Source organism: Dromiciops gliroides, chromosome 1, assembly GCF_019393635.1.
Source record: "Dromiciops gliroides isolate mDroGli1 chromosome 1, mDroGli1.pri, whole genome shotgun sequence".
In the NCBI taxonomy this organism is placed as follows: Eukaryota; Metazoa; Chordata; class Mammalia; order Microbiotheria; family Microbiotheriidae; genus Dromiciops; species Dromiciops gliroides.
Genome location: NC_057861.1, coordinates 418,443,116 through 418,587,294, shown reverse-complemented (window position 1 = coordinate 418,587,294; position 144,179 = coordinate 418,443,116). Strand labels below are relative to the sequence as shown.

The 144,179-nt window shown below is 37.1% G+C and overlaps 2 protein-coding genes across 8 annotated transcripts in view; both read right to left on the bottom strand.

Moving 5' to 3' along the window:
• The window catches only part of NADK2 (NAD kinase 2, mitochondrial), a 61,098-nt gene extending 37 nt beyond the window's left edge, over nucleotides 1–61,061 (bottom strand). Inside the window, exons 1-14 of one of the 7 annotated variants that reach the window (XM_043988795.1) lie at nucleotides 60,588–61,061; nucleotides 45,716–45,804; nucleotides 44,792–44,880; nucleotides 43,130–43,211; nucleotides 32,762–32,845; nucleotides 31,444–31,580; nucleotides 20,752–20,841; nucleotides 18,348–18,426; nucleotides 17,440–17,505; nucleotides 15,790–15,885; nucleotides 5,497–5,552; nucleotides 5,359–5,412; nucleotides 2,721–2,844; nucleotides 1–1,443 (exon numbers count right to left, since the gene is read on the bottom strand). The exon at nucleotides 1–1,443 is cut by the window's left edge and continues 37 nt beyond it. In XM_043988795.1, the coding sequence (XP_043844730.1) occupies nucleotides 1,305–1,443; nucleotides 2,721–2,844; nucleotides 5,359–5,412; nucleotides 5,497–5,552; nucleotides 15,790–15,885; nucleotides 17,440–17,505; nucleotides 18,348–18,426; nucleotides 20,752–20,841; nucleotides 31,444–31,580; nucleotides 32,762–32,845; nucleotides 43,130–43,211; nucleotides 44,792–44,880; nucleotides 45,716–45,804; nucleotides 60,588–60,932 (1,530 nt within the window). In that variant the 5' untranslated portion in view covers nucleotides 60,933–61,061 and the 3' untranslated portion in view covers nucleotides 1–1,304. Of the gene's footprint in view, nucleotides 1,444–2,720; nucleotides 2,845–5,358; nucleotides 5,413–5,496; nucleotides 5,553–13,436; nucleotides 13,593–15,789; nucleotides 15,934–17,439; nucleotides 17,506–18,347; nucleotides 18,427–20,751; nucleotides 20,842–31,443; nucleotides 31,581–32,761; nucleotides 32,846–43,129; nucleotides 43,212–44,791; nucleotides 44,881–45,715; nucleotides 45,805–60,587 lie in introns of those variants that run through there. The other 6 variants (XM_043988803.1, XM_043988810.1, XM_043988818.1 and 3 more) reach the window with 6 other exon arrangements.
• Nucleotides 61,062–77,693: 16,632 nt separating this feature from the next.
• Nucleotides 77,694–143,245, bottom strand: RANBP3L (RAN binding protein 3 like). The gene is made up of 16 exons (XM_043975903.1): nucleotides 142,862–143,245; nucleotides 142,546–142,763; nucleotides 118,349–118,407; nucleotides 117,694–117,730; nucleotides 117,106–117,177; nucleotides 116,380–116,454; nucleotides 111,250–111,321; nucleotides 107,810–107,955; nucleotides 105,269–105,372; nucleotides 104,078–104,162; nucleotides 102,156–102,258; nucleotides 101,593–101,717; nucleotides 100,072–100,192; nucleotides 93,674–93,816; nucleotides 81,689–81,878; nucleotides 77,694–78,325 (listed from the first exon to the last, which is right to left on the bottom strand). The coding sequence occupies exons 2-16, from the start codon at nucleotides 142,676–142,678 to the stop codon at nucleotides 78,282–78,284; spliced, it is 1,509 nt and encodes a 502-aa protein (XP_043831838.1). The 5' UTR covers nucleotides 142,679–142,763; nucleotides 142,862–143,245; the 3' UTR covers nucleotides 77,694–78,281.
• Nucleotides 143,246–144,179: the final 934 nt, after the last annotated feature.

Here is a 144,179-nt window from a genome sequence, read left to right as displayed (position 1 = left end):
CACGAATACAGTGTTTGTATAAGCAGTAGTGGGGAGTATTGGGAGAAAATTACAAGACGACTTGCTAATGGGCTGAAAACAAAAAATTTTCTTGCATTTTTATTAAAAAATTTTCATCTAATTCATAATGTGAGAAAAAGGAAGCAAAGTCAGAATGTATTCATCAACACAGCTACTTAAAGCTTACAGTAAATTAGATGAAAACTCAAGAAAATAATAAAACTGTAACCAACACATTCAAAAGATAATGAATACAAATGCTTCATTGATTTTGATGTTGACTTTCTTTCATATCCAATACCCAACCATAGATTCAAATAGTAAATGTTTTTTCCTTAAGGTTAAAGTAAATTCAGATTATTCAGGTATAACTTCATTTTATTATCACATCATCATAATCATCGTCGTCATTATTATGGAATTGTAGAACTGGAAGGAACCTTACAGATTACCTACTCCAATGATCACATGTTTAAAAGTCTGATTCGTTATCAAGACAATTCTTGAGCAGTTAGAAAGTTTGTAATAGCAGCATGATTTTCTCCAGATAAATGCATTTCAACCACAAGTGAACAGCATAGCCTGAATCAAGATATAAATGAAAGGGTGCTTGAAAAGTTTTTAAAAGATAAGCAGAAACATTGGGCGGAAAAGGAGAAATATTTAAATTTCACATTGGCCTCAAATCACTGAAGATGAAAAAATACGGCATTATCATCACCATGTTCTGAAATTATAAAATTCTTAAAAGTATATATAAAAAACATTTACCTATTTCAAATAGGTCAATGTCAGGATTTATAAAAACTATAATCATCATCAGAACAAGCTTAACATTCAAATTGCTTTTCTGTAAAAAAAATATTTATGACTGATAAGCATGTTTGAACAATCCTTGAATACTATTGGAGGGAGTGGGGGGATGAGGGAAGAGAAAGGGACCCTATTATAGTTAAATCACACCCTATACATTTAATCTTTTATTTGAACCTACCTCCTTAAATTTAAAGTTATTACCACTTTAAAAACATCTGTAGGCTATACAGCTGGCATGAATTCTAAAATCTCCATGTAGTTTTAGTCCATCAATTTTCTTAGGCAACGAATACTTTCTCTCAAGCTTTCTCAACCACAGAGATTCTCTCAAGATCTCCCAACTTTCAGAATTGGCTGTGGACCCAAATTGTAAGGAACAGCCATTAATAATTTTTTAAAAATGCAGTGCTACGACATGCAGTCTGTTTCTGCAATTAGAGTGTTTTTTTCTTGGGGTGATCAGAATTTAATGTCCACTGAATTGTCCTTCACTGCTCTAGCAGCACAGTTCGAAGTTCATCATCTTTATTGATCATAATTGAAGCTATCGCTCCATCATTAAACTCAAAAGAAGTTCCTCCATCTATAACCATACAGGCATCCCAACAACGAGAACGAACACAAACCCTGAAAATTAAAGAAGAAACATATTATTGTTAACACTAGGAATAATTTTCCACAAAACAATAAGTAAATGAAAAACCCTAGCATTTTAGCAGTTTGGTCATCTTTGAAATATTAAGAAGTCCATGTAGATTAATTATGATTATAACTTCACTTACTTCAAACCTCCAAATTAAGTTTTCAAGGTTTATAAAGTTAGATGATCCCTTACTGAGTTCACAGAATATCTTGGTGGAGATGTTTTATTAATGAATGAATAAAACTTAAAGATATTTGTAAAAGTAAAATAAGTTTTCATGAAAAAAATCAGTGTTTTTAAGACTATCAGATAGTTTCATACTTACTGATAGTAACATCATGAATTTAAAATATAGCCTACTAAAATTAACTCACAAATGACTAAAATGAACTATAAATGAAAATGCTTTTATTGACCTGAAAACCTATAACTGTACATATAAAGAAAACATTTTTCTCACTAAGAAAATGGTGAGAGGCAACATAGTATAGCAGACCACAGTCAGGAACATGTAAATTAAATCCCTGTCTCTGACACATAGTGGCTGTGTAGCCCTGGGAAAGTAACTTAACCTCTCACTGTTCTATGTCAGACAAGACTACTACATGCAGAACAGTAGCTGGTATGTATTATTAGGGAATTTCTTTACAAACACAGAAAATTAACCTGAAAAGCATGATATTTGTCAAATAATTCAAATTTTCTTTCAACAGTAACTAAGGTTTCCTTTTTCCTATCTGAGAAAGCTAATGCAGAAATCAGTTTGTATAAAAAAGCCATTAACTTCTCTTTTGAACTCTAAAATAAATTTATAAGAAACATCCAGTTAATTTTAATACTGTTGTTCACTGAGGGAAAAACTGAAAGCACTGAAACTACTTACTTTAATCTACTGTAAGTAGAATTAAATTTCTGTAAGAAGTTAGGTATTGGTTTCTGTCTGAATTTTTCTCAAGATAGTGATTTGTTTTTTTACCTTCCATTACCTTGTTAGATTAACAGAACAAAAACAAAACTACCCAAGTGAAAGATCCAACACCTCCAAATAACACAAATAGGAAAGTTTCTCTGAGACATCTACTAGAACAGAATAGGATTGAACAAAGTATCTTTTAAAGCCAATCTCTTATTACCACATTTATTCAACAGGTAGTTTTTCCACTATGTTAACTACAGATGAGTGAATTTAATCAAAAGTAATTCACATTAGTACTACTTAAAAGGGAAGAAAACAGTCACTGTGAAACCTTACAAAACTTACTTTGATGAGAAACAACGCTGACGACTACTTGAGAATATTCGATTTGCTATAGGTTCTCGAATGCTGAAAAGCATCTTTGGGTCTTCCGGACTATACAGTAAAGATTCATTATATTCATTTGTTACTGAAAATAGAGAAATAAAAGTAAGTATAACAAGTTTCAATAACACATAGAAAAATAAAGTTCTTTTTGTAGCAGCTAAAATTGGAAACTAAGGGGATGTCCTTGTATTGGGGAATAGCTAAACAAATTGTGACATATGAATATAATGAGATTATTGGACCATAAGAAATAATGAAATGGATAGTTTCAGAGAAAACTGAAAAGGCCACTACGAACTAATACAGAAAAAAGTGAATATAACTATGATAAAAATTCCTACAATGATAACAAAAATATAGAGCCATAGTTCTCAAAATGCTGTCCAGGCACCTTTTGAGAAGGTTCATGAGGTCAAATTTATTTTTATAATAATAGTAGCACATTTTAATTTCTAGTATGGTCAATATTAGTAGCTATAACCCACATAAACAAATCTTTGGGGAGTCTTCAATAATTCTTCCCCCAACAAAATATAGACTTTTAATTACTCTGGATGAATGTTATATTTCAAGGGTTGCATCCTCTGAGGAAGTCAACAGGAAGTGTGACTGCTTGCTGGCAGTAGCTTCCCCAATGCATGTACCTTCCCTCACTTTTTCTTTTCTAGTGAGACAATTGGGGTTAAGTGACTTGCCCAGGGTCACACAGCTAGTAAGTGTTATGTGTCTGAGGCCGGATTTGAACTCAGGTACTCCTGACTCCAGGGCCGGTGCTCTATCCACTGTGCCACCTAGCTGCCCCACCTCACTTTTTCAGTAGCCATCTTTCTGGTCTCTTAAAATAACCTTGATAGGTAGGTACCCTACTTATGGTTGAAGACACACTCATTGTTTTCCATCAAGCTACCCGGCTTTTCTGCCAGCTGCAGGGCCATGTTCTGTTGGGCTGTGGGCTTTGTGCAGTGTATCACCACTGTCTGTAGTGGCTCATCGAAAAAGTCATAAGCTCCTTACTGATGATCATTTTGCTGATTATGGAGTGAAAAGTGGAAAGCTCCATTTGGAAATTTCAGATGCTATCTCCATGCTAAAAGAGTTGTAGACACTGCTGTAGGTGAAAAGATAGGTATGCAATGACTCTTCCTGGATCTTTCTAACTAGCACGATACAGGCTTTGTTGGTCTCAGGGAACAAACTTCCATCTTCTCATCAGTAATAAAGCTGTGGCCAACTCTTTCAGTCACCCATCTTCATTGCTTTAGAAGCTGCTACTACATGTTGCCTCATTACTCAAGCAGAACGAGCAAGGGCTGCTTCTCACCTACCCACAGTTGGTGGTGGAACTGTTTGCTGATCACGAGCCTCCAGGAATCACTTTCATGGGTTGCTATGTTGTTATTTGTCTTTCATTCTTCAAGAGGACCATGACATTAGGGTAATGTCATGACTGCAGTGAATTGGATTTAAGTAAGGGAGGGCTGTGCAAGGGTTACCGAGCTCAATCTCTCCTACAGAGCCATCTGGGTCCAGTGGCAAGATATACATCAGGAAGACTAGAGATGACCCCGGATGTTTAAAGTAATTGGGGTTAAATAACTTGCCCAAGGTCACACAGCCAATAAGTGTCTGAGGTGATTTTTGAACTTAGGTCCTCCCAACTTCAGGGCAAGTGCTCTATCCACTGCCCCACCTAGCTGCCATCATGAGATCTCCAGAAGCACAGAAGATACCAAAGAGACAAATTCAAGCAGCTCCTGGATCATATACAAGTGGAAGGAAACCTGGTGTCAACATTCCACCTTCTCCGGCTCCTGGTTTCTGCCCTGCCCCTCCAGCTCCTTAGCATAACCACCAGACTGAAATATCCAGAAGGACATTGTGTGCATCCTTGGTGAAGCCCTGGCAGAAAACACGGATGCCCAACAGAACCATTGGTATGGTTATAAAGGATCTGCACAAGAGCATCTGTATGCTGAATTTTATCCTGTGGGTGATTCATGAGGATAAGGTACTAGTGAAAAGGAAGGACATGTTGGTAGATGTGGCAGAATTCAGTCTAATCTTTGGCATGTATGTCAATAATATATAGCTAATATAAGGTTACAGATGATATAACATATCAGGATGGTAGGAGATTTAAAGTTACAAATAAGCCAAAAGGCAATGGGGAAAAAAAACCCCACAAAATGAGTGTATGTAAGCAGCATAACAACTTGTGCTTAAGAAATGGTATATAAAAAATTTTTTTTAGGCCATACATGACTGAAAATGGAGTTGGGCCATTCATATATAGGGAACTAGAAAGAAACAAGAGAAGGCCCTTTCTAAGCTTCCGAGTATTGAATAATGAATAGATGCTTCACAGAGGACTTAGAAGGAAATGCAGACAAGAATGGCAAGGATGAAAGGAACTGGGAGAGGGGTGGGAAAACTGAAAGTTTCATTAGTGAAAAAGGTTCCACACATTGGACCCATGATTTCACTAAAACGATCAGTACATGTTAAAGTAAATTCTTGGCTACTAAGTACAGAATTATTTAGAACCAACATCAAGCCATACTGGTGAAGTTAATGACTGCCATTATTTTTCACTCACCTTTCTCAACTAATTCCTTATTCAATGGAAGATCCAAGTTTGCTTGCTCTTTAGCTGTCAGAAGAGGAAAAGCACTGGAATTAAATGAAATTCTTTTTAAAAATATAACTAGCATAAAGCAGTCATTCTGGTACTTACCAATCTTTAAGACATCTTCTACAGCTTGTGTTGCGACCCTGTTAATATTATATGACCTAAAAACAAAATCATTTTTTGTTGTTATACTTCAAGTACATGAGTCCTAGAAACACCCAAATTTTTGTATACCTAGTTTATTCTCTTAACAATAAGGAATACAAAAACAAAACAAAACAAAACAATAAGGAATACAAGAGAGGACCTTTTTTATATACAGAAAAGACTGAAATATGTAGTTCTGCATGAATGTGATAACTAACTTAATACAGCACTGTATATTAAGTTAGTTAAACAGTGAAGTTTAAGGTAAAACTAAAATCCTAAATATAAACTTCACTTTATTACCAACATTTTAATAACAGATTCAGACTCCAGAACCTCCCCTGAGAGTGTACTCAAATGGCTATTCTGAGGAATCAGAATACTGGAATGGTTAATAAGAGTCCAACATCTAAAGGCTAAACAATGTTTTCTTTTGAATAATTATGGTACAAGGAAAAGGCCAAACTTTTAAATAATCTCAAAGCTAGATAGCAAAAAATCTATACAAATTACAATAAAATGCTTAATAATAAATAAATTGGTATGTCATATCATGATTTAAACATATATCACTTTATTTTGGGAAATAGTATTTAGTGATGTAAACTCATTACACAAAATCAAAGACAGGGATTTTACTGTATAGTACTAAATAATATATCTGCATTGCTTAAAAGTATTCTAGCCATTTAGTATCTCCTAATAATAACAGATCTTAAATCAGGAGTCCATGAACTTTTTAATTGATAATTTTATTTCAAGATAATTGGTTCCTCTCCAATGCTACATATTTTATCTGTTTAAAAACATTATCTGAGAAAGGGCTGAAAGACTTCACCAGAACCTTTCTTAAATAATTTAAGAAAAGCATCCTATCATTATAAGTTCTAATGCTCTAGCTCTTCTACCAAAACCTTCTAAAAATGTCAGAGAACTGAGGAAGCTGAGAACATTAAATAACATTGCAGACATGTGGCAGATTTTAGAGTGGTTCCAGGAATCCCAGAATGGATTCAACTCTCAGTGACCCCATGAACAGTAGCATGCCAAGCCCTTCTATCCTTCACTATCTCGTGAAGTCTCTCCAAGCTCATGTTCATTATTTCTATAACACTTTCTATCCATTTCATCTTTTACCATTCTCTTTTCCTTTTGCCTTCAATCAGGTTCTTTTTCTTTTCTTTTTTTTCTTTTAGTGAGGCAATTGGGGTTAAGTGACTTGCCCAGGGTCACACAGCTAGTAAGTGTTAAGTGTCTGAGGCCGGATTTGAACTCAGGTACTCCTGACTCCAGGGCCAGTGCTCTATCCACTGCACCACCTAGCTGTCCCCAGGTTCTTTTTCAATGAGTCCTGTCTTCTTATTATGAGGCCAAAGTATTTAAGCTTCAGTACTCAACCTTCCAGTGAATAGCTGGAATTAATTTCTTCAAGGATTAATTGATATCATCTCCTTGCTGTCCAAGGGAATCTAAAAAATCTTCTTCACCATCACAATTTAGAAGTGTTAATTCTGCATTGCTGAGCTTTCCTTATAGTCCCACTCTCACAGTCATACGTTGCCACTGGAAAAACCACAACTCTGTCTAATATAGACCTTCGTCAACAAGGTGATGTCTCTGCTTTTTATTAGTATGCTGTCCAGATTTGTCATAGCTTTCTTTCCAAGGGGCAAACATCTTGTAATTTCATGGCTGCAGTTGCCATCTGCAGTGATCTTTGAGCCCAAGAATATAAAATCTGACAGTCCTTCCATTTCTTCTCCCTCTGTTTGCCAGGAAGTAATGGCACTAGTTACCAAGATGATTTTTTGATGTTAAGCTTAAAGCCAGTTTTTACACTTTCCTTTTTCACTCTCATCAAGAGGTTTCTAAATTCCTTTTCATTTACTACCATCAGAGTGGTAACATTTGCATATCTGAGACCATTGATATTTCTCCCAGCAACTTTGATTCTGGCTTTTGATTCATACAGTCTGGCATTTTGCATGATATATTCTGCATATAAGTTAAATAAATAAGATGATAATATACAGCCAGGTCATACTCCTTTTCCAATCAAACCAAGCAGTTGTTTCATGTTTTGTTCTAACTGTTGCTTCTTGGCCGGCATACAGGTTCCTTGGGAGACTAGTAAGATGATCTGGTACTTTTATCTCTTTGAGGACTTGCCATATTTGTTGTGACCTACACAGTCAAAGGCTTTAGTGTAGTCAATAAAACAGAAGTAGATGTTTTTCTGGTAACTCCCTTGCTTTCTCCATAATCCAGCAATGTTGGCAATTTGGTCTCTAGTTCCTCTGCTTCTTTGAAAACCAGCCTGCTCTTCTGGTAATTCTTAATTCACATATTGCTAAAGCCTAGCTTGCAGAATCTTAAGCATAACCTTGCTGGTGTGTGAAATGAGCTCAATTATTCTGTAATCTAAACATTCCTTGACACTCCAGGAATACATGAACCATTTCTACTTTAGCAATTTCTGGGGCCTAATTCATTAAAAAGCTACAGAATTCAGTCCAACTTAACAGAATCATAGAATTTCAGAGTTAGAAGAAACCTCAGTAGTCATATAATCCAATCTAATTCAACTTAAACCCAAAAGAAACTCTATTACCCTATAAATATCATTCCCTTCTTCCTGAAAGCTGTCTCTCTAAATGTAGTTCAAGATCACATGACTACTATTATCACCCTGGTGACTATTCATATATTGAGCTTGCAGTCCATCAAAACCCCCAGATCTTTTTCAAAGACATCTAATTATGTCTTTCCCATCTTGAGTTTGTAAAACTTTTTTTTTTAAAGTCCAAGTTAGGCTCTTATATTTATCTCTGTCAAAATTCATCTTATTAGATTCAAACCAATGAACTTGCCTATTGGCATTTACAGTTTTTTGTTTTGTTTTTGTGAGGCAATTCGAGTTAAGTGACTTGCCCAGGGTCACACAGCTAGTAAGTGTTAAGTGTCTGAGGCTGGATTTGAACTCAGGTACTCCTGACTCCAGGGCTGGTGCTCTATCCACTGTGCCACCTAGCTGCCCCTTGGCATTTACATTTTAAAATACAATCAAACTAAATTTTAAAAAAATACAAAAACCATTCTTAGTTTAGGGCTTTCCTTCAAAAACAGTCAGCAGGCAGAATTTGACCCATAGATAGTTTGTCAATCCCTGCTCTAAGCATGTCAAGATCTTTTTGAATCCTGACAATGTCATCCAGTGTTAGCTATTTTTCCCAGTTTTGTGTCATCTGAAAATGTGATAAATATAACAGCTCTACATTTATCCAGATTACTGCTAAAAAATATTAAACACGTCAAGCACAGATTCCTGGTGCTCAACACTGGAAACCTCCTGACCAGTTGACATTCAATATTAACAATTATTCTAGGGGGCAGCACAGTGGATAAAGCACTGGCACTGGATTCAGAAGGACCTGAATTCAAATCTGACCTCAGATACTTGACACTAACTGTGTGACTCTGGGCAAGTCACTTAACCCTCACTGCCCTGCAAAACAAACAAACCAACAAGAACTCTACAGTCTAATAATCCTCCAATCACTTCCAAATTCATATATCAGTGTTACCTAGCCTATGCCTCTCCATATTTTCCATAAAAACTTTAGAAGATACTTTGACAAAATCTAGTTAACCAAATAAATAGCATTCACTTCATCTATCTATTTAGTAACACTATCAACAAGAGAAGTTTAGGTAATTCTGGTATGACCTATTTTAAAATTTTACCTTTGTATTGGTATCTTTTATTTTTACATAATCTGTATTTCCCAATATTTCCCTTTCCCCATCAATTCTAAAAGGGCCATCTCTTCTAACAAGGAGGGAAAAAACACCCTGCTCAGCAAAACTAATCAACACATCAACCAAGATTACTATTATATACCAGTGTTTTCTCACTTCTACCAAAAAGGAAGGGAGGTATATTCTTTTTTTTTTTTTTTTGGTGAGGCAATTGGGGTTAAGTGACTTGCCCAGGGTCACACAGCTAGTAAGTGTCAAGGGTCTGAGGTCGTATTTGAACTCAGGTCCTCCTGAATCCAGGGCCGGTGCTCTATCCACTGCACCACCGAGCTGCCCCAAGGTATATTCTTATATAGCTTTCTGAAAGCCTGTCTTGGTGATTATAACTAGAGAATTCCATTTCAGTTTTCTGTTATTGTTCTTTCCATCGACCCTGCTGTCATTTGCACAAATTGTTTTCTTGGTTCTGCCTTGATTCATTTTGTAAAACTTCACAAATATTCCCACACTTTTCTGTATTCTTCATATTCAACATTTTTTTCAGTGCTGTCATATTCCCTTACAGCCTTGCACCATAATTTATTTGTCCATCACCCAACTGATACTCTGTTGCTACTATAGAAAGTACTATAACTATAACCTTTGGTCTCCCTATGTTACCCAGGTTGGAAGTGGAACTTGTCCCCACTGCTGATCAGCACAGAAGTTTTGTTTGACCAGCTCTTCCTCTGACCTAGGCCAGTTAACCCTTCTTCGGGGCAGCCTTCAAATTCTCACTGTTGGTCATAAAAACGTGTGTTACTTCCTCATGCTTACTTTAGTTTAATAGGAGAGAATAATGAAGCTATAAACATGACATACATTAACTTTTCAACTTCTATAATGAAGTTTAAAAAATGGTAACTTCTATTCTTCAGCTCCTAAGTCTTCTGTTTCCCTGAAATTCTTAATTATCTTTTTTATGGTGCCATCATACTCCATTACATGCATATACCACAATTTATTTAACTATTCTCCAGTTATTGGATATTACACGGTTTTCAAGTCTCTTATACCATATGAATACTTTCTATATATGGAATCTTTCTGTCTTTGACTTTTTTATGCTTTATTATGCCACTACTTTATGTAAGAGGCATTTCTGAAGGATTTGCATAAGTCAAATTTATGTAAATAAAATAATATATAGAAGAAAGGCATCCTATTGCAAATCATTTTAAAAATAAACATCAGTCTCCCCAAGTCCAATTTATCTTTTGTGCCAGCCTTTAACTACATTCTAGGCAGTGTGCTAGGGGCTGGGGATAAGACAAAAATTAAATAGTCTTTGGCCTCAACAAGTTTATATTTACACACACACACACACACACACACACACACACACAGAGACATTATATCCTGAGAATTAAGCAATTTGGGGCAGGATACTAGCAGCTTGGAAGGATCAAGAAAGTCTTCAGTCCAAGTGGAACATGAGTTGTGCTTTGAAGAAAACTAAAGATTCTACAAAGCAGAGGAAGGAAGTGAATTCCAAACATCATTGATGCAAAGCTAGAGGCAGGAGATGGAATGTTGTGTACAAAGACAGTTAGCAGACGGATTTGCTTGGAATAGAGAGTACATAAAAGGAAGACAACATAAACTGATCCTGGAAAGACAGGTGGAAGCCAGATCAGGAAAGATTTTATGTTTTATCCTAGAAGATTGATTTGAATGAAGATTTGAATGTGGGTGACATGACCTCGTCAAATATGTTTTGGTAATAAAATTTTGGCAGCTATATAAAAAATGGGTTGAAAGGGAGAAATGGGAATTAGGGAGACCAATAAGAAAGCTACTGTCATAGTTCAGAAGAGAAGTGATAGATAATGATGACAGATTCAATGATAAGAGACTGTGGAAGAACAAACAAAACTTAGCTAACAAACATAACTGAGAGAGAATGAGAGTCAAAAATGACTCCAAGATTGTTAACAGATGAAGTTGATGGTGGTGTCAGAAATGCTAAGTTTGGAAAGAGGGATACGGGGATAAAAAAGAATGGATTTCATATTGGATGTGGTAAGTTTAAGATGCCGACAGAACATGCAGGTGGACAAGTCCAACAGACAGTAATTTGGCACAGAATTTCACGAGAAATTAGGGCTAGATATATGGATTTAAGAGTCATGGGAGCCGACAAGATCACCAAGAATATGTATAGAAAGAAGGCCTAGAAGAGTACCCACATGGTACATGGGATAAGCCTGATGAATCAGCAAAAACACTGAGGAGTAATCAGAGATATGTGAAGAAAACCACGAGAGGGTATAATGTCACAGGAAAGGGGAAGAGAATATCCAGGAGGGTATGGCTGAGTGTCAAAAGTTGCAAGGCCAAAAAGATGTAGACTGAGAAAAGGCCACTGGATTTTGCAGTTAAAGAGATCACCAGTAACCTTGGAGAGAGCAGTTTCACTACACTAGTAGGATTAGGAAATGAAGAACTGGAGGTCAGGAAATGGAGTTGATGAATAAAAAGACATTTTAAGACTGACTATAGAGATAGTAAGAACTTTCTTCCTCCTTAGAACTACTATAGCACTTACTATCTATACTACTCACTTGACAATTACATACTTTGTGATATCTCTTGTTATTAAGTGAACTGTTATTTATTTCATCTTATCATTCAGCTTTTCACAAATTTATATTTTGTAACAGCAAACTAAGTATAAGATTTTTGAAGGTAGGGACTATATTATACTTCCGTGTCCAAAATAGGTTCTCACCTCCCCAAGTGCCTCTGTTCCCAGGTGCTTTGTTTCATGGAACTCAGTCTTTGTCATATCTTGCTAGGGCACAGCACTCCCACCACTACCCAATGCAGCATGTAAAGCCTTCTTGCTTGTTCCCCTTTGGGATACAAGGTCTTTGAAGAGAGGGACATTTTGTTTGCTTGTATTTGTAGCCCCAGAACTTAGCATGGTATCTGGCCCATATTAAGGGCTTCATAAAGAAAATGACTAGAGGGGCAGCTAGTGGATAGAGCACTGGCCCTGGAGTCAGGAGGACCTGAGTTCAAATCTGGCCTCAGACACTTGATATTTACTAGCTGTGTGACCCTGGGCAAGTCACTTAACCCCAATTGCCTCACCAAAAAAAAAAGAGCAAGAAGATGACTAGCTATCTTAAGAAATATTTTGGAATGACTATTTGCTCAAATCAAAACTGCTCAGAAGAAATATCAGAGAAAGAGGTCTACAGTATGTTTCAGGGAGACAATTTGTCTCCTGATCTTTCTGCCTTTACCACCTGTTAGGGATAATTAATGATAATTACAATACCATATGGGAAAGAGGGGGAAGTAGGAAAGCATGAAAGCATGAAATAAGATAGTTATTTGGTATTTTTCTTAAGTGCTGTTTTTTTTTTAATTCCTTTCAGTGAAACGCTAACCTTTTGAAGGAGAATCTTCAAAAAAACCCCCACAAAACCAAAAAACCCCAACAAACTACAAAGCACCTCCCTTACCTATGAATTACATTTGATAGTTTGTCTCTTTTCATCCCTTGCTTAGAGCCAGACCCTTTCTGAGGAAAACTAGTGAATATCTATCTATATTAGAGGAAACATTCCTGCTGCCACAGGTCTTTATCACAGCCCTGGGAGTCTCTGGAAGGCAGTACTTGCTTAAAAGACAAAGAGTGCCTTTAACTAAATCCTTAGAGAAACTTGGTGGGAGATTGTACTAAGATGACCTCAAAGGTCTTTTCATAAGAGTCCATGAGTTTATGAATGTTATCAGGTGTTTATAAATTCATTTCACATAGCTGATTTTTACACTGAAATTTGATAACTGTGTTTCAGTTAAATTTCTTTTCAATGGGGATTGAGAAAATGGTATATCAAAGAAGGAAAACAAAAGGGCCAGGAAAGTATATATTTAGCCAATTCATTTGTCTTCACAAATTATTATAGGTGGTCAGCAAGACCTAGGATAAAAAATATTCAAAGAAATACTAACCTAGAATTTTAAATTCAATATATTTTGTTACAAGTTTAAAATGTCAAATGTAGAATTTACATGACTCATATTCATCAAAAGTCTATTAAACAAAAGAGGGCTTAACTGCACCAACAACATTATGCTAAGCTATATCAATTGTGATGATAAAAATTTTCTCCCAGGATCCAAAGAGCCAAGGAACATGCCAGTAAGTATACTCACTAATGGTTCGAACAGGCTTCTTTATTAGGAACAAATGTGCCATCTCTGTTTGCAGCCACCCCTGGGGATATCAGCCCTCCTGAAATCTGAGATACATGGCAGCACAGATGTTATCAGAGTTTACACCAACTGGGAAAGTAGCCTAAGCATCCATAAGGACCCAAGGCCCTAAGTTGTGACCATCCCCCAAAACAAATGCTATGCCATTTATTAGTCACAGTGCCTGGGAAAGCTTGGTAAGAATGGAGCATTACAAAGTAGGTGAAAGTGCAGATTTCATCAATTATCTCTACATTCTGTAAGCAGTCTCAGAGTTAAAAGGATTGCAGACCAAGAGCTGGAAGCAACCTTGAAGGTCAACTTGGATAGACAATGAGGGCAAATAATTAAAGTCTATGTTATGATTAATGAGTTCTTTTGGACCAACTCAAAATGACTGCAACAATGTCATAATAAAATACTGAGATATCATATCAGGGTGACCCTAATTTATTACTTTGTGGACAAAGAAACTTCTATAAGCCCAGTTTGTCCATTTCCTCATTTATTCCATGATCGATCAACCAACCACCATTTATCATCTATCAACAAGTATTTTTTTAAGCTCCTTCTATGTTCAAGGCACTAGCTAAGAGAAACAACATCAACAGATACTAACAGGACAGACCAGTACATCTATAAGGACATAAAGAATAGATATAAAGAGAACAAATACAAAGTAGTTAAATTCTAGGTAGTGGGGGGGGGGGGGCATTAGCAACTGAAGGGAACCAAGAAAAGCTTCTTCTAAAAGGTAGTAGTACCTGAGTTGAGTTTTGAAGGAAAAGAGGATTTCCATGAGAGCCAAGTAAGTAAGGAGTGCATTCCAACATCTGGATGGTCAGTACAAAGGTAGAGACAAGAGATGGAGCATTGTGTGTGAGGAAGACAGTTTTGGCTAGATCATAGAGTACAGAAGAAGTAATGTACATCCAGGATGAAAAGACAGGTCGGGGCCAGGTGACAAAGGGCTTTAACCAAGGAGTTTATATCTTATTCTAGAAGCAATAGGGTGTCACCGAGTTTAATGAGTAGGGAAGTAACTTGGTTACTACTGAAGAGGGGAAGGGATGGAGTCAAAGGCATGTGAACTCAGCATTTATACACACTATGTAATTAGCATTTCTATTACTCTTAATTGTTCTTAAGTGTATTTTTATGTTTAAGTATTAACAAAAGGTCACATATTTCAGATAATCACAGGATCTTAATGTTGGAAGGGACCTAGGAGGGAATTTACTTTAATTCATACTTGAACAACAATCTCCTCTACAACATATAGGTAGGTAGTAATCTGTTTTTTTTCTTAAAGGCCTCCGGTGGAGGAAACCCACTACCTACTGATACAGCCCATTCCTTCCACAGTAATCTGTTATTATGCTTTTCCTTTCAGTTAGCATAAATCTACCCTTTTGCAGTAACTCCTAGTTCTGCCATTTGGAGAAAAGCAGAATGAATCCTCTCTTCCACATGACAGCCCTCTCAAATACTTAAATATTTACCATGTCCTCCACAAGTTCTCTCTTCCTCAAACTTAATATTCCCAGCTCTTTTATGTAAATGTCACAAGGCATGATGGAGCTGTACTATCTTGGTTTCACTACTCTGGAGACCCTCCAGCTTGTCAATGTGCTACCAATTTCCCATTTTTTGTTACATTTCTCCAAAGCACTTGCTATGGTATGAAGCACACCTGGTACAGACTAGCAGACCCTAAGCTTCAACAGTAATGCAAGAAGTAGAAGTAGACCTACTGAGGGTCCTTTACTATGGCAGGGGTTCCTAACCTGGGGTGTATGAACTTTTAAAATATTCTGATAACTATATTTCAATATAATTTATTTCCTTTGTAATCTAGTATATTTTATTTTATGCATTTAAAAACATATTTCTGAGAAGAGCTCTATAGGTTTCATCAGACTGCCAAAGAGGTCCATGACACAAAATATGTTAAGAATCCATGCTCTTTGGACACTATGGATTACAGAATTTAGAATTGGAACAGACAGACCTTAGAAATCATATAAGCCAATACTCTCATTTAAATACTAGAAAATTAAGACTCTAGGAAAGGAAGTGTCCTGCACAAGGTCACACAGATCACTTCTGAGGAAGGGAAAAATATTAATACTAGATTCTTTCTTTTCTCTTAGAACCCTCAGAATCCCTAATGTAAGATAGCCAAGTGAACTGAGGTGCTTACAACCACCAACAACTTAAAAAGCAAAATATCCAGTCACTCACCAGGCTTTTGATCCTGTTCCAGTACACAAATTGAGTCCTGAACTCTTCTGTTTTTCCCAGGGACCATCATCAACTGAGATTTCATAATAGGATGCCCTATGAATTGAAAATGTAAAACTGGGTTTGCAGGATTTATAGTTCACCCTGAGTAAAACAGAACATAGCCCTCTATTAGAACCACTGAATTCTAAATAAGTTAATTCTAAATGAGGTAAGGGTACTTCATAGTATTGACTGTGACACTGATTCAATTCTTGTTTTAAAAAATAAAATCAACTCCCATCCTGTCTGGCTCATTGTTCCTTTTTTTTTTTTTTTTTGCAATTGCTTTTTATTAAATTTCTAACAGAAGCTTCTCCAGGTAATTTTTGGAGATAATTTTATCTCCCAATCTCCTCATGAACATCTAGTAAAATGACTCACCTCGTTACTCAAAAGACCATAACTTTTAAGTGGGCTTCATTTTCTCCAAGGAAATGAATACTTATTAAATACTACAACTAGCTGTCCTTGAACCAAGTTAAATAAGAACTGCTTACATGTTAAGTGATCTACTATGTTTGTCTTTGAATTGGCCAATATAATAATAATATATGGTTAGAGTCCAAAGAAAAATCTCAACCACTTCTTACAAATTTAACAATGTAGGAGTAGATAAAACTGGCAATGAAAAGAAAATAACATTTGCTCATAATAGATAGTATTTTAATTAACAAGTCTTGAATCAAACGAGTTACCTTTGCCATAAAAAATACAAGTGAAAATTTTAAACTGAAATGTAATTTTGAATGTAATTTCTAACTGTTTGGGAGTTTCTGAAAGATGCTATTATTAGTTGCACTAAATATTATCCCTGGCAGAAAAAAGTAATCATTTTAGCAGTAGAAGTTAAGGAAAACTATTTGTAGGTGTAGCCTTTTAAGCAATTAAACATGTTTGTCACACTGGTTCAAAGGAGAGAACTATCTGTCAATACAAACTTTTTTGTTAGTTCTGAAAGGACTCAATTTGGTCAATACCTCCTATGTCCTTATTAATTCTTCTTACAAATTATAAAGTTCTGCTCTCCTCATTGATATTTTCTCTAATCATAGCCCTGTTTGGTCTGTGTAGAAAATGGACAGTGAAGGTGGCACATATACTACACATGGACAAATAAACAAAGGCAGCATAAGCAGTAGTAATGGTTGTCAACATACCGAGAGCAAACAGAGAAATGGGATTAAAGGCATGTGAAGATATTAAAGATGCAAAAAGGAGAAGAGAAAGTGATGCAATAAACCAAAAGCATCTGAAGCTAAAAAGTAGAAGACCAGCACACTCCAAAATGTCCTGAAATTACAGGCAAGGATATTGTGATAGCAAAATAGGAAATTTAAGAGAATGGGAGGAGTAGAAGAAATTAAAGAGGATGGAAAAGGATTTAGTGAAGAGGGTGAGAAGGCGGGTAGGGCCAAAACAAGACAATACAAGAAAAGAGTGATCATAATATGAAGGAAAAAAGATTTAAGAACAAGAGAATAGGGTAGGGTGGGGAAATAATACAGATTATGCTGGGCAAATTAACGTCATTATCACATGCAGGTTTATAAAAGATTAGTCAATCCTCAAAATTTTGTTCCAGGAAAATGATTTTTTAAAGAAACTCACAGTCCCTTTAGAGTGGTTATACCTCTTCTTACACTGTCCACAGCGACAGCCCAAGAATGAGACATTCTAGGTTAGGACAAATGGAAAAAAAATGGGCCTTTTGGGTTGTTTTAGGGGGTTAAGTGTTCCTAACTTTAAACTTACCTTATACTTATCAGTGAGGCAGAATTATTAGGAATATGTGGCACTTTGAAAATATAAAATGCAGAGCAACCTCACTATAACATGATCAGTATCTGTGTCTATCAGAAACTAAGAAATAAAACTTCTTTGAATACAATAACCAAAACTTCTTGGATGGGGTTGAAGACATATAGTTTGAGGAACTTTTTCTTCTTATGGTAAATATCTATTGTGACAAGATTTGACCTGCAGCAAATTACAGACTTTCTGTAATTACTGGAGAATTTAAGACATGTACTAAGAAGGGGAAAGACAGTTATAAATTGAGTTCCTAGGGATTGATAGGAAGGCAAATAATCATGTAAAGATACAGCTGTTAAGTCTCAATCTCCTTAGCAATAAAATTAGCAAAAGGAAGAGAAATTATACAAGCACTAGAAGTACTATTAACAGCTAAATCAACTTTATATTGTTTTATGCATCCATCTGAGATCCTTGGAACAATAGTGTTTCCTTGGTATTTTCTCAATCTATAATACAACCCTGAAGAATCAAAATCTGGAAGCAACCAAAATAGAGGAATGAATTTGAAAGAAAGGGGAGGATGAAAAAATGCAAAATTAAAATGGAATTAAAATAATATTCAATGCAAAAACATTAATTCATCAACTTTAGTAGTAAAAATATCTTTCAAATTTACATTTTGAAAATTCAACGAATATCCAAAGGAGAACTATGTAACAAATATAAAAAAGACAAAATTTAGAGCAGAAATTTTAACATACCTGGATGACAGACTCTCCCCAATGAATACTTCATTTAGTGCTCTTACTGGCAAAAGTTGTGGCCCAGAAACCTCAGATCCTGCAAGTAATGAAATATAAATGGCCAAGACAATTGCTAATACTAACTATGTATGGATGTAAACCTATATATACATGCATATGTGTAGACACACATATACAGGAATGCTTTAACATGAAATTTTTATTTAGTAAGATTATCCCTCTATGTTTAAATTTGGAAATATGCATATTAAATATATGCCAATTAAATAAATTTCTTCTGAGACAAAATTCAAAATGCCATCCTTTTTCCAAAAAGGTAAATCACCCACAAGATAACCACATCCTCTATCTTCAACAATATTAAGCTAAGTACCTCTTTATAAACTTTTTAATACTGATATCTGACTCATAAGTCCAAAACAACTTTTGGTTGTTTTACTGTAGTATCTGAAAAGTAAAAAGATTTTACTTTCACAAGCAAATTATGCACAATTTGCTCCAAAAACATATTTGAAAGGTCAAACTTATAGAACAAAGTAAGGGTAGTCATCTGATTATTAAAACAATTATTTGATTTACCATTCAAAGAAATCTTATGGTAATATCATTTTATTGTGTTTATAATTTTATGGTAAGTTCCCTCACAAACATAATTAAAATTATGAAAATTCTATTCACACAACTTTAGGTAATGTACATATAGCATACATCAAGACACACCTATATTCTCTAACACCAACCAATATACCTGCATATATGTTAAATGCCTCATGACTATAAAAAAATACTTAAATTTACCATCCTTAGTACCACATAAAAGACAAAAATTTTACTGTACAATTTTTCAGATGCACATATAAAAACAAAAGTATGTACCAGATAAACAGCAAAGCATTTTGAATTTTAAATAGTTCTGTCAAAATCTCTGTCCTCAAAGCACAAGAAGCATCCCACATATCTCTTACTTTCTTTTAATCTGGACATGTCACTGTTTTCTTTAATCTTAATGTGTCACTAAGATAGTTAAGCCTCCAGAAAACTCAAGAATATTCATAGGATCAAAGAATTAGAGCTGTGAAGAGCTTTAGAAGTCATATAGTTCATCTAGTTTAGATATGAGGAGAATGAGGCCCATGGGGTTAAGAGAGCTACTCAAAGTCACACAAGTAGTAAGTGGCAAAGCCAGGATTCAATCCTAGCTCCTATACAAAGAAACATCCTCCTTTAATAATAAAAAACACAAAGGGCAAAAGCAAGATACTAAAAAGCAATATTACATCCCAAACATTGTTTTTCCTCCTAAATACAATCACTAAAAGAAAAATGAAGGAACAAATACTGTCAATCAATAGAAAGATCCTAAATTCAATGTTCTATCCATCCTTTTAAAAGATCAATTCAAAGATCAATATCTGGTTTTCCTGGAAATGAAGTTTGTTTTTACATTTCTGTTACTCATGTATTGCTATTATTATAATTAACTGGATATGAAAGATGTCCCCAAAATATATACATACTTTGGTTAGTAACTTCTTTTTTTATTTTCTGAAAAAGAAAAGTTGTTACAGAGTTTTGAACTTATAAAATGTGCATGCATTTTTGGGAGACCCTGTATATCATATCTTCCCACTAAACTATGTCTATGACAGATAAGAACTACATTTTATACAAACTTTATCTTACCCCACATGTGACAAAGAACTTGTCACAAAATAGGCTTCAATTCAAAAATCACTTATTAAGTACTTATGTTTAAAGTACTAGGCTGTGCACTGGAGATTTGAAAACAAAATGAACAACAGAACTTACCCTCAAGGAGCTTACAATCAACATGTACTGAATTGACTCAATCTAGAGGCACTTTTTTTTATTATCAAGCTTAGAATGTTGGAAGCATGCCATAATTACAAATAAAACAATTCCTGTACTTCCACCCCTCAAAGATCCATTCAATCCACTTATGCTACCTTCTTGCTACAATTATGTATTGACCTCCAGATATATTGTCAGAATTCAACATTTAGTTCAGTCTTCTACTCTATCCCAGTTTCATACCATTAACCTCAAAGACATCTCTCAACTCTTTAATGTGATTAATTCCAACAACCTTTTCCATCATCTTATGGCAATCACACTTAACTATAACCACCAGAATTATATCACTTCCAAAGTAACTGACCATAAATGATCTCCTGTCTTCTACCTCTTCCACTTTTTTAATCAGCTACCTATTATTTGTTCTTATTGTGGCCTTCAGTCCCTCAATATGTTTTTCCTGTTATTTCAACCCAACTCCCCTACTCTGGCTTGCCTTGCTTTCAAACTATGTCAAGCTTTTGCCCCCATGTTTTTCACTTTAGTGTCTCTCTAGCTACTTCCTAGAATCCCTTGTCCCACTGACCTTCCACTGTTTCCGAGCTGTGAATCCTCATTCCTGGGTAACCCTCACCATCCGATTTCTGTGTTTCTGCTTCAGGGCTGCTGAGATTCACTGGAGAAAGTCATAAAATTAAACTGATTTTACCCACTACAAATTTAGGTTACATGATCTCCACCAGGCCCTCATTGCTATTCAGTAAACCTTTTTACTCTACCATATATATTTTATCATAGCCAAGGGGGTAAACAGGCTATGGGTTGAGCTGATAGAGGCCTAGTAAAGAAATAGCTTGCACTGAATGGTACATTCAAATAATGTACCAGTAGGTTAATATATAGAGAGTTCTCTGAGAATTGTGTTGAACTAGAGAAAAGGGAAAAGATTATGGAAAAATTCTGAAGAGACAATAAAGCCTTGGCATGAACAGTGACTACTAGAAGGTAATTTTTGCCTGGAAATAGAGGGACTATGTTGGTGACTATTAATGATTGTATAATGAGAAAAAACATTTAAAATGGGACACCAAGAACTAATAAATGAGTGATAATTGGGGAGGAACAACTCTTGACCATCACCACTGGTTAGAAGTATACTACCTCTAACACAGATAGAAAGGCTCTGGAGCATTGAAATTCCACTATGATTATAACCTTCAACATTTCTCTTTACCTCTCCTACTTTTTTTGTCTAAACCTATTATTCATTTAAAAAAAATTTTTTTGAGGGGCAATGGGGGTTAAGTGACTTGCCTAGGGTCACACAGCTAGTAAGTGTCAAGTGTCTGAGGCTGGATTTGAACTCAGGTCCTCCTGACTCCAGGGCCAGTGCTTTATCCACTGTGCCACCTAGCTGCCCCCCTTTTATTCATTTTTATGGTGATCCTTGATTCCTCAATTCACTTTTCTTTTTGTACCAACCAAATATAAATAAAGAACTACCATATAAGTAACAAATCTACTAATTATATTTTAAGAGACAGGACTCATGTCAATATTCCTGGAGGAGTGATTCTCAAATTAGTGTCTACCTACATACATTCAAACTATCAACTTGCTAGAATGAAGTTCTAAATTAATATGAAATGAGAAGTAAAATGAGAAAGATGGAATGCAACCAGAACACCAATTAAACTGTTGTGGTAAAATATAGATGGAGGAATAGTCATTAACAGATTATAATCATTTCCTAAAGTTTAACATATAAATCAGTTGCCACAATGAGGAAATCAAAGGGCCCAGAAACTTGCCTTATCTGGAAAACATTTGATCTTGCTAAGCAGAGAATATGAACTCATTTAAAAAATCTTATTGAAGAGGATGGTAGAAGACCAGTTAGCATTGACTTAAAACAGTGTGCAGTAGAGGCAGGAACACATTTATAGAAAGCCTAACCAGAAACCCCAAAGAGAAAAATCATCCAAAGAGCAGTGAAGATGAATCTTGAGGGATAACAGCAGATAACACCAAAACAAACGAACAAAAAAGGGAAAAGACCCATAAAGACTATTGTAACAAACCATTTTTACCATCAAGGACAGAGAAGGCACCACAGCTGAAATCTACTATCAGTCCTAGATGTACTACATGAGGCATTAAAAATGAAGAAAAAGAATGGAAAGAATAACCTAACTAGATCAAGAACCCAAGAGATTGTTAGACAACACAATTTTGAGTATACTGAGGAATCCGTCCTCAAGGAATCTGACAGAAGCATACTGAAGGTATGGAAAAAATCTTGAATCTTGTTACCAAAAAAGTGACACATCAATAACTGCTACCTTTATGATTCCCTAATCTCTAACCGTAAGCTTCCTTGAGTATAAGTAGGGGCATGTGTGCCATCTTTATTATTAACATTCATTTATCTGTATAAATCCTAATGTGTGTGTATGTAGGGTTAATCATGATGCATTGGAAAATGCCAACTTTTCTGTTCAGTCTGAATGATGAAAATTCTACAGTGCAAATGAAATATAAAATACATATATTTGTCCACTATAAGGCCATGCAAAGAATCCCACTACCATCTGAATCAAACACAAACTTAAGATCACTGCCTTCAAACATCTCTATCAGCTAGCTAGCACACTGCTTTTGCTTTCCACAATATTCCAACTCAGAACTTCCAGTCTATCACCTTTTATGACTACCAACATTCAATGTAATAAACACTTATTAATACCAATACATGCAAAGTCCTGTGCTAGATCCTAAAGAAAAAATGGAACAAATCCCCTTACCCGGTAGGAACTTTATTTCCTAATTCATCCAGACAAATCAATGATGCCCACCTACTGTTGTCTCTTAAATTATTCTTACATTTATTAGTCCATCAGTTTCTCCTTTCCACTGAGTAACAGAATACTACTAGAGGAAATCACTAAACTACACTGACAGGATCAGCTATCAATTTATTCCAATACCAATCAGGCTTTTACTTTTGCCCAGCAATTCTTTTATTGTCAACCCCGTTTCTCCCATTCCTCACAGCAGGCATTCTTTTTGTTTTTGTTTTTTTTTTGAGGGGCAATGGGGTTAAGTGACTTGCCCAGGGTCACACAGCTAGTAAGTGTCAAGTGTCTGAGGCCGGATTTGAACTCAGGTACTCCTGAATCCAGGGCCAGTGCTTTATCCACTGTGCCACCTAGCCGCCCCCACAGCAGGCATTCTAAACTTTCTTTTCTCTCGGCAAATTTTGTAGCTAATGCTCTTGAATGAAACTGTGGTCTTCTAACAAACACATGCTACCTCATTCTGATTTCTCCCATCAGCTCATTCCCTCTAAATCTATGAGGATAAAGTAGACCTAACTCCTTGCTACTTGTGACCATTTCATCCCCTCCCATTTACTCAATGAATCTATTTAATCATCCCTCCTCTTTCATATACATTCAATTGAAGGTCAGGCAGTAAGCTGACCTTCTTCAAATGAAGAATTATAAACTATTAAGAATCATATGGGGGCAGCTAGGTGGCGCAGTGGATAAAGCACTCGCCCTGCATTCATGAGGACCTGAGTTCAAATCCAGCCTCAGACACTTAACAATTACTAGCTGTGTGACCCTGGGCAAGTCACTTAACCCCAATTGCCTCAAAAGAAAAAAAGAAAAAAAAAAGCATGATCTTAGGGGCAGCTAGGTGGCACAGTAGATAGAGCACTGGCCCTGGATTCAGGAGGACCTGAGTTCAAATCTGGCCTCAGACACTTAACACTTACTAGCTGTGTGACCCTGGGCAAGTCACTTAACCCCAATTGCCCTGAAAAACCAAACCAAACCAAAAAAAAAAAAAAAAGAATCATATGAAAGACTGCTCCAGATAAATACAAGTCAAAACAACTCTGAGGTTTCACCTCGTGCAGAAAATTGACAAAGATCATTTCTACAATGAAGAGGCTTTAAGAAAACCAACATATTAATGCACTATTGGCAGATGTAGAAGTTTGTCCAACCAGAGAAATGTAGAATTTTGCAATGACAAAAAAAATCATTAATATGTCAAATAATATAGCAAATTAATTAAATAATAAATTGGAAAGAATATTCAAAAATAAACCAGAAAACCTGCCACTAGATACATACACACCCCAAGGAAGTCTGGGGCAGAACTAGTAAGGAAATGGAAACCAAGCTTATACCCAATAATTGGGAAATAAAGAAATTGTGATCCAGAAACATAATCAAATATCATTGCACTGTTAGAAATCATAAATATAAAAGAATTCAAAGGAGCACTATTTGAATTGGTGTATAGTAAAATAAGCACAATCAAGAATATAATATATACACTGACCACAGCAATATAAAGGGAATGACCAATACAATGAAAGAATGTTGCATAATTAAAATGACCATGAGAAGACTTAAGAAAATGTACCTCTGGGGCAGCTAGGTGGCGCAGTGGATATAACACCAGCCCTGGAGTCAGGAGGACCTGAGTTCAAATGTGACCTCAGACACTTAACACTTACTGGCTCTGTGTGTCACTTGACCCCAATTGCCTCACCAAAAAAAAAAAAGAAAGAAAGAAAGAAAAAGAAAAAGAAAAAGAAAAAGAAAAAGAAGATGTACCTCTATCCCTTCATTTCAAAGGAAAGGAACCTGAGGTATGAAATATTGTGTTCTCTGTCAGACACAACTAATGTGTTGAATGGTTTTGCAGAACTTTTTTCCTGCTTTTAAAAAAATCTGTATATGGGATGTTCCCTGGGTGAAGAGGTAGAAGGGCGATAATATAGATACACACACACACACACACACACACACACACACAGATAAATACCTACATACATATATGTGTGTATACATGTATATAAACACATACATACATATTTTTAAATGAAAGTAATATAAAAGCATAACATACTATAAAAGTGCCACATGTAGGATTCCAACATCACAGTCCAAGATATGCTATAGCCATGTCCCCATCCAATTACAGGATAAACTGTTAATCTATATTTTATTTACCAAAGGCAGAGAAAGGTTCAGAACTAACTCATGCCAAAAAAGATGACTTAGAGAACATGAAAGAGCTTTCAACATATATGCCTACTTTCTCCTCTATGTGAAAATATACAGTGGTATAGTGACAATAGAGAACTGGCCTGGAAACCAGGAAAATATGGGTTCAAATCTTATCTCTAACATATATTGGCTCTGTGACCTCAGAGAAGTCACAACCTCTCAGTGCTTTAAACAACACTAAGATGATTTGACTATAAGTTTCAAAAAGGTGCTGACTTCCATTGGTAGAGGTTATACCTCACCAGAAACTCCATACACTAATAAATAAGAGGTCCAGATTCTAATCATATGAGATTAAAAGATGCCTTCCCTGAGGGCAAGGTCTATTTCATTAAATGCATTTTACAAATATGTGTAAATAAATTAAAAGAGAATCACCTACATACATATGCCCAATGGGGGTAGCAGTAGAGAACAGGTGAACTTTTGTAAATAAATTCTATAACTGACCACATCTTTACCATTACCATTACACAACTGCCTGAAAAATAGTTTGATTTTAAAAAAACATTTAATTCAGTAGAGTTAAATGCCAAATTAATAAGCTCTCTTCCAACAATGTATCTCTCATCCATACAATATCTCTCAGGATTCCTTGAAAGACATATCAATAACTTTATTTATGACCTGAAGGTCAACAAACATCATAACACGTAAAAAACAGGGAGATAAATTTTCAACAAAAGTGCTTTTCCCTTTAATGGATGAACTCCATCCAAGGGCATGTTTATGGATAGTTAAAAGTCATTCACTTTCTCCTATTTGAGGATTGTATTTGTTTATTTATTTATCTATTTCATTTGTGTTGGTTCATCAAGCCTCAGAACCATTATTAAGCTTCCTGAAAGAGGATCATAATGACTCAAGAATTTGTTCTGACAATCTACAAAGGAAAAAATCAAATGTCTGAAAAATGTCTACTACCCAAAATATGACATGACAAGCTTTTCACTCATGGAAATCTGGAACAGGTAAGACAAAAAGACAATGAGTTGGGCTCAAAGTTAAATAGGAAGAGAGTAGCCTAGATTGCCCCTAGAAAACTGAAAAACTCCTTTAATGATCACAACCTTCTTCCAAAGACAAAGAGCAATATTTTATTACCAGTAATCTACTGGTAGTGTTATATAGCTATAAGATATGAAACAGTCTCAAAAGCCTGAAAATGAACATCACATATAGGGCAATGGAGACATGAATGGTAGATATGAGTGGGCTACAATGGATAAGAAAGCACTTTTTTCATTTGTGAATGTTTCTCTCTTTCTTTCTTTTTGTCATAAACGTATTTAATATTTTCCAGTTACTTATAAAGATAGTTTTCAACATGTGTTTTCATAAGATTTTTAGTTCTAAATTTTTCTCCCTCCCTTCCCAAGACAGAAAGCAATCTGATACAGGTTATATATGTACAATCAAATTAAACATATTTCTGCATTAGTCATGTTGTGAAAGAAGTTTCAGAACAAAAAGGAAAAACCTCAAAAAAACAAAAGTAGAAACAGTATGGTTCAATCTGCATTCAGAATCCAGAGTTCTTTTTTCTGGATGTGGAGAACATTTTCTATCCTGAGTCCTTTGGAGTTGTCTTGGATGATTGTATTACTTAGAAGAGTTAAGTCAATCATAGTTGATCATTGTACATTGTTTCTGTTACTGTGTACAATGTTCTCCTGGTTCTGCTCATTTCACTCAGCATCAGTTCACTTAAGTCTTTCTAGTTATTTTCTGGAATCTTCCTGCTCATCATTTCTTACATCACAACAGTATTCCATTACATTCATATGCCACAACTTGTTTAGCTATGCCCCAAATGATGGGCATTCCCTCAATTTCCAATTCTTTGCTACCACAAAGAGATCTGCTATAAATATTTTTGTACATGTGAGTCCTCTTTCCTTTTTTATGATCTCCTTGGGATACAAACCTAGTAGTGGTATTGCTGGGTCAAGGGGTATGCACAGTCCCATAGCCCTTTGGGCATAGTTTCAAATTGCTCTCCAGAATGGTTGGATCAGTTCCTATTTTTCCATAGCTTCTCCAGCATTTATTATTTTCCTTTTTTGTCATATTAGCCAATCTGATAGGTGTGAGGTAGTACCTCAGAATTGTTTTAATTTGCATTTCTCTAATCAATAATGATTTAGAGCATTTTTCATATGGCAATAGCTTTGATTTCTTCATCTGAAAACTGTCTGTTCATATCTTTTGACCATTTCTCAATTGGGGAATGACTTACATTCTTATAAATTTGATTTAGTTGCCTATATATTTTAGAAATGAGGCTTTTACAGAAACACTGGTTGTAAAAATTGTTTCCCCGCTTTCTGCTTCCCTTCTAATTTTGGCTTCATTGCTTTTGTTTGTACAAACCCTTTTTAATTTGATGTAATCAAAATCATCCATTTTGTATTTCATAATATTCTCTATATCTTGTTTGGTCTTAAATTCTTCTCCTCTCCATAGATCTGAGAGGTAGACTATTCCTTCCTTTCCTAATTTACCTATGGTATCACCCTTTATGTCTAAATCATGTACCTATTTTGACCTTATATTGGTATATGGTGCGAGATATTGGTCTATGCCTAGTTTCTGCCATATTATATTCGAGTTTTCCCAGCAGTTTTTGTCAAATTCTGAGTTCTTATCCCAGAAGCTGAAGTCCTTGGGTTTATCAAACAGTAGATTACTATAGTCATTTACTACTGTCTCCTATGGCTAACCAATTCCATTTATCTACCACTCTATTTCTTAGCCAGTACCAAATAATTTTGATGACTGAAGAAAGCACTTTAAAGAACAGAAGTAAAAGATATCATCAGAGAAAATATACATTCATAAAAGAAGATGGGTTGGTCATATGATGAGATTGAAAAAAATAGATGGACCACCTAAGTGGGAGTAGTATCCTTAAGAAATCAACAGAAAGGTCATAAGAGAATAGACAGGCACAGATCAGTTGTGAAGTCTTATTACTGAAGAGCACATCTAAATTGGAGAGATCATAGATTTATCTGAGTATATTCAAGGGAGGATATAAGGAAAATTAAGACATACCCTCCCTGTTCTCTAATTAAAATGGGATGGCTCAATCTTTTGAAATGTTTCTGCTAGATAGATGCCTGTCAAATCTCTCTGCCCTCCCTCTACCCCCAATATATGCCTTTTTAGCAGTTATTTCACTTCCTTTAAAGGGAAGTGTTGGAATGATACCTTTTGATTGCTAAACAGTGTTACTGTGGCCTGAGGGCAACCAGAGATTCATTGCAGCAAAAAAGATTTTCCCCAAAATAGTGATTAAGGGGGCTTACTTTAAATTTTAACAAATAGGGTTGTTTTAATGGGGATAGACTTGGCTCTTCTCAGCAGTGAAATGATTCAAAGCAGTTTCAAAGAACTCATGATAGAAAATGTTCTCAACATCCAGAAAAAAGAATTGTGAATTATGAATGCAGATTGATCCACACTTTCTACTTTTGGACTGGTTTTTTTTTTTCCTTCTTGTTTGAGGTTTTTCCTTTGTGCTCTGATTCTTCTTTCACAAGATGACTAATGCAGAAATATGTTTAATGTCATTATACATATACAACCCATATCAGACTGCTTTCCATCTTGGGGAGGAGGGAAGGAAGAGGGGGGGAGAGAAAAAAATTTGGAACTAAAAATCCAGTGAAAACAAATATTGAAAACTATCCTTATATGTAACATGTAACTGGAAAATAAGAAAATAAGAAAAAAAGAAAAATTAAAAATTAAATTAAAACAAACAAACAAACAAGGTCGTTTTTACATCCAAGTGTCCTATCATGTCTCCAGATGTGTTCTTACAACACACCAGAGACAAAATTATAGAGGAAAACATTTAAGTATAAAACTATATGCCACAGGGCAGCTAGGTGGCACAGTGGATAGAGCACTGGCCCTGGATTCAGGAGGACCTGAGTTCAAATCCGGCCTCAGACACTTAACACTTACTAGCTGTGTGATCCTGGGCAAGTCACTTAACCCCAATTGCCTCACTAAAAAAAAAAAAATGCCACAACATATGATTGAAAATATATCTATCTAATTCTATTTATGTTATGTTTTCTCTAACTGAAAAAAGAAAATACATTTGGGATTGAGACACTTCAAAACATTTGCAATAAAGTGGATTAAAACATATAACCTAGAAGATAAGTGTGTATAAACACACACAAAACACACACACACACACACTCTCAGATTTTTATTTCAAAGGAGTTATACGTCCATGCAGATAGTACAGATAAAGAGAAAGCTTTTATATATTTAAAGGTCTATCAACTTAAGTTGACAGATGCCCTTTTGATGGTAGACAAGTGATCCTATATCATCCTAGCCACCCATTCCACTAGAATGTGGGCAGCAGCAGGTCCTTCCTGATTGTATAGGATTCAAATGTACCAGTCCAACAACAGCTTAGTTAAATTTAGTGAAGGAAGTAAAGACAGGTACTTTATGTAGACTCAATTCACTCAACATGTATTAAGTGCCTATTATGTGTCAGGCACTGTGCTAATTGTTGTTGTTTGTCCTTCATTCTCAAAGAGGATCATAACATCAGGGTAATGTCATGACTTGCAGTAAATTAGATTTAAGTGAGGGAGGGCTGTACAAGGTCACCAACCTCTCTCCTCCAGAGCCATCTGGGTCTAGTGGCAAGATATGTATCAGGATGACTGTAGATGGACCCTGATTTTTAAGGCAATTGGGGTTAAGTGACTTGCTGACATAGCTAGTAAGTGATTGAGGTGAGATTTGAACTCTGGTCCTCCCAACTTCAAGGCTCTATCCTCTGCACTACCTACCTGCCCCACTGTGCTAATTACTGGGATTATACAGACAGAAATAAAATAGACCCTCCCCTTTAAACACCTAACAGTCTCCTGTAGGTGCTCCCATTTTACTAGAAAGTCAGCAAAATGCTAGATTATGTGTTGCCTCCAAATCACCATTTAATTAAATAAATATTTATAAAACATTTGGAATTTAGAAGACACTCAATTCTAGGCAGTGGAGACACAAGAGAAAAACAAAACCACTACCCTGAGTTCAAGGAACTACTGGAGGGATACTGACTGTACATAGATAAATACACGGTAATTTGAGAAAGGAAAGAGTTATAAAAATTAGAAAGACTTCTGGGAAGACAGCATCTGAACTTAGCCTTAAAGGAAGGCGATTCCAAAAGATAAGTTGAAGAGGTAGTACAATTCAAGCATAAAAAATGGTGCTGGTACAAATGCATGGAGACAGGAGACAGAGCACTAGTCTGAGGTACAGTTAGTGGTGCAGTCATGCTGTAGCATAGAATGTATTAACTGAAGCAATGTGAAATATTCCTGGAAAGAAAAGATGGAGCTAGAATGTAGAGGCCTGTAAATTCTAGGCTTAAGAGTATGCATTTTATCCTAAATGCAAGAGGCAGCTCTGAGCAAAGAATAGTCAGACTTGTGCTTATGAAAAAACTTTGGCAGTTGTGTTGAAGAAGGATTGGAGAGAGGAGGGAATGGAAGCCAAGTCTGAGTGGAGAGATGGTGATAAATGTAAGAAAGAGTAAGTAATTTAGAATGACTCTGAAGTTATGAACTAGATTGAGGATAGTTGTACCCTCCATAGAAATCTTGAGAGATGGGTTAGAGAAGAATAGGTTGGGGTGAGGGAGCTGATATCTGTAAAAGCCAAAAGTAAGTATATAGAGTAATGAAATGTCAAAGTTGGAGGGAAATATATGTGAAGGTAGTTTCTATAAGAAGATGAAAAATCTGTCTGGCATCTGCTAAAAAAAAGTATTTCCACATTTTCTTATACATTCAATTCTTAATTATCTATGTTAATGGAGGAAAAAGGAAAATAATAAATGAAGGAAAAATCTAGATTTCAGTCCAATAGCATTCATAATTAAAGTCTCCTAACTACTCCATGGAGTATTCTTTGACCAGTTTTAAGTACTTTATTTGAATTTTTTTTTGGTAAGGCAATTGAGGTTAAGTGACTTGCCCAGGGTCACACAGCTAGTAAGTGTCAAGTGTCTGAGGCTGTTAAGTACTTTATTTAGTAAATTATAAAGTACCTCAGAATAGACAAATATAAAAAATTGTTGATATAATCTCAAAATTGAAAACAAAAAGCCAATGTAACCTTCATTCCTAACTTCATTAACTTACTCTGATCATGGATTCTTGTACTGTTGAGGGCCTTGCTGTGTTGATCCAAACTCAGCTGCTGTTCATGAAGATCTACAGGAACTGGGTTTATTCCAGTTCCTTCAAGGTATAACCTGATTCGCTGCCTCCATAGCCACCTTAGAGAAGAGGGGGAAAGAGACTAATTTCAAAGTGGCATAAATGAGTACAACAAAGATTATACATTGAAACAATTACATCAAATATACAAACCAATCATTTTATGAATAAATCATTTATACCTGAAAAAACAAACTGAAGTCTAGAGATGGCCTATTTAAGGCAGGGTGTTTCTTAAAAGCAGAATTACATATTTGTTTTTCTCTGAAAATCCCAAATGGATTTATTAAGGAAAGATCTAGGAAGTCTGTTCAAAAACCTAGTGTTACCTCATTAACATAAGCAACGTTTTCCTAAACTCCAGTTCTAATATAGATAACAATATGATGCATTTAAATTTAAATAGTAATTTAAATGAAATTTCTACTTAATTAAACCTTCCTCAAGTTTTTATCCCCCAGTTCTTTAATGCCAATTTCAAGAATAGACACAAAAAGTGCATGCGTGCACATGCACCCACAAAAAATTTAATGAGACAGATCATTCTAAGGGTTTTTTCTTAGGAATAAATCATTTCAGAAAGGTACCCCAACTCTTTGGAGGGACAAGAATATCATCTGATATACCACAGCAATAAATAATATCAAAGAGTTAAATTAGATTTAGTGTGGCTTTATGAATACTCCAGGAAATAGTTTCTGCAGTGTATAAGAGCTATTCCAGATAAACCTAAAATTGCAAGACTAACCTGGTCATCTTCAAATAAATTTAGTCCGGCCTTCTTCTTGACATATCTGGCTACCTAGTACTTTATACATGTAATCTATTGTCATTATTACCACTATTTACTTACTAGAGTGAGAGGGAAGAATATGATTAAATCCTTCTAGAAGTATTTGAAAAGTCAAGGTGGGACATGAAGAGTAGCACTAGTATTAGGAAAAAACCCTCAACTATTCTTATTTATAAGGGCAAACTAGAGCAAAAGAAACTGAAATCACAGAAATATGAAAAATTCAATTCTACTTAATAATTTCAACTATATGACCTCTTAAACTACTACAAACATGTAGCAAAGTACAGAATCAACCTCTTTAAATTCAGAGAAACTATTACTAGCAGACACATTAAAGTCACTTATCAAGTATTTATACTTATCTATGAAAAATTTATAAATAGAAATTATTTATCTCAAGAGTATATTTTTATAAATGTAAAAAGAGTAGTAAGATAATCCTACCTGAACTCACCACGATAAAGCTTCTGTAATGCTTCTGGAAAAGAGTGTGTATATCGAACAGGCAGACATAAATGACCCTCAGATCTGTGTTTTATAGATTTAGTAGAGTTGGAAAGAGGAAGAAAAGAGATCTTTCATTTATCAGAGTATTAATATCAAGAATTAGACAGAACATTTTAACTATATATGTATATATATATATATAGTTGCATCTCACCTTGTAAAATAAACTCTTATTTTCCATTATGAAACAATAGCAAAACAATTTAAAATTAAAATCTATACTCAACAATGTATAAAATAATAGCACAGTAATATTTAATTTCTACATAACATTAAAATTAAAGATGATGGTTAAGTTATCAAAAGGCCATATCCTAGGGGCAGCTAGGTGGTGCAGTGGATAGAGCACCGGCCTTGGAGTCAGGAGGACCTGAGTTCAAAACTGACCTCAGACACTTGACACTAACTAGCTGTGTGACCCTGGACAAGTCACTTAACCCTTGTTGCCTCACCGGAAAAAAAAAAAAAGGGCCATATCCCCCCCCCCCCCCCCCCGGTGAGGCAACAAGGGTTAAGTGACTTGCTCAGGGTCACACAGCTAGTTAGTGTCAAGTGTCTGAGGCCGGATTTGAACTCAGGTCCTCCTGACTCCAGATCTGGTGCTCTATCCACTGTACCACCTAGCTGCCCCTAAAAGGCCATATCCTTAAAGAACTCATGTTAGAGCTCATCTATAAGTTATTTAAAATTAATGGAGGACCAAAACTAAAAATACATTTTTTTGTTGTTGAGATTGGGTCTCCCTATTTCACCCAGACTAGAAGTTCAATGGCCTCAGACAGGCTGGACCTCACTGCTAAATGGCACAGAAATTGTCACTTGCTTCATTTTTAACCTGGACTGTTTTCATTCATGGCCCTCCACTCACAGGGCCTCACTAGACCGGTGCTAAAATTGGTGTGGATTTCAATTTGGCTCTACCCCTACTCAGCTCAGAACTCCCAAGCTCAAGTGAGCTACTAGCCTTAGTAACCCTGTAGCAAGAAATATTGGCATGTATCACCTCACCTACCTTCAACATGAAAATTCTGTAGAGGACAGTTAAATATGAATCAGTGCAACAGTGGTGGTTAATATGTAACAAGAAAAATTTTAATAAAAAAAATCATAAGAGCTGAGGAATAATCTTGACAAATTTAGAAACTCTAAAAAGTTAACTATTAATTATACTTGTTGCTGTGGGCAAAGAATAAGCCCCATGAAGAAAACAAAACCATGACCGATTTAAAACTTTTTCCTACCATTCAAAATGGAATGTAATTAGGGTAAACAGGAAAACGCTCTATATATACACTTCCTAGGATTATATTGCTGATGTATATGTTTTATTAACTACCTCTTTTGTTCAGATAACGAATAGTGTTAATGAGAAAGAACAGGTTCTAGTTAGGAGCCCCCTAAAAAATTTAGTTTTTCTTAAAATGAGATAATCACAGTATTTAAAGAAATTGCATATAAAAAAACCAAAAAACCCCCACACCCTTTTCTGTTCCCCATAGAGTATAAGATACTACTTACCTATCCAGTCCTACCTAGATCTCCCCACAGTCCATTTCCTGCTCTCTACCAGAATACACACACCCTATTGAAACCTCAAACCCTAAAAACAGTTAGCTTTCTATATTTCTTTTTTTTTTCCCCATGAGGCAATTATGGTTAAGTGACTTGCCCAGGGTCACACAGCTAGTAAGTGTCAAGTGTCTGAGGCTAGATTTGAACTCAGATCCTCCTGACTCCAGGGCCGGAGCTCTATTCACTGCACCACCTAGCTGCCCCTCTACATTTCTTTTAAAGTTCTCTATACAACCAATATTTCTCAGCTTAACAATAACAAACATGACTCACAGATCCAGAATTAGCTCTGCCATTTACTACCTGTGACTTAACTTCTCGGGCTGTGGTTGCCACTTCTATAAAGGAGAGAAATTGGACCAGATGACCTCTGAGATTCTATCTAGCTGTAAACCTTAGAGTTATTTCGCTTCAGTCTGTGAAGTGGCATTTATTAAAGCCTAATATATGCCAAGCACTTTAAAACAAGTACTGAAGATACAAAAAAAAGGGGGGGGGCAGAATCAGTCCCTGCTCTCAAAGAGTTGAATCTAATGGGAAGACAACATGCAAACAACTATGTACAAACAAGATAGAACCAGGATAAAATGGGGATGGGGTGGGGGCAGGGGGAGTCTCAGAGGGAAGGCATTAAGATTAAGTAGGCTTGGGAAAGGCTTCTTGCCAGTGTAATTTTAGCTGAGACATAGGAAGCCAGGGAAATTAGGAAAAAAAGATAGGAGAGAGGGAGAGGGAGAAGAAGAGGGAGAGGGATAGTTCTAGTCTTGGGAAATAGTGAAAAGTCACAACTGAGGAACAGCAAGGGGGTCAGTGTCAGTACAAAAAGAGTAATAAAGTGTAAGACAACTGGAAAGGTAAAAAGGAGTCAAATTAGGAAGGGCTTTAAAAACCAGAGAATTTTCTATTTGATCCTGGAGGTAAGAGGAAGCCACTGGAATTTACTGAACGGGGAGGGAATGATATGATCAGACCTGTATCTTTGGAAGATCAATTTGACAGCTAAGTGGAGAGTGGATGGAAGAGGAGAGAACTGGAGTTGGGGAGACCGACCAGCAGATAATTTCAATAGCCCAGGCAGGAAGTTTCCTTTGTTGAATGCATCTGGTTCTAACATCCCTTCAAGCTCTAAAACCATAATGCTTAAGACAAATGTCTATTTTTCTACATTTGATAAATTTCTTATACTCTTGCTCCTCTACTGTTACTTTTCCTTACTACTGTCTTTGCCAGATTATATACTCCTTTCCTGCACTAAAAGGGAAACATTCATAACTATGTCAACTATCACAAAACTCAAGAGTTTGTCATAACTTTTAAAAATCAGAACTTAAACATAAATTTTTAAAAATTCTATATACATTGTAAAATCTGTCTTGCTTGTCTTCTATTTCTTCTGACTTTTCTGGTATGGGATTTTTTTGGAGGGTGAGAGAAAGAAGGGAAAAAGGCAGCCCTTCCCCAGACCCACTACTCTCTCCTACCTCCTTTTATAAATTGAAAACAACGACAAATATGTACCTAAACAAATCTCCACATTTGTTATATCGAAATATGTTATGTCTCATTCTGCATCTTGAGCCACTTATCAGGAGGGTAGGTAACATATTTCATCACAAGTCCTCCTAAATTGTGGGCTAATCACTGAAACCAGAGTTCTTAAGTCTTCCAGACTTATCTCTCAGTGTTGTAATTATCCTATACATTATTCTCTTGGTTCTGCTCACTTTACTCTGCATCAATTTATACAAGTTTTCCAGATTTCTCTGAAACCATCCCTTTTGTGATTTCTTAGTGTGTAATATTCCCTTACATTCATATAACCACAATGTGATCAATCAACCTGCAACTGATGATCATCTACTTAGTCTCTAGTTCTTTGCAGCCACAAAAGCGGGCGGGCTCTAATTATTTTTGTAAATATGGGTCCTTTTCTTCTTTCTTTGGGGTATAACCCTAGCAGTGGTATTGCTGGGTCACACGTTCATGCAGTTTAATGGGAACAATGTAGGGAACAATTTCAAATTGCTTTCTAGAAAGGCTGGACCAATTTACTGCTTCACCTAGAATGGTTCTTCACAGTTTGGATTGGATAGTTTAGTCTCTAGTTTACTGAATTCTATCCTACTATGTTTAATTGTTTCTACATGACTCTAATGTAGTCCACTGACAAACTTTTTGATTTTTTAAAAACAATACCATATATATATATAGAGAGAGAGCAGGCAATGGGGGTTAAGTGACTTGCCCAGGGTCACACAGCTAGTGTCAAGTGTCTGAGGCTGGGATTTGAACTCAGGTACTCCTGAATCCAGGGCCGGTGCTTTAACCATTGCACCATCTAGCTGCCCCCCAAATATATTTTTGATGTTTATTGTTCTGGGTTTATAATTTGAGATTTGGTCCTATTAGATTCCCTCATTTCTCACCCCCCCAACTACTTCCTTTGAGGGTCTTGTCCTTTTGTTCCTCCAGATATATTCATTATTTTCAAAGGATTTTATGATAACTACCATTTTGAGTATATAATCTGAGATTTGGTCCTATTAGACTCCCTCATTTATCACCCCCCCACACTACTTCCTGAGAGTCTTCTTTTGTTTCTCCAGGTATGTTCATTATCTTTTTTTTTTAAATAGCTCTCTAAGGTAATCCTTGGGGCAGCTAGATGGTGCAGTGGACAGAGCACCACGCCTGGAGACAGCAAGATCTGAGTTCAAATCTGGCCTCAGAACACTAGCACTAGCATGACCCTAGGCAAGTCACTTAACTCCTCTTTGTATCAGTTCCTCATCTATGAAATAGGGACACTAGAGAAGGAGATGGCAAACCACTCCTGTATCTACTAAGAAAGTCCCACAGGGCAGTTGGGTGGTACAGTGGATAGAACACCGGCCCTGGATTCAGGAGGACCTAAGTTCAAATCTGGCCTCAGACACTTGATACTTACTAGCTATGTGACCCTAGGCAAGTCACTTAATCCTCATTGCCCAGCGCACACACGCACACACACACACACACATGCGCGCATGCACACCCCACAAGCAAATATATGGGGTCAAAAAAAAGTAGGACACAGCTGAACAACAACAAAGGTAATGCTTTGTTAGTTTGATTGCCATGGCACTGGATAAGTAAATTAATTTAGGCGGTTTTAGCAGTTTACTAGAAATGGCTTAGCCTACCCATGAATCTTTATCCATTTAGACCTCTGTCAATATTGTTTTAATTGTATTTATATGAAAGTTCTATTGTGTATCTTAGTAGGCTGACAAGTATTTTACATATTCTCTAGTTAATATGAATAGAATTTCTATTTCTATCTCTTCCAGTTTAATTTTTTTCATACTATAAATAAATGTGGAAGATTTGTGTGGATTTGTTTTATATCTTGCAACTGTGCTGAAATTCCTGTTTCAACTAATTTCACTTAATTTTTAATTGACTATCTAGTTCTCTAAGTAAATCAAAACTGTAAAAATTTGTTTCTTTTCCTTCTAACTTCCCCAATTTTTTTCTTGTTTTATTGAGATAGCTAGCACTTCTAGCACTATATTTAATAGCAATGATGATAATAGACATGCTTGCTTTACTCCTGGTATTGATGGAAAGGCCTTTGCTTTATTTCCATTAGATATGATACTGTCTCTTGGATTTAGAGAAATACTACTTACCAAAATATGGAAAAGCCTATTTATTCTTATGCTTTTTAATATTTTCAAAAGACAATGTGTTGTATCTTATCAAAAGTCTTTTCAATCCTACTGATATAATAATTTGATTTTTATTGTTCTTGTTATTAATATGATCTATGATGTTTATAGTGTTCTTAATACTAAACCAACCTTGTATACCTGGTATAAATCCAACATGGTCATAGTGAATAAACTTTTTGATGTGTTACTGTAGCCTCTTTACTAATATTTTACTCAAAATTATTAAGTAATTGTTCAGTAGCAACATTGGTTTGTATTTTTTCTTTCTGTTTTGTCTCTCCCTAATTTAGGTATCAAAATCATATTTATATCTGAAATAATTTGTTAAGATACCTTTTCTTATTTTTGCAATTAGAATATAAATACTTCATCTTTGCATACTCCCTTCCAATTAATCAAGCATATTTACCTGTTTCTCTTGACTTCTGCATGAGCATTTCAAAGTTTCTATTTAGCTCGGATCCTCTCAACAAGAATGCTTAAAGATCATTAAAGATCCATTTTTTTCCCCTGTAGGATTATACTCAGTTTTTATGGGTAACCTATTCTCAGTTATGAATCCATTTTTTTTTTTTGGTCTTTTGGAGCACAGTAATCCAAGCTCTCTTCCTTCGCCCTAAGGAAAACCTGCTGAAAACCTGTGTGAGCCTGATTATTGCTACTCAACACACAAATACTTTCCTTCTTGCTATTAGAAATAGTTTCTTTGATCTGGAAGCTCTGAATTTTGATTACCATTCCTAAGAGTTTTCATTTTGGGGTCTTTTTCATGAGGTGACTGGTGGATTTGTTCTATTTTAACACTGCTCTCTGTTTCTAATAAATTTGGGCAGTTTTCATGTATGATTTCTTGTAATACTGTATTGGGTTCTTTTTTATTACAGCTATGGGGCAGTCCAATGATTCAAAGATTTTTCTTCTTCTCAACCTATCTTTCAAGTTAATTGTTTTTAATATGAGACACTTCATTTTTTTAGGTCTTTTGACTTTATTATTTCTTGTCCTACAGGTTCATTCTGAGTTTTTTCAGAGAGATAGTAACTTGGGTACGGTTTTGCACCTTGTGTACAAAGCTGTTAATTCTCCAAGTTTTTCCTCAAAAACTCTCATCTTCCCCAGTCCTTTCCTCTAGACTTCTCATTTAATTTGTAGTATCATTTTAAAATTCTTACTTCATTTCTTCCAAGAATTCTAGTTGACTCTGTTTCCAAACTGTGTTTTCCTTTTGAGGCTTTTGTGTAGATGCTATAGTGTTAATCTCTGTTTCTGGGTTTGTTCACTATGTATCCCTGGCTCCTTAATGGTTCTTTTTCATCAGTGACTTTTTTAGTTACTCTTTCTTCCAATCTTACTTCCAGAATTAAAATTTTATATTAGGGTAAGGCTCTCTGTACTACTTCTGGAGGGAATGGTTGGACCTTGTTTCTTCCAATCTATGTTATAAAAGGTTCTTCTACTTTCTCCTTAGACTAAGGCCTTCAAGGATCTCAGGAGTGGTTCATACCAATGAACCACAAATGCTCAGCACTCCCTAGACAGTCTGAGCTAGGGCACAGTCTAATCACTGCCCTCCATCCTGGGCCCTGCAGGTTTCCCATCTCTGAATGGAGCATAAATAGACAGCTTCTGGTCCTAGGCTCACTCAGTCAGCTAGTCAGAAGACTGCAGTTTCAGAGCAACAGACCTACAGGCTCACCCCGCCCCGCCCCGCCCCCCCACAGGCTTGGCTCTCTGCCCTGCTTACTCAACTATAGGATCCAAGCCTCAGTCTGTTGGCCAAGTCTGGATTCTGCTCTATGGTTATAACAAGAGAGCTGTCAAATCATCCCTGTTCCACAATCCCTGTCCTAGTATGCAAGTGCAGGCCTCAGCCTCCATTCTTCCTCAATCCTGCCCTATGATAACAGCAATATAGCTATAGGCTTATCATGTATACTGCTACATAGCCAAAGGCTATAGCCCCCATCTGGGTTGGAAGGTTCCAAGAGGACACTCCAGGGTCAGAACAATATAGCTTCTAGTTTGCCTCTTTTCCTGTTCCATACCAGGGCCCTAAAGTCAGTGGGGAGAGTGGTCGGCTGGGAAGGCTTCTGCAGAGCCTTCCAGCAGGCTGACAGAAGATGGGACCTGAGGCTCTGTACTCAGGCAGGAAGGTCAAAGAAAGATAAGGAAGAAAAGGAATATTGAGCTGAACAATTGTTAGATTAATTAGACTTGATTGACCTATGTCAGACAACACATGTCTGAATTTGGTTATAAAAACCAGTTATGTGCTAGGGCAAAAAAAGAATCACAGAAGTGCTGTTTGAAATTCATATACATTTTGAACCACATTGTAAGAGTTAGGCATCCTTTCATTAAGAGTAATACTCAAAAAATAAAAAACAAAAACAAACAAACAAGGGGCAGCTAGGTGGATAAAGCACTGGCCCTGGATTCAGGAGGACCTGAGTTCAAATCCAGTGTCAGACACTTGACTCTTATTTACTGTGTGACCCTGGGCAAGTCACTTAACCCTCACTGCCCCACGCAAAAAAAAAAAAAAAGTAATACTCAATGAGGCTTTTGTTAAATAAGTAATTAAGCAACAACTATAATTGCTCAACTCAAACATTTATTTATGTATCACTGGACTAGTTTTACATACATTGTACTTCACATGTAGAAAGTGCTTTCTTTCCAAATTTGATGTTATTCTTGCAATAGCCGGAACATACAAGCTATGAGAAAATAATTATTTGGGGGTTTTGGGGGGCAGCTAGGTGCCACAGTGGATAAAGCACCAACCCTGGATTCAGGAGGACCTGAGTTCAAATCTGACCTCAGACACTTGACACTTACTAGCTGTGTGACCCTGGGAAAGTCACTTAACCCTCATTGCCTCACCAAAAAAAATAAAAGAAAATAATGGGATTTTGGGGGAATGCCCCCCCCCAATCAAGGGCTTAGCTCAGAAACCTTAGTTAATCTCTTTCAAAGCCAGCCCAGAGACAACAGAAATCAGACTAACTCAGTAAAGACAGAAACACACCTTCTCAAAAGTGCCTTTCCCCTCAGAGCATTTGTCTTTGCTGCACTAAGACCTGATATCAGCATAGTACAACTCATTTTAATATGGACCACCCTCAGGTCATGTCAACCAATGGAATTGAATGATTCTAGCCAATTCCCTTTGAACAGTGTGTAAGAGCTGCCTTATCTGGACCCCAAAAGGTTTGCTCTCTCTTGAGCCTGAGACCCGAATGAATGAGCCATGCTTTCTCTTCTCTCTCTCTCTAGGTAATGTAGGACTTCTGAACTCTGCCTGGAGCCATGTGCTCTCTCTCTCTTAGAGACAATATGGTGCTGGGGGGTTTTTGGCTTGTGTTAAATTTGGTCAATGCTCTCCTAACATTTAAATATGATTTAATAAATGCTTACTACCTAAATGGGTGCAATAGCCATTACTTTATAAGTAGCATTATTTTAGAAAATCCCAGTCTAGTTTTCCAATAATTTAGAATAGAAACAGGCACAGCCCCCCAATATTTCAAATGGCACAAAGCATATCTATAAATATACATATACATATATATTGTATGTATATAAATACATACACACACACATATATCTTTGTCCTCACTGAAATGAACTATGAGCATCTTTAACTCCAGCCTGTTATCTTCTCTATTCTTTACCCCATTCTATGAGCCTATTTTGCTGCCATGTGACTTATAAACACCCAAATTAGTCAACTGATCATTCATGAATGGAATAAAATTTTAGCAGGAGAAAATGAAGCTGGACTTTGGAGAGAAATCAAGCATAGCAAGTAGCTTAAGAGAAAAGACAAAGGCTTAGTTACCTTTCTGCCTGAAAGCAAAGAGATAGAATGCCTGACCTCTCATGAGCCCTTCTAAATTATTCCATGTGTAAAACCAAATAAAAAGGGATATCATCATGGCTATGTTATACCACTTCCAGATATCTCATGTGTTTACACAAATTAGTGATAGCTAGTTTTCTGATTGAGAAAAGATTTTCATAAATTGTGGGGAAAATTACCATACTTTAAGAATTACTTTAATGTTGCAAATGTATACAGAAATCTAAACTACCCCTACAGATAGAAGAACAAGCACTCAAATGACCTGCTGAAAAAGCAAATCAGATTTCCAAAGAAGCTGGGTTACAGTGTACCCATACAAAGACAACATGGTCGAAGTCCTGTCACTATTTCCTTTATCTGGGTTTAAAAGGCTTCTTGCTGGGCAGCTAGGTGGCACAGTGGATAAAGCACTGGCCCTGGATTTAGGAGGACCTGAGTTCAAGTCTGGCCTCAGACACTTGACACTTACTAGCTGTGTGACCCTGAGCAAGTTACTTAACCCTCACTGCCTAAAAAAAAGAAGAAAAGAAAGACTTCTTGCCAAGGAGAAAGGAATCCACAAGTTCACCACAACAGGATTTTCCAATATTCAGCTAATTCAAGGACTACTCTCTGAAGTAATAACTGACATAGAAAGTCTCTCACCCTCCAAACTAATTTGGCAAAAGAGATTCCCACTGTGGAAACTAGTTCTTCTCTCAATGAGAATTCTCAACCATTCAACCCAGCTAGAATCATACCTTCTTTCCCATGAATGAGTTATTATCCTGAACCAAAGGGAATGCTCAACTTTCTGTGCAAGAGAGAGTCCCCACTCAGAGGCAACAGATAATCCAAATGATTTTGGATCCCAGCTCCACTCCCTGTACAGCAGCTTAAAAATCAAGAATAGTGCTAGGCTCACAAAAAAACAAACAAAAAAACTTCTCACTTTAGGGTTATGGTCTTAACCCTTATAGCTATTTACATGTTGCAACCAAATTTACCAATATAGTAGCTTGGAGCAGGAAGTAAAAGACTAACTCCTGATACAAGAGAATGATCAAAGGCAATAACATGCATGTGAAACAGAATGAATTTACATATTTTTCTTATGTAGCAATTTTCATTCATTTTTTTAAAAGGAAGTCATTTTCCTATGTTTTTCCTTACCGTTCTGGATCAGTGTTTACTCCAATAACTGGCTTAAACCTGTCCAAGACCTTACTGGCTGCCAACAGCATTGTGCCATCACCTAGGAAACACAATAAAGAAAAACTAACCTTACCCATTTATTTTAAAACCAATTGGTGACACCAATACTCAAGTACTATTTTCTCTTTTGTCATCCCTCAAGCCCGATCCTCCCCAACATGTTTTATCTCCTCATCTTCCATTCTGTTCCCATTCCTTCATTACCAAAACCCTTACCTGTTCATTACTCACTTAATGAGGAATACACTACAATTAACAATAACAATCTCCCGTGGGTCTCTCTGACAATATCATTCATTTATATGTTGTCTTTGTATTAATATCCATGGTAATCAATAACCAACTTAAAAATCAATCAATCAACAAGCATTTATTAAGCCACTATATATAGCAGGCTTCATGCTAAATACTGGGGATACAAAGGAAGGCAAGAACACTGTCCCTGCCCTCAAAGAGCTCACATCTAAAGGAGAGAAAACATGCAAATAACTATGAGATACAATAACTATGAGATACTATGAGATTCTCAGTGGAAGGTGATTTCAGAGAGAAGGCATCATGAAGTGGAGGGAGAAGGCATGGGGAATATCCTCTCAGATACTGGAAAGACTCTTTGGCTAAACTTCAGCTATGAAGAAGGAAGCCAGAAGGCAGAGATGAGGAGACAGAGAGCAGGTATAAGAGACAGCCAGTGAAAAGGCACAGGATCAGGAGATAATAACAACAATATTGCCAACATCTCTACAGTATTTTAAAGTGTCTCATTTGATCCTCATGACAACCCTAGGAGGTAGGTGCTATTATTATCTCCATTTTACAGACAAGGGAACTGAAGCAAAGAGAAGTTAAGTCATTTGCCCAACGTCACACAGCTAATAAATGTCTGAGGCTGAATTTGAATTCAAGTCTTTTTGATTCCAGGTATAGCATTCTATCCTCTGCACCACTTATCTGAATGTACTATCTTGTGTGAGGGACAACAAAAAGGCCAATGTTACTGAATCACAGAGTACATGGAAGGAACTAACATGAGAACACTGGAAAGGGAAGAAGAAACAAGGTTGTGATCAGCTTTAAAAGCTAAACAGATGATTTTATATTTAATCCTGGAGGTAAGAGAAAACCATTGAAGTTTACTGAGTATGGGGGAGGGTGACAGTGATATGGTCAGAACTAGCCTTTAAAAAGCTTACTTTGGCAAAGTAAAAAATGGAGTAGAGTTCGATGTGTGTAGCTTTTTGTCTTTGTTCTTTTTGAGGTGGAAAAGGGGAAGACTTGTGCAATCTTTCTAAATTAATTTTACAAATTATTTTTACAAACTAAGTGAGTTTTTTTAAAGAAAAAGCTGATATAGGCAAATCCTAATTATTCTTGCAAACCGTTTGACTCTCACTGTATCTGAAATTCTTTCATTCTTTGAAAAATACATACCACAACACAATAATAATGCAAAATTCTCATAAGGCACCTATTCTTTGGCTCTTGAATTGTTGAGAAGTTATAATCATCTCATAGGAGTCCTGACAGCTCTACTCTGCAAGGCTATGGTGTAGTTTCAAATACATTTAGCAAATAAATGTTTCTATATCCCCTACCATTCTTATCCTGTAAGAATATTACCTCCTGCAGCTATAACAGCATCTGCCCATTGAACAGTTTCTTCATCATATTCTCTCCTCTTCACTAAGCGAACTTCAATTCCCTCATTCCTAAGAGGTACAAGAAAATCGAATGTAAAGAACAAAATCTTACTGCAATTATTATGCATTTCATTGCTTCAAAATTTCCAAAATAAAACACAAAATAGTAAGGCTGAAAAGTCATCTTTTAACTATTAACTAAGGTTTGGGGATTAGGTCAACTTCCTTTACCAACAACAAAATTTATAAAATACTAAAACTGAAGAGCTTGATTTCACTTTACTTCTGTCCACTCTAACTGAAGTATTAAGGAAAGGAAAACCAATAAAAAGGATCCAGTTAGGGGAGGAAAGAAAGAAGCCTAAAATTTGATCAGCAGTCCCTGAATTTCAGTATGGAATGCTATTATGCTGCTGTTTTAAACAAACATACAACCTCATTTAGCCATGTAGCTAAATCCTATATCCCTGTGATGTTTACACAAGTTGCACTCATATCCAATAGATTACTTAGGATACTATACAATTAGAATGTAAGATTTTTTTTCTTTTTTTAGTTTACAGATTATTTTTTAAAAGGAAAAAATGTGAGTTATTCCTTTTTAATATTTTTACAGGGTAGAATTAATGCTACTAACTTTTTTAAAAGCTCACAAATCTAGTCTTTGAATTTCCAACTACCATCTGGTAGCTAACCTGAAAGGAGTGGACTAGGGTTAGCACTATGCAGTGAAAGTAATAGTGTACAAGATTTAAAGTCAGAGTACTTGGGCTCTATGACTTACTACCTGGGTGACCTTGGATAAGCCCCATAACTTCTCTGGCATCCAGGTTTGGCACTTTAATACACAAAAATTTGGAAGCCCACAAGCCAAAAGATGATTCCAGTTTTTCAGAAGTCTTACCGTAAACTATCCAGAATATGCTCCACATTCTTGGTATGAATATGATGTCGCTCAAGTAGTCCATTGTAGCTGGATCCTTTTAGTGCAAGCTATAAAAAAAATATCCATTATAGTAATAACAATCCAGGTACAGTATAAAACTTTCTATATGCTGCAATAAAGCCAAATTTATCTGGGGTACAGAGAGGGTAGAATTTATGATTGCCTATAAAGCTTAATTTAATGAATTAAAATTTGGTTTTAATATAAAGTTGACATTTACTTCCATCTAAAACTCTGAGCAACAACAAAATCTCATAACTAAAATAAACATGGATACCTAAAATCTAGAACTTTTTTGTCTGTTTTCTAGCTTATTTCCCCCTCTCCATTTCTGCAATTGCCATTTAGGTTTCTAAAGTCACTGACAAGTATATATTATGAAAAATACATCAAACTGGGTAACTGAAGGCCAAAGAAATTTCTCAAGCAATACTTAAGTGCCTTTGTTTCATATTGTGATTTTTTTCACCCATGTGTACATTTCTTACTTTGATAAGCTTCAAAAATAATTTATGAACCTGGAACAACTCAAGCCAAAATATATGACTGAGTTTATCTCAAGTAAATGAGACATAAAAGATATTTATTTCAATAACTTTTGTCCCATTTGCTCCTTATCTTGGAACAATCGACTTCTATCTTTTTTTGTTGTTGTTGTTTGTTTTTTTTTGCGAGGCAATGGGGGTTAAGTGACTTGCCCAGGGTCCCACAGCTAGTAAGGGTCAAGTGTCTGAGGCCAGATTTGAACTCAGTTACTCCTGAATCAAGGGCTGGTGCTTTATCCACTGCGCCACCTAGCCGCCCCCGACTTCTATCTTTTAAACTTGTTTTATAATAATTGAGGTAATGTATATTACCTCTTTTAAAGTTACATGGAACCAGGGGAAGCTAGGTGGCACAGTGGATAAAGCACCAGCCCTAAATTCAGGAGGACCTGCGTTCAAATCCAGCCTCAGACACTTGACACTTACTAGTTATATAACCCTGGGCAAGTCACTTAACCCTCACTGCCAGCCCAGCCCCCCCCCAAAGTTACATGGTACCATATGGCAGGTGGTATTGTTTATATATTTGTTATATTCATTTACATTATACCATTAATAATTATTCATGTCCATAGTATAGCACCATTCATTCTTAGGATAGATTAAAAGAATAAGGGTAACACTAAAAGATGATAGTACTTAAAGCTAAAAGGGACCTTAAATCAACTCATTGAGCCCCCTGATTTTTTTCATGAGGAAACTGATACTGAGAAGTTAAGACTTGACTAGTTACACAAGTAGTAAGCAACAGATCAAACAAGGTCAAATGCATTATTTTGTTCCAAATTTACATCTATCCCTAAAACCTAAGGATTGAAAGACATCTTTGATATGTATTAATCATGGTAAAAGATCCCATTTTATTAACATGTTTGCTTAATATCATGATCACTTGCCAAATTTTCAAACATGTGCTAATTCTACTTCCTGCTTTCAAATTCCCATCACAATTTGCTTAATAGCAAAATGTCACTTTTTCCGGTCATCAGAATTAGATGTCTTTAACAGTCTTGTAGATCAGAACAGATTTTTCAGGAGTAATGGGTGCTTTTTAGAAGTAAAGGCCATGACTCATCAGATGAGTCATAAAAATGAATAACGAACAGCTATTACTTGACATTTATATAGTCCTTTTAAACTTTATAAGGCACTAAACACATATTATCTCATTAGATCCTTACAACGGACTGGGAGGAATCTCTATTTTGCAGATAAACTGAAGTTTAGAGAGGTTAAGAGACCTACCATAGCTATTCAACTAGTAATTGTAAGAATATTAAACTCTAGTCTACTGACTCATAATCTAGTGCTCTTTCCATTACATCACGATACTGTAGCATAATTTTTAGTTTTAGGTCAGAGTGCATCCATACAGATCAAATACCAATTGCTTGTTAATAATCCCCAAAAAGTTCTTTCCCCAGGCAGAAACTCCTTGAAGTCACCAAGAACACAAAGCAAAAGGTAGGGTAAAGTTTATGACTGATGAATCACTTTCCCCACTTATTTAACATAGAAAATTAAAAAGAAATCACCTAGAACGAAAGATTACAACATTGGTTCCATTGGGTAGCAATCAGCAAAGACAACACAGTAATAGCCACCAATGCTTAATTATAGACTAATCAACCAATTGCCTAATTATAGACTAATTGAATTATGAATTAACTGTGTGACCTACAAATGCTGAAACTTTCACCTTTAACGGATCGATCAACATTATTAAGTACCTACTGTGTTCTCAGCACTATACTTTATAAATGCTGGACCAAGATTCTTCAAAGCAATTCTTCTGAAGGAGATAACTAAGATAGGTGACAGCAAATTACCATCTTACATTATCCAAGTTAATGTCTTCCTTAGCACAGATAATAAAATGACCACATTTCCTTGTATTATGATGCTCCCTTGACACTACCCCAGTATGAATATATTTTTTAAAATCACAGAATTATTAGTAGAAGAATTAAACAGAGTGCTATTTAGTGCAATGATTACTGAATATAGGCAATGGGATATACAAAAATATGTAGAAAATCAACTATTAATAAGTTTAAACAAATGTATCCTGAGCTCCTACCATCTGACCCTTAGGTTTATGATAAAATGTACTTACTTCCTGCATAAGGAAAGAGATAAGCTAAAGATAACTAAAGGAATGATTTGGAAATGTATCACTAAATAACTACAAGTCCTTAAAAAGGCACCTAGAGTCTCTACCTTATTTTCTCTATAAATTGAGGGGAGGAAATCTGTCCTATCTTCTCAGATTGTTGAGAAGAAAAATTTGATGACATGTCAAAAAATGAAAGACAGTAACAACTGATCTAGGAATAGCATGATAATATATGTTCAGTTTGGGCATAGAATAAGAGCTAGCTATCCAGTACCCTATCAAAACTTTGGTTGTCCAGAACCCTTTAACAATAAGGTATGATAGAGAACAAAATGTTCTGGATAACTAATAAGAGATTACCTCTTTAAGCACCAAGACACTAGAAATAATTTTTAAAAATTTTGGATTGGATTTTTTCTAAAAAGACTATCATATACTTCTTTGTCTCCTTATGAGGCTTATACTAAATATAATTCAACTTGGACTTTTAAAGTCTGAGTCAGTGGAAAGAGTCTGCAACCTTGGGAAAGTGACACTGTATTTCTCTAGTAAGTCTCAGATTCTGTTTCCTCATCTGGAAAATGGAGTTAATTATACTTGTACTACATCAAAGGGTTGTTTTGAAGAATCATTGACCTCAATGATTATGCTGTGCTATCACAGTGGCTATGCTTTTTTAAAGTTCTTGTATTTATTTTGTAATACTTTTTGTTGTCATTAGATTGGAAGCCATCAGTTCTTGGTTTTGTCTGTGTGAACCCTGCATATGTGTATATGTACACACATGAATATGTATGCATGTATGTGGATATACACATATGCATACATATAAAAATACCTCCATCCCCTAACAGCAACTACAACTGCTCCAGCTCACCTTATTTCTATCTTCTAATCTGCCCTGGGCTTGGAATCTGCACAATCAAGCTTTTTAGAATTATACATAAACAGATTGAATGAGGGACTGACTGGTTCCCCTAAAAAGAAAAAAAATACAAGCTTTAAAGGCATGAATCTTGACATTTTTATTTACTGTAAGGCTGACTTCTCTGTTCTTAGTTGTTTCAGATTGAATAGCTGAGTTGCCCATAAAGGTAAGTTCCACCACAGATGAGATATTACAATTGATAGTGAAGAGGGCGATCTATGAAAAATATTTGGGGGAACCAATGTATATGAGCAAATCAGATATCTGAATTATAAAATCAATAGGGGAATAAGGTAGGGATAGTAAGATTTGCTATTAGTCATTAACTTACTGTATTTCCACATCACCTCAAAAGACAGAAAGTTAATTCAGTGCAATAATCTTTAATCTTATAAGGTATCAGTATCATTTCCAAAAATTCTTATTCCCTATCCAAATTTCCTTCCAGCTTGAACTGAATAATTTTCCCAAGGTTATTTGAAGAATACAGGGTCTTTAATTAACCACTTATTTTCTTTTTAAATGATTTCTGACTAAGGTGCATTACCTAGAAATACTCTAAACAAGATATTATAAGAGATAAGGTTCTCAAGGCTATATTCTTGATTTTTTTTCTATAAGGAAAACCATCATCTGATGAAAAGTGCTCATAGCTTAAGAGATCTTAAATTTCAATTTCAATTGTTCAAATAGATTTCAAAACCTGAAGCAATTGGTTAAGAAAATGGGAAAATACATTTTCTTCCAAGAGTGTGAAAACTTACTTACAGCTGAACTACTCAATGAAAATAATTAAAATTTCAATAGCCCCTGACAAGACTGTCATGTTTACAGATTTTTGCAGTTGTAGAATCAAGTAAACAAACAAACAAAAAAGTGACTCTGGATTTAGACTTGGTGCATTTATGTTATCACAGAAGTTATGTCCAAAATACTCTAAAACCTGTTATTTTCCTTTAACAAATTATCTTTTGTTCTTCAAGAAAACATAGTATCTATTTTATTACTCAAACAGTAACATGCAGAGTTGAGCAGTAATGTCTTTGTGTTATAAAAGCAGCAAACATATACTGAGGACATAAAATGAAAACTACTTAGTTCCTAGCACACAAAGAAAATTCAAATATTTTATGGATGATGACTAAACTATTGCCTGAGTAGAAGTTAGATGCTTAGATGTTTGTTATAAATTTAACTAAATGATTCAATAAATGGTACTTTTTAGAAACCTAAAAAGTTAATGGACTTTTTACATAGTATTTAGTTTAATCTAAGTTGCAAGTTACTCACCCTGAATGATCAGGTTCAGTGTACAAAATTCTAAAAAAATATATTTATATTTCATTTTCTAGTTGTCATTCCCTTTCATTGGACCTGCTTGGAAAGTGGGAAAAGGAAGGAAAGGAAGAAAATACTGCAATGGGGAATGTTCCAAGATGATTTTTTTAGTCATATCAATTTAAATTATTTTTTTTTATTTAAATTCTTAAATCTGAACTTCCTCCCTATATGACCAACAGAATTCAGGCATAATTCTTGGCTACCATGGTATTCAAAGAATGTAAAAAGCCCTAAAGGAAGGCCTCAAGCCCATGAGATAAATCAGGAAAGCATGGACAAGATGAGAAGCCAGGAATACCCATATGGATGGATAAGGCCTCAGATCCCTTAGATCACTTTTGTGAATGAGATGTTTCTAGGTTGATATTTATTGATTCTAACATCTGGAACTGAATCCAGTTTTTCCCTTACTTTGGAGAGCTTACTAGGAGGGGGGAGGGGAAAATCACTTAGTTGGCACCAAGGCTGCTAAGTGAATTCAAAAAAGGAGAAACAAAGACAGTTCATAAAACCATTTCTCAAAAGTTTTCCATCTTTCCAATGAAAAATATAGTATTTACCAAGTACTTTCCTTTAATTTTTAGTAGGGAAGCAAAGATTTAGTTTGAAGCAGGGTTGGCCCTTAACTGTATGAGATAATTTAAGGGGCTCCCAAACCTCATGACCAACCTTCTCCACACTGATTGTGGGCATTAAACAATCAATTATTCACATCCAAAAGGCTATACTGGTCTTCAAAAATAACCTATTAATATGGAAATCTATTTTACCATACAGGAAAGTAGGAGAAGGGGATAAAAGAAAGGGGTGGGAAGACAGGACTGATACCAGGGAGAGCAGATCGGCAAAAGACAGAAACAAAACGGGGGGGGGGGGTGTGAGGAGGATAAACAGGAGAAAATAGGAAGGAGGGAAATATATTACTGTATTTATTATTGTTTTGGTTTTTTTTTTTTTTAATGAGGCAATTGGGGTTAAGTGACTTGCCCAGGGTCACACAGCTAGTGTTAAGTGTCTGAGGCCAGATTTGAACTCAGGTCCTCCTGACTCCAGGGCCTGTGCTCTATCCACTGCACCACCTAGCTGCCCCTACTGTATTTATTATTGTGAAAAAAATTAAGCAAATTTCTCCGATAAAGACCTCATTTCTCAAATATATAGGAAACCGAGTCAAATTTATAGAAATAAGATCCATTCCTTAATTGACAAACGGTCAAAGGATATAAACAGGCAGTTTTCAGACAAAGTAATCAAAGCTATCTATGGTCATACGAAAAAATAAATCACTATTGATTAGAAACATGTAAATTAAAACAACTTAGTGGGGCAGCTAGGTGGCACAGTAGATAAAGTACCTGACCTGGATTCAGGAGGATCTGAATTCAAATGTGGCCTCAGACACTTGACACTTACTAGCTGTGTGACCCTGGGCAAGTCACTTAACCCTCACTGCCCTGCAAAAAAAAACAAAACAAAACAAACAAAAAAATCCTTAGCTATCACCACACACCTATCAAATTGGCTAAAATGACAGAAAAGGAAAATTACAAATGTTGGAGGGGATGTGGGAAAAATTAAATACTTAATGCACTGTTGAAGTTGTATACTGCAGTACTCAACCATTCTGGAGAGCAATTTAGAATTATGCCCAAAGAACTATAAAATCAAACATACCCTTTGACCAAGCAATACCACTACTAGGTCTGTATCCAAAAGAGATTTTTTTTTTAAAAGGAAAAGGACTTATTTGTTCAAAAATATTTATAGCATTTCTATTAATGGTGGCAAAGAATTGAAAATTGAAGGGATATCCATCAACTAGGAAATGGCTGAACAATGTGTATGATTGTGATGGAATATTTTTATGTTATAGAAATAATGAGCAGGATGCTTTCAGAAAAACCTGGAAAGACTTGCATGAACTGATACAAAAGAAATGAGCAGAACCTGGAGAACAGTGTACACAATAAAAACAATATTGTACGATGATCAACTGTGAATGACTTAGCTATTCTCAGTAATACAATGATCCAACACAATTCTGAAAGATATGATGACAGTTGTTGCCCATCTCCAGAGAAAGAACTGGTGGAGCCTGAATGCAGATCAAAGATACTTTTTATTTTTCTTGGTTATTTTTTTTGGGAGGGGACAAGGGTCTGTGTTTTCTTTCACAGCATGAATTACATGGAAATACATTTTGCGTGCATGACTGCACCTCTATAACTTATGTCAAATTGCTTGCCTTCTCAATGGAGGGGGGCGAGGGAAGGAATGAGGGAGAATTTGAAATTCAAATTTGAAAAAAATTAAAATAGTTTTTTACATGTTATTGGGAACAATAAAATATTAAATTTAAAAAAAGAATCACCTGTTAACATGCAGATAAATGCACGGGGAAGGAGGGAATTTCTTAAATTTAAATCAACACACTGGTGAGGACTATTTTAGCACAAGGTTCTGAAAGATAAAAACAAAATCTTAAATAGTACACAAGGCAAGAAGATATACAGGATTTAGAAAGAATGTTGAAGAGATGCAACAGTGATAGTAAATGTTGCCTAATGCTAGCTGGGTCTAAACGGAAACTAAACACAAATATACTCATTGCACCCTCATAATACAATAGTGTAAAAAGCTCCAGAAATGAGCAATTTGGAATTATGCCCAAAGGGTGATAAAGCTGTGCATACCCTTTGACCCAGCAATACCACTTTTAGGTCTTTTCCCCAAAGAAATCATGGAAAGGGGAAAGGGACCCACATGTACAAAAATATTTATAGCTGCTCTTTACGTGGTAGCAAGGAATTGGAAGTTGAGGGGGTGCCCATCAATTGGGGAATGGCTGGCCAAGTTGTGGTATATGAATACAATGGAATACTATTGTGCTATAAGAAATGATGAGCAGGAGGAGTTCAGAGAAACCTGGAAGGTCTTGCTTGAGCTGATTATGAGTGAGATGAGCAGAACCAGAAGAACATTGTACACAGTATCATCAACATTGAGTGTTGATCTACTGTGATGGACTATATTCTTCTCACCAATGCAACGGTACAGAAGAGTTCCAGGGAACTCATGATAGAAGAGGATCTCCAAATCCAAGAAAAAAAAAAAAAAGAACTGTGGAGTATAGATGCTGAATGAACCATACTATTTCTTTTGTTTTTGGTGCAGTTGTTTTTTTTCTATTTTCAGGTTTTTCATCATTGCTCTGATTTTTTCTCTTATAACAGGACTAATGCAGAAATAGGATTAATGTTAATATGTGTATATATATATATGTGTGTGTGTATAGATCTATATATATATGTATATGTATATAGATATATAGATATAACCTACATCAGATTACCTGCTGTCTAGGGGAGGGGGGAGGGAGAGGAGGGAGGGAGAAAAATCTGAAATTGTAAAGCTTGTATAAACAAAAGTTGAGAACTATCTTTACATGTAACGGAAAAAATAAACTACCTTATATGTAAAGAAGCTCCAGGAATGGAGCCACAACATATCCATTCTGTTGCACTAGGAACAGAAGAAACAAAGAATGGGCCTTGAACCTAAGTCCAAAGAACACAAGCTTCCATGTTACCCAAGGAAATGGCAGTAATCAGTGTGTCTAATAAATGATAGCACTCTACTAGTAAAACAACTGCTAAAGGACTGTTAGTCACTTAATCTCTGAACTCACTTTAGGAATATGTAATCAAATATTCTAATTCTGAAATGAGACTTTCTTCAGCTTCACAAAAATTAAAATCAAGTTTAATATGAAAAAGGTTTGACCATGGGAAATACATAATGTATCTACCTGTAATTTCTAAATGCCAAGTGACTTGATTAAAAGACCTAGTTATATTATACCTTGAATAGTAACAATCTATGTGTATGGAACCTATAGGTCCAGGGCTATAACAGATGAGTTCTGATCTACAGGGCTCTTTCCAAAAAAGCATTCTTATTGGCTCATTATACTCCTATACTGCTTGCCCTGAGAAATCTCCCACAAATGTGGTTGGGTTCCCAGCTCCGGTACCAACTTTCAGGATAGCAATGCATATCAGATAAAGGACAGATTTTATTTCATGCTATACAGACAATACAGAAGGCAAAAAAGAAATTACAAGAACCCATAAACGGATAAGGAAAATACAAAAAGCACTCACAGTTAGCTAAAAATCAAACGACACAACTCTCCTTCCTCCCAAGCAGGTTCCTGTGGTCTAGACCACCACCCTATGGGGTTTGGGATAATCTTAGAAACTGAAAAAAAAACTTGAAATGGCCAGCAGAGGAATACCTGGACATTCTGGTAAAATTCCTCTCCTAAGACTGATAGTAACATCCTGTGGTTTAGACACTTCCTCACCACCACCTCTGTCTCCCACCCCCACCCCTCAGCAAACACACTTGGGGGTTGCTAAATATGTACTATCCCTCTCACCGACGGACCACAGTCTGAATGGGACTATCAAGCAGCTATCCATGACATGGCTTTAGTCTTTTATCCTCCAGCTACAAGGTGGTTTTGTTGGGGAGGGGGGCTGTTGATTAGGGGGAAGGTGGAGAGAAATGCCATGGATCATCTATTCCTCTTTCCAAGAAGCATACTCTTTACAAACCCTCAGTCTTGATGAATCCCTCAAAGTGGGAACTACCCAAGAAACCACCTTCCCTTCTGTCATTACAATACTATATATTTGGACACTATTTTTTTTGTACAATCACATACATACCTCTGCCAAGTGTAAGAAACATGAAGGCAGGTGGAAAGAAATCTCCCCCTCTCATTAGCTATATTCTCTGCAGGCTTTCTTTTACAGGCCAGCACAAAAGAATGGCTACTCTGACAGGAGTTAATCCTCCAAAACCCTAGCCCAAAAGGGGCTCCAAACTACCCATTCATCTTAGAGCAGTCCCAGTGGCTGAGATCTAATCATTTGCTGGCATTTGTTTCAACAAGGTACCACTGGGCATATGTACTCAATCAGGAATAATCAAAAGTCTAAACCAGTGGGGTTCTCAAATTTGTTCTCAGGACCCTTTACACTCTTAAATTATTGAGGACCTCTTCACACTCTTAAAATACTTTGTGAATTGCAAAGAGCTTTTTTTTTTAAATTGTGGAATATATCAGTATTTACTATATTAGAAATTAAAATTGATAAAACTTGTAATTATTTATTTTATAACAAAAAATAAGCCATTAGTTAATATAAATATCAAATGAAAAACTAAATTTTTCAAAAACAAAAAAATTTAGTAAGAGTAGTAGTACTGTTTTACATATTTTTGCCAATCTCTTGAGTGTGTGGCTTAATAGAAGATAGCTGGATTCTCATATCTGCCCCTACATTCAATCTGTTGAGATGTTGTTTTGAAGTATATAAAGAAAATCAAACTTCACAGAAACATGTACTTGGAAAAAGGAAAAGTATTTCAATAGGCAAATGCTATCTTAGTATTACGAAAAGTTTTCACCTCAAGGACCCCCTGAAAGGATCTTAGGGACCCCCAGCAGTCCACAGAACACAAGAACACACTTTGAGAACCATTGGTATAAACAAAGGCTCACCTCCCAATAAACTAAAACTGATCGAGAACTTCTCTGATCAACAGCTCTTGAATAAATTATAATGGTTTCATTAGGCATGACTGCATCCTTTACTTTAATGTCCTGCATTCCCAACAAAAGGAAGTCAGTAATGATTCTGGAAAAAATTGTAGATATTAAAATAAGGCAATTTGGCTGTACGACAAAGTCAAATGCATCAAATTAGATTTCTACAATCTAAATAGGCATGCCCTCCCATTTCAAGGGGCCTAAGGAAATTAGCAGAGTAGCAATCTAGGAAAAATTATGTTCACTAGCATAGTGATTTAAAAAAAAAAAGGAGCAGGTAGGGGAGGGCTAGTCTATATATAACTAAGAGGAAGTAGAAAGATGAATGTACAAGAGAAGAATAATCTCACATGTATATAGGACTTTGCTTACAAAACATTTTCTTCAGAATAATTTTAAGGTAGGTAAAAGAATATTGTCCCCATTTTACAGATGGAAAAAAAGACTAAGATTACGCAACTTGCTCAGTCACACAATTAGTATACTATCTAATCCAATTTATATCTTCTAAGACTTTTACTAGGAACGAAGAAGCCTAGCTCATGGTTATCTACAACTACAAGATTAAGGAATCTGTTACCTTTCTTTTGTTGTTGTTGTTTATTTTAACCCTCTTATTTTCTTTCCATGCACTTCCTAAGAGTAAAAATCCTTAGGATGCCTTTTAAAAACAGGCAGAGCAGGGGGGATTTTCAAGAAAATTTTATTGGCCTCAAAGTACCCAGATAGGAAAGTAGGTAGTTAATCAGCAGAGAAAATAAACAAGTCACCCTAGTGACCACAAGTAAAAAAAAAAAAAAACCACACACACACAAAAAAAAAACCAATGTAGACTAAAGGAGACCACCCTATCTCTAGGAATATAACACCCAGAGTAAACACTCATAAAACCCATGGAAGGGACGTCAGCATGTAAGTCTTCTTGTACTTTTCCTCCCCAGATTCATATTTTTAGAAGTGATCTAATGGTAACAACGAGGAGATGACACTTTTTTTGTGAGGCAATTGGGGTTAAGTGACTTGCCCAGGGTCACACAGCTAGTAAGTGTTAAGTGTCTGAGGCTGGATTTGAACTCAGGTCCTCCTGAATCCAGGGCTGGTGCTCTATCCACTGCACCACCTAGCTGCCCCCGAGATGACTTTAAAAAAATTATATTAGGCATTTCTATGACTTACTTAAGTTCCATACCTATAGGAACAGCAATAGAACTAATCCAACAGTCCAAAACGACAGAAAATAGCCCATAGCTGGAGATACTCCAATACTGTTCACCTCCCTATGCCTTTATCCTAATCTGCCAGTAAATTTTCTTCTATAGCACTGTAATCTGATTTTTTTTTTCCTCATTTAACACATATACTCCGCCCAGTCCAGATCTCCAGTCAGGAATCATTGCAATCCAGTTGAATTGTACTACTGATTTTAGTACATCAGAAAAACATTGGATCTGGACTGAGGGAGGGTCAAGGTTGAAATGCCCACATTTGTCATAGGTGACCTTGGGCAAGTCATTTAACCTCACTGGGCCTTGGTTTGCTTCTCTGGAAAGAAAGAGTTGAACTAGCTGCTCTCTAAGAATAGTTCTAGCTCTACATCTGACCTTAAGATCCAATATCACTTCTTTGAGGTCTCTTTGCTTTCTTCAAGATAAATATGGAAATTCATCCAATTCGGCTCTGACATTTACTCTTCAAAGGAAACATTTTCTACCAACTACTACCAACCTTTAAGTGATGAGGAAGAGAAAATATGTGTTTTAATCTTTAGTATGTGGGAAAAATACTAATTATTAAAACATTCCCTTCATTATACTTTCCCTAACAGTGCTTTATTGATATACATCACTAACTAAAGTGACAATAAAAGCATGCAACTATGGAAAGCTATATAAGAAGCTGGATAAAGAAGCAAATAGGCAAGATCAAAACAAAATTCCATCTACTTTATTCAAGTTTGCAACAAAAACAATTTGGTCAAAGAATAAGTAGATACTTTATTACTATTGTTTCTAATCAATTGATAAAATGCATACTTTAACACTAAAAATAAGTCCTACAAAAAGGTGACTGTCACAGAGAAACTGGTGGTGGTCCTTAGGTATTCCTTTGTAAAGAATTACTGCTCAAACACATCCTGAGTAAAGATAAAAGATTTTTTTTTTATTCAGCACAAGAGGATGGGGGTGGGGTTGTATTTAGAATTTTTACCTCCCCAAAGGACATTGCTTTGAGGATAGATGGGGTGACCATCTGAAAATGTAAAGTTCCTTTGGGGGTGGGGTGGGGTGGGGAAAGACTCCTGAGAATCAGGGGGATTTTTTTTTTTCTTTTGGAATGATGATCTTGGCCAAAGGAGTTATCTCTGTCTCCTAGCTTCCTCAGGTGGTAGCCACATGTAAGTGACTTTCCTGCTATAGAATTTTATCTCCCCTTACTTCTTTTGATATACTATTTGGGGGGGGGGGGGTAGGGCAATGAGGGTTAAGTGACTTGCCCAAGGTCACACAGCTAGCTAGTAATTGTAAAGTGCCTTAGACCAGATTTGAACTTAGGTCCTCCTGAATCCAAGGTTGGTGCTTTATTTACTGGGCCACCTAGCTGCCCCCTCTCCCCTTACTTCTTAGGGGTGTCTGTCCTGATTATCTAGTTAACCAGTTTAAACTTTAACAGTCCGTTAATTCCTTGATATGTCTGTCCTGTTAGTTGATCATCCTAAATCCCATGTCAGTGACTATTAAAATTTTTCTATAAAAATAACCTTTCGTAGCAAGATCACGAAAAGCCAAAAAAACCTCATAACGAAAAATTTGGTGGCATATCATTTAACAAGAATGACAGAGAAATAGACTAGGAGTAACTTTAGTTACTGTACTTAAGACTGGGTATACATCAGTATACCTCCGTCAGTCAACATACATTTATTAAGTGCTTACTATGTGTCAGACACCATGCTAAGTGAAAGGGACACAAAAAAAGACAAAAACATTTTCCTTACCTCAAGGAAATGAGATTCTAATGGGAGAGATAACACCCAAACAATCTTGTACATACAAGATATATATAGAGTAAATGGGAAATAATCTCAGAGGGAAGGCACTATCAGTAAGGGAGAGAGGGGAGGATCTATTAAAGTTCCTTGATATATGTGGAATTTGAGGGAGTTGAAATGGATAAAGTTCAATCTCTCCTGGCACTTATTTAAGAGCTTAGTTCCATTGTTTACAATTTTTTAATGCATCTAGATTTTTCTTCTGTATTTGGAGGCCTCACATTTCTTTTTATATTATCTAACTTTTCTGCACTTTGGCCCTTCCCCTTTTGAATGTATTAACTTACATTATTAATTAATTCAAAATAGAATTATTTCTTTTGCAATGCAAAAATAACTATAAAGATGGGGGCCTTAAAAGCAGACTGACAGAGCATGTTTGGCATTTAACGTTCCTGTTCCAGCATTCAAAAAGGAGTCACCGAGGCCATTACCAGAGCAGGAATACAGACCAGCAGAAGGGGGTGTGTCCGCTGCATACAATAAACACCAACAGGGCCACCACGAAGCGCCCTGGGGGCCAATTTTCACAAGGCTAGAGCAAAAGACTAGATACTTAAGGCCACCCCTGCCCCCAACTCTAGTCTCTCTCTTTGGGGCTTGAATTTGGGTGCACTTTTCGAGTTCCTCACGGACCTCAAGCAAAATAGGATAATAAATAAGTAGTAATAACGCTTGGATGCTTGCAAAGCACAGGGGAGAGGCTGTCTCATCCGATTCACACAGATGCTGGGGAGGTAACAGGTTCTAACATGAGGATGAAAAAGGGTTCAGAGATCCTTAGGTAAGGACCTTAAATTTAGCCACTCTCCAATACACACACACACACACACACACACACACACACACACTAAACGATGAGCCTCTCTCTCCAATACGCACACATACACACATAGACACAAAAAGAAAAAGCAAGGAGCCCCTCTCCAGCATATACAATGATCAAATAACCTCTCTCCACTAGACACACACACGCATATTCATTCTCTCACTCACTCACTCTCTCTCTCTCTCTCTCTCTCACACACACACACACACACACACACACACACACACACACACACACACACACACACACACACACACACAGCAGGATGGATGCCCGAGCGGCCTCGGCCCCTCGGGCTCTCCCCTCGTGGGGCGCGCAGTCCCGGCGGGTCTGGGGTCGGGGTGGGGAGGAGTGACCAGCGGAGGCTGGGATCGCCTCTGGGGGCGGCCCGGGGAGGCTCACCAGCTGCTTCAGGTCCTCCTCCGAGAGCTCCGCGTAGCGGTACCGCTGCTGCTCGAACTCGTAGCGGGTGGTCTTGGCCACGACCACGACCCGGGCCGGCCGGAACCCGCCTGCCGGGCAGCCCCCGCCTCCGCTGCCGCCGCCCTCCAGCTCGCGGGCTTGGCCGTGCTGCCCGTGCCCCCCGTGCCCCAGATGCCGCCGGCCCACGCCTCCAACGCCGCCGAGCCGGGGCCCCGCGCCCTCCGCCGAAACCACCCCCAACGGACACCGCCGCGCCGTTGCGGCCGCCCGGCTCCCCGTCACGCAACGGCAGCTGCACAGTAAAAAGCCTCGGTAGCAAGTCATTGTCCGTCCGCTCGCCGGGAGCACGGGAGCCGTTGGCACCCCCTCCCCCCACGGCGGGACCCCGGCCGGGGCGTGCGCTTGTCCCCGGAGCCCCAGCCGCCGCTGCCTCGGCTACCTCCAGCTTCGCTCCGGCCGGGGAGGGGTTAAATGCAGTAGGCCGGGGTGGGGGAAAGAGGGGAGGGTCGGGGGGGGGGGGAGAGCGTGCGCGGCCCTGAGCCTGGGGGGGAGGAGGAGACGTGTCGCGACGTGACCGGGGGCGGGGCGCAGAATTGGGAAAAGGTAGTAGGCGGTGGATGCAAGCCGAAGCTTTGGCGGGTGGAGGTCTGTCGGTTTGTTTGTTTGTAAGGGCCTCGGCTACGCCTGCGCCGAGTTCTCCTTATCGCGGCGCCCTTCTGGACGCACGGGGCCGCCACGCCCCGCCTCCCCGCTCCACCCTCCCGGCCAATCTAATCTCACTGCGGCCCATTCCCACCCCGCCGAGTTGGAGCGGGGAAAGGGATTGGCCAGAGGCCTGGGGGTGGGGCCGGGTGGCTAGAGAGCTCTGGGAGCCCGCCGAGGAATCTAGCTGGAACTGGTCTGGGGGAGGGAAGGCCTGGCTCCAGTGGTGGGTGGGGAGAGGTCTTGATGACTTGGTCCTCCGTCCCTTGGACCACCAGTCTTTGCACATCGCGCCTTTCCTACTTTCTGTTATCATCCGCGGTGGTTGTATGATGGCCAAGGCAGTTAAACGTTGGAAGAGAGCCACGTTCAGCTCTTTCCATCTGTCTGATGCCTTTTGGTTGAAAATAGAGATAGGGAGGCAGCCTAGCCCTGTGAACCCGAAGGGTAGACGTGGATGCAAACACTGCCTCTGGTATTTAACGAGTTGTATGCATGGCAAAGTCACCGAATCTCTGAGCATCAAAAAAATGCACTAACGTCACCAGTTTCACTGGATTGCCGTGAGGCTCGTATAAGATAATATACAGATTGCAATTTACGGATCACTGTCAGTTTTTATCATGAAGTACCTTAGAAATCTTCCTTCAAACTGGACTTGAATGGTTCGAGGACAGTGCCGGAAAGGACAATTTCAAATAACCACCTGTGTGCAAGCCCTAGAATCCTTTCCACCCCATCTCATTTCATGAACTCCTGGATATAATCTGTATACCTTCATACATAAATACAACTAAGACTGTTTGGAGAGTCTGGTAAGGGTGCACCTTCATCACAGGCTAGTTAGTAGTCCCCTTGGGGATTAGATGTTAACAGTTTAGACTGTGTCAAATACAGACTGGTAGGAAGTTTAAAAGTCCTGCCTTGGGGACAAGTTTAAGATTACCTGGGCACAGCCTTGAAAGAAATGCATATTGCGGGGCAGCTAGGTGGCGCAGTGGATAAAGCACCGGCCCTGGATTCAAGAATACCTGAGTTCAAATCCGGCCTCAGACACTTGACACTTACTAGCTGTGTGACCCTGGGCAAGTCACTTAACCCCCATCGCCCCCCCCCCAAAAAACCCGAAAGAAATGCATATTGCAAAGTGATTGGTCTGAAATAATGGGTTGAGATAAAGTATTGTTTGAAAAGATAGAATTGTTGCATTAATAATTATGAAAAATTTACTAGTCTAAATGGAATGATGAGATTAGCCAAAGTTTGAGTTGGAAGGGACCTCAAGAATCATCTAGTTTAACCTATACCTGAACAAGAATTCTCTCTACAAGAAGGGATCATTTAGCTTTTGCTTGGAGACCTCCAATCAAAGAGAACTCTACCTATAATGCTGTGTGAATAATTTGGAGCGAAGTAAAGTAATTACTTCATCGACTTCTACAATAATCCTTGTAACTGTTAACATCTTTTAAAAATATTTTTAGTATGTCCTTTTGCTTCAATCATTTGCTTTACATGATTTGACATTGTGTTCCCAAGATTTCGACATATTATTTGTCTTCATTGTGAAACCACTCATCACGAGTGTACCTTTGACAAACGGTCCATTTTTCCAAGGTTATCCTTGATTATACCCTACAGGTTTTCAATTGTGACTTTATTCATGTGAGTTCTTAGGCCATTGAAGCTTGTTTATTTCCATTCCTTGAATACATTTCTTAACCTTTTGTGACATGTGCCATGGTGGAAAGATACTTTCCATCTCTGAATTTGAGAATTCCTGTAATTCATGAATAATTCCGATTCTCAGTCTATTAATATTTTTTCAGAATTCACATTTGCTCAATAGAATCAACACTTCCCAGCCCACAGGAAGTAAATTCCCAAAACATTGGGGTGTTTTACAATCTAATGAAGATACCCAGATATTACAAGTTTACCTGGACTTCTTTTGATTATGGTTTTGATATAGCCTTGAATTTTAAAAAGAGACTTTTATCAAAGGAGTTTCATGAGTAAAAATTACCTTTTCCCAATCTTTATTGTACTCTAGCTTTTGTGGTAGTTTTGGGTTTTTCTTGTCTATGCCAAGGTGTTTTTTTCTTCTCTTCACAACACTTAGCCTTTATTTTTAATTGTTCTTCTCACTTCAAGATGCATATGTTTCATGAGAGAGGAATCTCTATTTCCAGGTTAATGTGGTTTAACAGGGATTTTTTTTGTTTTGTTTGTGATTACATATAATACTATTAAAATCTTCACACAAATAATGCTTTCTAATAACACATTCCGGGTTTTTTCCCAAAAGTGAAATTATTGGGTCAGAAATAACAATAGGCTATGACTACTAGATAATATGGAGAGTTGCAGTAGGCCTAGATACTGAGCTAAAGCACTAAAAGAGTCCCCTGTGTGCCAGAGGGTGAGTTGGTGAAAACACTTTGTGGGGAATTGAGAAGGGGGTCATATAATGAAATCCCAGATCCTCTGGGTCTGGGCAGTGAGAGATGTGAGGAAGCTCTCAAAATTTTCCCAGGCCCTTTCTATAATGTTATAGCTTATAGCATAAAGGTTACATACTAGACTCTACAAATGGGCAATGTATAAGGAAAAAAAAATGTAACAGAATTAGGGAATTCTCAGTATCTAAATGGTTTAAGATTTTATTCAGGGACATGTAAAATGAGTATGGACACAATAACAAAATTTATATTGTCTTCTAAGATGTCTTTGCAGGGTAGACTAGATTATAATATCATAGAGACTTTCTCTTAATTCCCAAGATTCAATTTCTGTTAAATAATTTACATTACATTATTTTGTACTTCATTATCTTCATCCATTAAGCCATAAGGCATTATATAAATATACATTTTTGGTAATTAACTCATTAATTGAGTCATCATTTTTGTCATTACTACTGCAACTTAGGTTACATGGGTATATTAAGTATATAGTCAATATGTAGAGAGAATTTCAGAATCCAAAGAAAATACATTTCTAGAATTTTGAGATCCTCTAAAGTTAAAGCTAATAAGGGACTAAATTATAAATCCATTCCAGTACTCTGGTGGATCTGTCATTGATATGGGCACTCCTTACACCAATATAGATCACCGCTATCCATGCTTCTACCTTATTCAACTGTAGCCTATATCCTCCTATAAAACTCTTAAGTTGAAAATCATGAAAAGAATAGTAGAAAAACCCATGACCTATAAGCAGACCACAATATATGTCAGAAACAAGGAATGACCAAGGCATAGTGTAAATATGATGGAAAGAGATGGGAAAATCACTTAATGAAAGCTAGGGATAACAGAGGGGCAAACTATTCCACTGTGATGTCAAGAAAACTTGATTAAATTATAAAGTTAAATAAATTGTCATTTTAATTGAAATATAACTGCAGTAAGGTCACAGCAGAAAAGAGATGTCCTACATGGAGTTAAAAAAAGAACCAAAATAAATATATGTTCCAGCACTGGCCAAGAGAAAATATTCTATTTGTCTGATACAAGTACAGAAAGACCCAACATCATTTTACAATGTCATCATCAATACATTATAACTAGACCCAACCTAACTTTGCAAATCACTGACATAACTTACTCAGGCATTCACTCACAAATTGTTGTTTCTGTGGAACAATGTAACTGTCTGCTGTAGCATTGTTTCACCTAGTTCCCAGGGCTAATTGTTAGCAATAGACCTGTTATATTTCAGTCCTTTGAAAGGTGCAACCTATATAGTAGAGCAAAGATGATAGTGTCAGAGTCTACCACAGAACCAAATATCCTGGAAGACTAAAGATGAACTCCTTTTGTCCCAATTTCATGCTCACCAAGCAAGGTTTTTGTTACTAATTCTGGTTCCCCAGTACCTACATTTAGGAAGAATTTTGACTTTCATTTTTTCAAAGAGGACCAACAACATTATAGGTGATATCTTTTCTTTTCTTTTCTTTTTTTTTTTTTTTTTTGCGGGGCAGTGGGGGTTAAGTGACTTGCCCAGGGTCACACAGCTAGTAAGTGTCAAGTATCTGAGGCCGGATTTGAACTCAGGTCCTCCTGAATCCAGGGCCGGTGCTTTATCCACTGCGCCACCTAGCCGCCCCCAGGTGATATCTTGACATGTATGAATTGGATTTAAGTGAGACAGTCATCAATCTCATTCTTCCCAAGTCATCAAAGTCCAGTTGCAGGACAGAAGTCAAGACCACTGGCAATGGCCCAGGATACCAGGGATGACCTTTAAGAAGTTACCTTGAATAGCAAATACTAACCCAGTCACTGAAAAGGAATATCACCTATTAAAAATTAAGATAGCTTTTTTAGTTCTAAGCCAGGTTCTTGTGAATAAGTCCCCCCAGAGGCAGTTCATCTCAGGATGAAGTAATGAAATTGAGGTGCTTGCATTGCAAAATGGAACCTGCATTTAAAGTGCAGAATTTAGTAAGTGTTACCATTTTGTGAGGCCTTGCTTAGCTAAGCAACTAGCTACCTGACCCCTCTATTCTATACTACTTTAAATGCAGCTCTTAGCATTGAAGAGTGAATGGCATTTGGGAAAGATCTATATCCTATTCCCTTCCCTGTTCATTCTACCCCAAATGGGGAAAAGAATAAAAAGTTGTTCATCTTTTGCTATGCAAACAGTAGCTATTTTTAATGCTTCAATTATTTTTCTTAGTAGTTATCCCAACATACTTTTTTTATTATTGTAAACTTATCAGGCCATATCAAATACTAATAAAGCTATTGCATGATACTTTGCAAATATAACTAGATTGAGGGGGAAAATTCCTGCTTCACATTAATATGGTTATAAGTATAACAATCTCAGATGTGTAGATTATCTATTTACTTAATTATATTGAGTCAAGTTTTTGTTTGTTAATTGCCTTCTTGTCACCATCATCCAGAATATTCCCTATTCACATGTCTTTACCACTCAGGTATTCTGTGCTTAGAGGATGTAAAATATCTACAGTTTAAATTCCTGGGTAAGTAAAGCATAAATAGAAAGGTAAATGTGTTGAAGGGGGGAAGGTGCTGTTATATCACATATATGAAGGTTAAAATAGGTATTTTGTAGCGGGTGAGCTAGAAATCCAAAGCTCCTGCACTAATCAGTCTTCTTTATCTTTTTAACATACAACTTTGAGCAAGTTTGCATGTTTGTCTCACAGCCCACAGCAGACTAGAAACAACCCACTAGAAGAGAAGGGGGGAGGGGAGCTATTAGAGGCAGGCACAGTGACAGACAGAAAAGTGAGACCTGACAGCTGATAGTTTGACATTGAGGGAGGAGGCAGGACAATGTTAAAACAGAAAGCTTTATTTCTCTATAGCACAATAACCTTCAGAACATGGCCTTATGTCATCATAAAAAGGCTGTTTTGCTCAGTATCCCCTATAATGCATTTTACAAAACTTTACATTGAAAAAAAATTTGACATCTGAAAAAGTAAGATTCCACCTCAAAGCCTTCCAGATCTCTGGAAAAATTCACTTCATAAAACACCACATTTCCATTGAGGTGAATGCATTGTTTATAGGAGGCACTCAAAAGCGTCTGCTGAATTGAATTTAGGGTGCCAGACAAGTGAAATATTACTGTAATACATCCCAGAACTGGGTAATTTTCCATTGTTTATTCTGCTTTGGTTGTTCCATTCCATTTTACTCTAGGTACCCTTTTCAGCTGCCCACATCTCTACAGGGCTTGCTTTGCCTTTACCTAGCTATATCCTCCCCTTACTCTTTCTAGCCTCACAGTTTACTGGAGCCCTAAGACAACTTCATGCAAGGCCAAACACCTGTGCATAATAACCTACTCGAACTCATTCCTCATTGGTTGACTTACTCCAACCCCATTATATTCATCCTATTGCAGTGATTCTGAACCCTGGGTTGTCACTGTTTAGTTTTCTCTATTGATACTCTCGACCTCCCACTCTAAAGTCACCCACCACATTCCACTCTCTGGAATGTCTGCTCTATAAGTAAAAATCTAGATTTCATCTTACACCTTTCTCTTTCTCAATCATGCCATCTTCTTGTACTCCCTCCTGATGACAGTTTCCCTAGATCCCCTTTCCAGCACTGCTCACACTTTTACTCATACCTTTATTTGTTACTGGTCATAGTGGAATTAGAACCCCAAGGTGGAGCAATTCCTTGCTCTTTATTGCCACTTCCAGGCTCTTCTTCTACCACCACCATCACTCAGTAATCTTTTCTCCTTTAAGGATCATTTAATACATATTTCTCACACAATCACAATCTGGTAGCTGTTGTCTATAACCTCCAAGACATTCTCCTTCCTTCCTCAATGAATTATCTAGCTCACCATCTCTGTGCATCTGTGTCTATTTCTCTGTTCTCTGTGTCTATTTCTGTGTCTCTCTGTCTCTCTCTCTCCATACATATATACACATATATACACATATACATACATAAATGTGTATATATACATTTATATACACACATGATATCTGTGTATATTCTCTTAAATACTCTAAACCCCTAATTCTTCAACTTATTCCTTTCCCATCGTCTACTCTATGCCACAACAGTGGCACACAGAGACTGTCATGATCCAAAACACCCACATCCAAATTAACGAATTTTGAAATTCCTTTATCTGATCACAATCCAGTCATAATTGTACCTTTACTTCTACCTATCTTAATTTATCTGATCATAATTCTACATCTCTCTCTGACTTAACTTACAAAACCCAGTTCTTTGTCATCACTATGGCCTCAAAATCCTTCACTCCTCATGTCTTTCATCTATCATGGCTACATTCTCTTCCCTTTCTTATCTTGACTCCTTAGTGAATCAGTTCCATTTTTCATTATCTTCTTGAGTTTCTTGTCCCTTTATCCTATCAAGATTGTGGCCTACCAAACCCCAGCCTTAGATTACCCTCACCATCCATTGTCTTTGCTTCTTCACATGTGCTGCCAAAAGAAGCTAGAGATCAGGAAACTGTGCAGACCCAATATAAATTTATTTTACATAATCTGAAAGGGACTGCCAAACTGCAAGGCAATCCTTTTATACCTCCCCAATCTCACTATCTCACCCACCACAATGGTTTTTCTAAATCTTTTCATTCCTCCTCAAACTTCCCATAAAACTCACAACTTTATCATCCTCAACTCTGCACTCTCACCCCATATATCAAATCAGTTGTCAAATCTGTAATCACTACCTTTGTAATATATCTTGTATATATCCTCTTCTCTCTTCTGACACTAAAATGACCTTGGTGCAGACTCTCTACCCCATTCTCACAACTAAGAACCTTGCCTCCTACTTCACTGGAAAAATACAACTACTGAAGCCACTTGCTGAGAGTCCCTCTTCCCTGTTCCTCATCTCACATCCTTCAGAGATCTGCCTCTATCTCCTCCTTCACCCCTGTATCACATGAAGAGATGGCCCTTCTCCTTGCCAAGTCAAACCTCTCTACATACATAAGGGATTCCATTTCATCCCATATTTTCCAGCAGTTACCTCTTCTGTCATTTATATTCTCATTAATCTTCAATTCCCAGGGGTAGGCAGGTGGCATAGGGGATAGAATACTGGCTCTGGAATCAGGAGGACCCGAGTTTCAAACCCAGCCTCAGACACTTGACACTAGTTGTGTGGTCCTGGGCAAGTCACTTAACCCCATTGTCTCACCAAAAAAAAAATTAAAAAGTCTTCAATCCCTCCCTGTATTGTGACTTCTTCTCTATTACCTACAAACACAACCAATGTCTCCCCCATCCTCAAAAAAGTCCACCCATCCCAGCTAGCTATCATCCTAAACTGCATCTCTCCCACCATTTGTGGTTAACTCATCATGTATAATAGGTACTTCCATTTTTTCCTTTCAATCTTTTAATTCTGTAATCTGGCTTCCAACCCCATTATTCAACCAAAACGTGTTTTCCAAAATTGTTAATCTTTTAATTGTCAAATCTAATGGGCTTTTCTTAGTTCTCATACTTCTTAATCTCTCTATAGTCTTGGACACTGTAAATGACCTTGTTCTCTTTGAAACTTTCTTTTCTCTAGGTTTTTCGTGACATTGTTTTCCACAGGTTCTTCTTCTATTTGCTGACTACTCCTTCTCTGTCTCTTTTGCTGATTCATCATCCACCTCACCCAAGCTCACAACTTAATCATCTTCAACTCCTCACTATTTCTCAACCCCTATATCAAATCAGTTGTCAGATCTGTAATCTCTACCTTTATAATATATCTTGCATACACCCTCTTCTCTCCTCTGACAGTAAAACAACCTTGGTGCAGACCCTCATCACCTTATGCCTGGATTGAGAGGATGAAGGTGCCTTTTACAGTAATTGGGAAGTTTGAAAGAAGGGAGGATTTGGAGGAAAAGATGATGAGCTCACTTTTGGACATGTTAAGTTTAAAATGTCAACAGGACATCTGGTTTCATAAGTCCAATAGACATTTGGAAATGGGAGACTGGAAGTAAGGAAAAAAGAGTAGGGCTGGATAAAGAGATCATCTACATAGAGATAATTGAATCCATGTGAATTCATGAGGTCTCCAAGTGAAGTAGTATAGAGCAAGAAGAGCAGAGGGTCCAGGACAGAGCCATGTGGTACATCAACCATTAGTGGGCACAATCAGGATAAATATCAAACAAAAGAGATTGAGAAAGGGACTTGGGGAAGTGAATTACATCAATCAGGCAAATCACCCTGCTGAGCTTTCATTTTCTTTAAAGTTTACTTATATAACAGTTTCACATTTATTTCATTTTACTCTTGACTGTCATACCCCTCTGTTAAGTCTGTCCTGATCTGGGCCAAGATTGAGCCAAGACATTGGTGGAAATGGGGAGGCTTGTATTGGCCCCTCTACTCCCCACACCAACACACGCCCAAGACAACAATAGAGTTATTGTGAGCAAAGAAGTTATGGTGCAAAACTGGACCAGTTTGAATAAACCTTGCTCTCAGGTGGATCAATCTGAGACCCAGCTGTGGGACTCCAGCAAGGGGCTTTTGACCCCCATGCCTGCTGGCTTTTATCTTCCAGTGACTGTTTTTTAACTTTTTGTGGAATTGCTTCTATCTGGGGTATTTGAATATGTTCTTTTTGTTCCTTTTTGCACTGACAATAGTAGAGTAGAGGAAAATGGAGGGAATGGGGAAGGGAATAGAGAGCAGAGGGTGCCAACTCTTAGGCCATCTACAAATGCTAACTTAATTCTTGGTACTCTTTATATTATTTGAAGCCCCAGGCACTGAGTGATCAATTACATTAGATATGGAACCATGACAGGGACACATGGTTAAAAATGAAACAAAACAAAATTTATCATAGATCCAGAATTTTTCTTAAACTTGGGAGATTATCATTGGTAGTCAACTGTTCATAAACTCAGGCAAGGTTAAGTTTTGAAGATCTAATCTTCCAGTAATAGAAGCCAGGAGTTGACTGACACTGAGGAGATTTTGCCCAACTATCCAATGAACAGGACTCTCAACAATGTCTCACCCTAGCCTGATACTTTTATACCCATTGTAGCCTAGGTTTAAAGGATACTAAGGATACCAGGTTCCAGGATATACTTAAGCTCTTCAATTTTGTGTTCTCAAGGTAAAATGTATGTTTCTAACTTTCAAGGAATTATCACAATGTTTGGACCAATATAGAATAACAATAAAGGGAAACTAGGAGGTGCAGTGAGTAGAATTCCAGGCCTGGAGTTAGGAAGACATCTTCCTGAGCTCAAATCTGGCCTGAGACACTAGCTGTCTGATGATGGGCAAATCACTTAACCCTATTTGCCTCAGTTTTCTCATCTATAAAATGAGCTGCAAAAGGACATAGAAAGGGGCGGCTAGGTGGCGCAGTGGATAAAGCACCGGCCCTGGATTCAGGAGTACCTGAGTTCAAATCCAGCCTCAGAAACTTGACACTTACTAGCTGTGTGACCCTGGGCAAGTCACTTAACCCCCATTGCCCTGCAAAAAAAAAAAAGAGAGAAAAGAAAACCACTCTAATATCTTCGCCAAGAAAACCTCAAATTGGGGCATAATTGAAAACTGAACAACAACAAAGAACAGTGGCTCCCAGGGGACCATGTTAATGTAAACTGGCAAGGTCTATGTTACCTATCCAATTGATTGCCACTGTTTCATAACTTTGCATTATGTGCTTTACCTTGAATTTCCATTCTTATACCACTAGTACTGGATTCCTTCCTTGAAATTTGGTTAAAATTTGATGTTCATATGCCCAAAGGGCTATAAAACTTGGCATACCCTTTGATCCAGCAATACCATTGTTAGGTTTATATTCCAAAGACATCCCCCCAAAATGAGAAAAAGACCTATTTGTACAAAAATATTCTTACCAGCTTTTTTTGTGGTGACTAAGAATTGGAAATCAAAGGAATGTCCAACAATTAGGGAATGTCTAAATAAGCTGTGGTATATGATGGTGATGGAGTATTATTGTGCTATAAGAATTGAGAAGCAGGATGATTTCAGAAAGGCCTAGAAAGACTTTTTATGAACTGATGTATAGTGAAATGAGCAGAACCAGGAGAACATTGTGCACAGTGACAGCAATATTGTTCAGTGAAGAACTGTGAATGATTTAAGTATTCTCAGCAATACAATGATCCAAGACAATCCCAAAGGACTAATGATGAAACATACTATCCACCTCCAAGGAAAGAACTGATATTGATTGAATACAGACTGAAGCATGCTATTTTTCACTTTCTTTCATTTTTTCTTTTATTCAAGTTTTCTTATACAAAATTACTAATATGGTAATGTTTTACATAATTGTACATGTATAACCCATATTTGATTGCTTACAACCTCAGGGAGGGGTTAGGGGAGGGAAGGAGAGAAAGAGGGATAGAATTTAGAACTCAAAACTTTAAATAAAAATGTCTATTGTAAAAAGATTTCATATTTACCTACACTGTAATGTTCCATACCCTGCTGTTTGACTCATAATACTTATGGCACAAAAGATGCTCATCAATCATTCTCTGAGTATTCCACCCTAGGGTCATGAATTCTGGGCCAATTTAAGGCCTTTCTTGGTTGATAAAGCCTCTAATAACTTAGGCTTAGGAGATACTGGCACCCCTTGGGCAGCTCAGTGGCACAAAAGATAGAGCACTGGCCCTGATGTTGGGAGGACCTGAGTTCAAATCTTACCTCAAGACACTACCTGTGTGACCCTGGGCAAGTCACTTAACCTCAATTGCTTCAAACATCCAGGGCCAAAAAAATTTTTTTTAAATTAAAAAACAAACATCTGAGGCCTTCTCCAGTCATCCTGATATATATATCTTGCCACTGGACACAGATGGCTCTGGAGGATAGAGTGAGGTCGGTGACTTTGAACAGCTCTCCCTCACTTAAATCTAATTCACTGCAAGTCATGACATTACCCTGATGTCATTGGCCTCTTCAGGAATGAAGGATAAACAGGGGCAGCTAGGTGGCACAGTGGATAGAGCACTGGCCCTGGATTCAGGAGGACCTGAGTTCAAATCCAGCCTCAGACACTTGACACTTAACTAGCTGTGTGATCTTGGGCAAGTCACTTAACCCCAACTGCCTCACCAAAAAACAAAACAAAACAAAACAAGAATGAAGGATAAACAATAACTGGGACCCATGAGCAGATGTCCTTTGCTAGATAAAACATCCAATTTGAAGTATTAGTTAGTCAATAAGCATTAATTGTGTTTACTATGTGATATGTCCTGTGCTAAGCAGTCATACAAAAAAGGCAAAAACAAACAAACAAAAAGCAAACAGTTCTTGCCCTTGGGGAGCTTACATTCTGATGGAGAAAACATATAAAGAACTAGGTACACCCAAAGTATTATAGAGTATATAGAAGATAATTTTGTGGCATATTCCTTGGTTTAATTCCAAACATAAGAAAGCTTATTCATTTAGTAAGCCGAGGCTGACAGGTTATTATACTACTCCCTCCATCCCCACACACTCATTTCTTTGTATACTTAAGTTGGAAAACATCCCAAGAAATCCCCCCTCCCTTTTTTTTTTCAAGATTCCAAATTTTTTGAACAGTCAGTACAACATGGCACAGTTTTCTTTCTATTTGCTTTTACCAATAATTTAAAATACTCTGGGCAGTTTCTTAAAATTTTCTAAACATTCTCTCACCCACCAGCCAGCAGCTGGGGGGGGAAAGAAAACAGGGGTGCAAGTCACGCTTGACTAGTTTTGAAACTTTTACACATTAAAAATAGTTCCTGATTTTTAACCATTACATTACAAAAGATTTCAAAGTAGCAGCATTTTCAAACCAGCTTTTACAATATTCATCTAAGGCTATGAATGCCTAGCACAGAAATTACATCTCAATTCCACATTCAAACTCTTAAGTAGACACACACCTGTACAGATATCCAGAAGTCAGAGACTTCCCTTCCCCCACCTTCAGAGCCTGGCCATCACTCTGAAAGGTTATGGGGGTACAACCAAAAATTCACCACAGATTTTACAATATAATTACAACATTTGACGGACATAAATGCACAAGACAACGAGCAGACTAGAGGCCGAATACAGACAAGCAAACAAACAGCCATAGAATATTACTTCTTCCTGACCAGCCCACTCTAGTAGGGGTTAATAGGAGGTCTGTTACCTTGAACTTTTCTCAAAGATGTCACTTGATCTTAAATGATAAAGATAGTATAAAGATAATGGATTTGTGATATAGATACTTTACTTATGAAATAATGGGTTGAAAACACTGTTAGAGAAATCATTTCCTCCTCCATCTTAAACATTCATACCATGAACTCACATCAGAAAATCAGGGTATATCTGAAATGGTTCAAATCTTTATGTTCCTGCTGCTAACACCCACCGGGATTTAGAACAATTATGGTTTTATGCAATAAAAGTGCAAAGTCATTATCTTGTAAAGAGATTTTACTTCAGATTTTTTCCCCTTCCACAATGACCCTTTTCTATTCTGTTGAAGTTTTCATCCTAAAAAGTAACAGTCATACTTCTCTTTTTGTTGTATGCAGCAAAGATTCAAGAAAAAAAAATGGAAGCAAAGTATGGATTCAAATATTCTGATTTGGGGATATACTGAGCTATTGTCTCATTTCTTTTCTGGTGCTTCTTATAAGGAAGAAATGATTGAAGGGACAAAAATGAATGTGCCAGAAAAATGAGATTATTGTGTAAAAAACCTGCTGTTTCATTTCAAAAGTAATAGAAATTGAAGTCACCCAAATTCCCTTATGAGCTTTTGTACACATCTGATACCTAAAATTCCATGTGTGTGTGTATATATATATATATGTAAATTAATTCTTTTACTGCTCTGTCAATGTTTCTCAGTTTATGGTTTTGTCTTCTACAACTCTCCTTTTCCCACTTTTTTCTTTTTCTTCTTTCTCGTTATATTAATTTCATTTCTAATGGTTAGCATTCCTTTTCTCATCACTGTATACATATTGGTAGATAGCCTATATTTATGTATCAGTAAACCTTTTGTACCTCCCAGTCAAAAAGTAAGCTCCTTCAGGGTAGAGACTGTCTCACTGTTCTATTTGTAACTTAGTGTTTGGCACATAATCATCTGCTTAATAAATGTTTATTGATTGTGAGTTCCTTAAAAACAAAGGACAGCCTTTAGCATGATTCTCTCAAAATGTGTTTCGTGGCCCCCTAGTGACTTGGGTGAATCCAGGATCTATTCAGTCATGTGGTCAGTTGGGAATAAACAATGAATTTAGATTTAGAAGCCCTAAATTCAAATCCCTAATCTGAGATTTATTAGCTATGTGACTATGGGCAAGACACCTCAGTTCTCTGAGCTCTAGTTTTCTCAACTGTACAATAGAGATATGAATAACTTTACTAGACTTGACAACAACTCTCTCAAGGGGGTGTTTTAGAGATTGAGTAAGATCATGCATGCATGTAACGGGCTGTTGGAAAGCACTATACAAAAATTCAATTTAGGAATATTATTACAATGAGTCATCATGGGACAGTGGATAGAGTGCTTGATTTGTTGACGATAACTATTTGACTAGCCACTTAAAACCTAAAGTTCCATTTCCACATGTGTGAAATGGAACCTGTACAATTCACCTCTTCAGATTTTTGTGACTCACGTGAGAAACTCTGAAAGTCTTAAGAACTCTGATTGACACAAAGACAAATCATGATTCCAGAGGACTGATGACTAGGCTACCCATCTTCTAACCAAGAGGTGATGGATTCTAGGTGTAGAATAAAACAAAAATTTTCAGACCTGACCAATGTGGGAATTTGTTTTGCTTGACTGTACATATTTTTACAAGGTTTTTTAAAATTATTATTTAAAATGGGAGAGAGTAAGATGGAGAGAAAGTAAATACTTATTAATTGAAAAATAAAATACAATCTAAAACCAAAAAGAAAATGTGTGCCAAATCCTTTGCAAACAGTAAAGTACTATATAAATTCCTATTTGTATAAGGAAGTGCATTAGGTGCTGAAGTGAACAAAAAGTTGAATTTTTAAAAATTATTTTTTTTTGCAGGGCACTGAGGGTTAAGTGACTCGCCCAGGGTCACACAGCTAATAAGTGTCAAGTGTCTAAGGTCGAATTTGAACTCAGGTCCTCCTGAATCCAGGGCCAGTGCTTTATCCACTGTGCCACCTAACTGCCCCCCATAAACTTGCATTTTAAAAGTGTTTTTGTTGTCAAAGAGTCTATAGTCTATAGGAGTGGAGATTGATATGTATACCAAATAATTATAATAAAGGTAGAATATGGTATGAAAGAGGTACAAACAAAATGCTACAAGAGATCAGAGGGGAAGGAATTGTTTCTACCTAGGAAGACTTAGAACAGACTTCATGGGGGATGAGGGAAGGGAATGTAGCATTTCAATGGAGTTTCAAAGGATCAGTAGAATTTCAACAGGAAAGCTGACAGAATGGCATTTCAGGAACAGGGACCAGCTTAAGCCAAGTCATAGCTATGGGAAAGCAAAAACTAGGACCGGAAGAGTAATCTGTTGCCACTTGAAAGTATGATATATAAGAGAGAAGCATGGAAGATAAACCTAGAATAGAAAATAAGGCCAGAATGGACCACCCTAGATACCTACATCTAAGAATTATTTAAGTTTAGGAGAGAATAAAGCCCTTTGAATCAGTAACTTGCTAAATCAGCACCCCATAGTTTCAGTAACTTCTAGAAATGCCTTGTTCCCACAGAAAAGCTGAAGAACTTGACTCATTAAATGCTTGTAATATAAAACAAAGCCAGCCTATAGTTGGGATTCCTTTGACAATTTGATGAAACTTATGGACTCCTCAGAATAATGGTTTTAATATATAAAATAAATACTTAAGATAACAAAGGAAACCAAAAGTTAATGAAAGGAAAGACTACATGTATGTATGTGTATATACATATATACACACACATAAACATGTGTGTGTGTGTGTGTGTGTATACACATATATTTTTTCCCCATCCAAGGTCACAGACCTCCTGGAAACTATACATGGAGGCCTGAAGAAAATAGGTTAAGATCCCCTTGGCCTATCTAATAATACAAATGTATTTTAAAACACAAAAATAACACATCATCTATATAAATAAATGCTCTGTTATCCCAAGTAAGGAATTTGAAACATTATACAATTATCCCAATGCTACTTTTACTCAAAACATTCTTTTAACTCTTCTTTTATTTCCAGAGCTATGTTTTTTCTATCTTTAATGGTAGCAAAACTATTCTTTGAGAATAGAGTTGACTTTTAGAAACTTCAAAAAGTTATCCAAAGAAAAGTTTGATAAACCATCTCAGCGATTTAATTTTAGCTTTAAAAAAATTATGGCTACAAAGTAATAAAACTACTTTCTTGGTTAGCTCATGAATCAATTCTTTAGGTAATTTCAGAAGAGTTAAAAACAAAACAAAACAAAAAAGCAAATTGTAGCATTACTGGGATAAATCCCAGGAGGAGGACTTTGAAGGACAAGCCTCATTTGGATCAGTTCTTTTAGGTATTAAGATAAAAGTGCCATAACTTTATAATTATACCTTAAATGAGGCAAATAATTTAACTTCATTAAGATGACTTAGATAACAATCAAAAAGAAGATACTTTTGAGAAGTTGATACTATTATGATATATATATATATGTATATATATTTTTAGTGAGGCAATTGGGGTTAAGTGACTTGCCCAGGGTCACACAGCTAGTAAGTGTTAAGTGTCTGAGGCCAGCTTTGAACTCAGGTCCTCCTGACTCCAGGGCCGGTGCTCTATTCACTGCGCCACCTAGCTGCCCCCTATACATATATATTTAAAGATTTAAAAAATATATCATTGTTATTGTGAACATACAAGTTTGACATTTTGTTAAATCACATATCTAAGTGGAAAATATAGAACATTTTTGCCAAGGGTAAAATTGGTTATTGACTTGGATCATACTTACAATAGCATTTTTCGAAGGAACAATCCTTGAAGTCTATGAAATATGTGTTTTGTGGATAGATAATGCGTAATGGAGAAAATAAATATTTGAGTTAGACATTTATTAAATCTAATAATTCATAGTTTTAATTATTCTATCCACCAATGTGATGGATACTCCCAATTAGTTATACTCTGAAATAACGTCTCTGAAAATGATGTGTTTGAAGCCTGTGAGATACTTCATAAATTCTGGTAATGTTTCTTCAGATTAATTAAAATTTAAAGCAGTAGGAATATGATTACTAAATTCCATAACTAGTAAAGGCTGAAGCAGACCAAATTCTAATTCTCTTGAAAACTAATTTCTTTAAAATCTTTCAATGAATATATAGGATTTTCTCACTTGAAGGTGAGTTGGAATGGTTGAAGATTTTCAATGGTCTTTCTATAATGGTAATCAGGACCATAGGTGGCTATTATGAGCAGGCAACTGGTGATCTGTGGTTCCATCTAGAAGGATCTGAAATATAATTATAAAATATCTGAATATTACAACATAAACAATATTTTCAATATAACATTCAATACAGTTAAATTGAATCTAAAGAGTGTTCACCAGTAAGGAAAGCAAAAAGATGTAACCTCTATACTTCTAGGTAACAAACAAAAATAATGTCAAATAGTAAAATGTCCCAGAAATGAGAAAGTTGTATAAAACTGGACTAAATTTCTTAAAAACAAGTAGTGACGGGGGGCAACTAGGTAGCTCAGTGGATAAAGCACTGGCCCTGGATCCAGGAGGACCTGAGTTCAAATCCAGCCTCAGACACTTGACACTTACTAGCTGTGTGACCCTGGGCAAGTCACTTAACCCTCACTGCCCTGCCAAAAAAAACAAAAACAAAAACAAAAAAAAACAAGTAGTGACAGAACTTATTTATTTATTTTTTTGGTTGGGGGAGAGCAGAGTCTGGACCTGTGATTTCACCATTTAGGGGAACTCTATAATGAAGCAGGTCGGTAATTCTTTGGTAATTTATAGCTTTAGAAAACTGCCTATGGCATTGAGATGGTAAGTGACTTATCCAGGGTCACACATTATGTGTCAGAGACTGAAATTTTGCTGTCTCCCATTTATCTCTCAGTCCACTAAGCCATACTGCCTCTTGCTAGTGGCAGTTTTTTTTTAAAAAGAAGATACAAAAATTAATTTAAGTTGATAAGCTATCAGTCTTAGTTCCATAGAAAGATATACCTCTATTGTGGGAGTTAAATGTTGCAATGGATAGAGTGCCATGCCTGGAGTCAGAAACATTCATCTTCATGAGTTCAAATCAGGTCTCAGACTCTTTGGTTTTTCTTTGTTTTGTTTTGTTTTGTTTTTTGTGAGGCAATTGGGGTTAAGTGACTTGCCCAGGGTCACATAGCTAGTAAGTGTCAAGGGTTGGTCTCAGACTCTTACTAGCTTTGTGACCCTGGTCGTGTCACTCATATGTAAAATGAGTTGGAGAAGGAAATGGCAAACAACTATAGTGTCTTTGCCAAGAAAACCCCAAGCTTGGGGTTGGGAAGTGTTGGACATGACTGAAAATAAATGAACAACAACAATATAGAGAAAAATTTGAGAAACTATACAATTAGCATTTGTATATACAATGTCCCAAAAGTCTTGGTGCAGTTTAAAGCTACTAAAGCTTACTAAAGAACACCCAGCATAACACCTTATGATAACAATTTACATTTTTTCATTAGTTCATAATCAGTCACTTTCCCCTACACCAACCAGGAGTTGACATAGAGCATTAATAGTTTTTAAACGAAAAGAATTAACTGACCAAGGAGATATTGGAATGTATTTCATCTATCTCAGGTTTTTAGTTCCTTTCTCAGATTTTCTTTTACTATGTATCTAGATTAATTATTAAGATATGTGTTTTTATGGAATTAAGATTGATTATTAACCTTAAGACATTTTTTACATCTCCTTTTAAACATTATGTGTATGTATGTGTCATTACCTCCCTACAACTTCTCATTATAGGATGGAATTTAATTCAAGATGGGTTGTTTCTTTTAAGCTACTAAAGCTCAAAACTGCATCAAGACTTTTGGAATGCTATATATATAAAATGCCTTCTGGAAATGATGTTGAACTAGGATACAAAATACCACTTTTGTCAAGATGGTTGATGTTTACTATGTTATTTCTTATTTTTTTTTCACAATTTTTTCTAAATATATTCTGAACTATCCTAACCCACACATTCCTTAAAATAGAACACTATTCTTGATATAAATTGAATTATATGTAGATGTAAAATGAATTGAATAAATGCGTATTGAACTGAATTGAATTGAATGTAGATTTCATAAACATAAAAACAATTTGATAAGAAACATCAATCACTATTTCTTTGGTAAAAACAAATGAATTATAGTTTGGGTTCACTTACTTTTTTCTTTTGCCCCTAAAGGCTTTTTATAATATTAGTGTAAGGCGTGGCACCCAGAAGTATAATAAAGAGAAAATATAGTTTCAACTTTATTTCTAAAAGTTATGCTCTCAGAACTCATGTCTTCTGCTAAGTTTTGAGTTGTATACAGTTAAAATTCTGATTCAAAATGACAAAATTGAAACCTGAACACTCATTAGTACATGTGACAGGAGTGAGAAATGAGAGGTTGATAGGCAGAGGGCTCTACTGGCACCCTCTTAATGTCAAAAGAAAGTGAGGACATGCTTTCAGTATACTGGGTGGAGACTTTGTGGTACCTAAAGAAGAGCTGCCTAGGATGGGCAGGCATGGATGGGTTTACAATCTGAATCACTGGAGGGGACTGTTGAATCAAGGAGATTACAGGTCTATTTGAGTATTTGAGAAGATAATTACACTGCCCCTAAATAGTTACAACATTGGTTGTTATAAGAAATTTGATTTAAAAAATTAAAAATTTTTTAAAAAAAAGAAATTGGATCTGTCCAAAGAATTTACTATTAGAAATGCCAGGAAGTCCTTACCACAACAATTTAACCTACAGAACACTATTTTATAAATTGTTATTGAGCTGATTATTTCACCTTTAAAAGTGATGGCTATTGCTCTTAAACTCAAGACTTAGAAGCACTTTTATTATTTCATCTAAAAGTCTATTTGCTGTTTACTCATTTTCAGTAATACTATATTATTGAATTCCTAGAAATTAACAGGTAGATGGCACAGTGGAGATAGAGCACTGGGCCAGAAATCAGGAAGACTCCTTTTCCTGAGTTCAAATCTGGCTTCAGATGCCTACTGGCTATGTGAACCTGGGCAAGTCACTTAACCCTATATGTGCCAGTTTCTCATCTGAAAAATGAACTGAAAAAGGAAATGGAAATTTATTATAGTATCTTTGTCAAGAAAACCCTGAATGGGGTCATAAAGGGTCAGACATGACTGAAAAATGACTAACCAACAAGAAATAAAGAGTGATTTCTGCTTCTAAGTAAAGGCTATCCTCATGTAAATAGCATCTGGGTTTGTACACAACTATTCTCAAAAATTTAGGTTGAGTCTTTTTTTAAGGAAACAAATAGGATTTTCATAAATACAGGCCAATCTTGAATAATGGCTCCATTCCCTGCTTCTCTGTGTCCTCTGCCATGTATACATACCTATATATATGTATATATATATATATATGTATATATATATGAATAAATTGGAAAAATCAAGAAATAAGCTGTTGGCAATGTAAACCTTTAAATGGAAAATACCTGAAAATAGAAATTGTAATCTATACTTTGTGTACCAATAATATGTATGCCAAGATATTATTAGCCTTTGGAAAAATCCTGACAGAAATTGTATTTTATCATATACAGGAATGAAAATCAACTTACCTGACCGACCTGTGGTGATTTTAAGCATATCATCATCTTCATCACAACTATCACAGCTTAATAATTTGATGACTGTCTCTGAATCAGTTTCAATTTCATTTACATCTAGTTCCTTCTTATAAAAGGTTCTTAGTGCAACAAGACGGTGATGTATTGCTGCATAAAGGCATCCAGCATCTTTGGCACTTGCCTGCACAAAAATTAAATTGTTAAGAATAGTCACAGGTAAGCAGGATGATTTCGCAAAAACCTGGAAAGACTTACATGAACTGATACAAAGTAAAGTGAACAGAACCAGGAGAATGTTGGGAACAGTGACAGTGATATTGTTTGATGAAGACCCGTGAATGACTTAACTATTCTCAGCAAGACAATGATCCAAGACACTACCAAATGACTAATGATGAGGCATACTATCTACCTCCAGAGAAAGAACTGATATTGATTGAATATAGACTGAAGCATACTATTTTTTTACTTTCTTTCATTTGTTTTTTATTTATTTGTTAATTTATTATATTTTTCTTCCTATACAAAATGACTAATATGGAAAGGTTTTACATAATTGTACACTGTATAACCTATATATAATATACAGTATAACCTATATATATAAATATATAAATGATATTATATAACCTATATATATAATAAATATATATGTGTGTATATACACATTGTACAGTGTGTGTGTGTGTGTGTGTACACACACACACACACACACACACACTACATAAACTATAACTATATCTGATAGTTTACCACCTCAGGGAGGGGAGAGCAGAGGGAGAGAAGAAGGGAGGGATAGAATTTGAAACTCAAAACTTTAAATTAAAATGTTAATTAAAAAAAGAATAATCATAGGCTCATATTTTCAAATATATCTCATATGTCTAGGAGTTCCTTTTAAAAGAATTTCCAGTCCTCCTTATTAATATGATTACTTGGCTTGAGTTCAATAAAAGTATCTATATAGAATAAATCTAGTAGAGTGCGAAGATAATAATCATTTCCCCCCTCCAACTGTTGAAACCCAATCCATGTTGAATTAAATTTCATTCTATAATGAATAGTTGTAAGGAAGTAGTGGCACATGCATATCTATATCTATCTATCTATCTATCTATCTATCTATCTATCTATCTATCTATCTATCTATCTATCTATCTATCTATCTATCTATCTATCCACACATAATAACACTGAGAAAGCAAACTTGAATGACTTTAAAGAAATTTTATTTGAATTTAGAATTGGTCTTATATAATTTATTTATATAGATGACTGCAGGACTTTTTGTGGAAGAAAAGAAAGTTATGACTTGATCCCACAAACACACTTATTGTCACCCTCAATTGCCACCATGAAGGAAAAAAGAATATTTTAAAGGGGTGGGAAAGAGAAACAAAACAAATTAATAAAGCATTTTAAATAGAAAGAATATTTGTCAAATCATTTTTAGAACATAATCTTTTTGGTGGCTTATGGAGAAGAATTATGCACTTTATATGTTCCAAACGGTGCCTAGCACATTTATAAATCTCAAGCAATGTTAGCTGATAACAAGCCCAGTTTGGGAGTTCTAGTTTCTAGGTAATGATGAGAGAGAAAAAATTTTCCAATATCCCCACCCATTAGAGGGAAACTGAGCTCTTCTGCTTCTTTTGGAATCAACTAAAATTTGTCATTGACCATTTAAAAATATCTCAGATCTTAATAAGCAGGACATCAAACAGGTTCAATAATTACAATCCTCTAATCGCCTGATTGGAAAACAGGTTACTAGGGGAGCAGGTCATGTAGGCAAAGAGCATGGTGATGCTTCCTGTGTTTTCACAGGACTCTGCTTGGACATCTAGGCATCCTCTCAAAACACTGACTTTTTCTAGGACAAAACCTGACAACTGGACATTCTCTCAGATTCCTGTGTCCTTACAAGAACAAACAAGAATGCTTCCCTGTATTGTTTTTAAATTAGTATGAAAATAACCATATATTTGTTTAACATTTTATAGTCTTCAAAACATTTTCCCATACAATTCAGGGGAAATCAAGTTTATTTTCCTCCCATGGTGGGTTCAATGATCAGAAATTTTTATGTATGGGCCACAATTTTTTACATATTTATAATTAATTAAGACCTATTAGTATGATACCAGACAGAAGTCAGTTACAAGTCAATGACAACTGCAGGCATGTGGTTAGACTCTATGGTCCCTTTCTTTCATGTTCATTAGCTATATTAGACAAAACTTTGCTTTTTTCCCTAAAAACCTTAAACAGACTACACTCTAGAATCAGGGTAGCATATGGTCATGGGCCAATTGATAAACACCTAGGCATTATCTCACTTGATCATCCTAACAAGTCATAATATAGCCCTGGCAGCTATCATGCTCATTTTGAAGATGAGGAAACTGTACCAGATCACAAACTAAACATCAGAAATAGGACTAGAATCAAGGTTTAAAATTTTTTCTAATTCAATTCTTTTACCACAATTTGATGCTTTATTTTCTTTAATATTTTTTGAAGATCTTTGATTTCGGAGGCAGCTAGGTGGTGCAGTGGATAAAGCATCGGCCCTAGATTCAGGAGGACCTGAGTTCAAATCCAGCCTCAGACACTTGACACTTACTAGCTGTATGACCCTGGGCAAGTCATTTAACCCTCATTGCCCCCCTCCCCCCACAAAGACCTTTGATTTCATCAGTATTCACAAATCTAACTTTTTTTTTTAGCATATCTATCTTTAATGTAAATCAGAACATCTCTAAGTTTTAAAAGACTATCTTAATTAAATTTAATTAAATAAATATTTAAGTTTCCTCTTCTGTGGAGTTAACTTGGGTTAGGTCCTATGGATATGGAGCTGTGAAACTTACGTGACTGATTAATGTACACAAAAATTATAATACAAATCAGAATATAAGTCCTTTGGAGAAGTCAAAGCAAAAGAGATTAGGAATGGGTTAAGTTCCAGTTTGGAGATTCAGGGAACATTTCATACAAAAGAAATGACACTTGATGAGGATTTTTTTTGGGGGGGTGGGGCAATGAGCGTTAAGTGACTTGTCCAGCATCACACAGCTAGTAAGTGTCAAGTGTCTGAGGCCAAATTTGAACTCAGGTCCTCCTGAATCCAGGGCTGGTGCTTTATCCACTGAGCCACCTAGCTGCCCTGATGAGGATCTTAAAAGAAGAGAATTCCAAAAGACAAAGATATAGAATAATTCCCCTTATGGGAAAGCCTACCTGCATAAGGAAAAGATAGTATGACATCAGGAAATGATTAATGGTCATGGGTGACTGGATTGAAGTGTGCAAAGGTTCATATAAACAAGTCTTTAAAGATAAATTGGAGCCAGATCTTCAAGGGCTCTGTATTATATTATAAATTATAGTATATGCTGTTTGTTTGTAATGCTGTAGACAATGAGAAACTACTGAACGTCTTTGGGTAGGCTACTGACATGCTCAGACCTGAAAATCGGAAAGATTACTTTGGCAATAATGTGAAGAATGATTTGGAGAACTAGTAGAAGTGAAGGGAAACCAGTTAGGAGACTTTCACAATAGTGTAGGTAAAAGGTAATAGAAGTGAAATATGTTACCTTAGACCCAGCAATACTACCACCAGATCTGTAGACCAAGGGCATCAAAATAAGGGGAAAGGACCTATTTGCACTAAACATTGATAGTAGCTCTTTGTGGTGCATAAGAATTGGAAATTGAGGGAATGCCCATAATTTGGGAAGTGGTTTAACAAATTGTAGTTATGACTGTGATAGAATACTGGTGTGCTTTAAGAACTGAAGAGGGGGTTCATTTCAGAAAAACCTGGGAAGGCTTATATGAACTAATGCAAAGTGAAGTGAGCAGAACCAGGAGGATATTGTACATAATAATAGCAATACTGTAAGTGTCATCAACTGTGAAAGACTTAGCTACTCTGATCAAGACAATTCCAAAGGACTTATGATGAAAAATGCTATCTACCTCCAGAGAGAGAAATGATAAATTTTGAGTACAGACTGAAACATACTTTTTAAACTTACTTTTTATTTTTTGTCTGTTTCCTTTTGCAACATGGCTAATGTGGAAATATATTTTGCATGATTTCACATGTATAATCAATATTAAATTGCTTGGTTTTTCAAGTAGGGGAAAAGGGTACTTAATAAATTCAAGTTGTTTGTCTTTCAAGGTTTTAAATATGGTTGATTTGAAAGATGGTAGTGCCATCAACAGAGAAAAAAGTTAGAAGAGGGACACATTGGAAGAAAGATGAGTTCAGTTTTGATTGTGTTGGGTTTGAAGTACTACAGGACAAAGAGAAATGTGAGTTGCAAAATTTCTAACTTCACAGTATCTATCTCTCTTATATTTTCCCTTCTCTCCATTCATCCACAACTCTAGTTCAGGCCCTCATCACCTGTTGCTTGTACTATTGCAGTTGCCTTCCAATTGACGTTTCTGCCTCAAGGCTCTCCCCACTTCAACCCATTGTCAACACAGTTGCCAAAATTATTTTTCTGGGACAAAGTTGAAACAGAGTTGAAAGGAAGCATTTATGCCTAGCTTGCTGAGCACATGTCCTCCACAATCATCTAGAAAATGTGACAGACCAAAAAAAAAAGCCAAGAAAAAGTTATAGTGAGTCATTTTTCCAGTCCAAGGTAGCATAGGGAGACCAACAGAGAAGTCTGCAGACATTAGGCATAGCACATGGTGGCAGTATTGGAGGGAAATTTACTGCTTAGAAACAGAAATGGGTCTGAGACAGAGCACTACAGCAGAAAGATATCCCATGGGATCCCTGAACTAGAATGGGGTATAGAAATGGGTGCCATGTCATAGTTCTGTCACCCATTACCCAGTTCCCCATTACCTATTCAGGATAGAAAGGTTTGGTTGCTGAATATTGAGTGTGGAACTAGTTTTGAAAATGTAGGTGTATTGCTCTCAGCCTAGGAGTTGAACAGTGGCTCAGTTGTAGCCTTTATCCCAGCATATAAGCCTTCAGTGGAATAACTAAGGTAGCTTTTTTCCCAGACCAAAGGGGAGCCAGCAATTTAGTCACTTGAAACTGTGGAAGATCCCAGTGGACTAACAATGACTGAATCCAGTAGTAATCTCCTGAAACTCATCTATAAACAAGTCAACAGACTCAAATCTGACTTAGGAACTTGCAGAACTCAGACCAAGAGGGCAGTGAACAAATATCTCCCCGGAACACACCATTTTGGAGACACTGAAAACTTGCAGGCCCCCAGATTGAGCTGTGAAAGTAGTGGGATATAAAAGGATAGAAACTCAGGCTAAATATCCTCTGCAGAAATGAGAAAAATCTAGCACTAATATAAAGTCTAAAGTCAAGAAGTCAGGAGATTCAAGGCACAGAGAAGAAGAAAATTACTTGAAAACATCCACAAGAAAAGCCTAAAAGAAAAATTCAAATTGGACATAAGCCCAACAAGACCTTTTAGAAGTATTTTTTTTAAAGTTTAAGAAGAGCAAAAAAATATTTAAAAACCAAATAAGATCAATGGAGGAAAAATAGGGAAAGAAATGAGATTATCAAAGAAAGATATGAAAAGGGAGTCAACAGCTTGCTAAAAATAGGTATAAAACCTTACTTAAGAAAATAACTCCTTGAAAATTAGAATTGGCCAGGTGAAAACTAATGACTCCATGAGACATCAAGAAATAATAAATAAAACAAAAATACTGAAAAAATGGAATAAAATGTGAAATATCTCTTAGAAAAAATAAATGCCCTAGAAAATAGATTGAGCAGAAATAATTTAAGAATCATTGGACTATCTGAAAGCCATGAAAAAAAGAGCCTAGATATTATATTCCAAGAAATTTTTTTTTAAGTGAGGCAATTGGGGTTAAGTGACTTGCCCAGGGTCACACAGCTAGTAAGTGTTAAGTGTCTGAGGCCGGATTTGAACTCAGGTACTCCTGACTCCAGGGCCAGTGCTCTATCCACTGCGCCACCTAGCTGCCCCCCAAGAAATCTTGAAAGAAAACTTCCAAGATAACTTAGAACCAGAGGGCAAACTAAAAATGGAAAAAATCCATGAGTAAACACTTGAAGAAACCCCAAAATGAAAACTCCCATAATATTGTGGCCAAAATCCAGAGCTCCCAGGTAAAGAAAAAAATATTTTAAGCAGCCAGAAGGAAAGAATTCAAGTATTATGGAGCCACAGTAAGGATCACATATGATTTAGCAGACTATAATGGAACAGAATATTTGAGAAGGCAAAGGATCTAGGGTTACCACAAAACTGAGTATAATCCTAGAGGAAAAAGAATGGATCTTTAAGGAAACAGAGGACTTTTTTTTAAGCATTCCCAATGAAAAGATCAGAGCTGAGTAGAAAATTTGACATTCAAACATAGAACTCAAGAAAAACATTAAAAAATTAAACACAAGTGATAAATCAAAAACTAATGAAGGTTAAACTATTTACATTCTTATATGGAGAGATGTTACAGGTAACTCTTTAGAACTATATCATTACCAGGAGTTATAGAGGACATGGAAGATGGAAGAAATTGCCTGTCAGATCTATATATTAGGGGAAGAGTTCATGACTAAAGAGATAGAGTTCACAGAAGCTAAAATGGATTTATTTTGATTACATAAAATTTAAAGTGTTGTACAAATAAAAACAAATTGACTAAATTTAGAAGAAAAGCAGAAAACTGGGAAGGGGGATCTTTGTAGCAAGTTTTTCTTTTTAAATAAAGGACTCATTTTGAATCCATATGGGCAACTGAGTCAATTTTTGTTGTTATTTAGACATTTTTCAGTTTTATTTGACTCTTTATGACCCCAATTGGGTTGTTTTCTTGGGTTTTTCTTGGCAAAAATGCTGGCGTAGTTTGCCATTTCCTTCTCCAGCTCATTTTACAGAGAAGGAAATTCAGGCAAACAGGGTTAAGTGACTTACCCAGTGTCACACAAACACTTCAGTGTATGAAGCCAGATTTGATCTCAGGAAAATGAGTCTTCCTGACTCCAGGTTTAGCACTCTATCCATTGTACCTTCTCACTGCCCCCCCACCCCCCAAGTCAAATACAATCCCCTCATTTTACATATAAGGAAATTTAATGTCAGAGAGGTTGAATGACTTGCCCAAGGAAGGTTACATAGGCAGTAAGAAGCAGCGCTAGAATTTGAACTCTAGTTCTTTTACTCTGTTTAGCTTAGATTTAAAGCTGATTTAAGGAGAGAGAGAATTCAGGAGTTTTCTCCTTTATACAGTTCTAGACTTTACACTGCTTATTCACAGAGGCAATGTGGTACAGGGGAATGAACTCCGGAGTCAGATAACCTGGGTTGAAATATGCGAGTTGCACTAGATAACCTCTGAGGTTACTTTCAACTCAAATTCTATGATCCTATGAGCAAAGCCAGAATGTGAGAATCAATATACATATAGATTTGGATATAGTGACTAGAGATATAGCCATGGATATATATATCACTATATGTATATAACATATAGACATAAATATATTATGTAATATAGACATATGTATACATGTGTATCATATATTCTATATATTATATGGCTTAATAGATAGAGTACTGGGCCTGAAATCAGGAAGACTCATCTTCTTGAGTTCAAATCTGGTCTCAGACACTTACTAGCTGTGTGACACTGGGCAAGTCACTTAACCTTATTTGCCTTGGTTTCCTCATCTGAAAAATTATCTGGAGAAGTAAATGGCAAATGACTCAAGTATCTTTGCTAAGGAAACCCCAAATGGGGTCAGAAGGAGTTGGACATGACTGAAACAACTGAACAATAACAATAAATATATACTCACATGCATAGAAGGACCTTTTATCCACATACATGTAGATTGCTAGATTACCCATAATGCCTACACAGTGCCTTATAATAATGGCTATTTTCATGAATACTTAACTATGTGTAAAACATGTCCAGAACTAAACTTTTCTTACCTCTCCTCTTTAACCTGCTTCTCCTGATGTCATGATTTTTCAGGGACAAAACCATTCACTCAGTCTCCTCTATTCAACATCTTGAGGATATAATTCATTTTTTTCTCTCATGTCTAATTAGTTATCAGTCCTGTCAATTCTACCTGTGTGGTCAGTATTGTACCCATATTTTCTCTATTTTTACTATAACTAATATAATATAGGCCTTATTACCAGTGGTCTAGTTTACTACAAGATCTCCTAAAAGGTCTTCCTGACTCTACTCCCTCTGATTTTCAATTCGTCCTCCTGATTACCAAAATCATCTTTCTTATCTGGTCATTTTACTATCTAATGGTTTTCTATTGCTCACACAGTGAAGTTCTAACTTCTTTGCTTAGTCTTAAAGGCTCTTCAAAACTTGATACCGCCCTTCCTTTGTAGTTTTATTCCACATTCTACCTCTTCACATATCCTTTTTAGTCATTCTAAACTATTCTTTATCCCCTGTCCAGATGGATCCAGATGGAGCCTTTCCTCACACTGTCCTTCATGCCGAAATGAATTTCTCTTACAGAATTCTCTCCCATCCTCTAGGTCCAACTTGATGACTTGTATGTAACCTCTTCCATGAAAACATCACTGATCACTTTGAATTATAGAAGAGAGGAAGAATAGGAATCATGGAGGAAAGATGCAAACAATACAGGAAATGAACCTTTAAGAAGAAAAGGACTCCAACAGACAGAAATGGGTACATTCCAGACATAGAGCACAAAGCATGGGGGGAGGACAAGTATAAGTGGCAGGAGAAGGGTTTGACATGATGTGGAAGGTATTGGATGTCAGAATCAGAGGTTGATATTTCATTAATGAGGCAATGAAGAATCTTTAAAAAAATTTTTGATCAAGAAGTGAAATTTTTAGAGCATTGCATTGGGAAGATGACTTCCACCATGATAAGAAGGATGAATTAGGGAGGGGAGATGACTTCCGCCATGATGAGAATGGTGAATTAGGGAGGGGAGATCAGTTAGGAAGTCATCCTATTTGTTAAGGAAAGAAGAAATTAAAGACTTGATATGGGATATTACTAAGGAAGAGAATGTAGAGAAAAGAGAAAAGAGCCAAGGTTTCTCTTTGGAGAAACCAATGTTTCATGGGCATGAGGAGGAAGAAGAGCAAGCATAAGTCAAGGAAAGAATATTAAGTAAAGTAGGTGAAGAACCATGACAGGACAAAGTTACAGATATGGAGAGTGAAAAGGTTATTAAGAAATAGGCAATGGTCAGTGGTATTGAATGCCTCTAATAAGTCAAGGAGTGTAAAAGAGAAAAAAAATATGATTTGATTTACATGTGAGTGACTTTGGAGGGAGCTCTTTTGCTAGTGATTGTTACAAAAGCCAGATTTCAGTTTGTTAAAGGAGTGAGTAGGTAGCATGTATAGACAATTTTTTTTTTTTTAGTGAGGCAATTGGGGTTAAGTGACTTGCCCAGTCACAAAGCTAGTAAGTGTTAAGTGTCTGAGGCCGGATTTGAACTCAGGTACTCCTGAATCCAGGGCTGGTGCTCTATCCACTGTGCCACCAGCTGCCCCAATAAATTTTTAAAATATATATATATATATTTGCAATAAAGAGTAAAGAGAATAATAGTTTGATGGGCTAGAAGTTCAAAGGAAGGTTTTTGTAAGAGATACAACCTGGGGGCAGCTGAGTGACACAGTAGATAAAGCACTGGCCCTGGATTCAGGAGGACCCAAGCTCAAATCTGGCCTCAGACACTTGACACTTACTAACTGTGTGACCCTGGGCAAATCACTTAACCCTCATTGCCCCCCCCCAAAAAAAGATAGATACAACCTGAGTAAGTTAGAGGGGGTGAGATTGAAGGAATAGGAAAAAGAGGGGATGATTGATATAGCAAAATTACAAGGAACAGAGGATTGTATAAAAACTAGGACGTGTTTGTGTGTGTGTGTGTGTGTGTGTGTGAGAGAGAGAGAGAGAGAATGTTAACTATGACACAAAGGAGCTACTCCTTTGAGACTGAATGGAAGGAGGGGAGAATGGGTGAGGAAATGAAAAGCAGTGGAAGAATGAAAGGGAAATGTTGAAAGACTCCCCTTCAATAAATATATAATATGAAAATGTGTTTTGCATGACTACACATGTATAAGCTATGTCAAATTGCTTGCCTTCTCAATGAGAAGGGGAGGGGAACGAGGGAGAAAATTTGGAACTCAAATTTTTCAAAAAGAGTGTTTAAATCATTAAAAAATATAATTTGTTGAAAAATTAAATATTAAATTAAAAAATTGTCATAGAGGGGGGCAGCTAGGTGGTGCAGTGGATAAAGCATGGACTTTGGATTCAGAAGGAGCTGAGTTCAAATCCGACCTTACTAGCTGTGTGACCCTGGGCAAGTCACTTAGCCCCCATTGCTCCACCAAAAAAAAAAAAAAAGTTATAGAGTGATTTTTGCATGGACTCAATGCCCTTAATTCTTTTAATTAAGGTGCAATTACATTGTTAAGGTATGAACTAGAAGTGACCTTAAAGCACTCACTTAGTTTAACTTACATGTTTTATTTTCCTCAGATGAAGAAACTGAACCATATATTAAGTAACCTGCCCAAAATGAAATAGTGGTAACCTGGTAGGACCAGGTTTGGAATTTAAATCTCCTGATCTGGTTCAGATCCACATCCAAGGTCCTTCTCATTATGTCACTGCTGCTAATAACAACAAATAAAATATTGGCAGGGGGGTGGGGGTGACCAAAATGAAAATATCAGTAATGCTGTCATACCAGTACTGAATACTGAATGCCAATAATATAAAAATCAATACTGAAAATGTGTATGAGAAGATCTTGATAGGTTTTCACAAGGCAGGATTTTGAACAGGCAGCTTGCTTTGTTTCCTTAAACTCGTGTGTGTGTGTGTGTGTGTGTGTGTGTGTGTTTAAGAAATTGAGAGTGGTTCAGCCCCTGACCTCATTAGTCAAATAACTTGACAAGAATGTGACAAGATCTAAATATTTTATTCCTCAGTAACTAATGGGTAGTTATCCTAGGTAAAGAATAGTAACACATGATTGACAGCTGTAATGTTAAAATAAATCCTATGTCAGTGTTTGGACAGCACAGATCTATTGTGTACTTTAAAAGTATAGAGTGATCTGAAATTCTAGTAATAGCTCGAGGGTTGGAGCTGGAGGAGAGATGCCAGATTTCACTGATATAAGGGAATGCTTGTGAGAAGATTCCTTCCATCAAAGTAGGAAATCACCTCATTCTGAATTTTAAAGTCTTAGAGTAGATTAAGGATATTGAGTAATTGTGATGGTCTCAGTGTCACTCAATGGTCAAAATCAGAACTTTAATCCAGAGGTGGGAAGCCAGTTTGCTCCTTTACTCTGGTCATTTTCTGTCCTGCCATCTACTGCTATTCTAGCTCCCAAAATGGACCTGGCAGAGATCATGCCTAGCATGGGCTAAGCCACTTAACTCAGTAAGATGAGGCCTTTTCTTCAACCTTGATATTCCCCCCCTCCTCCCCAATCTCTTGCTCTGAGAACTGTAACAAAATCAACACAACCATTGCTCCTTGAAAGGCTATGCCAATTGAGTGCACTAGTGTTCAACTCACCATTTTGAGGACTTTTCAGACCATAACTTTATACCTTGCCACCATTTCTGTGAAATGGATTTTCTCCCATTAGAATGTCAGCTCTTTGAATGTAAGAGCTGTCTCATTTTTGTACTTATATATTCCCAGTGTTTAACATATAGTAAATACAATAAATAAGTTATTTCATTCATTCATTCATTCATTCATTCATTCATTTACTCCCCCTCCTATACTAATGCTATTAATACTGCATCTCATATAGTTATTGTAAAAAAAAAAATAAATCAAAGCATTTGCTCCCTGCAGTGGGCTAGATATATGCCACAAGATAATCACATTTCTTAAAAAAATAACAAAACCAACCCCCGAACTTCTTACCTGAATTAAAAATATTTTGATGGAACAATCATCTAAATCTGTGGCAGTGATGCGTAGATTTTTGTGGCTTGCTCTTTCTATCTCCATTTCTGCCCAGAGTTTGCTGTTGAGAATCAGCCTTAAACTGCCTTGATTTCGCATAACTAGAACAGGAATGTATATATGTTAAGGGCTGTAGGAAAAAAATTAATTCATAAATCGTCCTAGGATTTGCTATCATTTGAAGAATAGTTTACAGAAAAAAAACTCATTTTTTTTCTTTTCAGATTGTGTATCCATTATAAATTTTTTATTGGAATTGATATCTTGTTTTCAAATTAGATTAAGAGTTCATTTTATTGTAAGCTTAAAAAAATTCAATGCTTTGGACTTAATATGAAAGGGAAGGTGAGAATTGGGAGGGAGCCACAAAATTAATAAGAGCTGTAGCAATTACCAGTATCTAAAGAATCCTGCCTCACTTTGGGAAGAAGCATGGAATTGCCAGTGCTTTTCCATACTCAAAGCCTGCTTAAACTAGGGCAAAGGACAAAAATCCCCCACCCTAGAACCAGTGGGCAAACCATGGTTATATTGATTTGCTTGCTCTCAATTCCATTCCTTATCTTTTTCTTTGTACAGGGCTTCAGCCCTGAACCCTGAACCATACGTTTACTTGAATCCCTGTGACTTCCGGCTTGTTTATATATGTGTGTGTTTCCCTGAATGGTTCAGATCTCTAAATATAATAATCTCTCTAGGTTTCTGCTTCATTGCATCTTGCATAGACCTCCTAAAATAGCCCACTGAGCTAATTCCAAACTTTATCTATGCCCTTTAGTTTGGCCTGATGCCAAGGAATCTGACCAAACTGCTCTCTATTCATTTTTCTATATAAACTAGCCTTCCAGTTATGATCTCTGCATGCTATTCTTTTTTTTTTTTGTCTTTTTGGTAGGGCAATGAGGGTTAAGTGACTTGCCCAGGGTCACACAGCTAGTAAGTGTCAAGTGTCTGAGGTCTGATTTGAACTCAGGTCCTCCTGAATCCAGGGCCGGTGCTTTATCCACTGCGCCACCTAGCTGCCCTCTCTTTTTTAAAAAAAATAAACATTTTTATTTAAAGTTCTGAGTTCCAAATTCTAGCCTTCCTTTCCTCCTTTCCTTCCCCCCTCCCTGAGGTGGTAAGTAATCAAATATAGGTTATACAAGTGCAATTATGTAAAACATTACCATATTAGTCATTTTATATAAGAAAACTTGAATGAAAGAAAAAAGTGAAAAATTGCATGCTTCGGCTGTAGTCAATCAATATCAGCTTTTTTCTTTGGAGGTAGAAAGTATGCTTCATCATTAATCCTTTGGGATTGTCTTACATCATTGTATTGCTGAGAATAGTTAAGTCATTCACAGTTTTTTGTCAAACAGTGTTGCTGTCACTGTGTACATGACAAAGTCTGGTTGCCACTTATTGGCCAGTTGGAGACTGCAAAAAGTAAAGTGTAAGGTTGGGAATTATCCATTGAGCCCCAGCTGAGCAACTATGCAACCTGATCCAAGAAATAGACAATTAGATGGGGGTTGAGGAGGGTGTGGAGAAGTGAATTTGCCTTAAAAGAATTTTAAATTTAAATTTAACTTAAACCAATCTATTTGGTTTAAAATGTTTATTTGTTGGGGGTAGCTAGGTGGTGCAGTGGATAAAGCACCGGCCCTGGATTCAGGAGGACTTTAGTTCAAAGTTGGCCTCAGACACTTGACACTAGCTGTGTGACCGTGGGCAAGTCACTTAACCCTCATTGTCCCACAAAACAAAACAAAAAGTTTATTTGTTGGCGGGGGGGGGGGGAGGGGGGTGGGTAGTCTAAATTATTTAGGTAATTTCCATAACACATTTATTCACACATTTATGGAAGCTAGGTGGCAGAATGGATAAAGGGCTAAGCCTGGAGGCAAGAAAATCAGAGTTCAAATGGTACCCTGGGCAAGTTATTTGACTTCTGCTTACTTCAGTTTCCTCAACTGTAAAATGGGGATGTAACCAGCATCTACCTCATAGGGTTGTTGTGAGAACCAAATGAGATCATTTTTGTAAAGCGTTTAGCACAGTCTCTGGCACATAACCAGTGTTTTAGAAATGTTTCTTCCATTCCATTTGCTTCTCATGAGAGTTAACTCACTGTATCACCTCATATGGTATGTTTAGGAAAAGTTTCACAATGGTTTTAATCATAACTAGGAATTCAGGTACCTGGGCAAAGTCACTTGGGGGCAGAAGTTCAAGGTATGACCACTACTGTGCTTGGCTGAGGAAAACTACAGTCAGAAGGCAGAGGAGTTGAGAAAATTCAGAATCTGTAAGGTCAGGGTGTTAAAAGGGGCAGAAGTTGGGGCGGCTAGCTGGCGCAGTGGATAAAGCACCGGCCCTGGATTCAGGAGTTCCTGAGTTCAAATCCGACCTCAGACACTTGACACTTACTAGCTGTGTGACCCTGGGCAAGTCACTTAACCCCATTGCCCCATTAAAAAAAAAAAGGCTGTCTAAAAGGGGCAGAAGTTGAGGTGAAGAAAAAGATGATGAGAGTTGGAGTTATTAGAGAAGAAGTAAAGATGTTTTATCCAAACAGGACAAAGTGAGTTTTAGAAGTAGAAGGAAGGTGATTGCTGAATAATAGTGGCCCAGGAAGGGTCTAAAAGTCCCAGTGGTGAGCAAGGAGTGTCACAGTTCCTCTTCCTGGCTCTGTCTGTCATGGAGAGAAAAAGAAGCAATAGGAAGCTTTAACAGGGTGCCAATAGATGGGGTATCTTTAGAAAAAAACCAACGATTTCACTGAGCACCAGAAGATGGGAAAAAGGTGCTAGAACAAACAAACTGTGGTATATGATGGTGATGGAATATTATTGTGCTATAAGAAATGACAAGCAGGATGACTTCAGAAAGGCTTGGAAAGACATGTATGAAGTGATGTATAGCGAAGTGAGCAGAACCAAGAGAACATTGTGCATAGAGACAGCAATATTGTTTGATGAAGAACTGTGCATGACTTGACTTTTCTCAACAATACAGTGATCCAAGACAATCCCAAAGGACTATTGCTGGAAACATACTATCCACCTCCAAAGAAAGAACTGATATTGATGGAACACAGACTAAAGCATGCTATTTTTCACTTTCATTTTTTTCTTTTAATCAAGTTTTCTTAAACAAAATGACAAATATGGTAATACTTTGCATAATCATATATGTATAACCCATATCTGATTGCTTGATGCCTCAGGGAGGGGGGAGGGAAAGGAGGGAAGGAGGGACAAAATTGGAACCCCGAACTATAAATAAAAATATTTATTACATTAAAAAAATGATCAAAGGGGATGGTTTTAGAGAAACCTTAAAAGACTTGTATAAACTAATGTAGAGTGAGAAAAACCATAATTAGGAGAACAATTTATACAATAATAGCAATAATATAAAGACAAACAACTTTGAAAGATTAGGGAACTCTGATCAGCACAATGACCAATGACAATTTCAGAGTACTCAAGATTACACACTTGCCTCTTAATAGAAAGGTGATTAATTCAGAGCACAAATTCATTCTTACACACACACACACACACACACACACACACACACACACGCACGCACTTGGACCTGGGCAATATGGGAATTTGTTTTGCTTCACATTACATGTTTGTAACAGGCATTTTGTTTATCTTGCTTTCTCAGTTGATGGGAGAGGTGGGAAGGAAAGAATTTGGATCAGAAAATAAAAAACAGTTTTAAAATAAAGCTATTTAACCATGGCTGTGTTGGTCTTGTCTCTTTTTATAAATGTCTCTAACACTAGGTACTGTGACTTCTCTTTCTTTGCTTTTACACCACAAGGTGTTAGGCATGTATATAGAACTGAAGGCCACTTAGTAATTATATTTGAATGTGTGGCTTTCTCTCACCAAACCAAACCAAACAAACAACAAACAGTGACTTTCTGAATTTGAAGTCAGTATTGTCCAGTCTTATTTTTGTGTCTGCCTTCATTTGCAGCTACATTAACCACTGTGACGTTTTGTTCCTCCTTTCTCCGTCTCTTGTTGTGTTGCCTTGGCATTCCAGGAAGCAAAAGAATTCTAACAGCCGCCTTGAAGGATCTTTGCTTTGGAAAAACTGAGTCAACAAAACATGCCCTGGCAATATAAACAAAGGGGCTCAATGTAGCTATAATTTATCTGAAGGCTTGTGCCTGTGACCAAAATTATAGTATTTGAGTATGTTGATTCAGGGTCAAGCTTGAGGAGGTCATGGTAGACGTCCAATTTCCCTTAAGAGGTCATTTACTCTTCATCAGTGCTGATCTGAATGTTGAGCACACACTAGAAGAAGTACTTAAGTGATAGAGGAAGGCTGCCCCCCCCCTTAAAAATCCCAAATTATTTTTGCCTTTAAGGTAAACCCGAATGCAATGAAGTTGTATAAAATTACATCTTCTTTCAACAAATATTTTTCATGGTAAAATATGAACTTTTCCACAAAGTCCTATGCTGCTGCCCCATGGCACAGATGTGACCAGGGATTTCTAGAAGTCTAAGCCACTGTGGCACAAGCTCAGGTTGTTTCTCCCAAGGAAGCTATCCAGCTGCTCCAGGCAATGACCCAGTAACAGTTTGCCTTGCTCAGTATGGAGAAACTTATGACCAGAAAGCTACCTACTAGATGTCTAATATTTTGGCTCTGATAACCCAAGAAACATATATGAGCAGGATTCAGTCCAGTGAAATCTTTTTCTTTTTGCCCTGACAATAGTAGAGTGGAGGAAAATGGAGGGGATGGGGAAGGGAATGGAGACCAGAGGCTGCCAGCTCTTAGGCCATTTACAAATACTAACAATTCTTGGTACTCTTTATATTGATCTTCTTTCAATGACCAATGACCTTATTGAAGGAACTGAATAACAACCATATTGATATTCTATTTAGAATTTATATTGATAAATGAAAGCAGAAGTCATAAATAAGACTTATGAACTCACATTCACACATTTCTTATTTTCTCCCAAGTACCAGGTTTTCTGAAGGCCCATTCTCACTCTGCTGAACAGGTGTTTTCTTCCCTCTCACGAAGACTACTTTGGGCTCAAAACTTCAGTCAGAGATCATATTGTTTAGGGTTCTCTCTTTGCTGCACAAATGCTACTATGACTGAACAGAATCTACAGTCTCCACTTCCAGCTCACCCTCCTGGCTACTCCGGTTCCACAATGGCTGCCTGGCTGTCAGGAAGATGACTACACCTTGGGGACAATTCAGTGACTGATAAGTGCATACTTGGAACCTTGTTATCATGAGAAAGCTCAGGTGTGCAGCTATCTCCTTTGCACTTTGTCTTCCCCTATTAGAATGTAAGCTTCCTGAGAGTACAGATTGGTTTGTTTTCTTGTTTTTGCATACCCAGGATTTAGAATGGTGTCTTGGAACAAAGAAAGCACTTAGTAAGTGTCCTCCCTTTCTCCTTCCCCTCTTCTCTCTCTGTCTCTGTCTTTCTGTCTCTCCCTGTTTTCTGTGTTTCTCTCCATATGTTCATATAGATTTTTTATCTATTATCATTTATTGCTATCTATTATCATTATCTATTACAATATATTATCATTTATTGCTATCTATTGCCATTTATAATTTAAGGGATTGAAGTACTAATGGACTGTGTTTGCTTCTGCCAATCTCAGTACCACTCCTTCCACACTCCCACAAATCCAGGTGCAAGTTACCTACTCTGAACCAGTGAGTTTCACAGAAGCCATACCCTCTGTCTCAATTTTATTCACAACTTCATAGGAAGCATAGATTTAGAGTTGGGAGGGACATTAGATACCATTTAGTCAAACACCTTTGCTTCATGTTCATGATTTTCTTTTTTTTTTAGTGAAAACTGAGAATCCCTCTAAATAACAAATTTCTCTAATGTATTAGGGAATATATTGTCAGTTAGGTGATACAGTTGTTAGAGAGTTGGATCTGGGACCAAAAGGAACTGAAGTCAAATTCAGCTTCAGCCATGTACTGGCTTTGTGAACCGGGGCAAGTCGCTTAATCTTTGCCTCAGTTTCCTCATCTGTAAAATGGGAATAATAATAAGACCTGCCTCCCAGGGTTGTTGTGAGAATCAAATAAAATAATATTTGTAAAGCAATTTGTAAATGATGTGTTTACAGAAATTCTCACTATTATTTTTATTATTAAAATATGCTATTCACACAAATTCTATTCATTCAAACTTTTCAAAAATACTTCTCACACAAAGTGAGAATATTAAAGTTTGGATCCCTAAGAAATGTATCAGCCTCTATTTCTGAGTTATATATGTCTGAAATCCTATTCACCCATAGAAACATGATTTAGTTAATAAAGAAAATTAATTTTCCTTACTCAGTCTTGACTGCAGCATCCCAGAGTTATTATTTGCTGTGTCATTAAGTCTCAAAGTTCCTCTGCCCCTTTCAGTCCAAGATTGTGTTGTTTTTTTAAACACAAAGAGTTTGCAGTTGATCTAAATGAAAAATAAAAACAAAGACAACTTGTCATATAGGTAAATTTGTTCTGAATCAAGTATCTTCTACGGACCCACTTTTAAGTGGATCTCAATGTCAATTTTATGAAAGATGGGGATATATAACAATAGAAATGAAATTTAAGATGTCCCATAGTAAAGGGCATGGTATATATTGAATAACCTAACCACTTCAACCTAAATGTCAGAAGGTCATGGAGAAGTAAGAAGAGGAGAAAGGAAAAGGAAGAAGTCCTGGGAGAAGCAACTTTTGGGGTTTGAAAACCTTCCCATGATTGCATTGTTTTATTTCCTATCATTGGATTGAGAGTCACAAAACTTATATTTATGCAAATCTTCATAAACAACATACAAATTAAAGAAGATGAGGGAAAGTTTGATTTGGACAAAGTGTCAAACAAACTCATCTGAAAGAACTTTGGCAAAATAAAAAGTAAAGAACCAAAAATAACCAACAGTGGAAAGAGTACCAGCAATCAGAAAGACCTGAATTCAAATTTGGCCTCGGATACCTATTAGCTGTTTGAACCTAGAGAAGTCACTTAAATGCTTTTTGCCTCAGTTTCCTCATCTGTAAAATTAGGATAATGGCATCTATTTTCCAGGGTCTTGTAAGAAACAAATGAGATAATAATTGTAAAGTGCTTAGCACATAGTGAAGGTTATATCAATATTTATTATTAATAATATTATCATCATGTGATATTAATATTATATATAACTATAATAATTGTTGGTACTACCATAACATTGTTATGATATTGTTATCAATTCCTATATTCTTCTTTTCTTTTCTTTTTTTCTTTTTTTTTTGGCTGGGCAATGAGGGTTAAGTGACTTGCCCAGGGTCACACAGCTAGTAAGTGTCAAGTGTCTGAGGCTGGATTTAAACTCAGGTCCTCCTGAATTCAGGGCCGGTGCTTTATCCACTGCACCACCTAGCTGCCCCGATTCCTATATTCTTATCTTAGATGTAAGTCATCTTTTCAATAGAGCATTTCATAAATATTCTAAAATACAAACAGTTCTTTTAGCACTGATTATTAAAACAGCTATAATTGAATGGTTTGGTTTTGGTTTTGGTTTTTGATCCTAAGTCTTAGTTCAATAAAATTACCTATACATTTGAGTATGTGAGAGGTAGGACCTATTGTAATATAGCATTCTAGGCTATCTTCTCCCTTTAGAAACTAATAAAAACTCATTGTAAACAAGTCCTTTTCCCTTAAGAAGCAAAAGTTCAAATAAAAAAACTGGCTCAATCTAGTTCAAAGTCAACGTTAATTCATAAGCTTTTTCAAGGAAAGACACTGCTGTCCTTCAGCTTCAAAGATGACCCTCTTGATGGTTATCAGGCACAGGGATGTTGACAAACTGACCTTTAACACATTATGTTCTTCCTCCTCTCCTGTTATAACTTCAATTTTCTCCAGTATGCATTTTGATGATGGTTTGGAGAAGAATGCAGCTGCTGATTCCTTCAGTGTTGTGTTTTTACGAGAGCCTATTCCCAAGAGAAAATGAAAATAAATCAATCTCCAGACCATGGTTATATGCCAATCTTAGAAGATGTTCTTTGTCAGTGTAAATTAATAAAAATATTGTGTTGGACTGTTTCCAAAACAATTTTACTGCTGCTAATTAAGCTCAAAGACTGGTTAAGTTTTTAAATAAAATATCATCTGACATAAATTAAAATGAAATTCAAATAATATGGCATTTAATAATCTAAAAGGGTTAAATGTTAATTTTATTTATCTGTATGTGTAGGTTATTTTAAAATACCATTTAACCACATATATGTATTACTGGTATATTAAATATATCTAATTTGATTCTAAAACATGAGCTATTCTTAACAATACCTCATGCATATGTGATCTCACGATAGACAAAATATAGAAAGGAGAGAAGAGGAAGAGCAGAGAAGAGAAATGCTTACTTGTACATGAAAACTGTATGGGAAATGATACAGATGAAGTGAATGGGTTTTCCCCATTATATTGATCTTTTTTTTGGTGAAGCTCAATGGATTTTTGTGGACTCTAGAAAACAAGAAGCTTTCTTTAATACTGTACATTATATACAGAGACTCAAAAGTTTTTGTTTTTACACACATGAATTTCTTTTTTAATCTAATTAGCCTTTTCCTGATCAGTATCATATAATGAAATAGTTAAATGAATACCATTACTGATTAGTAAACACTTACTAAACACTTTGTACTCTTGTCCCATCTCCTACAGTCTCCTGTAGGAACTTACCCCAACAATTCTTTCTCTCATTTATCACCTCTTCTCATTTAATTGCTCTTTCCCCGATGCCTACAAATATGCACAGGATTTCTCCATCTTTCATGAAACAAAAACAAAAACTTCACCACTTGACTCTGTCATCCCCTCAAACTTCCATTCTATATCTCTTCTCCCTTTACCAACCAAAACCTCTGCAAGCATCACCTACACTCTTGTGTCTCTTTCCTACCATCTCCCTCACTTCTCAACTCCTTTCAATCTGATTGCCAACTTCTCCACTGAAACCACTCTTTCCAAAGTTAGCAAAAATCTCTTAACCTCTGTCCTATTTCTATACTTTTGCTCTTCATCCCAGGAATATATTCTTCCCCCTTTTCTATCTTTAAAAATTACTTTCTTCCTTTCCAGGACCAACTAAGGTACCATTTCCTCCAGGAAGCTTCCTCTCTCTTCATGCCCAGGTGAAAGATACCTAGTTTTACTTAAAATTTCCCTGTAGCTTGAGCCTACACCTCTGTACTTTTTACTTTTCCTTGTATCATTGGGGGTTTTTTGTATCCATATCTGCCCCATTGTTGCTAGTTTTGTACCCGACAAATGTCTTATGCTTCAATATATCAAGGATCTGTGACTTCTTAGGTGCCAAGACTCCATCCACATTGTTCTTATTGTTGTTGTTCAGTTGTTCAGTCGTGTCCAAGTCTTCATGATGCCATGGACTATAATGTGCCAATACTGTTCATGGGGTTTGGGGGGCAAAGATCCTGGAGTGGTTTTCATTTCTTCTCCATTTCCTTCCACCTACCCACCTACATATAACTTAGAACTTATTTTCCGAGAGTTAAGGTCAAATGACTTGCCCCTAGTCCTGCAGCTAGTGTCAGGTCTTGCACATAGCTGACATTTAATAAATGTTTGTGGAATTTAATATGAAATCTTAAAGTTTAGTCAATTAAACATTGATTCAGTTATCAGAGCTTCATGAATTCCAACACAGTACCTTGTACAAATGGGTGCTTAATAAAATTTGAACTATCCATCACTAATTCAGTTTTTCTGACTTTATACCTCAGGAGTAAGTCACTCAAATGTTCTGAGCCTATGTTTTCTATCCCCTAACATTTCAATGGTAATTATAATGGTTTTCATCTCTGTACTTCGACATAGCATTGTTTTGTGAGGATTCATTAACGAATGATTAAAAAGCAGTTTGCTGATGTTCAGTGCCGTTGAAATATGCTAAACAACAATTCTATTACCAATTGAGCATATCTAAGTGTCTTTAGACCTGCTGAGATTTACCCCCTGAAAAAAACTGTCTTGATTAACACATGCCAAAGCACTTACATAACAGTATTACAAATGTAATATATTGTAATTATGCAGCTCCTCTCCTCTGGGGTTTCCAAGCTATTATCCTAATAACTAGAACACGCTTCCCATGAGGTTCTTTTGTTCAAAGGGGAGGAAAGCATATCGTTTTCATCCAAGAGAGCTTTAAAAAGTGTATTAGAATTTAACTATTGTTTTGATGATGTTGCTATTAAAAGTACTAAAATGAAAATTTTCTTATAAGTGATAATTGAGTTATTCGACTATGAAATCTTACCAAAACTCTCTCATTCATATTTTCTCCAAAAATGAAATCAGAACTATGGCTTTGTAAAGAACTTCTGTCTTCATCTGGTTGACTTCTGTGGAAAGAATTTTTAAGTAGTATTTTTCAATGATGATATTGGTCATTCCAAATATTAAAAATAAACAGATGAAAAGATTAGATGAGGAAAGAAATTAAAACTGAAAACAATCTAAGTTAAACATTTTAATGTTGGATGATAGGTGATAATGAAAAAGTGACAAAAAGCAAAACTCTGTTATGGATATTTTGAAGCCTTCATTCTCTTCTCCTTATTTAGCTCTTTTCTACCCCCAGGAAGCCAGCATTATTTCCTACAAAGTCCCCCTAAATCTAAAGCAAAGAGCTTTGATAAGACAATAATGCTTGATAGAAAATTTGCCTAATATCTTACCCCTAGAAGGAATATTTGTGTTTTTAAAAATACCTACAGAGATAGGGAGGCAAAGGATTAAATTTCTGAAAGTGGATTTTCAGCACCTGGGTTAGGGGAAATTTTTGAGCTGGGATGGGTGGAGGGAAGAGAAGATATTCCCATTCTCTTTAAATCATGCCTGTAGATATTAACAGTAATCCACACTCACATAGAAGATGGTTTTCTTAACAACACACTGAACTAGTACAAATAATATCCCCATTTTACAGATGAGGAAACCCAGTGACTTTCCCCTGGTCACTTAAGTACAGCAATGGTAATCATAATAGTTCATTCTTATATAACACTTTGAAGTTTCAGAGCACTTTACACATGATATCTCATTTGGTTCTCATAGCATGTGAGATGGGTGTGATTAAAATATAACCCCATTTACCAGATGAGAAATTTCAGAGAGGTTACGAGATTTGCCCCTGGTCACACAGTTAGACCTGTACCTATAGCTCAATGAAAATCTTTTTTTTTTTTTTTTTTTTTTTTTTTTTGCGGGGCAATGAGGGTTAAGTGACTTTCCCAGGTGTCAAGTGTCTGAGGTCAGATTTCAACTCAGGTCCTTCTGAATCCAGGGCCAGTGCTTTATCCACTGCGCCACCTAGCTACCTCCATAATATAGTAATCTTATGTTTATAATCTCAATTCTTTTTCAGAAATAGTTAAAAAATTAAGGAAATTGAAGCAAAACCACCAGAAATCACTATTTAAATTGCTCCACCCCTTTATTAACTCACCTTATTGGGGTAGGACTTAAAAGGTCTGAGCCAGTAGATAATCTGACTGAGGCGTGAGTACTTGTTGAATTCTCAGTAGGCCTATGAAGATTCTCTTCAGAAAGCTGAAAGAAAAAAATTCTACTCAGAAAAAAAAAGATCATGTTAACTCTTTCATAAAGGGGACTAGCAATTAACTAGAATTTTACTAGAATTTAAACCTCGTAACTGGTCACTTTTTGCCTGCTTCATGATCAAAATTTCATGCACCGTAGTCAATTAGCTGAGGAAAAGACTGGAATTTAAGAGAACCTCTTTGACTTTTAATTTTTATACTAGTTAAGAAAAGTTAATTCCTATGCCTGGACCAGAAATGCCACATTTCAATACTGTAAGACCAACACCTGTATTTCACTGAAAAAAAGCATGAATGAATGAATACATGAAAAAAAAAGCATTTATTAAGTACTTACTATATAGAAGGTACACTGCTAAGTGCTGGGGAAACAAAGAGACAAGCAAGAGGTTTTGCTCTCAGGGAGTTCACATTCTAAGGGGGTGACAGCACATATAAGATACTTTAACTGAGTGAGATAAAAAGGCCCCATGTTTTTAAGGGTGCAAAGCAGATTGTGAAATATCTTCTTTAGTGCCATTTCTACTGATAAAACACTCTACCTTTTCATGTTGAATTATTTTATTGATGCCAAGGACTTTGGTGGTTGGAACTCTTATGAGTCTTCGGTAGTTTTGTCTACAGTACCCACAGAAGTAGTGGGGAGACTGCATCTCCACATCCTTGTAGAGATTGCTGCCCAGGATGAGGACTGGTGTGTGGGGGTGGGACTGAAGCAGGACCTGTGGTCTGGGTAGTTTTGCCACTCCAGGGCTCTTGGTTTTACATATACATTGATGGAAATTGGTCAGAAGTTTGTGTTGGTGAGGGATGTGCCTCCCTTCTCCATAATGATTGCTTCCCTCAGTGATGGCTGAAGGACCTGAACTGAAGGCAGGGCTGGTAGTCAGAGGGACAAGACTATTCCCAAAGCTCTTCATTTAGGTTCCTGGGCTGTCTTCACTGGGGTCTGTGGGGAGGTGATCATTGAGGTAGTGGCAATGGATTAACCAGTGTGGCATATGCAGCCTCCTGTATCTCCCTCAGGGTCCCTTGCTGCTTCAGCAAGGTTTACTTACCTATCTTATAGTGTCAACATCAGCAGCACCATGGTAGTCAACCAAATTGATCAGAAACTCATCTTCAGCTCTGCTATAAACCTTTTTACTCTTTTAACTAGTTAATTCTGATGCCTGAAGTAAATATACACATGTGGATATATTTACACAGAATCATTATAATTTGAGCTGAAATGCTCTGTAAATCACCAAATTCAGTGCCCTTCCCCTACCCTTTTCTCATTTCATGGACAAAAAAACCTGAAGTCCAAATAGGACAAGTGATTTACCCAAGAGTTCAACGTGAGCACCATGTCAGAACCAGGATTAATACCAACTTAACTGAATTTTTATTGCATTAATTAAATTGAGTATTTTTGTTTTGGTACTAACACCTTCATAGTGTTCCTCTCCATCAACGAATGAAAGTTCATTTATTAAGTACTTATTATATACAAAGCATTGTTGTGATGAGATGTAAGAGAGAGAGAATAGCACTTAACCAGTCCTCAACAATTTAAATGGCAATTGATTTCTTAAATCCAACAGGGCCCCATCCTACCCTTTCCCACCCCCACTTTTTTTTGTGAGGTAATTGGGGTTAAGTGACTTGCCCAGGATCACACAGCTACTAAGTATTAAGTGTCTGAGGTCAGATTTGAACTCAGGTCCTCCTGACTCCAGGGCTGGTGCTCTATCCACTGTGCCACCTAGCTGCCTCTTTTTTTTCCTCTTATACCATATTACCTTCCTTGAACTCTTGAGATTTAGTACACAATGCTCTCTCTCCCCATTGTACATTTCCCTCGATGTCCCCCAGATTTAGAGTGCTCTCCCTTCTCACCTCTGTCCTTTAGCTTGTTTCAAGTCCCAGCTAAAATTTCATCTTTTACAAAGAAGCCTTTCTTTACACATTATTTCCCCTTTAGAATGTGAGCTTTTTAAAACAAGAACCATCTTTTGCCTTTCTTTGTAGCCCAGCACTTAGCACAGTACCCAGAACAGAGTAAGTGATTAATAAATGCTTGTAAATTCAACATGAGCTCAGAAAGCTCAAAAGTAAAACTGTGAGGCAAGCAAAATTTATCTTCCAAAGCCCATTCTCAGGAGCATATTGCTCTCAGGATGTTCTTCTCAAGGTTCACCCCATCCTGACCATGACATTTTATTACAGGAACTCCTTGCTTTGATATTCCATTACCTCATTCCACCAATGCTTCAAAGCTCTCCCTAGGTGACAAAGAGTGGGAAAGGGACAAACTAATCCTTCTTATCATATAAACTAGCTAACATTATTTGGACATAATTAAGATATCTACAAAAATGAAGTGATTCAATTTAATTCAACTTGACATGTATTTATTGTCTTGCAGAGGTTATTTTTCTTACCAAAATTTTTGCTTTTTCACTAGTCTTGTAAAATTCCACAGCCTTGGCATGTCCAAATGCATTCCTTTCTACACATCTCTGAGACTGAGGTGGTTGCAAAATGGCAGGTCTTAGAATGGGACCTTGTTGACTGCGCTCCCAATGGCCTTAATAATACAGAACAGAAGGATAAGTAGTCTTGAAACAAAATGTACCCATCAATTTAGGGGCCAGTAAAATGCAAGGTTTCTCCAGGAAAAAAGGGTTGCGATAACTGCATTTAATCCTAATTCATTCCTTTCTTTACCCTATCCAGAAACCAAAACAAAACAAAGCAAAAAACTACCTTCAGTATGAAGGTTAGCAATCTATTTGATCACAAGTACATTGTGCTCAGATAAGACGACAACAAGGGAAGGATCTAGATCAGCAAGAATTGTCTTTGATGGTAATTCACTAAGATGTAGTCAACAAAGACCTTCAAAGCATATTAACTTATAACTTATAACGGTGGCTATACAAAAAGCATGTGTGTGTGTGTGTGTGTGTGTGTGTGTGTGTGTGTGTGTGTGTGTGTGTGTGTGTGTAATGGATAGAAAGCTAGTCTTATAGTTGGGAAGATCTAGGTTTAAGTCCCATTTCTGACTCATATTAGCTGTGTGACCCTGGGCAAGTCACTTAACCCTCATTGCCCTCCAAAAAGAGAGAGAGAGATAGGTAGAGGAAAAAATGGAAAGAGGAATAAGAGTGATGCAAGAAAATCATGAAAAAAAGTCAACAGCTTGGTAAAGAAGACATAATAAATACCAAAGAAAATAACACCTTAAAAAAACAAACTAGGCCAAATGGTAAAAGTACAAAAAGCCAGTGAGGAAAAGGATGCCTTAAAAAGTCAAACTGGCCAAATGGAAAAGGAGGTACAAAAGCTCTCTGAAGAAAATAATTCCTTAAATATTAGGATTGAGCAAATGGAAGCTAATGACTTTATGAGAAATCAAGAAACACTAAAACAGTGGCAGCTAGGTGGTGCAGTGGATAGAGCACTGGCTTTGGATTCAGGAGGATCTGAGTTCAAATCTGACCTCAGACACTTACTAGCTGTGTGACCCTGGGCAAGTCACTTAACCCTAATTGCCTCACCAAAAAAAGAAGAAAAGAAAGAAAAAGAAACACTAAAACAAAACTAAAAGAATGAAAAAATAGAAGGCAATGTGAAATATCTCATTGGAAAAAACAACTGACTTGGACAATAGATCCAGGAGAGATAATGTGAAAATTATTGGACTACCTGAAAGCCATGATTATAAAAAGACCCTAGACATCATCTTCCAATAAATTGTTAGGGGAAATTTCCCTGATGTTCTAGAACCAGAAGGTAAAATAGAAATGTAAAGAATCCCCTAATCTCTTCCTGAAAAAGATCCTCAAATAAAAACTCCCAGGAATATCATAGCCAAATTCCAGAGCACGCAGGTCAAGGAGAAAATATTGCAAACAGCCAGAAAGAAACAATACAAGTATTGTGGAGCCACAGTCAGGATAACTCAAGATCTAGCAGCTTCTATCTTAAAGGATTGGAGGGCTTGAAATATGATACTACAGAGGGCAAAGGAACTGGGAGTACAATGAAGAATAACCTACCCAGAAAAACTGATTGTAATCCTTTGGGGGGGAAATGGGAATTCAATGAAAGAGAGGACTTTCAGGCATTCTTGATGAAAAGACATGAGTTGAATAGAAAATTGGACTTTCAAATACAAGACTCTAGCGAAGCATGAAAAGGTAAACAGGAAAAAGAAATCATAAGGAATATTAAAAGGTTAAATTGTTTACATTCCTACATGGGAATGTGATACTTGTAATTCATAAGAACTTTCTTATTATTAGGGCAGCTGGATAGAGTATATTTAGACAGAGGGCACAGGTGTGAGTTGAATATGAAGGGATAATGTCTTTTAAAAATAAAATTAAGGGATGAGAGGAATGCACTGAGAGAAAGGAAAAGGGAGAGGTGGAATGGGGTAAAGTTTACATAAAAGAAACAAGAAAAAGCTTATACAATGGAGGGAAGATGGGGGAGGTGCTGGGGAGTGAGTGAACCTTAGTCTCATTTGAATTGGCTCAGAGAGAAAATAACATACACACTCAATTGGGTATACTAATCTATCTTACCCTGCAGGAAAGTAGGAGGGAAAGGGGATAAGGGGGGTGATAGAAGGGACCGCAGGTTGGGGGAGGGGATAGTCAGAAAAAAAAACACTTTTGAGGAGGGACAGGGTTAAATGAGATAGAAAGTGGAGTAAATGTCACAGGGAGGGAATAGGATGGAGGGAAATACAGTTAGCAATAGTAACTTTGAACAAATTTTGAAGCAAATTTGTCTGACAGACCTCATTTCTTAAAAACATAAAGAACTGAGTCAGATTTGTTCAAAGAAGAGCCATTCTCCAATTGATAGATGACCAAAAGATATGAAGAGTTTTCAGATGAACTAATCAAAGCTACTTATAACATATGAAAAAATGCTCTAACTCACTATTGATTGGAGAGATACAGGTCAAAACAATTCTGGGCTACTACCTTATACCTATTAGATTATATAATAGGACAGCAGAGGAAAATGACAAATGCTGTAGGGGATATGGGGGAAATGAGACATTAATGCACTCTTGGTGAAGTTGTAAACTGATTCAAACATTCTGTAGAGCAATTTGGAACTATGTCCAAAGGGCTATAAATCATTTGACCTAGTAATACCACTACTAGGTTGGTATCCAAAAAGCAATAAAAAAGTTGAATTCAAAATTGAGGAGATGTCCATCACTGGAGAGTTGCTGAACAAATTGTGGGATGAGATTATGATGGAACACTATTGTGCTATAAGAAATGATGAGCAGTATGTTATCAGAGAAACCTGGAAAGACTTACATGAGCTGATGAAAAGTGAAATGTACTGTATACAAAATAAAAGCAATATTCTAAGATGATCAGCTGTGAATGATTTAGCTATTTTCAGCAAAACAATGATCAAAGACAATTCTGAAGGACTTAGGAAAAATGCAGTATATCTCCAGAGAAAGAACTGATGGTGTCTAAATAAAGATTGAAGCATATATTTTTTTAGTTCCTTTTTCTTAAGTTTTTTTGGTCTGTTTTATTTCACAATTTGACTAATGTGGAAATGTTTGCATGACTACATGTATATAATTTATATTGAATTGCTTGTGTTCTTAAGGAGGGTGGGGAGTGATGGAGGAAGAGAATTTGGAACACAAAGTTTTTAAAATGGATGTTAAAAATTGTAAAAAAAATTAAAATTCTAAATAAATGAAAAAAGAATGCCACCCAGAAAAAACTGTTTGTTATAGTTTTGCAGAAATGCATTTGACACATGAACTCATAAGTCCCAACCAAAAAAACCCCAAACCAAACCAAAACAAAAAACCAAAATGGTTACATACCTTTTTCTGTCTTGGCAATGTCAACATTCCATTGTGAAACAGCTGTGGTCATGAAAACATTATTTTTCTTAACTGTAAAATAAGTATTTAAAACACTTTTAAATTTCTTTGATAACTTAAAAAAACCCAAACTATTATGCACATAATTTTAAAACATGTTGCTGTTGTTGTTCAGTCATTTTTTTTGCAGTTGTATCTGATTCTTTGTGACTTCATTTTGGGTTTTCTTGGCAAAGATACTGGGGCAGTTTGCCATTTCCATCTCCACCTCATTTTAGAGATAAGGAAACTAAAGCAACCAGGGTTAAGTGACTTGCCCAAGATCACAAAGCTAGCAAGTGTTTGAGGCCAGATTTGAACTCATGAAGATGAGTCTTCCTGACTTCAGGCTCTGCATTCTATCCACTGTGCCACCTAGCTGCCCTAACCTTAAATTATACCATCACTCAAATAAACACATATTCACAATTATTTGTACTTTTTAGCCCCACGAAAAAGGGCTGGATTTGGAGCAGAGCTGGAACATTAGCTCTGCCACTGTGTGTCATTTCTTTTTCTAGACCTCATTTCCTCAGCTATGAGACAAGGAAGGAGGCTGGATATCTGAGGCCACCAGGTCTAGATCTATAAGTAGGACTATGACTTGAAAATGAGTTTCCCAATGCAATATATTGAGCATTTTGGTATAATGGAAAGAGCACTGGACCTGAAGTCAGGGGTTATCAAGCTTTGAATCCTGACTCAGACACTTAACTAACAGGGTGATCATTTAAATTCTCTGAAATTCAGTTTCTTCATCTGTAATATAGGGTGAAAATAATAATAGATACCACTTATATAGTGCTTCAAAGTTTGAAAAGCACTTTACAAATATTATCTCACTTTATTTTTACAACCTTGGGAGGTAGGTGATATTGTTGTCCACATTACACAGATGAAGAAACTGAGGTCAGACTAAACACTCAAGTAACTTTTCCACTGTTACACAAGGAATATCTGAGGTCAGTTATAATACTCTATCCACTGCACCACCTAATTGTTTTTAATGCTTTTAAGCACTCACCATATAGGGTTATTGTGAGGAACAAAAGAGATAATATATAAAAAATACTCTGTAAACTTTAATGTTATATTGTTGCTGTTATTCAGTCATTTCAGTTGTATTGGATGTTTTGTGATTGCATTTGGAGTTTTCTTGGCAAGATAAAGTGGTTTTCCATTTCTTTCTCCAGGACATTTTACAGATGGGGAAACTGAGGCAAAGGGGATTATGTGACTTTCCTAGGGTCACAACCTAGTGTTTGAGGTCAGACTTGAACTCATGAAGAGGAATCTTCCTGACTCCAAGCCCAGCACTCTACCCATTAGGCTTATTATTATTATCCACTTCCTCTGTAACCCCTTTGGATTTTCTGCTTATTTTATATGCCCTTCACCTTAGAAGATAAATGTCTTGGGAGTGGAGATTGTTTCTTTTTTGATTGTTGTATTCTTATCACCTACCAAAGTGCTCATTAGTCTCCATTTTTCTCTTTTTATACAATAGTAGTCATTGTGGATACTGTCTCTGCTTTCTTTGCTTCGTGTTACTTTATATTAATGTCTCTATATTCTATTATTTTAATGGCATAATAACATTCTTTTACATTGATTATTTAAAACAGTTTTTATCTGTGAGAATATGATGTGCTTTCCAGTTTCGGCACTCTGCAAGGTCTAATCTATCCTGTGGTAAACTCACCAGTAGATGTCACTATTGGCATTGAAAGAACAAATAGGGTTACTGTTGCTTGGGCTAGTTTCTGTCATTTTATTACAATCTGAGATAAAGCTAAAAAGTCGGGGGATAATTACAAACACAGGCTCTTCTGGGGTAGAGGAGGTACAAGAAATAGTATACTAAGGAAAATCCTAGATTAGGAGGGATATGGTCTGAAGGGACAACAAAGATTCTTTAGCAAAGTAAATAGTAGACCATTTGTGCGGCACTGTTAAGTGAATGAATGATGGATGAATCCACACAAATGAATGTTTCTTTTTATATTATCATATGCTGGCAATTCCCCAGGCCTGGAATACTCCCCCTCCTTCTCTCTGCCTCCTACCTTCTTCCCTGCTTTCCTTCAAGTTCCAGTTAAAATCCTACCTTCTATAAGAAACCTTTCCTGATCCTCCTCAATGTCAGTACCTTCCCTTGACTGATTATCTATTTTATCCTGTAACTAGCTTACTTATACATTGGTGTTTTGTGATTTCTCCTCTTTTGCATGTGAGCTCCTTGAGATCAGGGACTGTCTTTTGCCTTTGTATATAAGAAGCCTGGCTTACAGTAGGTGCTAATTGATTGATTAATTGACAATACTTTGATGAACCCACAATCTCATTGATAACAAATAGAACTCCTGTTATGTGGAAGATGGATTAGAGAAGGGAAAAACATGAGGCAGGGGGACCAATTAGGCTGTTATTTCAGTAGTCTGATTGAGGTAATAATGGATTAAGGTGGTGACTGGGTGAAGAAACAGGGACAGATGGGAGAGAAGAAGGGATTTGTCAACTAGTTAGCTATGTGGGATGAAGGAGAGCAAAGAATTGAGGTTGATTCCGAGGTTATGAATCTGGGTAACTCAAAGAATGGTAGTGCCCTCAACTAAAATAGGGAAATTAGGAAAAGGGATGAGTTTGGAAAATACTGTTTAGAATCCCTATTTTCCTCCAAAATTCAGTTTAAATAGCATCTCCTACATTAGGACTTTACTGAACCCTTTCAGCTGTTAGTGTTCTCCCCCCAACGCCTGCAGTCTAAAAATCATCTTGCTTGTATTCACACACACACACACACACACAGACACACACACACACACACACACACACACACACAGAGTTTCTCCCAAAAGAATATAAACTACTTGAGGGCAGGGACTACATTTGACTTTGTATTCCCACTGCCAAGCACAGTATCTGGTAGATAGTAGGTGAATGTTTACTTCTTTGATAATAACAATAACTATCATTTACATAGTATTTTCAGATTTACAAAGTGCTTTGTATACATTATCTCATTGGATCTCCACAACAACCCTGTGGTGCAGATACAAGTATTAAGCCTGTTTTATAGATAAAGAAATTGAGAAACTGGAGATCAAACAGATTAAGTGACTTGCCTTTTGTTCACACAGCTGGTATGTGTTGGAGACTCACTTTGGGCTGAGATTTCCCTACTCCAAGATTAGTATGTTATTCACTCTATTAGCCTGTCTTGAGATGTTATCAAGAGATGAAATCCTTCCACTAGAGCAAAATGCTTTCAGATCTTTTGTTTTTCAATTCTTGATGGCACAGTAGATAGAAATGCTGGAATCAGGAAGACCCAAGTTCAAATCCCACCTCAGACTCTTATTAACCTCTGTTTGCCTGTTTCCTCAACTTTAAAATGAGGATAATTTTAGCACCTACCTCTCAGGATTGGTTTATTTGTTTTTTAGGCAATCAGGGCTAAGTGACTTGTCCAGAGTCAATAAGAGTCTGAGGCTTGATCTGAACTCGGGTCCTCCTGACTTCAGGCCCCGTGCTCTATCCACTATGCCACCCAGCTGCTCCTCAGGGTTATCAGGAGGAGCAAATGAGATTTATAAAGTGCTTAGCACAGTGCCTCGCCCATAGAAACCACTATATAAACACTTATTCTCTCCCCTCCCTATCTTCCTTTTTCCAAAAATCTTGTATAGAGTTTCTACCTAATAGTAAACTTTTAAAATAATATTATAGCCTTTTAACTCTTTGAAAAGTATGTAGAGTGAGTTATTTCTGTTCTTTTTAATAGAACTACAAATGTGAAAATGCAAGCAATATGAAGCAACCTGGAGGTCAGTGTTTCTCAAAGTTTTGACTTCAGGAATCCATTAAGCACTTAAAAATTTTTGAGGACCTCAAAGAGCATTTGTTTATGTGGGTTATATCTATTGATACATACCATATTAGAAATTAAAACTGAAAATTTTAAAAATATTTATTCATTCATTTAAAATAAAAATAAACTCATCATGTTAATACAAATAACATATAATAACATATTTTGATAAAAATATCTTTTAAAAAACAGTGAGAAGAGTAGCTTTTATATATTTTACAAATCTGTTTAATGTCTGGCTTAATAGAAGATGACAAGATTCTCAAGCTTCTCCATTCGATCTGTTGAGATATGTTGTTTTGGTTGAAATATATGAAGAAAATCCATCCTCATACAGATATAGAGTTGGGAAAGGAAGGAGGATTTTAAAACACAAATAATATTTAGTATAATTATAAAAATAGTTTTGATCTTAATGACCCATTTAAAGAGTCTTAGGGACCATCAGGGGTCAGCTTATCACACCTTGAATACTCCTGTTAAAGGCATTTGACAAATATTAATGGAAAAGTATGGAATTGATTTTAATTATGGAGGAAACTATGAACTGAGTCTTCTGAGTATAAGCAACCTTATTAAATGGAGGATGGGAAGAGAATCATACATCAGTTTGCTTTGATAATGATAGTTCCTCCGATTTGAGGTTTTGATAAGTGGCTCTTATTACTGAGTCTCTATAGATCTGAGCATACCCACTTTCTGTTGTTCAATTCTCCCAAGAGAAGTATTCCAGGCTTGGTAGAAATTCTGTATGAAGGGATATGGAATGCAGATAAACCATTTTAATGGAATAATTCAACATTAATTCAGAATAAATGGAAGAGTGCTATTTGAGTAAGTGAACATTTTCAGATTGCAGTATATTATGTGTACAGTTTAATTACTTTGGGGTAGTTCACACATTATCAATTAACAAGTAAGTGGGTACTAACAAGTAAAATATACTCATATTACATAAAACTTCATCATACATACAAAAGTCCTTAAATTATAGACTTTTGTTCAAAATTATATAATCTGCTAAAATTAGTACAGTCTGAATTCACAAAGCTTTACTGCGTATAACATTTCCATTTGACTTCTACTTAATTTGACAAGTAGTTGAAGTCACACACATATTTAAAATATATTAGTAGGTGAAAATGAAGAGGTGAGAGCCATTTTTACAATGCTCAATCTTCAGGCTAGACTCTTGGGTTAGAAACTTCAAAATCTATTACCTGGTTGGGAGGGGGGAAATGTAGGAAGGACAGTGAAGGAAGATGATCTCATTCGTTTTTGGGAGGGTGTTGACTCTGAAAAGATATTTAAAAATAAGTTAATTGGCATATAGTGAGGGGGCTTTTTTTTTTTGTTTTTGTTTGATTGTTTTTTGTTTTTTGGTGAGGCAACTGGGGTTAAGTGACTTGCCCAGGGTCACACAGCTAGTAAGTGTCAAGTGTCTGAGGTCAGATTTGAACTCAGGTCCTCCTGAATCCAGGGCTGGTGCTCTATCCACTGTGCCACCTAGATAGATGCCCCTGAGGGGGCTTTTTTAAAGAGAAAAATTAGGATATCAGGAAGATTATGAACACACTTGAAGTCATTGACAATTCAGTAGCTAATAAAATTCTTATGATAAAATGTCATTACTAAATGGTAAACTTAAAAAGAAGTCATTCTAACTGGAAATTTTCTGTTTTTTCCTCATTGAATGTGAATTGGAAGAGGTAGGGGACTATGGTTGTGGAACATTGCATAAACTGTGAGATTTAGTTGATGTGTTGTTTAGTTTTGCTGAACAACATTTTTCTCTTTTTTTATTCTTGATTGTGAGGCATGACTTGTTGGGGAAGAGAGGCAGAGGGATGGGTTTACAAATAAACATGATGTAAAAAGAAAAGATAGCAATCAAACCCCAAAAATTATTTGGGAAAAAAGTGAACTAGTAGAAGTAAAGGCCCTACCTTGCTTGGTATCTGCTGTGTGGAAAGTGAAAGATGAAGATCTGGCACGCTTTCTCGAAGAGCCTGAGAGTCCTGGGAGAAATACAATGGGAAGAAGGTAAATTCAATGAAACCTTTCTCCATAAAATTAAAGTCTCCTTAATAATGCTGTGGATCAGACACCAAGCATCATCTTTTTTATAAACATTGTTCAATAGTACTGTTTCTCAAGCATTTCAAACAGATACTTTTACGTATAATTTTAAATAGTATAACATTGATGGCAATAGCTGGGACATTACAAACTACAGACACATCAACTAAGGCTTTAGAAGGTTCATTATGAGATAGTTCTGCAGGTAGTGTATTCATGAGGCAGTGTGAGGGGAGCATTATAAAGTTGGCAGGGTCTCATATCAGCTATCTTTCCATGTACAAATGCACAGGGAAAAGAATATGATGTCATCTTTAAACACAAATGACAACACCAGAGATGACTAATTCACAAACGCAAAAAGTTCATTATTAACATGATAGAGGTGCACTAACATATCATATTTCCTTGCTTTATATTAAGATTGTTCAGAAGTTCAGGATATAATTTATTACCATGTTCTACTCTGTCAGTAGTGTCTTCAGCTGGCTTCTGGAAAGAAACAAAGATACCTGTGAGATCTGGACTTTGGCTTTTTCTGTTTCAGATGTGAATCTTTTCACTATGTAGGAGAATCCTGCCAAGACAGGTACATACAGTATAAAGCAAAGTAAAGCATTAGGACAAAGCAGCTCTTTGCCATTATTCTCTGCTCCCCCTCCCCGCCCCCAGTTACATGAGTCACAGGCTACAAGGGTCAGGAGTTTGTATACAGGTTCTATGGCCCTTGGATTAATTATCCAAAGAAGACCCCACCATCACCACCAAGGAACAACCAGGCAATAATAGCAAAATGGGACCACTCCTTGTTGGTAATAGTGTTTCACAAAGTAGATGATCTGAGTGATATTCAGAGAGATGATAACATTGAGCACCCTTTGAAATCAGTGAGATATATTTAAGGATCTTTTATCTTAGTTTAAAGGAGAATACTGAAGAGATGAAGAACAGATCTAGAAGTAGTACTTTCTAATTAGAGTTTCTTATGGCAGATTTCTTTGTTGGGAGATATAGACCAACAGAGAGGGAGGGGAGAAATTAAAAGGGAGGAAGATGGGGAGAGGGAGGTAGATTAGGAAGAAAGAGGAGACTATTTTATTACAGGTTTACCTTAAAAGCCTGATCTCTGTTTTCAAAAACAAATACTGGCTGGGCAATAACACTTTTTTCTGGAAAAGAAAAAGAATATTTTTTTAAAAAAATTATACAAAATCCAAACTCTTCTTACCAACTGAAAACACTTAACAAAATATTTACATAGAATTCTCTTTATCTTCTCTACCTCAAAAAAAGACCCCCAGAATTGTAGAATGTTAGATCAGAAGATGAGGAAAACTAAAGTTCAGAGAGAAACAATGGTTTGCCTTAACTGTCATTGATCTAATTAGTGATCAAGTCAGCATTGGAACCCGTGTTTGCTCCTTGTTTTGTTAATGATCATAAAGTTACTTGTATAACCAAGTCACATGGATCTCAACTTCCATTTCCACAAGTATAAAAGGGCTACTAATAATATTTGCACTACTCTCCTCAAAGGGTGGGAAAAGGCCCGGAGTGGTATAAAGTGTTTGTGATTTCCCCAAGCAATTTTTTAATGTAAAACACCATAAAATCAGGATCTATTATTATTTCTTCACAATTTTATTGACAAGGCAACATGTTGTCTACAAAGTCTCAAACTTTCTCCATACCCTATTAATTTACAATTCTGGGTTTTTTTTTTGTTTTTTGATTGTTTTTATACAAGGTGGACCAAAAGTCACAAAGGGGTCTGATTTAATAACTTTTTGAAAATTATTTTTCTTTATTTCCTATATATATATCTATATCTCCTACATATACTGTATGTGATTCTATGGAGTTGTAAATTAAAAACAAAAAATAAAGGAGTTATTAAATATTGAAACTCCTTTGTGACTTTGTGACTTTTGGCCCACCTTGTATATTAGTTTCCCCTCATGTATTATTTAGGAGGCCACTCCTCATCAAACCTGGTCACTCCTGGGAGAGCTAATGGGAATTTCATTTGAGTGTATCTGGGAAACGTGAACCCCAGAGGCTAGCTGGGGTTTCAGGGGCTTGCAGAAGCTGAGGGAATATTCATGATCCCATCCTCCAGGCAGGGAAAAGGAGGGATCTGGAGAAGGAGAAAGTACACGCCCAAGCTGGAGCTAAAGCAAGAACCCAGCAGGAGGGGTGGGGGAACAGAGGCTTCTAGCTCCAGCCTGGAGGCACCAGTTTGGCATAACCCCAAGGGCCTTGGGCAAGGCATCCCTGCCCAGGCTGCCCAGCAAGGGGGAAAGACAGTCAGTCACCCCGTTCTCCTGGACTGGATAGAACCAGGCAGGTCCAGCCTCAGGCAGAGCTGCTCAAGATGAGGTGTTGGCTGAAGTGGAACTGAGTGACAACTCCTGCAGAGGTGCCCTTGTTGCCAAATAGGTCACCTCTAATTGCTGCCAGGACTGGAATAATCTGCCCTGGCTCCAGGCCTGGCATTTTCTGTAGACTCCTCCCTCCACGCCCTCCCCACGATTTCTCATTTCTCCTCCTTTCTCATCCTGGCTTCTCTCCCTTTCTTTTCTCTTCTTTCCTTAATCTTCCTTTCCTTTCCCTCATATCCCATCTTTTCTTTCTATAGATTTAGAGCTATAAGGGAAGAGGTTGTCTAGGCTACCCTCCTCATTTTACACATTAGGAAATTAAGTCCCAAAGAGGTTAAGTAATTTGCCTGAGGTTATCCGTATAGTAAGTGGCACAGCCTGAATTTAAACCTAGGTTCTTGGATTCTACATATATAGTTGCACTGGTTTCCCCTCACCCTTCTAATGCAGAGATTCTTAACCTGGGTGGGGGGGGTGGTCTCTAAATTTGTTTTTTAAAAATATTTTGATAACTTTCAGTATAAGTGGTTTCCTTTGTAATCCTGATTATTTTATTTTATGCACTCAAACATTATTCTGAAGAGTCCAGAGGATTTACCAGACTACCACAGAGGTCCATGAGAGGAAAAAAAAAGTTAAGAACCCTTGCTCTAGTATTTAGCACTTTTTTGCCTTTTCTTTTCTTGGGGGTGGGGGCGGGCAGGAGACATCCAGTGGAAGACAAAGAACTGGCTGAGAAAGATTGGTGGGGGCAGGGAGGTGTCATACTCCCTCAAGATTTTCTCCCCTTTGGCTTTAATATTCTTGTTCTTGGCTTCATTTTCCTTTCCTCTTTGTCTTACACTATTTCCATCTTTCTTACACCACATGTCCTTTTTCTTTACAAATATTGGGAAGTTCTAAGTATACTCTAATGTTGAACATCACTGTCTTTTTTGGGATGAGTTTTAGGGAGAGGATGGTGGAAATTGCACCAGGTCCTACCAAGTTGTTTCTTAACTTTGATAGCCTAGACTTGTTGGCAAACATAAAGGATGTTCCAAAATGGTCAGAGAGTTGATAAGAAATTAATGAATGCTTCAAACAGATCAAATATCATATTTGGAGTTAATACAGAGAGAAGTAAAGGACCACAACAAAAACTTGGGAAGAAATGTGTAGTTATAATATCAAAAATATTGATCTTTATAGCAAACATGAGGATTTTTGTCTAAGGCTGTTGATAATTCCCTCTCTCATGTAATAAATCAATTTTATATTTCAGTGTTATATTTTAAATCTAATTTGTAATTGTGGGTGGGGCTTTTTTGAGGGTAGGAAGAAATTTATAGAAAATACAATAAATTGAGGGCTTTTAAATCATGGGAACAGAGCTCATCTTATATTTCTCTGAAGTAACTGTGATATTTATTTCCAGCAAAAACCTAGTGAAATAAGAACAAATATATCCCAGAAACCATACTCTTTCATTTAATCTATATGTTGAATATCGATTCTCATTACCACCTGAAACTATTTAGTGGTCTTTTAGAGTGATCAAAAAGAAAACAATTTAGAAGTAAAAAGCTAGTTTATCATTCATACCTCCTCAACCCTTTCTTCATTAATATATAACAACAGGTAGGGTGGGAAGAAACTGATGCAATTCCTTATTGTGGAATACACTGAGGCTCTTCTAAGACATGATGACAAGTAATGGAATTGTAATTGCTCTCCAATTTAGGGCATGTGTAGACATCTCATAACTGGTTCTGGTTTGTTATTCATGTGTTAAGGCAACAAACTATTCATTAGGGCACATGCAAAATGTACTAATCAACTAAGATCTTCCTCTCAGTTGGTCTCTTTCCTGTCTAGCTGCAGTTTGGTTGAGAGAGGCAATTATGTAAGAGGAAAGGCTCTGGGAACTTCCCATTTGATGCCGACGTGTGTCCCATGAAATAGGCCTCTATTCTTTTCCTCTTTACTTTTGCTCAATCTTGTTTTAGGTGAAGGAGATTGGAGATGACTATGACATTATGAGCTACCAGAGTCTGGAAACTAGAGCCCCAAGTGACTTGCTTGACCTAGCCCCAAAGTAGCACAAAGGCAGGCTTATTCATCCATTGGCCATGCTGCAACTGGAAGTGAACTTGGGGGGGCTGTCAAATAAAATGTAGAAACTGGAAAATATGAGCCCATTTTCCCCAGGGACTAAGGTAGTATGTGTGTGTGTAGGGGGGGGGGGGGAGGTGTGTATACTTTTCTTGCTATAGCTTCAAAGTAAACATTCTTTTGTCAACTCTAATTGAGGGTTAGTTGGTTAAAAAGAACTTGAATAGGGGGGCGGCTAGGTGGCTCAGTGGATAAAGCACTGGCCCTGGATTCAGGAGTACCTGAGTTCAAATCCAGCCTCAGACACTTGACACTTACTAGCTGTGTGACCCTGGGCAAGTCACTTAACCCCCACTGCCCTGCAAAAAAAAAAACAAAACTTGAATACTAATCATTGGTGGCTAACAGTGGAGAGGAACACATCATAATGGGGGCTTGAGTCAATACCATTAGAGAAAGTCACTCATAATCCCCAGGGGCACCCCACAAATCCCAAGGGTAGGTATAAGGCCTGAATACTTACTACAAATGATGTGTCAAATTGTGACTATAAAAAAGTACAGATGCATGGGCAGGACTTTAAAAATATCAATTCAGATCAGTTCAGCAAATCATTAAGTACATAGGCTAAGCAGAGCATGGTCATATAGATATGGATGATCATGGCATGACAGTATCATAGGCTTAAAGCTACAAAGGAATTCAAAGGTGATCTATCTCCCTCATTTTATAAATGAGGAAACCAAGGCCCAGAGAAGCTAAGTGACTTATCCATGGTTACACAGCAAGTGTTCAAGTCAGGATTCTCACCCAGATCTTCTTCACATAAATCTAGTTCTCTATCTGCTATGCCATATGCCCTTTCTGGTCTCTTCTTTCCTCAGTCTTTCTTTCCTCCTTCCCCCTTCTTTTCTCTCTGCACAGAATCATAGATTTGGGTCAGAAGGGAAGTTATCTAATGCAACCTCCTCATTTTTACAAATTAAGAAACTGACATGCAGAAGGTAGATGGACTTACTGAAGGTTAGAGATATACTAGAAGGCAGAACCTGGAGCGGAGAATATTGAGAGGTCTCAGTTCCTAAATATTCTCTCTCCTTTCTTTTCCTTTCCTTTTAATAACAATTACCATTTCTATAGCATTTACAAATCTGCAAAGTATTTTACATAATTATCTCAGTCAAACCCCATGATAGCCCTTGGAGGTAGCTCCAGGTTTATTATCCCCACTTTACAGATGAGAAAACAGAGTTGGAGAAGTCACTTGCTCATTGTCACACACAAGTAATCATGAGAAGCAATATTTCAATTCAGGTTCAGCCTTCCAGCTTCCAAGTCTTGTATTCTAGTCAACATTTCCTAGTAGATATATTTCATAGTTTTCTCATTAACTGAGACTCAGAGAAGTGACTTGCCCAAGGTCACATAATGAGAAGCAGAGGTTAGATTCAATTTAGGTCTTCTTACTCCAGAATTAGGGCTCTTTCTATGACATCACCCTCTCACATATAGAATATTTGCATAACTCTAAACAAGAAATCTCTAATAGGACAGCCTATCCTAATATTTATGCTAATTTCTGACAAAATCAGAAATTCAACTAAGACAATAGTGTCGGGGGCAGCTAGGTGGCTCAGTGGATAAAACACTGGCCCTGGATTCAGGAGGACCTGAGTTCAAATCCGAACTCTGATTCTTGACACTAGCTGTGTGACCCTTGGCAAGTCATTTAACCCTCATTGCCCTGTCCCCCCCCAAAAAAAAAAAGACAGTAGTGTCAAACCTCTATGTAGGTCACAGTAAGTATGGCTGTGGCCATGATCATTGGCTAAGAGCAGACACTGGGCTAAAAAAAGCTTTCTTTGTTTGTTTGTTTTGTGAAAATCTGTCCTTAGGGTTTCTCAAATCCTACCTCTTTCTAGAAGTCATTTAGGACCATTTTTGTCTTAGAGCATTAAGGTGAACCTTCAATTATCCTCTGTCTTCTGTTGACATTTCTTGAGTGTTAATGTAAACTCCTTGAGGGCAGGCATCATCTTTTCTCTCTCTCCATAGAATCAGGCATATGGACTAAATGTTCCATAATTATCTATTCATTGATTGACTCAGTACCCTTTAGAACTGGGCAAGAGTCCCTTGTTCTAAAGGCAAAGGTCATGTGCTAAAGGGTCTAAGATCAACCAGAATAAAATGGGGGCATATCCCTTTCTTCCAATGACTGTAAATAATGGGATTTCTCTCCTTCTGTTGGCATTCAAAGTTCTTTGCAATCTGTTCCCTCTTATCTTTTCAGTCTTCTTATACCTTACTCCTCCTCTCTTTATCCCCCATGATCTGGGATCTAGTAACATTGACCTCCTTGCTATTCCTCACACAGGACACCTCCCAACTCTGCATGTTCACTACACTGTCGCCTAGGAACACTCTTACTCCTCACTTCTTCATCCTGGCTTCCTTTAAGTATCACCTAAAATCCCACTTTGTACAAAAAGCCTTTCTAGACCCCTTAACACTAGTGTCTTCCCTCTAGTGACTATCACCAATTTATCCATTATTTATCTTTTTTGTTCCTAGTCATTAACCACTTGTTTCTCTCATTAGACTATGAGCTCCTTGAGAGAAGGGACTGTCTTTTGCTTTTCTTTGTGCCTCTAGTGCTTAGCACAGTGCCTGACTGTAATGAATGGAGTGATGCTACCTGCCGGAGAGTTACTGTAGAAAAGCTCTGCCATGAGGAGAAGACGTCTGAGGGCAAGTCATGTGATCAGGTCCTTGGTGTCAGGAAGTAATGTTTGTTTGTGGGTACCGTCTATCAAAGCTACCAGTCAATTAGCTTGGAGCTGCGTGTGTGTGTGTGTGTGTGTGTGTGTGTGTGTGTGTGTGTGTGTGTGTGTGTGTGGATGGGGGATGTTCCCAGTTTCACAGGAGGCTTCTGGGAGGAAGGAGGAAGCGTTGGGTCCTTTTTGTTCCTGACCTCGCTATGGCAGGGCAGATGATGGGGTCTCTTAGAAATAATTAGATTTTTACCTTTCTCTCTGATCCTAATGTTCTTTAATAAATACTTAAACACTTAAATACTCTTACTAAAGCTTATAATTTATTGGCGACCATTCATTAGATATTTTAGACAGTATAGTTAGAATTTTAGCCCCCTCCATGACACATAGTAGATACTTAATAAATCCAAATTGCCTGACAACCACACCTTCCCTTCAGCAATAATACTTCTGGAAGTGAGCTGCTTCTTTCACTATTCAAGCTCCCATTTTCTACTTTTCTGAGCCAGTTTATCCAATTCTCAAGGCAGTTTTAATCTAACTTGCACAGGGCCCATTAGCAGGATCTACACAGGTTTCATTGGGGAAAAATCCTCCTATCACACAATTATCTTTCTCCACTTCCCTTGAAAAAATACTTAGCGAAGAGCCTGGCACATAATGGGTGCTATATTATTGCTAGCTGCTGCTATTACTATGGTTGAGGGCATCACCATTCTTGTAGTCATCCAGGTTCACAACCTCAATATCATTCTCAACTTTTCACCTTCTCTCATTCCACATATTCAGTTAGTCACCAAAAACCTGTCTTCCCTACCTACACAATATCTCTAGTATCTAACTCCTTATCTGTGTTCACACAATCACTACCCTAGATTTTACTCTGACCTAGACTTTTTTTTAAAAAAGCTTCCCTATTGGGTAGCAAGGTGGTACAGTGGATAGAGCACCAGCCCTGGAGTCAGGAGGACCAGAGTTCAAGTCCAGCCTCAGACACTTGACACTTACTAGCTGTGTGACCCTGGGCAAGTCACTTAACCTCAATTACCTCAGCAAAAAAGAAAAAGAAAAAAGCTTCCCTATTGGTCTTCCTGATTTAAGAGTCTTCTTTCTCTGATCCATCCTTCAGATAGCTGCAAAAACTATTTTCTATAAATTGCAAATCAGACCATGTATCTCCCTTACACACAACTACAGTAGCTATCTTTTCCAATTCTGCCTCTCACCCATATTGGCTGTGTGACCCTGGGCAAGTCACTTAACCTTGTAGTCCCCTAGAGGCAATTCTCTAAGACAATAAATGGCAGAGAAGGTGCCTATCTGCATTGGTAGAAGGAACCCGCTTACTTGGGATTTTCCTCTATGAATGAAATCATAGGATTAGGACCTCTCTCTATCTTTTCCTTTTTTAATTTCTATTTTTTTTAATATAATGTGCAAAATTATGAGTGGAGCAGTAGAAAAAGAGCCAGCATTCATACACCTCTTGAAGGTTTGCAAAATGCTTTACAAACATTATCTTCTTTTGTCCTTATAACCCTGGGAGGTGGGTACTATTATTGTCACCCTCATTTTACTGCTGAGGAAACTGAGGCAGACAGAACTTAAGTGACTTTCCTGGGGTCACACAGCTAATAAGTGTCTGAGGTAATATTTGAACTCAGGTCTTTCCAACTCCAGGTTCAGCAAGCAGCCTGTCACTGTGTAATCTAATTGCCTCTCCACACTTCTAAGAGAAATAAATTCTTTGAGATCAGGAAGTATATAGCATACTGCCAGGCATATAATAGGCACTCTATACATGCTTGCTGAATTGAACGTTTGATTTTTATTTCTTCAAAACAATTATAATCCTCCATCCTTTTCTTGATTTAATATATATATATATATATATACATACATACATATGTGTGTGAAGATACAAATATATACACATATATGAGAAAACTTCTGAGAGTCCCTTGGACAGCAAGGTGATCAAATCAGTCAATACTTAAAAAAATTAATTCAGACTATTCATGGCAAGGTCAAATATTGAAGCTGAAGCTTAAATACTTTTGCCACATCATGAGAAGACAGACTCATTGAAAAAGACCCTGATGTGGGGAAAGATTGAAGACAAAAGGAAAAGGGCAGCAGAGGATGAGATGGATAGATAGATGGATAGATGGACAGATGGATAGATGGATAGAGTCATGGAAAAAACAAACATGAACCTGGAAAGACAGAGATACTGGAGGATAGATGGGTCTGGTGTGTTATGGTCCATGGGATCATGTAGAGTCAGACATGACTGAACGACTGAACAACAAAACAACAAAAATTTATATGTATGTGTATGTATGTACATTTTTATATGTTTTAAATACATTATCATACTTGTTATATATACTTATGTGCATATGATACATATATATTATGCAATAATATATGAATACTTGTCTATGTTTCCTTTCATTTGATTTGAGGAAGAAAAAAAAAAGGAAAGAGTGCTAGGCACGGTAACAAGAGCTAATGATGAGATAACCTGGGTATTTTTAGGGTTTGTTCTAAAGAGCAGTAAGTGAGATATGTAAAAACTAGGGAAATCTCAAAGGGAGGCATTCATGCGTTATGATAAATCTTGTCTTACAGGAATCTACTTTAATACACTTTGCTGTTCACTAGAATACATGAGCTTTGACTAGAATTAACAGTGCCACAAGGAATAATGGTGGCACAGTCATCTGGTAGGGTAAGAGAAGACATTAAAGTAGGGGCCTCATAAAAGAAGGGATCAGAACTGAGGAAACAAAAGTAAGTACAGCATTGGGAGAAGCATGTCTCCCATGACTGAGGTGGTGGGAAGAGGGAGTCTGATTTTGGTCTGTGAGGGAATTAATGGCTTTGCCGTTCAAGTGTATTTCTCACATGCACAGAAAGGGGAGACTGCTTTCTTCACATAGTTTTGAAGTCAAGGAAACAGAAGGTCTAAAAGGCAACACTGTAAGGATCAAATTTTCCCAAAAGATCTTGCTTTCTCAATTTCCTTTAATTCAATGACTTTAGCTTTAAAAAAAGTAGATCCATATAAATCTCATTGTACATTTTTTTTTTTTGGAAGAGAAATTCCTCGCAACCTCTTCCAAAATGACCTATCCCTTATAATCTGGAAAGTTGCCTCCTCGGGCAAACTAAAAGAAACATACTAGTTTATATAAAAACCATTTCATGAGCTTGGAATATGATGCTGGAAAATGTGAAACTATAAACGTCTATTTTATTTGAAGAGTTTCTAAAGTAATAATATTTTTTAAAAGTTCTGGTGCTCTCTGCTTGGGGATGAGGCACCAGGGAACCAGCACCATGCCTTTTCTCAGTACGATGTCAAACACATTAAGAAGCCAGACAAAACTCTTCATACTCTTTTCAAAAAAATGAAAAAGGAGAGAAATGAAAATTTGCATGTCAAACTTTCAAATATATTTCCAGAAAGAGCAAGTTGTAATGCTTGGAGGTGGAGGGGTGGGAGGGTAGGAGGGAGTGGGGGGGGTGGAGCAGGGAGGGAAGGGAGAAGGAGGCTCTATACTGAGTTCATGAAGTAACCACAAGCATGAGGTATTCTCTACCTCAAGTTCATAACCATATATGGAGGAGCTATGGAAATGTGCAAATAGGATGGCATAAATCACAAATTAGCAACCAGCCTATAAAATATTTCCATACAGAAATAGCTCACAGTAAGTCCCACAGAGTAACATTCTTTAAGGTGACAAGACGTTCTTGGTAATGTTTTTATGCAAGGCTGTATACTAGCTTAAAGACGTCATTCCTAAAAGCCCCCACATAACTAGGAGCCCAGTAAGTAAAGAGGCCATTTGTTGAGGGCAGTTTACAGAGGTGGTTTCCAGGCCAGCTCATAAAGGACTATAGTGCAACTTCAGACCCGGGAGCTGGGCCATCTGAGGAAACTATTGCAATGACCTTGGAGATATATGCCATGTTTATTTTCCTGCCTCAGATGTACTATTGGGTGTACTATTCGATTCAATAAACATTTATTATGCGTCTACTATGTGCAACAGGATTAGCAGAACAGCAGATTAAGTTTGGAATGGAGGCCAAACCCTTCCTCTGACATCTACTGACTATATAGCTGTAGGCAAGTCACAACCTCTTGGCACTACCAGGCAAATTTCTCAGTCTATACATTGCAGAAAAGTGGCTGATGTGCATGTGTAGAGGAGGTGTCCTCATTAGGAATTCCCTACAGCAAAGAAGTCACAGGTCTGGACCAAAAAAAAACCTGTCAGGTATTGTCTTAGGCATAGAAAACACAAAATGAAAAATGGCAAAACCTTTCTCTTTAAGAGACATGATTCAATAGGGTAATATAAAACATATATTAAAAAAGTGAAAGGTAGAATGGGTCAGGGCAAAAGAGAAACCCTCCCAAAGTTCAATAAGGAAATTTAAAGAATAGGACCTTTCATGGGGAGCCAGGAAAGAGAGTACAAGGAGAACTTTGTGGAGGTGGTATTTAAACTGAGCCTTAAAAGAAGAAAAGAGTTTCAACTGGCAGAGATGAGGAAGGTGGCTATACCAGTCATTAGAGATAGTCTGGATGATGATGGGAGAATTCACGATGTGATCTGGAAGAGCGAGTAGTTCAGTCTCAACTGGACTGTAGAGTATTGAAGGAGAGTAGTTTATAATAAGGCTGGAAAGGAAGGTTGTTGTGAGAATGGAGAAGCCTACCTTCTTATATACTCCTGGGGGAACCCCTAGCTCCCTTCAAAGCTCAGCTCAAGTGCCTTTTTCAGAGGCCTTTCCCGATTCTTCCAATTGTTAGTGTCCTAGTCCCAGTGCTATAGCTGTCCTATATCTCTCCTCCCTTTTATGACTGAACTCCTTGAGAAAGCTGTCTACAACCAGTACTCCTCTTCCTTTCTTCTCATTTTGTTCTTAACTCTACCGCTTAGCTTCCGGCCTCATCTTTCAAATGAAACTGCTCTAAGGTTACCTACAATCTCTTAATTGTCAGATCTAACGATCATCTTCTCAAACCTCCTACTCCTTGACCTTTCTGCAGTCTTATACAGAGTTGATCACCCTCTTCTTGATTTTCTTTTCTCTGTAGGTTTTGTTTTTTTTTTTTTGTGATATTGCCGTCTGCTGGTTTACTTATCTGTCTAAACACTTCTCAATCTCCTTTGCTGATTCTCCAGTCAAATTGTCTGCTTGGGGCATCTTACAAGTCTTTGTCTTTGGCCTTCTTCTCTCATCCTTCTACTGTATTTCATTTGGTGATCTTATCGGATCCCATGGATTTAATTATCTCTATGCTGATGATTTTTTGGATCTGCTTATTCAGCCCTACTTCTTTCCTAACCTCCGGTCTCTCATCTCCAATTCTTAACAGGGCATCTAAAACTGGATTTCCCATAGCCATCTTAAGTTAACTATATCTAAAATAAAACTTATTTTTCCTCCTAATCCTTCTTGAAGTAATGTGTGGATGGTTATAGATGCTGATAGCCATGATCAAATGAAATAATGTATGTAAATTGCTTTGCAAACTTTAAATTGGTGTGCAAACATGGCCTATAATTTGTTATGCTGGCTTCGTATTACTTATGCTGTCAATCATCAAAGCAAATATTTTATCCCTCTGTAGGTCTTTTGTAGGATTTCACATCATTTACAATCAATAGGCACTGAAATATATCCATTTTCTCCTTTTTCTGAGTCTCTGGAGAAAAGCTGATTGAGCTATTATCACAAAATCTAATTTTTTTTCCCCTTTGCACGTCTACTTGTCTGCAAATATTGCATGGCTTCATCTACCTTCCTTTTGCAGATTCTATTACACTTTCATATTTTGCCTTTGCAGAAGGCTTGCTCAAAGTGTGTCTACTGGGCGAACTGTGAGGAGTCTCAGTGATTTAATATCCTAATACTTTGAATTTTCAGTTTTAGATTTTAAATATATACTTCAGCATTTCAGGAGACTATATTGCTCTTTCAAGAGCTTAGTCATCATTTCGCCTATGTCTAAATGTCACTTTGTCTATAAAAAAGAAATCGAAAGTCTTTTGTATACACTTACTTGGAATATTTGGCTACCTGAGGATGGTGACTGAGCAGTCCTTTAAGATGCTACTGATGTGGCAGAAACCCAGCAGGTGGAGGACATCTGGATCAAGAATGCTTAATAGAAACACTTGAGCTTTCTTTATCAGAGCCTCATTTAAAATGTCTGCTACTCTCCAATTCAGTCTAATGAGTATCAACTATGTGCCAGGTACTGTGCTTAATGCTAGGATTTTTTAAAAGAAACATAAGTTAAAACTCTTACCTTTAAATAAGAAATATAGTTTTTAAACCAGTTTCTCTTTTCCTTCCAATTCTCAAAATTTCAAATTAGTTCTTACTCTTCTCTATCCTGGAGCTTCTGAAGAGGTAGCTGCAACATAGTCCTCATTTCCCACTTCTCCTGGGATAAATGAATGGTACTGCCAGTGAGAATGAGTCCTCTGAAGTCGAATGAGTTACTACCCATGAAGCCTTGGGCAAGTAACTTCACCTCTACGGGCCTCAATTTCTTGTGTTGTAAAAATAGGGGGTCCAAATAAATGTCCTTTGTGGTCCCTTCTAGTTCTAAGCCAGGGGTTTTTAACCTGTGTTTCTGCGAACTAGTTTCAATTTTTAAAAATCTTTTTCAATATAATTGGTTTCTTTTGTAATCTTAAGTATTTTATTTTATTCTATACATTTAAAATGATTGTTCTGAGAAGGGTTCCCTAGACTTCTCCAGACTTCCAAAGGGGTCCACACACAAAGAAAAAAGTTAAGAACACCTGCTCTAAACTTATTATCATGTCTACTTAGAAGAAAACAAACTAGACTGAAAGATAACTACCTGGAAGAAATTCCTATCAGAGAAGATAATCAGTCCTCTCTGAAGTCAAAAATATATCTTGTTTTTCTATTTGAAAGTACTACTCATCCTCTGGGATCAGGAACTGAAATGATATGGTACTGCAGATATTTCCTAAATATTTGAATCTTATATTTTTAAAGAAATCATTTTGAGGGAAGAATGTCTTTAGATATATGGGTGGCTATGTGGACAAATTCTTTTCCAGTTTTCCAAGGGCCTTTTTTAGGGGGAGGGGAGTAGAACTCTTGGGAAAAATTGAAGTATTTCTTTCCCCCACAAAAGATCTTTTCTTCCCTTCCTTCTTCCTATTTCTTTACTTCTCTTTTTATTAACCCATACAGTAAAATGGCAGGTTGGTATAAAAAAAATAATTGGAGGTTCAGTAATTGTAGGGGGTAAACTTCTGTAGTTGATTTTTTTTCTCTCCTTTTATTTGTTCCCTCTCTCTTCCACTCTGTACCTGCTTCTCCCACTATATCCCCAAGCTTGCCTCTCCTCTACTTGCATATAACAGTCTTTTTTTTTTTTAATCTTGGTCTGTTTTTTACTTATGTATCTGGTTATGTTTGTGTTTAAGATCAAACAGTGCTCATCTCCATTAATTGCATAATTAGGACATAAACCTGAAATTACTTAGTTCTTCCCCTCTTGTGAGTGCTATTTTTTATGACAAATGCTATTCCACATAGTTCTTAGCACAATGTTTATTACCTGCAGATTTGCTTTGAGGAAACTCAGTTACCTCATCTGTAAAATAAGATGGGAGTGGTCGGTACATTAAATCAGTAGTGTCAAACTCAAATAGAAAAAAGGGCCATCAACCCCCAAAAAAGGATTGCTGCTACCAAATATTGACTTGAACATATTAACATTTTGTATGTTCTATTATATTTTTCTTTATTTTGCTAAATATTTTCCAATTACATTTTAATCTGGTTGGGTATACTTGGAAGTGTTCCAGGCAACCATTGGGCTGCATGTTTGACACTTCTGGATTCAGTGGTCTCAAAATACACTTGGAATCATAGATTATTAGAGCTGGAAGGAACCTTAGAAATCACCTACTACGAGACCTTAATTTTTCAGATAAGGAAATTGAAGCACAAAAATGTTTTAAGTGAATTGCACAAGCCCATATAGGTGTTAAATAACAGAAATGGGATTTAGACTCAGGGCCCCTACCTTCAAATCTTGCACTGTCTCAAGAGACCATGATGCTAATAATTCAAGGATCTGAGATTTTATCAGTGCAAGTGTTGCTTGTACAAGCACAGACTTCAAGCCCTTCATGACTTATTAGACTGTCTTTATTGAAGAATTCACCTCTCTCTGGCCATCCTGGAGAGGATCCAACTAAACTTAGGCTGATCCAGGGACAACAGACATAGAATTGACATCACTGGGCATGCCTTTCCATTCCGGCAAGGACTTCACAAAGCTTATATACTACTGGCTTAGTCTTAGCCATCCCAGGGTCACTGCCACATCCCCATGAGACATCTGTTTGGGACTTAGGTGGAGTTCATGATATGACTGAAGTGTAATTATTGGAATGACGCCACCTACTGGAGACTTGCTGTGGGAAAGCTCCACCATGAGGAAAATGCCTCAGAGGCATTGTGGCTTTTCCTTGGTGTCAGGAAATGACGTTTGCTCATGGGTGCTGTCTATCAAGGCTACCAGCCAATCAACTTGAGGAGCCTCCTATGGTCTGGGAGGAGACAGGAAGGAGGAAAGGGAGCCTGCGCAGAGAGCGCTGGGGCTTTTTGGCTTCCTGACTTGATGGTGGTGGCGGCAGAGGACTTCACAGGAAATTTGAGGAAAGATAGGAATGCCAGGCTGTTAGAATTCTGTTCTCAATCTTTTTCTTTCTATTTTCCAATAAACCCTTAAAAACCTAAACTCGTTTTATCAGTGATTTTTAGTCAGTTTCCCCCAAACTGGGGGAACACATTAGAATCCACATTTAGAATCTTAAATTACACAGAAGCAAGTTTCAAATAATGATTGAACTCAAACTTATGAATCTAAGACTTAGGAACATATTTTAAGCTATCAAAAGGCAATTTTGTATAGTACATAGACGACTCACCGCAGCGTCAGGAAGAGCTGGATTCTAATACTGCTACTGACACATACTAGCTGTATGACCTTGGGCAAATCACAACTTTTCACTAACCCGGGCAACTCTCTAAGATAATAAATTGCAAAGGAGGCATTAGTCTCATTGGTTGAAGAATTTCCTCATTAGAAGTTCCCTATACCAATGAAGTCACTTGTGTAGAAAAAAAAAAAAGTTGGGGGTGGGGTGGAGAGTGCTCAAAGAGGTCAAAAAAATTTTATCTGTAATCTAACAGACTGACTTTTTATTTGCATGTTTTTAGATTTGTAGATTGGGTTTCCTTTCTCTACAAGATCTTTTAAACTAGAGATTCTTAACCTCTTTTGTGTGTCATGGACTCTCTTGGCAGGCAGGTAAAAACTCTAGATTCTCTCAGAATCATGGGTTTTTTGTTTGTTTGTTTGTTTGTTTTTTGTTTTAGGGCTATGGGGGTTAAGTGACTTGCCCAGGGTCACACAGCTAGTAAGTGTCAAGTGTCTGAGGCTGGATTTGAACTCAGGTACTCCTGAATCCAGGGCCGGTGCTTTATCCACTGTGCCACCTAGCTGCCCCTAGAATCATGTTTTTTTAAATGCACAAAATGAAATTCATAGAAATACAAAGGAAAGCAATTAAATTCAAATAAAATTATCAACCAAACCAGGAACTTCAGACCCCACGTAATAACTCCTTTATGTAAACACTTTCTTGTTTCATCTCCCCAACAAAACTCTTACTCCCAGTATCTACATTCAAGCAAATAGGAATGTCTTTCCAAGAGCAACTTTGTTTTCAGCTCATTTGTTTTCCGTTAATAGCAACAATACAAGGATATTTTAACCAACAAATTCCTTGGCAATGAAAGCTTCTTTATGACAAAATTGGCTGTGTTATTAAACAAACTTTTCATCAATCATATGAAGATGAGTTGGCAACCATTGTCTGGCTCAACCACAACATTCCTATTGAGATGCAGCAAAAATATCTCCCTATGATTTCTGTTTGTAAACTGTTGGTGGCCAACAGGGCCACATATAGGTAAAATAGTGGAATGAGTGAAGATTAGTTCTTCAGGGTTCCCAGATTCCCATTTCTGTGATTTTAAAAATCATATGTTCTCTATTCCCTTCTTCTCTCAAATCATATTTCTTCTCAATTGCATTTCACGGGCTCATTGCCCTGTTGTTTTCTAACAAAATTGTCCATACCATGCAAACAGGAAAGGTTCTGATTTCAGTCCCTGAGACTGGTCATACAGGAGGGTCAGAGGTCTTTCCCTGCTACATGGCCCTCTGTTCCTCTGGGGAGATAGGGAAAGAGTTGGCTTAGACACAAGCCCTCCTTACAGTTGAGTGTGGAGCCTTGGTCCTGCCAGAATTTCCTGCTTCTGGAGGATCTAGATCTCTTTTTATTTTTACCATAGAAATATCTCCTGACTCTCTCCTACCAGTTCCTATTAAGAAGAGGTAAGGATTCTTCCTTCCTAAGTTAAATCAACAAACATTTATTAGGCACTGTAACGATTGGAATGACGCCACCTGCTGGAGACTTACTGTAGAAGAGTTCCACCCATGAAGCGAAGGTCTTTGAGGGCAAGACCAGGAGTCTTTTCTTTGGCGTCAGAAAGTGACATGGGCTAGTGGGAGGAGGAAGGAAGAGACTGGGGCTCCGTCTCAGGCTCTTTCCTGGGGACTCTGGCAGAGAAGCGAGCTAAAAAATGTGCTCTCCCTTTAATAGATAGGAATCTAGGCCTTTCTTTCTCTCTTTATCAAATTCTTATTCTCCTTAATAAACGCTTAAAAGTCTAACTCTTGCTAAAGCTTATAATTTATTGGCGACCACTCATTAGATATTTTAGACAGACTAGCTAGAATTTTAGCCCTTAACAGCACCTACTATGTGCCAGGTTTTGCACTAAACTTTAGGCATACAAGGTGAAATAACAAACAACAATAAAACCCCCAAATAACAACAAAATGGTTCTTGCTCTCAAGAATTCAGTCTAATAGAAGAGACAACATGCAAACAACTACATTCAAGATATATACAGCATAAATTGAGGATAATCCCAGAGGAAAGGGACTAAGACTGAAGAGTGGGAAAGGCTTCTTGAAGAAGATGGGACTTTAGCTGTCTTTTTTTTTTTAATAATAAACATTTTTATTTAAAGTTTTGAGTTTAGCTAATTCTTGAAGAAAGCCAAGAGGCAGAAGATGAGAAAGTGTTCCAGGCAAGGGAGGCAACCAGTAAACATGTACAGAAAACTCTCAACCCCAATCTTATTCTTCCTCTTTCCCTTTAGCCGGGGGGGGGGGGGGGGGGGGGGGGGGGGGGGTGGGGGGGGGTGGGGGGGTGGGGGGGTGGGGGGGGTGCTTAATTTCTTGTGTGTCATAGAAGCCTCTGCCAGTCTGAGGAAACCTTGTGAACCCCTTCTTAGAATAATGGTCTTAGATTAAAAATACATATAGTTACAATGGAAATCAATTCTATTCAAATATAATTATCAAAATGTAAAAATTAAATTCATAGACCCCAGGTTAAGAATCATTGATCTCGCTTAAGACTCCCAGATGTATATTTCACATTTTTCAGAACACTATACACCATTTTAGTTAGTATTTAATGAGATTTTCATAGTCTTCTACCCCTCCTCCTTCTGATGGCCTGGAAAGACTCTTAAATGATTTCAGTCCCATTAGGGAAGTTTCTAACAAAGAAATATTTTGTTGAAATGCATCTGTTTTTTAAGAGATACTGTTGTACTGATTTCTTACTTTGTTTGGATATGGTGTTAGATTTAATGATGACTTCACGAAGTAACAACTCAGGTGTGAAACTTCACTTGTTGAAATGTTGATTAAAATTGCACATATAATTGTTAATGATTTACAGTAATAGCTAACCCATAAACTAGAACTCCCAGTGTAACTAACCCAAAGATAATTATAATAATTAAAAAAAACTATCCACTCATGGTTTTGGATAGTCTTCTGTCTTTTGTCACAAAAACTAAATTGCCATAGACCATTCTTCTGAGGCCACAGCCAGCTCCGTGGTCATTAATAATTCCAACAAGCTGCTATTTTTCACATTCCATCTCTACTTAGCTCTAAGTGGAACAGCCTTCTTCAGTTAAGATAATACAGCTGGGGGGCTATTTTGGTTTGTGTGGTGGGAAAGGTGGAGATGGGTGGGGAAGAGACATAGGATCATATATCTAGAGCTTCAGAGGACCTCTGATGAGGTCATTGAGTCCAATTCCCATTTTACAGATCAGGAAATCGAGAACTGGGAGGTTTTATAATTTGCCCAACATGCAAGTCATAAGCATGCAACAAATGAAATTCAAATGATCATTAACTTAATTTCTACTTCACAATTGAATTAATAATTCCCAATTCTTAATTGAAATCATAATTCCCATAATTCTCCACTCTAATCCTCGAAATATAAAAAATACTAATCTTTTTTCAGGGTGGTTATACTGTATACAGTCAAAGGCTGGATGAGATAGACCTCTAATGCCCCTTTCAACCCTTGAATTCTGTGATAACTGATATCCTAAAGTCTCTGTCTTCACTAAAACTTAAAAAAAAAAACATGTACTATGTACCTGTCAACTGATAATTGGAAAGAACTGTCTCACCATTTGTATCGGGTGGTTTTACAGATCTGGTAGCAGAGCCTCTTTTTAGACCTACTGTCAAAAGGGTTGTGAGGATCAAATGAAATCATATTTATTTTTTAAGAAACACTTAGTAAAAAATCTGGCATATAGGAGGTGCTATGTAAATGCTTATTCCCTTTCCTCTTTTTTTCTGAGTAAAGAACAGGTACCTGAAAAAATCACACTCATATCCTACTTTCATCAGAAGACAATCATTTCAAGGATATCATGGTCAATCAATAAACATTTATTAGGGGCTTCCTATGTGCTAGGCCCTTTGTTAGGCCCAGAAGCTTACATTCTAAAGGGGAAGACAAATAGAATAGATATAAAGTAATTCTGTGGTAGAAGCATTAATTGGTGGTGGTCAGGGTGGTGGGGGGAATAGGAAAGAGTATATGTAGTCAGTCATCCAAATGTTATGCTGCATATACTAGTATCTCAATTTTAGAATCCACACTAAGGCACAATGTCCTGTGAAAGTGGTAGGTTATTAGAATCTACTTTGAGGATCACAAACCATATAAAATTTCATGTAAGTTCCATATAAAAACATATATTATTTACTTTTCCAAAAATTCTTGGATTCAAATGCTGCTCTTGGACATATCTTTCTGCATTCCCTAGTACTTAAGTTCTTTAACTGTTTTAAATGAATTTCACTCATGTAGCTGGCAACGTTACTGCCCCAAATCACTAAAGCTTTGTGGAAAAATATAAGAGAAATAGCAGTCTCCACTCATGAGACAGTAAAAATGTATTTTGTATTCTATCATTTAAATTCTAAATGAATTTAACAGCAGAATGGTTATGCACTAAGGTTTTTTACTTTTTTTTTTTTTTTTTTTTTTTTTTTAGTGAGGCAATTGGGGTTAAGTGACTTGCCCAGGGTCACACAACTAGTAAGTGTTAAGTGTCTGAAGCCGGATTTGAACTCAGGTACTCCTGATTCCAGGGCCGGTGCTCTATCCACTGCGCCACCTAGCTGCCCCACACTAAGGTTTTTTAGCCCCTTAACCTATTTATATTTATAATGTAACACTCTAGCTTAGAACCTGCCAAAGGCTTAATGTGACTGAAACTAGAGCCTAGATGAGGAATGCAGGAAAGCCAGAAAGAAGACCATTGATTAGGGAACAGAATGGTTTTCCTAAGTTCCACATTTGTCTAGTACCTGGTGTCAAATTTTTCAAGAGGCAGCATTATGCTATAGAAAAGTGAGCCAAATTTAGAGTTAGAGGAACAGAGTTCAAATCCAGTTCTGCTACTTGTTGTGTGTGACACCTTGGGCAAATCACTTAACCAACCTCTCTGGGCCTCAGTTTCCTCAAATCTAAAATGAGGAGGTTGTACTAGACAACCTCTCAGGTATCTTAAACTATGATCTGATAGTCAACAATCAGTGTGGTCCTTGGAGTAGGAGGATGAATTCGGCCCTGTCGTGTTGTGGGCAACTGTCTGGCCATAAAGAGCAAAGTTAGACCAGGAATTGGACAACCAAAGAAAATTAGGTGGGAATCCACAAACTGATGTGAGTTTGGCTTCTGAGTCAACATAGCAGTCATGGCACTAGTGAGCAGAGCAAAGTGCTCCGCACATAGGGTAAGAGGTTGCTTTTATTTTTATAAGGTCCTCAGCTATGGTCATAGGACTATATGGAAGAGCAACCAGAGAATATTTTAACATCTGCAGAGAGGTACTCTACAAGAAGTTAAAAGTCAACAATAGGAAGCTGAATGGTCATCTTACATGGTTTTCCCTTAACCCCAAACACTTATTGAATGTAAGGCACTGTTCTAAGAATTCAAAGACAAAAAATAGTCTCCTCAGGGAGCTTCCATTCTAGGGGTAGAGATGTGAACCATAATCATCTAAGTAAACACCATTTAGTTTGAGGACAGAGGTAGACTTAACTTGGGAGTAGGAGTAGCTTCTCAAAGGAAAGGATACCCAAGTAAAACCTGAAGTAGAAAAAAAAGATTTGGAGAGGTGGAAATGTGTAGTAAATTCTTTTCTATGTCCTGTTACTAAAAATGCTGGATTTGGAGTCAAAAGACCTGGATTTGAATCCCAGCATTGATATTTGGTCCCTGTGAGAGTTTCTGTTTTCTCAATAAAATGGAGGCATTGAATTAGACGATTTCTAAAAATCTCATCTAACTCTAAATCTGTGATCTATGTTGTACAGGCAAACAGTCCAAAGATATGTGTGAGGGGATACAAAAGAAGCACGCCCATTCCATGTTTCTAAAGCAAATTGCCTATTGTAGGTAATGGAAAGGGGTATATACATATATATATGCATACATATATACACACACACACATATATACATATACATACACACACACACATATATGGTTATTTCAGACATGTTCTCTGGGACATGAAGGTCAATGAAATGAGAGCCTTTATGCTAGCTAAGGGAGAGCAATTTAGTTTAACTATGGCAGGCCAGACACCATTTCCCCCCAAATATGTCAGCACTATCAGCCACCGATGGGTGAACATTCCATAGGGACTTGCTGAACTTTGCAGATCGAAGTCAAGCATTAAGGAAAAACCAAAGGTATGGGGTGGGGGAATGATCCCCTATGAACTTTAGGTCAAGAACTTATCAACAGAACAAATGGTTTACTCAATGTCACCACTGGTCATTCCAGAATTTCAAGTGATATCCCTGTCCCTTAGGGTTGGTCTGCAATATACTCTGGAATTCTGGGTGTGATGTTTTTTTTCCTGCTTGCTTATTTTGGTGTACCTGAGAATTTGAGGGATTGTGGCTTAAAAGGGCAGGTATTCTGAGGCTCAGTTGCAGAAGTCCTTGGTTAGTGGTGATTGTCACAAGGCTGTCGTAAAAACCACAGAAAAGAGAAAACATTTCTTCCAAATGACTGAGTGTGTTGTGGATATTTTGAGAAGTGGGTCACCATAAGTCTGGCTCCAGGGTATAATGGCCATGGCCAGCAGTGGGTTTAAGGAGTGGCCATTAGGTCACTCTAAAACCACCAACTTACCCTACAGGAGGAGGCTTTTTGTGCTGAAATTATGGCACATGTCAGGACATACTCTGGTGTAACTGGTTTAAAGTCACTTTAATTCCCTCAGACAGTTTGTTGATATTGTAAAGTGTTCAGTTTTCTCTTATTTAATACTTAGATTAGTACCCACAGTGAGTCACTTGGTAATATTAAATAATAACAATAATAATAATAATAATGTCAGCTATCATTTCAATGGCACTTTAAAGTTTCCAAAGAACTTTAAATATATCATTTGATACAACAATCTTGGAAGGTAAATATGATTATTTTCCCCAATATACAGAAAAAGAAACCAAGTCAGAGAGGTGCAGTGACTTGCCCAGGGTCACACAGCTAGTAAGTATCCAAGGCAAGATTTGAATTCAGGTCATCCTGACTCCAAATCCAGCATGTTATGCCCTTTGGCTGACCATTAGGATACTGGCCCTCTAGGCAGTTATGCCTGTGGATCAGGCAAAGGGTCCTGTTATCCATAACACATAAATGGCACATATGTCAACATGCACATAGTCGTCTGGTAACAATTGAAACAATTCAGCTTTCAAGCCTGTTCTGCTCAATATTTGCCCCAAACTAAGAATGTGTCTATATGACCCCACCTCCACCCATCCAAAGTGCAGAAAGATGCAGTTCAGGAAGACAAGGGAGTAAAGAAAAAATGAGACAGAAGGAAAGAGAAAACGAAAGAAAGCTTGTGACACAGTCAGTCTATGCTTCCTATATCCATTTGCAGAGAATATAAAACAATTAAGGGGAATTTACCCCTAACTTTTGGGAGATGATGCCATCCTCACAAAATGTCCTAGGGCACCTAATTTTAAGACCCTCTAATCTAATCCAGCATTCATATAGCTACTAGGCTAGTCATCCTTATGCACAGATCTGGATATATCTTTCTATAGCTCAAAAAATGTCAGTATTTCCTTATCAAAAACTCAGCTAAATTCAGAGTTCTTTGTCTGACAGGCAAGTCCCTCCACTATTTGGAAACATCCTTTCCATTCTGATATCATTCTATCCCTGCCTTTCATTCCATGCTTTGGTTAAATTATTCATCCCCAGAGTATACCCTACTCTTTCCCACCTGTATGTCTTTTCTTACCTTATTCTCTCTGACTGTAAAGTGTCTTCCTTCCCCACCTGTGGCTTAATCTTCGCACCCTTTATCACCCAAACCAAAGTTACCTCTTCCAGGAAGCCTTTTGTCATCTTCTAGAGTGATGAATGTTCCCCAACTTTTATCTCACAAAGTACTTTACAATTTTCTAATACCCATATGTATTATTTTGTATCACACATTACATTATATCATATATTATTTTGTACCATATACATATGAAGTCCATCTTTCTACCACACTATATGCTCTGTGAAGGCAGGGACACTGTATTATAGAACTTTTGTATGTCGCCTAGTACCTAGCACAGTATTCTGCACATGGTAATTGCTTGACAAATATTTGTTCAATTAAATCTATTCATTTCAGCCACTTTGTGGTGCAGTGGATAAAGTGTGGAATTTTGAGTCAGAAGACCTACGCTTGAAGATTCAGGCTGCAGTCACCTGTATGTGACTTAGACAAATTATGAAGCTTTCTGGGGATCAGTTTCCTCATCTGTAAAATTATGACCTCTAAGGCCTCCAATCTCTGATCTGTCATGAATGAGACAGTTCAACCAGGATGTTCAAATGAGGATGGCCAAGATGGTTGGATCAGTTACACTGATATCCAGTGGACCTACAACACAAACCATCTTGTACTTTCCTTGTTTCCACCTGCTCTTGGACCATAAAAAAAAGAAATAGTAAAAACCATTTTTGTTTCTTCATGTAATGAATAAACCAGGCAGCAAGCCTAAAGCTCAGATTATGCCCTAAGTAGTAGGACAGGGCTGCCTGTCACTAACTGGCATGACGTGCTGACGTGGAGCTAATCCTACCCACATTGATCCCAATAGTCAAATCTGATCCCATGAAATTTTTAGAATTACCCACACTGTTATTTTCCTGCCTCTCGCCCCTTCACCCTAACTGGCATTGATTGTCATTTCAAGTACAGAAATTTCAACTTGTTGAGGGATTTAAGAACAAAAACTTAAGACTATGAGTTCTCAATGATCTTTTGCTTGTCCTCTTAAAAAGTGAGCAATTAATGCACATCAGTTCTCCTTGATGCCCCACCACTCTACACACTTTTATAGCTCAAAAATTAAGCATATTTAAAAAAACAAGAACTTCCCTTCCCCTGTGCTGCCGTGGGACTGCCAGGGGATGGGAGGTCACCATATAACCAATATTGGTATTCAGTATCCAAAACTTACCTTGACAGTGGCCTGCCTTCCTTTTCAAGTCACACTCGCTGGAATTGCCCAACTGGGCGTTGTTGCTTTTTCCATGCAAAATATAAGTGGTATTGGTTACTTGGCTCATGGTTTGAAGCATTTCCTGGGACATCTCCTTCCCTAGGACAGTCACCAATAAAATATTCTTTTCTTCACCAGACGTAGAGAACCAAAACTGATATTAACACATGAAGAACCTGCACATGCAGAAAGTATTTACTCGTCAGCAGAAAGTTTCCAGTTTTCCCAGTGTTTTTTTTTTTAAACCAAACTCTATACACATATATTCACCTACCTATGTGGGGAAAGACCCACAACTTCACTTTAGCTGGTTTGGAGCACAGAGACTCATTCTTTTAATCTAGAACAAGCTGAAGACTCATTTCTGTAGTTTAAAATCTCCCGGACAACCTGTTTCCACCTGTACACGAAATCTGCCTTTTTCCCCAGCTTTCTCCGCCTCCAATGGGCATATACTTGAGAAACCCAAAGCAAATCTCCCTGAAAAATACAACATTAAGCAAACAAATCAACAGCACTAAGCAGTTAACTTCACGGAATCCGGAGACAGCCTCTGAACTCAGTCAAGCGATTTCTAAGCACGGCTGTGACAGCTGAAAAGGATCCAGTTTAACAGAGGCTAGAGGTGGGCGGAGCTCAAGTAAACTGCGGATGATTAACGCCGAGAGGCGGCCAGTAAATGACTGAGTCCTTACGAAAAGCCGGGACCAAAGCAGGCATCTGGGAAACTGCGTAGTCTCTTAATTGTAGAATTCTCAGACTTTTTCTAGGCTCCTTCGTCCTGGGCAAGATCGAATAGTGCCAAGAAGATCAGACCAGTGATATGTGTGTCAGGGGTGCGAGTGTGTAGGTAGGGGTGCTTTGAATAAAGACTATCTTTTCCTGCAGCAGCTTCTCCTCTTCCCCACCCCCACCCTCGAGATGGCTGTGCTCCTGAAACTTTCAACTCCTGACAACACTGTGGGGAGACCCGACTGGCTTCAGGAGAGCGGACGCCAGGTTTCGTGTGTTGTGACTTGGTTTTTCCAGATTTCTAGTTCCGAGTTCTGTCGTTAGAAAAGTAAACACCTCCACCTTTGACCTGTCCCCCAGTTATACTCACAAAAGAAATTATCTCCCCAGCCTGAAATGCCTAGATGTTGGCTCCCTAAGTACTTTTACTTACTCCCTAAGTACTTTAAGTACTCCCTAAATTTTATTTGGCTCTTTAAGTACTTTTACCTCTGAAATCCGTCTCCTATAACTTGTCCTGCTAGGTCTTTTGTTGAGATTGAAAACACAAATCCTCGAACATAGGACGCTTTAATCTCCTTGGGCTTCACTTTCTTCATCTATCAGATGAGAAAGTTGAATTGAGTGTCCTCGGGGGCCTTTCCAGCTCTCGATCTGAGATCTTATTATCCTTTGACCATGAGGTAGAGTAGTTGCGTCTCAGACCAGGAAAGTACACACCTCTGCTGGGAATAAATAAAGATTGGGACTCGACGCCAATTGTTAAAAGCTAAAGGGTGTAGAGGACTTTTCTTTTCTGGCAGAGGGCAGGGGTAAGTCAAGTCAAGAAGTTTTTAAAAGACCTACTATGTGCCAGACAC

Coding starts and splice junctions, on each gene's coding strand:
- RANBP3L (XM_043975903.1), bottom strand. CDS start 142,678: ATGTCCCAGGAAATGCTTCAAACCATGAGCCAAGTAACCAATACCACT. Junction 105,373..107,809: donor GTGAAAAAGCAAAAATTTTG/GTAAGAAAAATA, acceptor TTTTTCTTTCAG/CTTTCTGAAGAGAATCTTCA. Junction 102,259..104,077: donor ATATGAATGAGAGAGTTTTG/GTAAGATTTCAT, acceptor CTTGTTTTCTAG/AGTCCACAAAAATCCATTGA.